The sequence below is a fragment of the Pelobates fuscus genome, chromosome 3 (genome assembly GCF_036172605.1).
Source record: "Pelobates fuscus isolate aPelFus1 chromosome 3, aPelFus1.pri, whole genome shotgun sequence".
NCBI lineage: Eukaryota > Metazoa > Chordata > Amphibia > Anura > Pelobatidae > Pelobates > Pelobates fuscus.
Genome location: NC_086319.1, coordinates 172,276,255 through 172,420,433, shown reverse-complemented (window position 1 = coordinate 172,420,433; position 144,179 = coordinate 172,276,255). Strand labels below are relative to the sequence as shown.

Sequence of the window (144,179 nt, the reverse complement as noted above, 5' to 3'; positions counted from 1 at the left end):
TCCTGCAACATTGATTTAGCTGCCCCAGTGTCCAGCAGAAAAGGGACTATTCGGTCCCCGAGCAGTGTAACATTGATAATGGGTGAGGGACCAGCTGAGTCAGTGATATTAAAAGCATGTATGGACACTGGGTTACCTATTTCCTATTGGAGAGGGGAAGGTAGTGGAGGTGGTTGGCTGTCATGGGAGTTATCATTTGAATCCTGGGGGGTTTCTATTTTAGGAGGCCACCTGCAGTTGCATTTAATGTTTTTCTTGCCAGAATTCCAGCAGTCTACCTGCCTTCTGTCTCCACCAGCTCTAGGGACAGATAGTGCCATTAGAGGTGTGCTTCTCTTTCTAGTATTTAGATGGGTTTCCACTCCCATAGCCACCTTTACCAGATCACCATAAGTTGAACTTGTCCACTCAGGTCTAGCATTTTGGAGACCAGCCCTTATGAGTATGTGGAGACCATCCATGCAGCAGTTAATAAGCAGTCTGGTGGAAGTGGTTACAATATCTGTGTATCCCAATGCCTCCCAAGCCATCTGTAGTCTGGTGGAGAATGTTTCCACAGATTCATCTTTCCCTCGTACTATTGATACCGGAGAAACTGACGGAAGCCAAGCACAGAGAGATGGACACAGGTTTCTTCAGGAAGGAAGAGATTCTTTATTCGGATCACCGATCGGGACTCAGAGGGACTAATGTCACAAAAATACAGCAAGTTCTGAGCCCCGGACAATAGTGCAGGCTCCTTATATAGGCATATAACTCCTCCCATATTAAGCTCCACCCGCACTCTTAACCAATCAAAAAAGCAAGTTCTGAGCCCCGGACAATAGTGCAGGCTCCTTATATAGGCATATAACTCCTCCCATATTAAGCTCCACCAATCTCTTAACCAATCAAAACAAATAAGAATTAACTTCCTGCTTGACCGCATGGCCTGTCTAGCACAATGGAGGAGGGGAATACTACATCCTGTATTCTCGCACATGCTCCGTACACTACTGATCGTATCTTGCCAGGTGCAACCAACTGATCGATACGTCAGCATATGCACGTACACATGCCACGTGGTAATCTCGGCCTACTAAATTTATTTTTACCGAGATTCCACCACATTCCCCCCTTTGATGCCTCTTGATATTTCACAATTACTTGAGGCATCACTTAACCTTGGTTTGCATACACCTCAGGTTACCATGAACCAGACCAGACTTTTCCTATGATGTGAATCCCTTAACACTCCTCTTCCTGCATTGGTTCTCCCTGATCTAGAGCCTTATATTTATATATGGCCATTATCTGTGCTGCAGCCTTCCTTTCTGCTATATTTTCTATCAGGCTTTGCACAGACCTAACTACTAAGGGGATAAGACATGGCAGGAGCAGACACAACATTAAAATCATTAGGACTCCGCCTACCAATGCCTTAAGCCCTCCAAACTGCTCATACCAGCTACCAAACCAACTACTTGGATTATACCCTTTCCATACCTGAGTAGGCACATGCGCTAGTTTAACCATATGGCTAGTAAGCTCAGCTATTGCTTGCCCTTCGTCATCTATTTGAAGACAGCAATTGCTCAGGTTAAACTTCCCACATACACCTCCCTCTACTGCCAATAGGTAATCCAAGGCTAATCTATTTTGGTATACTGCTGTCCTCATCCTGGTATTATGCTTCGCTAGAAGATTGAGCGCTTGTGAGGTCTCATTAGTAATAATCTCAACCACCGCCTGTAATCTTATAATGCGGTTGAGCATATAAATTGGGGTTCTATAACCAAAAGTACCATCCTCTGCCCAAGTGGCTGGCCCATAATAATCTATAATACGCTGGGGAGGCCATTCATTATCTTCCCAGGCGCCTATCTCTATGGGTCCCCTTTTCTTCCTATGATTCACATCATACACTTTAACACCCAAAGTCTCACCTGTTTCAATAGGCAACAAGAAGAAGGATGGTTTGAGCATACCCAACACACATGCCCCTTCCCAGTCCTGTGGCAACTCCGAATAGGCTTTCTTACCACAGATCCAGTACAAATTTGCTGGGGCTCTCCAACTAGATGTGATGGATAAATCAAACACACGTCCTTTAAATAGGCATATCTTGCAAACGGGTTAGATGGTTCTGAGACATTTGAAGCCGACCACCAAGTTGTATTCTTTGTATCATCATCATAAGTTTTTTGCCCTAGACAAGTTAATTCTCCTACAGAAGTATTATACATCATTCCTTTCCTTGCTATGCAAACATAACCTATGATGGAGGTCTTTAATCTCCACTCAGATTTACCTCTAACACTCATCTGATAATCGGCTTGTGAGGATATTAATTGGTCAACTGCCTCAGAACCGGACATTACCTCCTTGGCTTCCCAAGGCCATTGGTCTCCCATGTTAGTACCTCCACACACATAGCAGTTGGTAACATTAAGACTACCGGCAATACTTCCAGCTAAATCAATGAACAGGTTTTTAGCGTTATGGGGGATCTTATTATCTATACTCATTTCTTCATAAAAGGAATGGTATACCTGATGAGTTTGGGAGGTTACCGTATCGGTCTCTATCCCTATAAACAATACTGTCCCAGGGTCTAAACCCGTCCCGTATATTTGAAACCCAAATAAATTACCATATCTATCTAAGAATTGGTCAGGATTATTTATAAGAATATGGACTGGATTGCATTCCATAGACTTACAGTATGGATTGGTAGGCAACTTAGTCACAATCATATCCTTGTCTGCTGTCTGTCCCCAAGTTGCCCACCCCACACAAGACCAATATGGGCAAAAATTATATTCTCTATTTGGGCATCTAGGACTCACATACTTATTTTTACTACTGGGACAAATATATTTATCATTAGACCCATACGGGTAGCTGGATTTAAGGTATTTACAGTCTCTAAATGCACTCTTGGGTTTTCACACAACATTGCTTGATACTTAGTCATACGGCTATTACTAAACCAATGATTTCCTTTGTAATCCAACAACGTCTGTACTGCATGTGGGACTCGTACATAAAGTTCTTGACCCAGAGTGAGTTTATCGGCTTCAGCTACCAGCAGGGAGGCTGCAGCTACGGCTCTTAGACAAGGTGGAAGTCCGCTGGCCACTGCATCCAATTGCTTAGACATATAGGCAACAGGTCTTTGCCATGATCCCAAGTACTGTGTCAATACTCCCACAGCCATTCTTCTTTGCTCGTGTACATACAGGTAGAATGGTCGTGTGTGATCAGGTAGACCTAATGCTGGAGCACTCATCAAAGCCTTCTTCACATCTTCAAATGCCGTTTGCTGTTCTTGAGTCCATAGGAAGGGGTCGTGTTCTGTACCCTTGATAGCTGCATACAGAGGTTTTGCCAATATCGCGTAACTGGGAATCCATATCCTACAGAAGCCTGCTGCCCCCAAGAACTCTCGCACTTGTCTCCTATTCTTGGGTGTTGGTATTTGGCACACAGCTTCTTTTCTCTCTGGCCCCATTATCCTTTGACCTTCAGAGATATGGAATCCCAGATATTTGACAGTTGGCAGACACAACTGAGCCTTCTTCCTAGACACCTTGTATCCTGCCTTCCAAAGAATGTGTAGTAGATCGTGCGTTGCTTGCTGACATATTTCCCTTGTGACTGCGGCTATCAACAAGTCATCTACATATTGTAACAGTACACACTCTCCTGGGATGGACTCGAAATCCAGTAGATCTTGACTTAGAGCTGAACCGAACAGGGTAGGTGAATTTTTAAACCCTTGGGGCAGTCTTGTCCAGGTCATTTGGCGTTTTGAGCCCGTTACAGCATTTTCCCATTGGAAAGCAAAGATACATTGGCTTTCTGCGGCAATTCGGAGGCAAAAGAAGGCATCTTTGAGGTCTAAGACTGTAAAATAGGTAGCCCCGCCCGGAATTAAAGCAAGCAGGTTATATGGATTGGGCACAACTGGATGTATACTAACAACCGCATCATTGACTGCTCTCAAGTCCTGCACAGGGCGATACTCATCTGTACCGGGCTTTTGAACAGGCAGCAATGGGGTGTTCCAGGGGGAAGTACAGAATTTTAGGATACCATACCGTATGAACTTATCCAGATAAGATTGAATGTTCTTCTTAGCCTTCTGCGGGATGTGATATTGCCGTAGGCTCAATGGATAAACCCCAAGTTTTAGTTCGATTTTAATAGGTGGAATATTGCGGGCCAGTCCTGGTGGGTTGTTCTCTGCCCAAACTCCTGGTATGTTGAATAAGGATTCATCACTCCTAGGGTTTTGGCTAGTCAACGCTGTATAAAGTCGCCACTCTTCTTCCTTTGGTACGGATAATGTCATAATACCTGAAGGTCCATTAAACTTTAAGGATGTTGTTCCGTTTGGTAGGAACGTGTCAGGATCGGGACAGGGATCCAACACGCAGAGTACAAACAGGTGGTAGGTACGTATACCGGACCTTAGAATGGCCGGACTTAACGTAAGGAGTAAGTAGAGAATAGTCAGAGACAAGCCGAGGTCAAGGGAACGAGAGGACAGGGAAGCGAGGGACAAGCCGAGTCAAAGGGTAACAGAGATAAACAGGGTAGTATAAACAAGCCGGGTCAGAACCAAAGAGACAACTAGAATACAAGAGCGCTGAGTGACTAGACAGGCTAGAACCACGACAGGGCAATGAGCAGATGCCGAAAGCCTTACTTTATACCTTGATTCTAGAGGGTAATCACGCCCCCGACGAGTCCTGATTAGTGCTCGGGACTTGACTGACAGGTCGACCCGGGTTGGCGTCATGACGTCGACTACTGAGCGTCGCATCATATAAGGAAGTGGATCCCTCGCGGTCGGCTTGTAAATGGCCGAGAGGACCGCGAGGAACGGAGGAAACAACCCCTCTGGGAGGATAAACGTCTAAGTCTCTCACCTCCTCTGAGGCAGAGACTGTCAGGGTACCTGGACGGTCTGATGGCTTCCTTCCTCGCGGTCTATCCGGTCGTGCAAAGCCGGCCGCGAGGGAGTGACTGCCTTTTACAGCATCACGTCCGGAAGTACGTCAGGACACTACCGGAACGACCTGTCAGTCAAGTGCTGCAGGACCAATCAGGACGCCTCAGAGGTGTGGTTACTTTTCGGAACAGGGTATTTAACGGAGCTTCTCTCATCAGCTCATTGCCCTGTCGTGGTTCTAGCTTGTTCTAGTCACTCAGTGCTTGTGTTCTGCTTATCCCCTTTGGTTTTGACCCGGCTTGTTTATTCTACTCTGCTTACCTCTGTATCCTTTTTTTTTTTTTGTAAATATAATTTTTATTATTTTTGGAATAAGTAATGTCAAACGTAAAAATTCAACATGGAGACTCGCAGGTCTCTAGTTCACACATGTACACATGGGCACGCAGGCCCGTTTATCGTCTGTTCTTAATTTTGGCTCGCAGGCCTCAAGTGATCTCCATAAGTAAAGTGTTAAAAGAGAGACAGACCGATCTCATTTAGATATTATTATGTTCAACATATCTAGACATTTCAAATCTCTGGAACGGTAGCACATAGGAAAACCTTTACCACCCCTGGCTTGGTAAACACTCTGTTCCAGGATGCTTGTGGAACAGCTATTTTCGCGTGGCTTGGCCGTGCCTGTCCCTGTCCCCTCTGTGCTCTCTCAGAGTGTCTGGTTAGGGGTGTCAGTTAGCGCCAGCTTGCCTATGGCAACCGTTACCTGTGTTAGCTTCTAGTTCGGTCTGCTACTCCCGTCAGGCCTGCCTGTTATTTCTAGATCGTAGACTTGGTCCTTCTTGGTCGGGGTGTGTGGGAGAGGTCGAGGATAGAAGGTTGGGGTCATGGAATTAGGGGGGGTATCGGGTGCGTCTGTAGTCCCTTATGGTTCGTTGCTGTCTATCAGTCTCAACCGGTCCATAAAGTCTGGTTTTGAGGTCTGTAATATCCAGTGTGTCCACGTGTTAAAATATGTCTGTTGTGTGTTTGCTGCTGTGTGTTGGAATTCCTCTAGGATTCGGAGGTCTTCCATATGGGCGAACCAAGTGGTCAGTGGTGGGGTTGTGGTTTGTTTCCAATATTTTGGGATGATGGATTTGGCCGTGTTCAGTATTCGTATGGACAGCGATTTTTTGTATGCGGATCTTGGTATCTTAGTATGGTGCAGGAGCATTTCTGCAGGTTTAAAGGGGGGTGGGTCATCTGAGAACAGTTGCAGCATCTTGTGGATTCCCTGCCAGAACGGGATGATTCCCTTGCATTCCCACCAAATGTGCATGTGTGTGCCCCTCACCGCTTCACATCTCCAGCATTGTGGAGAGTGTGTCGGGGAGATCGCGTGTAGAGTCGTTGGCGTGCGGTACCAGTGTGTCATGATTTTGTATGCCGTGTCCTGAGTCTTGCTATAGCTAGCGCAGTGGTGTGTGAGGTAGCATATTTTTCCCCATGCCGCTTCGTCAAGTGTGTGCCCTAGTGCCTCTTCCCATTTTCCCATGAAGCCTGGTGTGGTCGTTGGTGTGTGAGTCAGTAGTAGGTTGTATAGAAAAGAGACTCCATGTGCTAATGGTTGGGGTTCCAGGCATTCCCTTTCGAATGCTGTGGGGGTTCTCGTGAGCGATGTGCCTTGAGGGAGTGTGGCAATGTAATGGCGTAGCTGTCGGTATTTGAATTGCGTCAGGAATGTGATTGGTGCCTCTCCTCTAAGCTCCCTTAGGGTTTTAATGCCGTCGTGTCTAGAGATATGTCTGAGCCTGGGTAAGGGGTTTGGAATTATGGCCCTGAAAGCTTTCGGGTCTTGACCTGGGGGGAACTCAGGGTTGTATGTCAGAGGCAGCATGGGTGAGGGGTGCGTTGACAGGTTGTGTTTTCCCTTCGCCCTCTGCCATTCCTGGATGGTGGCCCTCATATATTGTGATTGTGTGAGCGTCTTACTCCCTGATCCTGGTGGTATCCATGGTATTATCGCTGTCGGTATCCCTGCCTCCCCCTCCTCTGCTTGCTTCCAGAGCTTGTGTACCCCCTCCTTGGACCATTCCAGTATCCGCAGGAGGTGGCAGGCTCTATAATATAAGTGGAAATCCGGGAGGGCTAGACCGCCTCTGTTTTTGGGAAGTGTAAGTGTGTTGTGGCTTATCCTGGGTCTTTTCCCGTCCCACACGTATCTGCCCAGAGCGGAGCGTAATGTGGTGAAGAATGTGCGAGGAATTGTTATGGGGATGGTCTGGAACAGATACAGCAGGCGTGGCAAGAAGTTCATCTTGACCACCTGTATTCTGCCCAGCCAGGAGATGTGTGGGTATGCCCATTCCCTCATGTCTGCGTGTAGCTGTGCGTGCATCGGTGTGAAGTTCTCCCCGTACATGTCCCCTGCCTTTCTGGTTAGCCAGATGCCCAGATAGCGGATCTTGTGTGCTGCCCACCTAAAGGTGTAGCTTTGTCGCATGTGTGTTGTCCTGTGTTCCGGTATGCTGATGTTAAGTATGGATGATTTTGTGTTGTTGATTTTTAAATTAGATATGGCCCCGAAGTCATGTAGTGCCTTCAAGATGTTGGGGAGAGAGACCTCCGGGTTCGTTATGTAAAACAGCATGTCGTCTGCATATGCCGCGATTTTGTGGTGGGTCTTTCCCACCGTCACCCCTGTGATGTCTGAGTTTGTCCTGATGGCCTGTAAGAGTGGTTCCAGTGCGAGGACGAAAAGCAATGGGGATAGGGGGCAGCCTTGGCGGGTGCCATTTCGAATATCGAATGCCGTTGTCAGTGCCCCGTTCACCACTACCTGTGCGGATGGTTGCGTGTATAAGGCCTCTATCCAGCCTCTAATTCTGGGGCCCATGCCGGTTCGTGCTAGTGTTCTAAACATGTATGACCATCCGACTCTGTCGAAGGCCTTCTCCGCGTCCGTGGACAGCAGGAGGAGGCCCCCGTGAGCGTGTTTCTGGCTGTGTATCAGAGTGAGGGTGCGCATAGTGTTGTCCCGTGCCTCTCTCCCCGACACGAATCCCACCTGGTCCGGGTGTACCAGGTGGGGCACGTGTGGTTGCAGTCTGTTGGCCAGTATTTTGGCCAGAAATTTAAGGTCGCAGTTGATGAGAGAGATGGGTCGGTAGTTTCCGCTGTGGTCCCCATCTCTACCTTCTTTCGGGAGGATGGTGATGTGAGCTGCGAGTGATTGTTTGGGGAAGTGGTGACCCGCCCTGATAGCGTTGTATGTGTCTACTAGTGGGGTGTAGAGTATGTCCGCAAATGTTTTGTAGTAGCTCCGGGGTAAGCCGTCGGGGCCTGGGCTTTTGCCCGGTTTCGTCTGTTTTATTGCGAGGGCCAATTCCTCCAGTGTGATCTCCTCCTCTAGGAGGTCTGCGGTGTTTTTGTCTAGTGAGGGTAGGTCTTGTGTAGTGAGATAGTCATTTATTTTGTTCGTCAGGCGTTCGTCGGCAGCCTGTGTCGGTGGGCGGGGCAGATCGTATAGGTTGGCATAGTATGTTCTAATTATGTCTTGGATCTTCGTGGGTAGTCGGTGTAGTGTGCCTTTATCGTCTTTAATGCGCTCTATGTATGTCTGCTGTCTGCGTTTTGCTAGCATCCTAGCGAGTAGTTTGCCACTTTTGTCACCATGTAGTGCAAAGAACGCTTTGTGTCGCAATGCGTCCCTGAGATGTCTCTTCAGTAGGAGTTGGGTCAGTGCCCTGCGGAGTGTAAGAAGTTTGTCTTGTAGTGCGTGTGTTTGGGTGCCCTTGTTTTGTGTGTCTATCTCCTGGATTTCGGTGAGTATTGCGGATATCTCCGCTTCCCTTCGCTTTTTCAGCAAGGCTCCTTTTTGGAGGAAGTGACCTCTCGCTACGCTCTTGTGGGCCTCCCATAGTATAGTCGGTGTCGTTTGTTCGGGTGTGTTTAAGGTGAAGTATTCTCTCAGTACGGTGCCAATGTCCGCTTTAATGTCCGGTTGCGTTAGCAAGTGTTCATTTAGGCGCCATTTGGTCACCCTTGGCCTGTGCATCGGGGACGTTATCGTGATGGAGATTGGTGCATGGTCCGACCACGTCACTGTGCCTAGCTCCGCTTGCTCAACTAATGGGAGGTGGAAGTGAGTCATAAAGAAGTAGTCAATCCTGGTGTAGGTGTTGTGGGGGTGGGAGAAGAAAGTATAATCTCTTTCATCAGGGTGGTGAGCCCTCCAGCAGTCAATCAGCTTTTGTTTAGATAGGAGAGTTTTAAGTGCTGTTAAGTGTTGGGTCGGGATATGAGATGTCCCCGATGAGGAGTCCCATCTTGGGTCCATAGCTACGTTGAAATCGCCCCCCAGGATGAGTACCCCTTCCGCAAATTTCTGGAGTTTGCGCAGCGTGTGGGATAGGAACCTATAGTGTCTCTGGTTGGGGGCGTAGATGTTGGCAAAAGTGTAAGTTTGGCCTACTATCTTCCCTCTCACGAATAAGTACCTGCCTTCCCTGTCCGTCAGTATCTCTTCTTCTATGAAGGGGACTCTCTTGTGCATTAGGATCGCGACCCCCCGTGCCTTTCCCCCCTGGAAATCGCTATAAAACCCCTTCGGGAACCTGTGGTCGTGGAAGCGGGGTCGTGCCCCTTCTCTAAAGTGGGTCTCCTGTATGTAGGCTATGGACGCTTTTAGAGTGTGGAGTTCGCGTAGTGTAGTCGACCTCTTTTCAGGTTTATTAAGCCCTTTGGCATTGATGGACACTAATGTGAGGTTTGCTGGTGTGAGTGACATGTTTGGTGTGTGGTCGTGTGTGTGTCTATGTCTTCAGTCGTTTGGTCTCGGGGCGTAGGATGGGAGGGGGGTGGGTAAGGTGGGGAGGGTGTTGGGAAGTGAGGGGATAAGTAGGTATAGGAAATAACCGTCACCTGGGTGACGTTAGGGTTATGGCGTCGAGGTGTATGCGTGGGCCTGGGCCGTTTTGCGCGCCCAGTGCCCCTCTCACCTGAATGTGGCGCCTATCCCGTCGGGGTGTGGGAGGAACACCGAGAAGTGTCGTGACCACGTGGGAAACTCCTCCCCCAGGTGGTCCGGTTCTCGATCTCTTCCTAGTCTGGGTGGTCTGGAGACGTCTGCCTCCCATGCTTCCCTGTTCAGTGGCTCAAGTCGTGATCGTAGGTGGCTGTCTCCGCCTATGGACGTCTCTGCAGTCGAGTCGTCACCCTGGGCATATCTTCAAGTAACATAAGAACAAGAAACAATAAATCATACATTAAACGATTCTATTTACCCTCAAACTTGCAATGGCTGTTCAATAAGTAAAACCAATGCCGAGCTATAAAATTATGCCTATACAAAGCTTTAGAGTTTGGTCAGAGAGGCGGCAAGTTCTGAAATGATTGGAGAAGACAAATAACACAAGTAAACCTTCATAAACATTTAAATTATTTCTGCGCGGCTTTATGGGCCGGCCGACCCCCCCGCTCACCCTCCCCTTCCACAGTAAGATGATGGTGCCGTATTACAATAGTGTTGCTAATGCTAACCCCTACAAAGTTGGCTATAGCTCACCCCCTGCCTCCAGTTATTCCCAGTAACCCTAGCTCGTGGTGATAGGTGTCCCTGTGCCCTGCCAGCTCTTCCGTGTTCTGGATGGGTATCTTGAGTGGTCTGGGCATGTGTTGGAGCCTGTGTGTGAGGTGGTCCGCATGGGGTGGCATACGGTCCCCTTTCCTGTGCATCTGCTCTCTAGGTTTTACGGAATGTCCCCCCCTCCTCCCTCCTCTATCCTCCTCCTCTACGGGTCGATAGCGGCCCTGTCAGTTCCCGAGTGAACCGGGCCCACGCCTCTCCTCTCCCGCCCGCTCCTGCTGGGGTCATCACGGGTCCGGTGTAGGAGAAGCGTTTGCCCAGCCCAGTCGGCCTCATCTTGTGCCCGTCTCCCTCCCGGCCCTTGCGTTATCTGTTACCTTTTGGCTGTACCCTCCTACCCTTCAACCCTCACCCCCTCCCCAGGTGGTTGAGCCAGTCCTGTGCTAAGAGTCCAGCATATACTTGCGAGTCTTTCGGTATGGGCGCCGTCTCGGTTGTGGCCGGGGGCGGCAGTTCCGTGATATATCGAATGATTTGCAAAGTCCGGGCCGCACCCGGGGTTTCGTAGTTCCGAAGGCGGGTGTCTCCGGAGGAGGGGTGTCAAAGTTCTAGATAGAACATCAGGTATAATCCATAAGGTGGGCATTCCCCGTGTCCAGGTATGGGGAGCCCGTGTGAGTTGTGATAGTCCGTGTCTGGTTAGGATTCTGCTATAGTGTCAGGGGAGTCTCTACTGGTGGTGGTCGGCCGGTGTCGTCCGCCATCTTGGCGTGTGTCGTCTGTCCCTTCAAAGTTGGGCCCCCAAGGGCCTCAGCGCCTGTTGCCGCGTAGTTCTCCGGGTCTGCGTACTCTGTGGTTGGGGTGGAGCCCCTCGAGCAGGCGTGTATGGTGCTAAGGGGTCCGGCCACTGTAAGGGTGCCGGCGTGATATGGAGTTCAGCTGCTAGGGCATTTAGGTCTTGTCTGTCCTTCATCAGGAAGGGGCCGTTTGGTGTCTGTACTTGTAGCCCCGTGGGGAAGCACCAGCGGTAGCGCAGCTTGTTTGCTTGTAATTGTTTGGTGAAGGGGCGTAATGCTCGCCTGTAAGCCAGCGTGGCTGGTGCCAAGTCGAGAAAGAGTTGTACCTCGGTATCACCAAGGTGTACCGTTCCTACGTCCCTGGCCTTTCTGAGTATGTCCTCCTTGAGTTGATAGCTCATCAAACAGCATATGATGTCGCGCGGTGGGGTCCCTTCCGGACCTTTGGGCCGTAGGGCCCTGTGTGCCCTTATAAAGTCAATGGGATCATGGTGTGTGCGGCCCAGTATGGAATTGAAAAGGCCGGTCAGCGTGGTCTGTACTGGGGCGGAGTTGTCTGCTTCCTCCGGGATCCCCCGGACTCTGATATTCTGCCTCCTGCCGCGATTGTCCAGGTCTTCCATGTGGCCCGCCATTTGCTGTAGTTGGAGGGTGTGGAGTCGTAGCGTGTCCGTGTTCGCAGACTGCGCTGCTGACATGTGGTCGCAGTCCGCCTCCACTTGGGCGACCCGCTGGTGTAGGCCTCGGATTTCCTCCTTGAGCGTTTGAAGCTCCGTTGAGATGGAGGTGCGGAGTTCCGAGTTGGCCGCTTTTAAGTCGGCTTTTGTGGGTAAGTTGCGTAGCATTTCTATCCAGTCTGGGTGGTGGGCGGCTGGATCGGTAGGCAGGTTGTCCGCCATGATCCCGTCTCCGCTTGGTGTAAGTGGGAGCGGGTCCTCTGGGGCCGTTTGGCTCGTGTAGGCCTGAGGGTCTGCGTCCGCTTGTGCGGTCAAGAATTGCCTCATGGAGGGGTTTTGAGACCTCCTGGGGGTGTCCGCTTGTTTAGGGGGTTGAGAGGGTCGATTTGTTTTGCCCATTTTCGGGGTGAAAGTGTGCTTTAGGCGGTGATTTAGCGGAGCCTTACAGGGAGCTCTAGGTCTATGCTGCCATCTTCTTCAGCGTCCAGGCCACGCCCCCCTACCTCTGTATCCTTGATTCGGCTTGTCTCTCGCTCTCCTGCCTTCTGTTACCCTCGACCTCGGCTTGTCTTTGACTATTCTCTCAGTACTACTTACGTTAGTCCGGCCATTCTAAGGTCCGGTATACGTATCTGGCTACTGTTTGTACGCTGCGTGTTGGATCCCTGTCCCGATCCTGACAGAGACTACAGGTACCCTGACAGTACCCTCCCTCTCAGAAACGCCCACCGGGCGGAAGGAACCGGGACGAGATGGAAAACGGGAGTGAAAAGCCCTGCGGAGGCGAGGAGCATGTACATCCTCCTGAGGTACCCAAGTCCTCTCCTCAGGACCATATCCCTTCCAGTCAATAAGATATTGTAACTTCCCCCGGGAGATTCGAGAATCGATGATGGAGTTGATTTCATACTCCTCCTGACCCTCAACCTGAACAGAGCGAGGAGAGGATATAGTGGAGGAAAATCTGTTACAGACTAACGGTTTCAGTAAGGAAACATGAAAGGAGTTAGGAATGCGTAAGGCAGCTGGAAGAGCTAGGCGATACGCAACTGGGTTAATTCGAGCCAGAACCCTGTAAGGGCCAATGTAACGAGGAGCGAATTTCATAGAAGGAACCTTTAAACGAATGTTTCTTGTACTCAACCAAACCCTATCACCTGGAACAAAAACCGGAGCCGCCCTTCTGTGCTTATCAGCGTGTTTCTTGAACAACATGGAATTATGTAGGAGAATTTGTCGAGTCTGATCCCACAACTTCCTCAAATTGGCAACATGAACATCAACCGACGGTACCCCTTGGGAAGGAGAAACCGAGGGAAGAATGGAAGGATGAAAGCCATAATTCATGAAGAAGGGGCTGGAACGAGTAGAATCACAAACAAGATTATTGTGTGCAAACTCCGCCCAAGGAATCAAACCGACCCAATCGTCCTGGTGTTCAGAAACAAAACAACGCAAATATTGTTCAATCTTTTGATTGGTACGTTCAGCAGCTCCGTTAGACTGAGGGGGATAGGCAGAAGAAAAATTCAATTTGATGCCAAGTTGAGAACAGAAGGAACTCCAAAAACGTGAAACAAATTGGGAGCCTCTATCGGAAACAATTTCGGAAGGTAACCCATGTAAGCGAAAAATCTCTCTCGCGAATATCTCCGCCAATTCAGGAGAAGTCGGGAGTTTAGTTAAGGGCACGAAATGAGCCATCTTAGTAAACCTATCAACCACCGTGAGGATCACAGTCTGTTTTTTAGAAACAGGCAAATCTACAATGAAGTCCATAGCCAAACAGGACCATGGTCTCTCTGGAATGTTCAAGGGATGTAACAAACCACATGGAAGCGTATGAGGTTGCTTAGTCTTCATACAGACCTCACATGCTCCGATGAAATCCCTAATATCCTTTCGTAAAGAAGGCCACCAGAAATCTTTAGAGATCAAGGAACATGTCTTGCGAATACCCGGATGCCCAGCCGCCTTACTGTTGTGAAAACACTGTAAGAGTTCCAGTTGGAGTTCAGGAGGAACGAAATGCCTTGCCCCAGGGGTCTGTCTAGGAGCCAGATGTTGCAACTTCATGATCTGACCAAGCAACGGAGAGTGAATCTTAAGACTCGTGTTGGCGATAATATTGCCCCTGGGTACTATAGAAGACAAAACCGGCTCAGATATGGCAGAAGGTTCATATTGGCGAGACAAAGCATCGGCTTTAGAATTCTTAGAACCAGGTCTATAAGTGAGCACGTAATTGAAATGCGTGAGGAATAAAGACCAACGAGCTTGCCTGGAGGACAAGCGCTTGGCCTCCCCAATATAGGACAAGTTCTTGTGGTCTGTCAAAATAGTAACAGGATGTAAGGTGCCCTCCAATAAATGTCTCCACTCCTTTAAAGCCATGATAACTGCTAGTAGTTCCCTGTCACCAATGTCATATCTGCTCTCAGGACCTGATAGTTTCTTGGAAAAAAAAACACATGGATGTAAGGGCTTATCCACACCTAACCTTTGGGACAGGATGGCACATATACCTGTCTCTGAGGCGTCTACCTCGAGTAGGAAAGGCAGAGTCGTATCAGGGTGAACCAAAATTGGTGCAGATGCAAACAGTTCCTTGAGTGTTTTGAAAGCAAAAAGGGCTTCAGTAGACCAGTTCTTAGTGTCAGCCCCCTGTCTGGTCATATTGGTAATAGGAGCTATAATTGAAGAGTAACCTTTAATGAAGCGCCTATAATAGTTGGAGAATCCAATAAACCTCTGAATGGCCTTGAGATCCCTGGGTAAAGGCCAATCCAAAATGGACTGGAGCTTATCCGGGTCCATCTTAAACCCTTCCCCAGAAATCACATAACCAAGAAAATTTATCTGGGATTGGTCAAAGCTGCATTTCTCCAATTTGCAATACAGGCTATGTTGAAGAAGCTTGCGCAATACCCTTCTGACTTGTCTGTGGTGAGTCTCAATCTCTCTAGAGTGTATAAGTATATCATCCAGATATACAATAACGCAGTCATGTTGAAATTCCCTAAGAACTTCATTGATTAGGTCCTGAAATACTGCCGGTTCATTACAGAGACCAAAAGGCATTACTGTGTATTCATAGTGCCCATAACGGGTATTGAACGCCGTCATCCACTCGTGTCCCTGCTGAATTCTCACCAAGTTATACGCCCCTCTGAGATCTAACTTGGTGAAAATCTTGGAGCCTTTTAGACGATCAAAGAGCTCGGTAATCAAAGGAATAGGGTAGGCATTTCTAATGGTTATTTTGTTCAAACCTCGATAATCAATGCACGGTCTTAGTGTACCATCCTTCTTCTTAAAAAAAAAAACCCAGCCCCGGCAGGGGAGGAGGATCTCCTAATGAATCCTTTTTCAAGGTTCTCACGAATGTACTCCTCTAAGACTAAGTTCTCTTTAGTGGACAAAGGATATACATTACCCCTGGGAGGCATAGTACCAGGTAGTAGATTAATCTTACAATCAAAAGACCTGTGAGGAGGTAAAGTATCAGCATTCTTTTTGTCAAATACTGCCTTTAAATCCAGGTACAGAGGCGGTATTTGTACCTCTGTAGAGTAGGTAGAATTAATCGGTGTGTTAACTGCGCAAAGTGGTGACACTGTCCGTAAGCACCTGTCCTGACAACCCTGACACCATGAGACTATCTCCCCTAATTCCCAATATGTTTTTTTAACCAAGGGTACCCCAGGACTATGGGAACAGATGGAGACGAAATAAGCAATAAAGATATGTCTTCCTCGTGTAAGATACCAACAGTTAATTTAACGGGTATGGTTTCCCGAAAAATCACAGGCTCAACTAAAGGTCTACCATCTATGGCCTCAACGGCCAAGGGTGTCTCCCTTAACTGGGATGGGATAGTGTGTTTAGTAACAAAAACTTGGTCGATAAAGTTCTCAGCAGCTCCGGAATCTATCAATGCCATAGTTTCTAATACTCCCTTCTCCCAAGTTAAAGAAACGGGTAGCAGAAGCCTGTGATCTTTATAATTATGATTAGAGGACAAAATAGAAACACCCAAGGCGTGTCCTCTAGAGAAACTTAGGTGCGAGCGTTTCCCGAGCGACTAGGACAATTTAGGCGTAAATGGCCTCTGACTCCACAGTACATACACAACCCCTCCCTTCTCCTGTACTGTCTCTCCTCTTCTGAGAGACGAGTATTGCCTATCTGCATAGGTTCTGGAAGAAGTGAGGTTGTGGATTCAGAACTTTGAAATGAAGGAGCTGTCAGGATCCCGCGGGCGGCTGCGAGGGGAGGCTGCAATCCGCTCGCGGCACTCACCCTCCAGCTGTCCACGGTCCCCTTCCTGCCAGGTGTTCGGCGGGCGGCATCCTCCCAGCCACGGGTGCCGCCCGCGTCTTCTTCCGGGTCCCCCAGTGGCAGCATGCATGACGCTGCACGCTGGGAGACCGGCCAATTTGTTACATGCCGGGGTCAGTCACCTGACCCGGCGTTAAAGGCACAGTGCCTCAATCACAGTGGGAGGTTTAGATATCTCCCACGTGTGATTGTTAATTCTGATTGGAAATTAGCCAATCAGAATTAACCTTCTGGTTTATATACTTACCTTTCCTGTTCCTCCCTGCCCTGTTGTGGTCTTTGCTTTATAGTATTGATACTGAACGTGTGCTTTCTGGTTACGTACTCTCTGGCTTGTTATACTGACTTTGTGACTTTCTCCTACCCTTTGACCTCGGCTTGTTTCTCGTTATTCTGTTTTCTGGTTCCCCTTACTTGGCTTGTCTCCTGACTATTCTGTGTGTGCTTAGCCCGGCCACTCTAAGGACCGGTACGGCACACTTTCTGTGTGTGTGTCTGTGTGTGTGTTGGCGTGTTGGGTTCCCCGAATCGTGACATTACAACAGGGCCATAATGGAACCTGCTGACATACCACAGCTCCTAGTTAATCAGGAGGCTAGAATGGATGGCTTGGACCACCGTATGGATCAGTTTGCTCAAGCTTTGCAAACCATACTGGCTCGCACTGCACACTTGCAGCCTGCCGTTCAGGAGGTTGCTGCTGCTGTGCCCGAGCCCATTCCCACTCCGGCACCCGTTCCTGCCCATGTAGTGCATATGACGCCGCCACAGCGCTACAGCGGTGACCCGGCATTGTGTCGTGGTTTCCTCAACCAAATTGACATCCATTTGGTGATGAATCCACGTTCCTATCCCACTGACAGATCTAAAATAGCCTTTTTGATAAACCACTTGTCAGGGAGAGCTTTAGCATGGGCTAATCCCATGTGGGAGAATGCTTCCCCAATGTCCTTTGCAGACTTTTTGACCGCTTTCAAACGCACATTTGATCAACCCGGTAGGGTTGCTTCTGCTGGCAAAGCTCTGCTTAGGGTACGACAGGGTAATAGATCTGTAGCGGATTACACTATCGAATTCCGCACTCTAGCAGCTGAAGTGGTTTGGAACAATGACGCCCTCGTAACAGCCTTTCAGGAGGGTTTGGCCGCTTACATACTGGATGAAATAGCATCCAGGGAATTGCCTGTTCTCTTGGATGATGTTATAGACTATGTGATCCTTATTGATAACCGCATTAGAGAGAGGCGTAGTCAAAGACGCCTGGATACACGGGTGTTACCTGCCCTACCCAGCACTGCATTACTAGCACTACCCGCTCCTAGGCCACCATCCCCTGAACCCATGCAATTAGGCGCTACGGGGTTAACTGAGGCTGAAAGAGCGTACCGTAGAAGGGAGGGGTTATGCCTTTATTGTGGTAAGAGGGGGCACCGTTGTAATGCATGCCCTAAGGTACAGGGAAACTACAGCACCTAAGGCCTAGAGAGGGGTCGGCCTCGGGTGTTATGACCTTGTCCCCTCATGTGTCCATCTCCAGACCATTTATTACGGTTTCTCTTTTGGTCAATAAAACCACCATAACAACTAAAGCCTTGATCGATTCAGGTGCGGCAGACAACCTTATGGATGAGAACTTTGCCAAAACCGCAGCCTTGACTTTGATCCAAAAGGCCACACCCTTGGCCGTTGAGGCCATAGATGGTAGACCGCTTGAGAAACCTCTGGTAACCCATGAAACCCAAGAAATCATTATGTCTGTGGGTGCTTTGCACAAGGAAAGGTTAACCTTTCAAATAATTGACTCCCCTACTGCTTCAATCGTTCTGGGTTTTCCCTGGTTAGTTAAGCACAACCCGGTACTTGACTGGGGTTGTTTAGATATACTCTCCTGGGGGGAATCTTGTCAACAAGACTGTATGGCTCATGTACGTCCTGTTTGTTCACTCAATGTGCCCACGGCTAAACCACTTTCTGTTTCTGTCCCTTCTGTGTATGCAGACCTTGCATTGGTTTTTGAAAAAAGGGAAGCAGATAAACTACCCCCACATCGGGAGTATGACTGTGCCATAAACCTGTTACCGGGTACTATGCCTCCTAGGGGTAAGGTCTACCCTCTTTCTGAGAAAGAAAACCAGATCATGGAGGAGTACATACGGGAATCCTTAAGTAAAGGTTTTATTAGAAGGTCCTCTTCTCCTGCTGGTGCTGGTTTCTTTTTTGTGGCAAAGAAGGAGGGCGACTTGAGGCCATGTATAGACTACAGGGGTCTGAACAACATAACGATTAAAAACGCCTACCCTATCCCCCTCATCACTGAGTTGTTTGATCGTGTGAAAGGTTCTAAGTACTTCACCAAATTAGACCTCAGGGGGGCTTATAATCTCGTCCGTATAAAGGAGAATGACGAGTGGAAAACAGCGTTTAATACGCGCAGCGGGCATTACGAATATCTGGTCATGCCTTTTGGACTGTGTAATGCTCCTGCTGTGTTCCAGGACCTCATAAACGATGTCCTTAGGGATCTTTTGCATGTCTGTGCCGTGGTGTACCTGGACGACATACTTGTGTATTCCCCTGATTTGAAGTCACACCATAATCATGTTAGGATGGTGCTCAAGAAATTATTACAGAACGGACTCTACTGTAAGTTAGAAAAATGTTTGTTCGATCAAACCTCGGTGCAATTCCTTGGTTATATAATTACTGAACAGGGTTTCAGTATGGACCCTGCTAAATTGGAAGCCATACTGTCCTGGCCACTTCCCCAAGGACTTAAGGCTATCCAGCGTTTTATAGGATTTGCCAACTATTATAGGAAATTTATAAATAACTTTTCACCCCTTATCTCTCCTATAACGAAGCTGACTAAAAAAGGTCTACACCCTAGGGTTTGGACTCCCGAAGCCCTTAAGGCCTTCGAAACTCTCAAGAAGGCATTTGCCTCTGCTCCAGTACTGCACCACCCTAATCCTTCTCTTCCCTTTGTTATGGAAGTAGACGCTTCTGAGTCAGGTGTGGGAGCAGTACTGTCACAGAGGTTATCGCATGATGAACCCCTCCATCCCTGTTGTTTCTTTTCAAAAAGGTTGTCCGATTCGGAAAAGAATTACGATGTTGGGAACAGGGAACTATTAGCTATTGTGTTAGCTTTTAAGGAATGGAGGTACTTATTAGAGGGTTCTAGACACAAAATCATGGTTATTACTGATCATAAAAACCTCTCCTATATAGCTGACGCTAGAAGGTTATCTGCCCGGCAGGCTAGATGGTCCCTATTTCTTTCACGTTTTCAATACGTTATTACCTATAGACCTGGTTGCCGTAATGCCAAAGCTGACGCTATCTCCCGACAGCATGAACCTTTAGAATTTGTTAACCTGACTCCTGTACCTATTGTTCCTGCGTCTCAGATAATAGCTGCTACCCGTTTGGTTGTTTCATCTCCTTTTCTTGATAGTATTAAGACATACCAAACCCAAGCACCCCCTGAGACGCCGGCTGGTAAACTATATGTTAAAACAAAGGACAGAAAAAAGCTGTTAACTTTATTTCACACCGCCAAAACTGCTGGTCATCCGGGAGTAACCAAAACCTATAAGGGCCTCCTTCAACAGTTCTGGTGGCCTTCGCTTAAGCAGGACGTAGTAGATTTTGTACAGGCTTGTCGGGTCTGTACTCAGTGTAAGTCCCCTAATGTGAGACCCCAGGGTCTACTCTTGCCTCTGTCTATACCAAAGAAACCATGGACCCACTTATCCATGGATTTCATTGTAGACCTTCCTCTTTCTGATGGTCAGACGGTGATTTTGACTGTGACGGATAGGTTCTCTAAAATGGCGCACTTCATTCCGCTTAAAAAGCTTCCTTCTGCTAGTCAGTTGGCTCAGGTGTTTGCCAAAGAAGTGTTCCGCTTGCATGGGGTTCCTCAGGATATCGTGTCTGACAGGGGTCCTCAATTTGTCTCTCGGTTTTGGAGGGGCTTTTGTGCTGAGATGGGGGTCTCCTTGTCGTTCACTTCCTCCTATCACCCGCAATCTAATGGTGCAGCCGAACGTGCTAACCAGTCTGTGGAATTGTATTTGCGCTGCTTCACTAATGCGCACCAGGACGACTGGTCTCACCTCCTTCCGTGGGCTGAGTTTGCCAGGAATACGGTGTCTCACTCGTCTACTGGCTTAAGTCCTTTTGAGGTTGCTTATGGGTTTCGGCCTTCTGTCCTTCCCGGTGCGTTCTCCGACAAGGGAATGCCCGCCTTGGACCAGCACCTCGCCTCTTTGCGGAAGATGTGGGATCAGGTCCATGTTGCGCTATCTCGTTCAGCTGCTGCTCAGAAGAGGTTTGCTGATCGCCGTAGGGTTGCTGCCCCTTCTTATATTCCGGGTGATAGGGTATGGTTGTCCTCCAGGAACCTCCGTCTCAAGGTTCCCTCGATGAAATTTGCTCCCAGATTTCTGGGTCCCTACAAGGTGTTGCGTAGGGTTAACCCCGTTTCCTACTCCCTTGACCTGCCTCCTTCCATGCGTATTCCGAACACGTTTCACGTCTCGCTTTTGAAGCCCTTGCTGTGTAACCGGTTCTCTCGTCCCCTCGGGCGGCCCGTTTCCCCTCGCGCGGTCTCCAGTGGCGTGTACGAGGTGGCTGCCCTTCTCGACTCTCGTGTTTCTAGGGGTCGGTTGCAGTATCTGGTGGATTGGAAGGGGTACGGCCCTGAGGAGCGGTCTTGGGTTTTGAGCTCTGATTTGCACGCTCCCTCTTTGGTCCGCTCCTTTCATGCCCGGTTTCCTTTGAAGCCTTCTGCTTCCCGCCCTCCGGGCGGTCTTCGAGGGGGGGGTAATGTCAGGATCCCGCGGGCGGCTGCGAGGGGAGGCTGCAATCCGCTCGCGGCACTCACCCTCCAGCCGTCCACGGTCCCCTTCCTGCCAGGTGTTCGGCGGGCGGCATCCTCCCAGCCACGGGTGCCGCCCGCGTCTTCTTCCGGGTCCCCCAGTGGCAGCATGCATGACGCTGCACGCTGGGAGACCGGCCAATTTGTTACACGCCGGGGTCAGTCACCTGACCCGGCGTTAAAGGCACAGTGCCTCAATCACAGTGGGAGGTTTAGATATCTCCCACGTGTGATTGTTAATTCTGATTGGAAATTAGCCAATCAGAATTAACCTTCTGGTTTATATACTTACCTTTCCTGTTCCTCCCTGCCCTGTTGTGGTCTTTGCTTTATAGTATTGATACTGAACGTGTGCTTTCTGGTTACGTACTCTCTGGCTTGTTATACTGACTTTGTGACTTTCTCCTACCCTTTGACCTCGGCTTGTTTCTCGTTATTCTGTTTTCTGGTTCCCCTTACTTGGCTTGTCTCCTGACTATTCTGTGTGTGCTTAGCCCGGCCACTCTAAGGACCGGTACGGCACACTTTCTGTGTGTGTGTCTGTGTGTGTGTTGGCGTGTTGGGTTCCCCGAATCGTGACAGGAGCTAGTTTAAAGAAAGGTCTACGGTTTCTCTCTCGAGTGTTCTGCCTCTCTCTTAAACGTTCATCAATGCGAGAAATAAAAAAAATTAAATCCTCCAAATTTTCAGGAAGCTCTCTAGTAGCAACCTCGTCAAGGATTATGTCTGATAATCCGTTTAAAAATACATCTATATAAGCCTGTTCATTCCACTTAACTTCTGCCGCCAAGGACCTGAACTCTAGTGCATAATCCACAAGTGTTCGGTCTTCTTGTCTAAGGCGCAACAGTAATCTAGCTGCATTGACCTTTCTACCTGGAGGGTCAAAAGTTCTTCTGAAAGCAGCTACAAAGGCATTATAATTGTATACTAACGGATTATCATTTTCCCACAATGGATTGGCCCATCTCAAAGCTTTCCCGACAAGTAATGTGATAATAAATCCAACCTTCGCCCTATCTGTAGGATAGGAGCGGGGTTGTAATTAGAAATGGATACCTATTTGGTTTAAGAAACCACGACACTTCTCTGGAGAACCACCATAACGTACAGGTGGAGTGATACGGGAAGAAGCACCTACAGTGGCTACCTCTAGACCTGAACTCACAGGAGAGATAGAAGTATTACGCATCTCCTCTGGTTGATTACTAGAGCGAGATAGTAACGCCTGTAGTGCTAGAGCCATCTGGTCCATTCTGTGATCCATGGCGTCGAACCTAGAGTCAGAAGGACCAACCTGAGTGCTTGTACCTGCAGGATCCATTGGCCCTGTCGTAATGTCAGGATCGGGACAGGGATCCAACACGCAGAGTACAAACAGGTGGTAGGTACGTATACCGGACCTTAGAATGGCCGGACTTAACGTAAGGAGTAAGTAGAGAATAGTCAGAGACAAGCCGAGGTCAAGGGAACGAGAGGACAGGGAAGCGAGGGACAAGCCGAGTCAAAGGGTAACAGAGATAAACAGGGTAGTATAAACAAGCCGGGTCAGAACCAAAGAGACAACTAGAATACAAGAGCGCTGAGTGACTAGACAGGCTAGAACCACGACAGGGCAATGAGCAGATGCCGAAAGCCTTACTTTATACCTTGATTCTAGAGGGTAATCACGCCCCCGACGAGTCCTGATTAGTGCTCGGGACTTGACTGACAGGTCGACCCGGGTTGGCGTCATGACGTCGACTACTGAGCGTCGCGTCATATAAGGAAGTGGATCCCTCGCGGTCGGCTTGTAAATGGCCGAGAGGACCGCGAGGAACGGAGGAAACAACCCCTCTGGGAGGATAAACGTCTAAGTCTCTCACCTCCTCTGAGGCAGAGACTACAGGTACCCTGACAGAACGTAATCTGCGCTTGTAATTTGGATAGCATATCACGTCCCAGCAATTGGACTGGACATTCAGGCATGTAAAGGAATTGATGTTTTACTACGTGGCCTCCCAATGTACAGAGTCGACTTTTAAGAACCGGTTTTTCAGCACTTCTTCCAGTTGCTCCTATCACGGTAATAGTTCTTCCAGATGGAGGAGCAACTAGGTTAGTCACCACCGAATGTTCAGCACCAGTGTCGATCATGAATGCACTCCTTTTTCCCCCTATTGATACATCGACCATAGGCTCCGCTCGACCAAGGGGGATGGAGCCCGGTCGGTATCAATAGTCCTCCATGACCGTGTCAGCCAATCCTACAAAGTCCCTACCTTCTCTATCGCGGGACCTTTGCGCTGCGGGATAATATCTATCCTCTCTTACACTTCCTCTATTACCATTACTCCCTCCGGGACCTCCTCTACCTCTCGCTCTGCCTCTAAAGTTTCCATAACCTGCCCTGGGTGGGTCTCTCTCATACTGCTCTCTTTTCGGACACTCGCTTCTCCAATGCCCTTCTTCTCTGCAATACGCGCACTGATTCCTACTCATGGGCTCCCTATTCCACCTACTATCGCCTCTATCTGGGCCCCGTCTATCTACGCCTGCGATCGCTACCGCTAGCATATCCGCCTTTTTACGCATCTTGAGCTCTTCCTCTTTCTTACTTTCTGATTCCCTATTCATGTATATCTTATTTGCTACCTCCATTAGTTGGGTGATAGACATTCCTGCAAACCCTTCTAACTTCTGTAGCTTGCGCTTAATATCTCCGTAAGCTTGGCTGACAAAGGCAGAGTTTACCATTCGGGAGTTATCAGCGTCTTCCGGATTAAAGGGGGTATACAGGCGGTATGCCTCCAATAATCGGTCATAAAAGACACTGGGCGCTTCATCACTTTTCTGAATCACCTCAACTGTCTTTGACATATTAATGGCTTTCTTCCCTCCGGCTCTCATGCCAGCAATTATAGCATCTCTATAGGCTTTTAGGTGATGCATATCTGCGCCATTAACGTTCCATTCGGGATCGGTATTTGGATAATGAGTTGCGGCCCATGCTGCTGGATTGGCTTGATTTAAAGTACGGGCTTCTTCCTCCAGTGCTTTAATAGCCGCTTGATTTATCCTAGTCCTCTCCTCATTGTTAAATAATGTCATCAATAATTGCTGGCAATCAGCCCAGGTTGGATTATGCGTCTGGACTATCGAGGTGAACAGGTCGGTCATGGCTTGTGGTTTCTCAGTATACGAGGAATTGTGGGTCTTCCAATTCAAGAGATCGGTAGTCGTGAACGGGACATATACGATGACTGGGTCAGCATACACCATTTGACCTGTGGCATCAAGATAGGCTGACCCAGGATTCAAACGAAGAGGCATCTGATAATGTTTGGGTTGTTGGGTACCGGTCAGTTGTCGGGTTAGTATAGGACTACGTGGAGGGGCGTCGGTTAGAGGTTCCGGTCGGGGGGTAGTAAGACATGAGGATGTAGAAGCTTGATTTTGGGGAAGGTCGGTGAATAGAATATTCTGAGCCGGGCTAGAAGAAGCCTGACCGGAAGCTAGAAATGGCGCCAAATCAGAATAGATGGACTTAACGGGGGCTGGTGTCGGAAGGGGAGGTTTAGTACGGCGGGGGGTGGATTCTGAACTAGAGGAGGAAGCAGAGGGGGACAACAGGTGAGTGGGTGTGGAACTTCCTGTACTTGTATCACTTCCCTCTACAGGGAAGTAAGGGGGCGGCATAGGGATCTCGGACTCAGGGGGCGTGTCCAAAATGGGCTTAACCGTAGTCCTAGTGGACAAACAAGTCCTGGCCACCATGAGGCGACATTGCTCCTCGTGGCATATCCGGATCCATCTTGGCGAGTCGTTTACGGCCTGCCTCCAACAATCAATGTATGGAAACTGTCCGTAAAGTTCAGGCCTACCTGATACAGCCACGTGTACACGCTGTACCAGATTTGGATCTAAACTGCCACGTGGCGGCCATGCCGCGACCAAAGTAGGCCATTCCCTAGTCCACAAAGTGACCAAACGTACAGAAGACATTTTAACCCCAAAATCACATTTTGTAAATCCCTTTTTAAAATTCTTCACCATACAACCTAAGGGATCCAAAATCGTCGACTCCGACGCGCCCATACTTATCAATGGAGCGTCGTTGACAACGAATACTATACACACGCTCTATTCAACAGTCACACCCGTTCCTTCGGCAACAGCACCACGTGGTACAGTTACCAAGTGAAACGTACACAATAACACGATAATCACTCAGGGAATTCCCGTACACACACAGCTGTTACACCAGTCACTAAGTAATCAATATTATGCCCTTTGGCGAAACTATACAGTCACCCACGCTATAATTCTCTATATATGAATTACCCGTCTATAACACACCCCAGTAACATCGTCTTTTACAAATAGTAGTTACAGTACGGTTAGCATAGGTCAAAGTACAATTTAAGGTCACAATACAATTATTAGTGGTTATGGTGTTAGACATGCAATAAACGACAATGATTAGTACTTATATACAATGTCAGTAAATATACAGGGTTATGGTACCGTGCACTATAGTACAGCAACCAGGGGCAGACTGAGAACCCTCAGGGCCCCCGGGCAAAATAAATCAAGGGCCCCCTTACATGCCCCACCCACGTTGCCGCAAGCCCCACCCTTGCCCCGCCTCCAGCCACACAATCTTTAGACACAAGGAACAAAAGTGCAATATGTTCTAAACAAGTGTCATTTAATTAACGAATGCAAAAACCAAACTGTGCAAAATAAATAACAAATGCACAAACAAAGACAATTGCATAGTTCTACAACATCTGGGTATCTACCTTTTGGGCACCCCTGCTATAAACTATACAAAATCCAGTACACTCACCCAGAAGCTTAAAAGTTTTTAAAAATATAATTGTTTTTTAAAAAAACACAGGAATGAAGCAAAAATAGAGGTACTCTAGCTACAGTATACGATCATCTGCCTCAGCTTGTCACAAAGTCAATGTGTCCCATAATGTAAGCTCATTTAAGAGACTGCAGATTCCAGGATTCATATATATGTGCTCCGTGAATGTTATAGGTGATTTTATATTTTTTTATTTTATATTTTTCTAACAAAAGTTACTGTAATGCATGGCTTTATAAATTTGTTTGGAATCTAGGAGTCAACTAAAAAGTTAGGAGCCAGTCTTTTTTAAACGAAGAAAGCTTCATTTTGAACATGAAAAACACAATTCTTAAGGGGACGCTATAGTCATCAGAACCACTGCAACTTAATGTAGTTGTTCTGGTATCTGTAGCATGTCCTTGCAGGATTTTTAATGTAAAGACTACCTTTTCAGAGAAAAGACCGTGTTTACATTGCTGTCTTGGGACGCCTCTTGTGGCAGTCACTCAAGCTTAGTTTCAGCCTCTGCATGGAGGCGCTGAATGTTCCCAATAGAGATGCATTGATGCTGATTGGCGCAGAACAGCCTTTTCTGCACATGCGCAATATCCTCCTAAAGCCTATGGGAAAGCATTGACTTAAAGATTGATGATATCCGCCATGGAGGAAGGACCAGCCATAGGGTCGGGACCAGCTGCGGCAAAACAGGCAAAGCGTAAGAAAAAAGGTGAGTAAAAACACATGGCGACCTGGGATTTGTCGAGCCCTGCTCTAATAGAAAAATACATTAAGTGTATAAATGCACTGAAGCACAGAGAAGCTCCCCACGGAGATTCTTATCCCTGAAATTCCTTGATCCCACAACAATGGACAAACAGCAGGAAGTGAAGTAGACTGATCTACAGGGACCTGGAGAGGGGTATATCTAACAGAGACCCTCTCAGTGTCCTTTAGAGAGTGTGTTAGAAAGAATCTCCTCCAGGCCCCATTAGAGACTACAATGGAGTCTAATAGGCTTGGAAGGGGGTCTTTCTGGCAGATGCTATCTCAGTGTCCTTCAGAGAGTGTGTTCGAAAGAATCCCCTCCAGGCCCCATTAGAGACTACAATGGAGTCTAATGGAGCCTTGGGGGGGTGTCTCTCCAACACTCTGGTTCCTATTCACAATATAGCAACACAACATAGCTCGCTGATACCTAGGCCAAGTTGGCTCCTCTTACCTCAATTACGGTTGCTGGTTGGCAGGGTGTGGGCTTGCTGGCTCCGGCTGGCAGGCTGTGGGCTTGCTGGCTCCGGCTGGCAGGCTTGCTGGCTCCGGCTGGCAGGCTGTGGGCTTGCTGGCTCCGGCTGGCAGGCTGTGGGCTTGCTGGCTCCGGCTGGCAGGCTGTGGGCTTGCTGGCTCCGGCTGGCAGGCTGTGGGCTTGCTGGCAGGCTGTGGGCCTGCTGGCAGGCTGTGGGCTTGCTGGCTCCGGCTGTGGGCTTGCTGGCAGGCTGTGGGCTTGCTGGCTCCGGCTGTGGGCTTGCTGGCTCCGGCTGGCAGGCTGTGGCTTGCTGGCTCCGGCTGGCAGGCTGCACCTGGCAGGCTGTGTGCCTACTGGCTTTGGCTGGCAGGCTGTGTTGTTGCTGGCTGTAGGCCTGTGGCTTGCTGGCAGGCTGTGGGCTTGCTATAGGCAGGCTGGCTGGCAGCCTGTAGTAGCCGGCTGCTGGGCTGTGGGTGCCTGTGGCCGGCTGCTGGGCTGTGGCCGGCTGCTGGCCTGTGGGCGGCTGGGCTGCTGACCTATGGGCGGCTGGGCTGCTGACCTATGGGCGGCTGGGCTGCTGACCTATGGGCGGCTGGGCTGCTGACCTATGGGCGGCTGGGCTGCTGGCCTGTGGGCCGGCTGCAGGGCTGTGGGTGCGTGTGACCGGCTGCTGGGTTGTGGCTGGCTGCTGTGGCCGACCTGTCGCCGGCTGCTGGCCTGTCGGTGGCTGGGTAGTTGGCCTGGGGCCTGTGGCTGGCTGGCTAGTTGGCCTGGGGCCTGTGGCTGGCTGGCTAGTTGGCCTGGGGCCTGTGGCTGGCTGGCTAGGTGGCCTGGGGCCTGTGGCTGGCTGGCTAGGTGGCCTGGGGCCTGTGGCTGGCTGGCTAGGTGGCCTGGGGCCTGTGGCTGGCTGGCTAGGTGGCCTGGGGCCGGCTGGCCTGGGGCCTGTGGCTGGCCGGCTAGTTGGCCTGGGGTCTGGGGCTGGCTGGCCTGGGGCCTGTGGCTTGCTGGCTGGGGCCTGGGGCTTGCTGGCTGGGGCCTGGGGCTTGCTGGCTGGCCTGGGGCCTGTGGCTTGCTGGCTGGCCTGGGGCCTGTGGCTTGCTGGCTGGCCTGGGGCCTATGGCTGGCCTGGGGCCTGTGGCTTGCTGGCTGGCCTGGGGCCTGTGGCTGGCCTGGGGCTTGCTGGCTGGCCTGGGGCCTGTTGGCTGGCCTGGGGCCTGTGGCCTGTTGGCTGGCCTGGGGCCTGTGGCTGGGGCCCTGTGGCTGGGGCCCTGTGGCTGGGGCCCTGTGGCTGGGGCCTGGGGCCCTGTGGCTGGGGCCTGGGGCCCTGTGGCTGGGGCTGGCCTGGGGCCCTGTTGCTGGGGCCCTGTGGCTGGGGCTGGCCTGGGGCCCTGTGGCTGGGGCCTGGGACCCTGTGGCTGGGGCTGGCCTGGGGCCCTGTGGCTGGGGCTGGCCTGGGGCCCTGTGGCTGGGGCTGGCCTGGGGCCCTGTAGCTGGGGCTGGCCTGGGGCCCTGTGGCTGGTACCTGGGGCCCTGTGGCTGGGGCTGGCCTGGGGCCCTGTGGCTGGGGCCTGGGGCCCTGTGGCTGGGGCCTTGTGCCTGGGGCTGGGGCCCTGTGGCTGGGGCCCTGTGGCTGGGGCCTGGGGCCTTGTGGCTGGGGCCTGGGGGCCTGGGGTCCTGGGGCCCTGTGGCTGGGGGTCTGTGGCTGGGGACGGGGGGTCTGTGGCTGACCTGGCTGGTTGCTGGGCCTGGGATGTGAAGAAGATGGCCGACCCTTCTTTTTTGTAGTGTGGATTCCGGTCCCGTGCAGGTGGCGCCCGTCGACGTCATCGCGTCACGTAGTGACGTCGACGCGCCTCCGCGCACAGGACCGGGCCCCTCCTCCTCCTCCTCCTCCTCCTCCTGATACAGCGCCGGGCCCGGGCCCCGATCTCCCCGATCTCCACACACTGAATAACTTTGCAGCCGTGCACATTATGTGCACGGCTGCGGCGGGCCCCCCTACCGCCGGGCCCTCGGACCACGTCCGAAGTGCCCGACCGGTCAGTCCGCCCCTGACAGCAACACACTATTAACACTCTCGCTAGACGGCTGAGCTTGCGCTATCTAACAAGATATACACGTTACTAACAATCTTTAACACATATACAATCCCAACTAAACTATTGGCCAGTACCTTGATGGACTACCTAAAACTATCTACATCCGTTTTGGTTAGCCACACTGCCCAAGCACCACATATAGCGAACTAGAGGGCGGAATTTACAACAGAACCCTTTTAGTCTTTCTACTCTATCAATAGTCTAGTGGGTTCCAAATTTACACGCCTTCCCACTTAGCCAAGATAGGTTGAGATCTAGCGGACCGAATTTACACAGACGCCGCTTAGTCTCCCGGTCCCTCCGACCTAGCGAACAAATTGTACACCCTAGAACTCTAGTCTAGACAAGACACCGGTGTCCGGCTAGGGCTATTTACACAGAACCCCGCCTGACTCCAAACCAAATCAAACGGTCTTACTAAAGAGCGTTCGATTGAGCGGTGCGCCTTCGCTCCTTCCCTCCGACAGAGGGGGCAGATTCCATACACAGATTTAACCCCTTATGGGCCTACCGCACAATCGGTATACCCCTAGTGGGTCCGCCGTCTAAAACAGCGGTCGTCTTACCTCCTCGTTCCTGAACCTGAGTTCACACTCATCGACGCGGACACCCCAGCACTTACTACGTAGAGGCCGATGATCTCCTGGACAACAGACCAGTGGCGCCGAGACGAAGGGAGGTCCACGCAGAAGTTCAGGGGTGCAGCCGTAGAGAACGTGGGCAAAGATAGACCGTCTCACGCCTCTGCTTCTCAGCTACCGTTGAACGATGAGCTTCCCGGCCAATGCACCAAATGATACCAGAGAAACTGACGGAAGCCAAGCACAGAGAGATGGACACAGGTTTCTTCAGGAAGGAAGAGATTCTTTATTCGGATCACCGATCGGGACTCAGAGGGACTAATGTCACCAAAATACAGCAAGTTCTGAGCCCCGGACAATAGTGCAGACTCCTTATATAGGCATATAACTCCTCCCATATTAAGCTCCACCCGTACATTCTCTTAACCAATCAAAACAAATAAGAATTAACTTCCTGCTTGACCGCATGGCCTGTCCAGCACAATGGAGGAGGGGAATACTACATCCTGTATTCTCGCACATGCTCCGTACACTACTGATCGTATCTTGCCACGTGCAACCAACTGATCGATACGTCAGCATATGCACGTACACATGCCACGTGGTAATCTCGGCCTACTAAATTTATTTTTACCGAGATTCCACCACACTATATCTCCTAATTTATGGGCTAGTTCCTCTGTCTTTACTTTAGCCCATTCTCTCATTGCAGTGACATAACATGCCCCAGATGCAGACTTGGTTCTACACCATCCATCTGTTTGCATGTTGCTTCTTCTGAGGCTATCTTCATGTGCATCAGTATATTTAGCAATTATTTTAGCCCAAATGGGGCCAGCTTTTAGGATGACAATCTGTTTTAAATCCATCCAAGTACACCGGTAAGTAGCTTGAATGGTGGATAGAAACAAATGGATTGAATTATCAATAAATCATAAATATCACTATACATAAAAACCCAACACACTACAGTGGGGTTTTATATAAACACACAAAATAGAGTAGGGGATTATCTGCTAAACACAGATAAAATGGAAAAACATAGCGTTTAACTGTGTGGGAGTAAATAAGGATGTATAATAAGCAATTGGCCACTCACAAATTTTCAGATGTAAAAAAGCCTTGAGTGTAATCTTTTTCCTCCAGATTTTCTATGTTCATCCTCACACTCCCATCAGTAGTTTAGAGATATTTGCTCCAAAAGAGAAAATATATATAGAAAAATAAGGTGCAATTCCAGAGTGTAGTAAAAAAGATTTAATAACTTACATGTATGTTTAAAACAATCAGCATATCACCACTGGGCGTCCTACGCGTTTCGTCCTAAAATAGGACTTCCTCAGGGACTTGGTGCATCAATGACAGCAAAAAGACAAATATAAAACATCCCCCCCCCCCCCCCGAGTTCTTATATATCCCCTCCGGTCATTCATCATTCCATTATTCTCGGCCGGTGTTCTTTCGCTATTCAGGCGGCACTTCCGGTTTTGACGGGATGTTGTCATCACGCACGTCTTCTGCGTTCCAGGCGTGCGTTCCACATACCCGGAAGTGGGTGGCGATCGGCAATTATGCAATATTTTCTCGGAGGCATGGAAGCAAATAAGAGCACATGAGGGGGAAAAGGCATTAAAAAAACTCTGGATCGCTCTACAATGTATTACTCTTATTTCTCTTACTCTAAACCACTCAAAAGTGAATGTATCGATTATAATTGAGTATATATATATACTATATGAACCATGAACCATACATAAATCATATACATAAATCATATACGTGCATGTATGATCCCAAAATAAAATTATATAAAATACAACAGGTATGTACAATAAAACAGATACATTCCAGATGGGGAAGGAGATCTATATTAAAGAACATGATACTTCATGTAAATCACTTGTTTCGTTTCCCATCCTAAGAATGTGTACAGAACATATAAATCCGACTGACAACTTTTGTTGCCTTACTTTCCTTACAATATATAAGTGATTTAGGTGAGGTGGAAACCCTTGTGTACCAAGTACTTCTCCCCTTTCATCTCACCCTCCACAATATTTCAGTTTCTTCCATCAATTGAATTCTCTTTTCAGAAGTTCCCTTTGATTTATTTTTAGACTTTTTTGTACGTATATAAGCCCCCAATTTTTGATGGTAATATCAGTATTTATTTCTGTTTTGGTGGAAGGGGTTATATTATATAGGAGTTTTCTGATGGCCTTTCCCAATTGGTACCCCCATACAAAATATGAATAAAATGCATACAAAATATATATACATGAAAAAAATAATAAAGTGGAAGGATGAAATAGAAAAGGAGAAGTGCAACTTTTATGAAAATATTGCATATGTAATCTCAGTTAATCCTCAAAAAAACTCCACAAATCAATATCTAGATTGAGACCCCAAGGTTGGAGTGTTTTTAGTTTATTTATCCAGAATGTTTCTCTTTGCGAGAGTTTTTTGGTCAGGTCTCCTCCCCTCCTGACCAAAAAACTCTCACAAAGAGAAACATTCTGGATAAATAAACTAAAAACACTCCAACCTTGGGGTCTCAATCTAGATATTGATTTGTGGAGTTTTTTTGAGGATTAACTGAGATTACATATGCAATATTTTCATAAAAGTTGCACTTCTCCTTTTCTATTTCATCCTTCCACTTTATTATTTTTTTCATGTATATATATTTTGTATGCATTTTATTCATATTTTGTATGGGGGTACCAATTGGGAAAGGCCATCAGAAAACTCCTATATAATATAACCCCTTCCACCAAAACAGAAATAAATACTGATATTACCATCAAAAATTGGGGGCTTATATACGTACAAAAAAGTCTAAAAATAAATCAAAGGGAACTTCTGAAAAGAGAATTCAATTGATGGAAGAAACTGAAATATTGTGGAGGGTGAGATGAAAGGGGAGAAGTACTTGGTACACAAGGGTTTCCACCTCACCTAAATCACTTATATATTGTAAGGAAAGTAAGGCAATAAAAGTTGTCAGTCGGATTTATATGTTCTGTACACATTCTTAGGATGGGAAACGAAACAAGTGATTTACATGAAGTATCATGTTCTTTAATATAGATCTCCTTCCCCATCTGGAATGTATCTGTTTTATTGTACATACCTGTTGTATTGTATATAATTTTATTTTGGGACCATACATGCACGTATATGATTTATGTATATGATTTATGTATGGTTCATGGTTCATATAGTATATATATATATACTCAATTATAATCTATACATTCACTTTTGAGTGGTTTAGAGTAAGAGAAATAAGAGTAATACATTGTAGAGCGATCCAGAGTTTTTTTAATGCCATTTCCCCCTCATGTGCTCTTATTTGCTTCCATGCCTCCGAGAAAATATTGCATAATTGCCGATCGCCACCCACTTTCGGGTATGTGGAACGCACGCCTGGAACGCAGAAGACGTGCGTGATGACAACATCCCGTCAAAACCGGAAGTGCCGCCTGAATAGCGAAAGAACACCGGCCGAGAATAATGGAATGATGAATGTCCGGAGGGGATATATAAGAACTCGGGGGGGGGGGGGAATGTTTTATATTTGTCTTTTTGCTGTCATTGATGCACCAAGTCCCTGAGGAAGTCCTATTTTAGGACGAAACGCGTAGGACGCCCAGTGGTGATATGCTGATTGTTTTAAACATACATGTAAGTTATTAAATCTTTTTTACTACACTCTGGAATTGCACCTTATTTTTCTATATATATTTTCTCTTTTGGAGCAAATATCTCTAAACTACTGATGGGAGTGTGAGGATGAACATAGAAAATCTGGAGGAAAAAGATTACACTCAAGGCTTTTTTACATCTGAAAATTTGTGAGTGGCCAATTGCTTATTATACATCCTTATTTACTCCCACACAGTTAAACGCTATGTTTTTCCATTTTATCTGTGTTTAGCAGATAATCCCCTACTCTATTTTGTATGTATGCTGAAGACAAGAGGAAGTCTTTGGGGATCTTTTCCAGGAAACTTCGCCTTATACAGGGAAGCTCCATTTTTTGTATATTATCACTGTTTTTCACTGGGGTTGTGTTCACATATTTTGTTTGTATATATTTCGGGTTTTATATAAATATTGGTGGGATTTCTAGCACAAAGCATGACACTTTTGGTTGTTTTTGAATTTTTATCTGAAGGGTCATTTTAATAAATAAATGTCACTTCTGCAGTGTCTTTTTAAACGATACAGTGCCCAAGTCTTCTACCTGTACCTAGATTGTGTTGTAATAATCAATGCAATTTGCAACCAGTGGAGGGCTGGTGACTTTTGGCCTAAAGGGCAAGTACAAACAAATAGCATTTATTTTGTGCCCCAAAACCCACAGATATGAGCGTAAATGGTCCTACTCACATGGAACATGCAATATATACAAATTTGCCAGATGGGGGGTGTTATTATTATTATTATTATTGCAATTTATATAGCGCCAACAGATTCCGTAGCGCTTTACAATATTAAGAAGGGGATTTAACTATAAATAGGACAATTACAAATAAACTTACAGGAACAATAGGTTGAAGAGGACCCTGCTCGATCGAGCTTACATTCTATAGGAGGTGGGGTGTAAAACACATTAGGACAGTAATTTGCAATCAAATAAGGTGGACTGCCCTTTAGGAGAGGGCATGAGACAGGTATGTGAGGTATTGGTTAGTCTTGGAGGCCATAAGCTTTCCTAAAGAGATGGGTTTTAAGGCACTTCTTAAAAGATGCAAGACTAGGGGAGAGTCTGATGGCGGTAGGCAGGCTATTCCATAGGAAGGGAGCCGCCCGCGAGAAGTCCTGCAAGCGCGAGTTGGCCGTACGAGTGCGGACAACGGACAGGAGGTGGTCACGGGCAGAGCGGAGAGACCGAGAAGGGACATACCTATGGATCTGTGAGGAGATATACGAGGGGCTAGAGTTGTTCAGTGCTTTATAGGTGTGAGTAAGTACCTTGAATTGACTCCTATAGCATACAGGAAGCCAATGTAAGGACTGGCAGAGGGGTGAGGTGTGAGAGAAACGACTACAGAGGAAAATCAGTCTAGCAGCAGCGTTCATTACGGACTGTAGGGGTGCAGTACGGCTTTTGGGAAGACCAATCAGGAGAGGGTTACAGTAATCCATGCGGGAAATTACTAGAGCATGGACAAGCTCCTTGGTAGTATCTGGTGCAAGAAAGGGGTGGATGCGGGCTATGTTTTTAAGATGAAATCTACAGGATTTGGCAACATGCTGGATGTGAGGCTCAAAGGTGAGACCAGAGTCAAGTATGACGCCAAGACAGCGCGCTTGCAAGGATGGACTGATGTTGGTACCACAAACTTGAAGGGAGAGCGAAAGAGGAGGATCAGTATTAGGAGGAGGAAAGACAATGAGCTCAGTTTTAGAGAGGTTAAGTTTGAGAAAGCGTGACGACATCCAGTCAGAGATGGAAGAAAGGCAAGCAGTGACACGTTGCAGGACGGCAGGGGAGAGGTCCGGGGAAGAGAGATATAGCTGGGTGTCATCAGCGTACAGGTGGTACTGGAATCCAAAAGAGGTAATAAGTTTGCCAAGAGAGGCAGTATAAAGAGAAAATAGAAGGGGACCAAGGACGGAGCCTTGGGGGACACCAACCGAGACAGGGCGAGGGGAGGAGGTATCATTAGAGAAGGAGACACTGAATGAGCGTTGGGAGAGATAAGAGGAAAACCACGAGAGGACAGAGTCACAGAGACCAAGCGATTGAAGAGTTTGAAGAAGGAGAGCATGATCAACGGTGTCAAAGGCTGCTGAGAGGTCAAGAAGAATTAGTATGGAGTAGTGGCCTTTGGATTTAGCTGTGATTAGGTCGTTAGTGACTTTGATAAGGGCAGTCTCTGTAGAGTGGAGAGGGCGGAAGCCAGATTGAAGGGGGTCAAGGAGAGAGTTGGAATTGAGGAAGTGAGACACACGGGTAAAGACAAGTCTTTCCAGAAGCTTTGAGGAAAAAGGGAGCAGGGATATGGGACGGTAGTTAGAGAGGGTGGATGGGTCGAGGGATGGTTTTTTTAGTATAGGCACTACAGTGGCATGTTTAAGGTCAGCAGGGACGATGCCAGAAGAGAGCGAGCAGTTGAAGATGTGTGTTAGAGAAGGCACGAGACAAGTGGAGAGAGATCTGATAAGGTGAGATGGGACAGGATCGAGCGGGCAAGTGGTGGGGCGAGAGGAGCAAAGAAGAGCAGCCACCTCTTGGTCAGTAGCTGGGGAGAATGTCTGAAGGGTAGGAAAGGCATGATCTATGTGTGATTGAGAAACAGAAAGGCAAGGAGGGGAGAATTCTTTCCTTAGCTGTTCAATCTTGTCAGTGAAGTAACATGCAAAGTTATCAGAAGTAAGGTTAGTTTTGGGGGTGGCCACAGCAGGGGGTGTTGCAGTTGCCATAATGCCTTTCTCTAACCTCCATCAGTATGACCTGCACAATAAAATGAACATTCACATTCATTCTGTGCATGCCTAAAATACACATACTTACTTTGTTTTCCTTAAAGGAACACTATAGTCACCTAAATTACTTTAGCTAAATAAAGCAGTTTTAGTGTATAGATCATTCCCCTGCAATTTCACTGCTCAATTCACTGTCATTTAGGAGTTAAATCACTTTGTTTCTGTTTATGCAGCCCTAGCCACACCTCCCCTGGCTATGATTGACAGAGCCTGCATGAAAAAAAAAACTGGTTTCACTTTCAAACAGATGTAATTTACCTTTAATAATTGTATCTCAATCTCTAAATTGAACTTGAATCACATACAGGAGGATCTAGCAGGGTCTAGCAAGCTATTAACATAGCAGGGGATAAGAAAATCTTAATTAAACAGAACTTGCAATAGAGAAAGCCTAAATAGGGCTCTCTTTACAGGAAGTGTTTATGAAGGCTGTGCAAGTCACATGCAGGAAGGTGTGACTAGGGTTCATAAACAAAGGGATTTAACTCCTAAATGGCAGAGGATTGAGCAGTGAGGCTACAGGGGCATGTTCTATACACCAAAACTGCTTCATTAAGCTAAAGTTGTTCAGGTGACTATAGTGTCCCTTTAAACTCCACTTCTACCAACACCTTAAAGGGACACTAAGTGATGGAGGATTCCAAACAACAGTGAAACATGAGGGTTCAGGGCATTTCTGAAGAGATCACAGACACTGAGGTTCCTCACTATCAGCAGGATGCAAAGCTCCATATTCTCATCCTCTAAAGCTAAAGTCATACAACTAGACTATCATTTTCAGGTCCCTAAGTCACCTAGAGCCCTGGCTGCTGTCCTACTGGACTTGTTAATATGTTTCCAGTTACTTTGGTGCAAAAACTTGTACAGGCTACTATCCATTATTCACCTACCTAACATTTTGAAGGCTCCGAACTTTCCTTTTTCAGTGAACTCTCTAGGTCTACCTTGCTTTGGCAACACTCCTTACGACCTGTGACGAAAACATTGAGGGACAAGGGAGTCAAGTATCAATGGAGACCAGGCCGCATATTATCGTGCTTCACGAGGAGAAGTGTATCCAACCCATCTTTCGGATGAAGACTGGTTCCTCAAAGCACTGGAATTGCGTTTGCCGGAAGACGTCCTGAGGCCTGTGTCTAATGCATCACCCGAGACGTGGGCTCCTATGTGGGATGTACACAACATCTAGCCATTCTAGAAGAGTGGTGGTGTGGTGGAATCTCGGTAAAAATAAATTTAGTAGGCCGAGATTGCCACGTGGTTTGTGCACGTGCATATGCTGATGTATCGTTCGGTTGGTTGCAAGTGGCAATGATACAATCAGTAGTGTAAGGAGCATGTGCAGGAATACAGGATATACGAGTATTCCCCTCCTCCATTGTGCTGGGCAAGCCAAGTGGTCAAACAGGAAAGTTAGTCTTTACTCTGTTGATTGGGTTAGAGTACATGTAGGTGGAACTGATTATAGGAGGAGCTATATGCCTATATAAGGGACCTACACTGTACGATCAGGACTCAGATTTTAGCTGTTTTTGGTGACATTAGTCCCTCTGAGTCCCGGTCGGTGAATCGAATAAAGATCTCTTCCTTCCTGAAGAAACCTGTGTCCATCTCTCTGTGCTTGGCTTCCGTCAGTTTCTCCGGTATCAGTGGAGGCGCTTCCTTTCACAGGCACTCGCTTCCTGTTGGATGCAGTGGCGAGCGGTCACCTATTACTATTCTAGATGCCTAGTTTTATGTATTTTGCCATGGCTCTTCTCTCTCAGCTTGCTCATTGTTTTTTCTGCCGATTTTAGCTTATACATCCTTCTTAAATATTAGCTGAAATTTGCGCTGTTTATTCTCTCATGAAGCTTGTGCTCTCCCAAGTACAGCAGATTTGGTCAGTGTACGTACTTTTGTTTTTATCCTAAAATTGTGCATTATACCATCTATGTATGTGTCACTGTCTATATATCTATATGCCTGAGTGGTGCATGTCAAAAAGTGTGTATAGCTTGCAGACCCTGTTTACAGACCAAGGGGGCAGAGCTGTGTAAGGGTCCCCAAAATGGCTGATGGCCGCCCTGTACATACTTATTGTACCCTGGTAGCCAAGTCAGCCTCATATACCACAATACACTTGGAAATATTTCAGGGGCCAGTCCAAGCCTGAAGAGCACTGGACACAAACCCATGCAAAATCCCACTTGGAAAGCAAAGGCTCTACATAATTCCTGCCTACTGTCTGACTCAAGCAGAAATGTACAGACACCACAGCACACTTCCACCATTTTCATAACAATAGTTGGGGCTGCAGCCTACAACCCCCTTTTCAGCAATCCATAACAATGGATCCCAGCCCTACAATGCTTGCCAGTCTGAATCTGTATTATAATAATAATAATGACACTATTTTACAACTTGGCATTATAAAGAAATTAGCCTAGTGAAAATAATTTAAAAAAAAAACAATGTAGCATATCAACAAAATGTCAAGTTCAAGTTTAACCCCTCTGACCTATTTTAGCTTTAGAAAAACCTTGTCATTTGGAATGTGTAAGGCGTTAAACACCTATGCTACCAAGAAAATTGGTCAAACAAGCTAGGCGCCATGTTTACTGACTGAAACTTCCACCATGACAACTAGTGACGTCTTTACACTCCATCCTTGGCCAATGATTGGCTGCTATCTGGTCCTTCCTCCAGCCACACAGATCTCGTGTCAATTGGTTAACGTTCGTAGGTGTGGCTATCTGTTTTCTGGCTATTCGGTTGGTTAGCTGCGGAGGGGCAGGTCCTTAGTGCTGGCGGCGCGGGAGAAGCAGATTGTGTTGACATTTTGGAATACTGCGGGGTGACAGTATTTATACTGTGGAGGTAAATAGAACGGTGTGGGGTTTGGAGGATATGCAGTAACTATAGTACAAAGATTAGTGTTTATCACTCTAGCTGGTTTGGACACATCCTGAGCATCCTGGGATCGTAGTAAAGAAGCTAGACTGATAAAGTTGTCAATAACCGATAACTATATGATTGAAGCACAGTGTTATATATTTAAAGATACAGACATTGGTTTAGTAACACATATTTCTACCACGGCAGAATCTATAGATATTTGTAACTCTGTTATATGTAGAGGATCAATGCATTTTTTGCTTCCTTGCCTGGCTCTGGTATGGCAGTGATTAACTTGATGCCATATCCCAAGACCTTCTTTCTCTAAACAACAACCGGCATTTATTACCAGAATTAATCCGAGCTTCTCCCATTTCCCGGCTTTGTAGCTCCAAGTATATGACTATTTCTGCTATTACAGACCTGCATAATTTAGCAGTAGGTAGGGGCTAAAAGTAAAACAGGCTAAACTTCAGGCAGCATAGAGGGTTTTAGCACCTCACTTTCTAAGTATAGGTATAGCATTACGTAGAAAAATACAGATACACGTTGACAGACATACAGATACACACACACACACACACACACACTGACAGACTTATAGCTATGCAATCACACTGACAGACTTATAGCTATGCAATCACACTGACAGACATACAGATACACACACACACTGACAGACATAAGGATAAACACACACACACACACACACTGACAGACATAAGGATAAACACACACACACACACTGACAGACATAAGGATAAACACACCCACTGACACACAGATATACACACACACTGACCGACATCTAGCTATGCAATCTTACTGACAGACATATAGATACACACATAATTGATAGACATACAAACACACATGCTGACAGCCATCTTTTTTTAGTCACCCTCCAGTTTCCTACATGTTGTGTGGATTCCCATATGTCCAGGATGACATTGTAATGAGTTAGGGGCTTGCTCTTGCAGTTTGCGACCCCTCTTCGTCTGCCTTCTCCTCTGCTCTGTGCTACTGTCTCTCCCCCGATCTGCACAACCCTCCTCTCTGGCAGACTCCAGTCTCTCTGGGGAGGAAGTGATCGGGCATCACTTCTTTCCATGCTGCCGATAAGCAAGAGACTCGATCCGCTGTTAAAGGGTCTCAACGCCTGACCGGGCCTCTGCTGACACATGCCCCCCGGTTCATGGAAGATGCGATGGGCCCACTTAGTGTGCGGCCCATACTTTGCTTGCCTTCCTAAATACCTTGGTGGGCCACATGAATGCAGGTCTGTGCCATTAGGTACCTAGATGAGGAAACCTGAGACATTGCCTAATGTTGAACTGACAGAATGCAGATCCACCTTACAACGTTGTTGAAAACCAAATTTCAGTTCACATTTTCCTTCCTGTTCCTCCCATTTTCATTTGAGCTCTCTCATTTCCTTTTACACATTTTCTATTTGTTTTGCTATAGATGTTGCCCATTCACCTCTTTCTGCAGTTTGCTGCCTCCATATCCACTTTCAGAGCTTCCACAAATAAACGTTGTTACTCCTATATTCCTCCTCTTACGTGTATTCATTTCAGTGCACCTCTCCAGCACCCTTCTCGTCTTCTCCACTCAATAACCGCACTCCCACTCCCATTCAAATTGCATTTTTTTATTTTCCAGTTTAACACTTCGCAACATGGTTTACCCTAATGTCCGCAGTAGGCCAATTGACCCAATACACAAATGTATTTATTTAACAATTCTTAAATAGCATCCTAATTCAGAACACTTTATATTGATTAAACAATTTAACAATAAGTGAAAATAACCTTGATTTATAATATACTTGGGTATAATACTTAAAGGAAAAATCAAGTTACATTAAAAAACTATTTCAGTAAAGTATTGAACATACAAGGACAACAGGGTTTCATAGAATAAATTATAGAATAATAAAAGTTCCACTGAGCTGTAGTATATATTTTCTTAGCAAAACTGATTTGGTTATGGCTAAGGGAGGATCAGGATGAAAGATGCATAGGATGGGAGAAAGGGATACTTGGAAGGAATCAGATAAGGTGAACTGGCAGGAGCAAACCAGAGGAATTAGTTATTTAGTAGTAGATAATGTTTGGGGAAAGCTGGGGTCTTCAGAAGTTCTCGAAAGAATGAGAGGGAGGTGGCAGACTGGATGTCAGGTGAGTGCTTGTTCCAGTAGCAGAGTCTAGGAGTGAGAATGAGCAAGGTGAAGAAGGATCACATGGGAATTGGGGGATTAGTGTATGGGATGTTGGAGTGGAGTTGTGCAGGGATTTATATAGAAAAGTGAGGCATTGATTAACGTTCGTAGGTTAGCACTCACTGGCAGGCTTGTCACCATAGAGCCATAGAGGACGACATGGGCACTACGAAAGTGGCACAAACAGCCACAAATGCTGCCCTCAGCACACTACAAAAAAGCAATGCTGACATGCTCACTCGTATGGCTAACCTGGAAGACAAGATTAAGGCAAGAAATGTGAGAATCAGGGGTCCCTGAGACCATAACCACTGAAGAACTGCCTCATTTTATTCAACAACTCCTCTCCACATTGATGCCCCCAAAACATGCAAAACAGGTCATAATGGACCATTGTTTATGATTGCCTGTTCAAAAAAGAGATGATGATGATGGAGACATCCCAAAAATGAGAATACCTGGAATTAGGGGATTGTTAAAGCAGAATACCTCCGAGAAGGCAACAGACCAAGTGTTCTCTTCCAACTGGTGTTGCAGAAAAGGGAACATGGGCTGCAGAAATGCTAGATCTAAAGAGATTAATTGTCCAATAAGGCTTTTCTTGAAGGAAGGAAATTCTAAGACAACTGTCACAGGGGCAGAGAAAGGAATCAGTCTGCTTGTTTAAATACAAGCCACAACAGTCTCCAAGCACTGATGTAGCATTGTTTAGTGCCTGGGCCGAAATAGTGGGATTTTGCCATATCTGATAAGCCTAACACATCCCAGGAATCCCGTAAATTGACCTGCAAAATTGGAAGTTGTCCAGGGACCCAAAGGAGAGCGAGAAAGGGTGGAAGAAAAATCGGATCAGCTGAAGGCAAATCCAGAAGTGTGGCAAGCCAAGGTTGCAACCTCCAAAAGCGAGCAACTACAAGATGGGTTCTTTCAGTGAGACTCCATATCTTGGGGCTTCCATGGGACAAAGGATAAAACAAAATCCTTAGCAAGCTACAAAATTTAAAACAACACTATAGGCACCAAAACAAATTTAGATTAATGAAACCGTTTTAGTATATAGATTATGCCCCTGCAGTCTCACTGCTGAATTCTGTGCCATTTAGGACTTAAATCACTATGTTTATAAAGCCCTAGTCATGCGTCCCTGCATGTAACTTACACAGCCTTCCTAAACACTTTGTGTAAAAATCATGGAGGTATGGAAGAAATAATTTTTTTTTATTTGTATTCATTGTAGTGGTGCAATTGATATAGAGAAGCATATTTACGTTTAAAAAACAGATTGTTTCATAAAAGACTATAAAGAAGACAGGAGCAATCCTGTTTTGAGATATTATGAACTAAAAAAACTGCTTTGTTTTTAAGGAATGGATATGAAGCAGCCAGATTCCGATGCCATAACGTTCCCTTTCCCCTACCAGCCGTATCCCATCCAAGAGCAGTTCATGACAGAGCTATATCGTGTTTTAGAGGCTGGTAAAGTTGGCATTTTCGAGAGCCCAACAGGAACGGTGAGGATTAAAAAAAAAAATAAAAAAATTATGCTTTGGGTTATAAAGATTGGAATCTTGCCACATGTGCCCGTAGGCAAGGCTGTCTGTTTTAAATCTAATAACACGTCCTCTACACTAAAGCAATGCTAGAATCTCTGAGTAGGAAAGGGTGGCTTTAGTTCTGCCTATTCCTTGCCTGACAGAGAAAGCATAATATCAGTTACTTCCCATGTTTGCTGCATTCCCTCTCTTTTTTGTCCAAACCCAACACTGGAATACATCATATAGGAGGTGCAGGTTTGGGAAGTATATAATAGCAAGACCCAGGGAAACTTCTGGTTTGTAATGCTATTTTTTGGAAACATTAAAAAGCACTGATAAAATTAAGTACAAATATTACTTTTACAATATAAAATATGCAGTTCACCAGTCCTTTAGCTGCAACACTCGCAAGGTGCTTGATATGCCAGCTCTCTGTTTTACATGGAGTGTCGTCCTCAGGAGTCGGTAGTAAATAACCAGGAACAATACACAATATATCTACTTTGTATTAGTATTTGGAGCTCTGCGAGGTATAAAACCTCTGCATTTCAGGGAGGTATTAGTTAATGATAATGGGGGGCATTATATGTATATTAGGTGCCGTCCACGGTGGAATGTCCAGCTATTTTTGATGAGCATTAACTAATAAAATTACGTTATATATTATTTGATCTATCACAAGACTGCCAAATTCCAGGACAGATTACGCAGAATGTTAAATAAAACGCAGGGATAGCTTGCAACTTCCTTGTAGTCAGCATATGGTCTGAACTGGAAGCACTTTATTTTTTTAAATGTATTTAAACTGCATATATTACCTGTTTGGCTTGCACAGTTTGTTGAGAAAAGGATTTGCAGTGTGAATCGACTAAACTTTTGCATGTCTTTTGAAACAGGGCTTGAAAACCCATGGTTCTATGTTGCTATGGTGACTAGAAACCGCTCTTGGTATACCGGTAATATTGTGTATGCAAGAAAAGAACCCCAGGCATTCTGCTTTTTCTTACAGCACATAGATGTGGATAGTGGAAGTTCCAATGTGTTTCAAAGTTGTCCTTAATCAGCAGAGGTGGCTTTTAGGATCTCCGTGTATGACAGAGGTTACTTATTGAGTGGCTCAGTGTATCTGAACACTTGCTCGCTTGAGATCTGCTCTGTGGAACTAATGAAAATACTGAAAAAATTTAATATTGTTTGCTGTAAGGCACCATATGAATTAAAGAGTACCTAAGCACTATAGCAAATTTGTATCTCAGCCTCTGCCTATTCTGCCCCTTTACTAACAAAGCTTTACTGTTTCATGCCTATGAATTCAAAAGCATCATGTTTAGATTGTTTATTTTAATCTTTACTCTTTAATCTTTTCTGGTCTGATATTTTATAAAACCGTCTATAGCCAACATCCCTTTTGTGAAGAAAGACAATTTCATTGGCACACCACTGGCAGTAAACTTCTTCTTCTTCTTTTTTATTTTTTTTTATTTCCTACAATACTTTTGAGAGTAACTTGGAAGGTTTATTACTACATGTCATTTAGCTTGGCGTCTTTCTCGTAGAACAGTACCTACCCTATGATGTTATTCAAATCTAGAGGCAAAGGCCACTTGAACTTTGAACTAAAGAACTAAAAGGGCCATCGCATGCAGTGACAGCAATCTGAGATGAATATGGATACATTACTATAGAAGCTGCTACCGTTCTACCATACGTTTGCGGTAATGACTTGAAAACCTGTGTATTGTAGTCCAAATGCAGGCTTGACATTAGGTAGAGGAGCACTGAGGCTCAAAGCAATGTCTGGAGCTTGAAGTGCAATTTATGGTTCAGAGACTGTGTGGTGGATGGCTGCAAAAGTATGTGCAACAACAAAAAACACAAGCAGGCAATTGGTTCCTATGTGCAGTGCGTCTCTGAAAATTGTGCCTATTTTACAACTGTGTTATTTTTTAAGGGCAAGTCTCTGAGCCTGATCTGTGGCTCCCTGGCTTGGCTCAGAGACTTTGATGAAAAGAAACGACAACAGGAGGCCGAAGTACTGTGTGCTGCTAATGCTGAGCAGAATGGGGAGCTGGGAACAAACACACAATCCTCTTCTACAGAGCCTGATTGGATTAGCCAGTTTGTACAAAAGAAAGAGGAGATGGACGTGAAAAACAGGATAAAGGTTGGTATGCTTAATGTAAAGGTTTGTTTTATTGAGATATTAGAGACATCTAAAGTGTTTTACATTACTTAATAATCTTTGCGATACTACAATAAATATTTGCATACCATAAATAGTCCTCCTTTTTTTTTTTTTTTTTTTTTTGGAGCCCGAGTGCCCAAACCGCAATGCAACCCAACTTTTTTTTCCTCAAAGTGCCAACATGGCAATTAAACCTGAATACTGAGGTTTAAGTTTAGAAACAACTCATATAGTTGTCCAAACTAATTACCATCTTTTGTTTTGAAAGAAGAACACAACAACAGAGTTCAAGGATACAAACTGTTTGTTTTTTTAATTGAAAAAACATTAATTATTGTAAATGAAAACACACTGGTGTTCTATGGTGCTTCACCTAACTAAGGATCTATTCCCACCTATCCACCTGCAGCTTGCACGCGTCTTACATCTGGTTTTGGTGCACCGTCAAGCTGCACCAAAACTGCATGTAAACTGTACCAAGGATGCGTACAAGGGGATGCCCAACTTGTAATATGATTACATGCCAGACTGAAATTGTATGAGGAAAGCCTTACTTTGGGTCATTTCTCTGCTTCTACAGGTACAATAAATGTCAACCTGAATTAGGATGAGCAAGATAAACAAGGAAATTAAACTTGCTTAACACACTTTAAACAACTCCTAAATTAGTGTCTTGGACACAAACACTGCATTAGTAAAAGTTTGCAGTTCGCATGTATTTGCACAATTAATGTTGTTTTTATTTTTTATTTTTTTTGCTGCTGTATGCATGCTGAACATTTGTCAAACCTTGGTTCATACTCTGTTAATTTGAGAGCAACACATGCAGCTCTCAATTCATATGTTAGTCTGTTTCTGGTATCAGATTTGATCTAATTAAAAGCTGAAAACATCTGCTCACAAGCATAAGATGACCCAAACAATGAAAGAACCACACTTTAGGTGCTTTCATTTACTTAAAATTATTCGGCAGAGAATTCCACACTTTTTAAGGATTCCATTTTCAGAACTACCAACTGTGCTGTCCTTTGTCATCCCTTCACATTCTATCTTCTCAAGTGTGGCACACAGGGCATAACATTTACTTTTCCAGATAGAGCTTTCTTGAAATTCTAATAGCTCCATTTTCAGATTTCCTAAATCTAACCAGTGTAAGCAGGAAATATGTCTCCATTGTCCGGAATTGCAAGAATCTGTTACTACAATTCTCCTTAGCAGCTGCTACAATGCTAGAAAGTTCCTTGTGGATTTCCTGATGGCTTGGAGGATTGTCCGTAAATATTGTAGAATTTTCCAAATTTATTTTTAGATTTGGAAAGTATTTGAGCTGCTCACTTTCAAAGTCTCGTTTAAAAACCTGCAGCTTTCTCTCAAATGTTCTTATATCACAAAACATAATTTCTGTTGTTTTCCCTACACCTTGCAGTTTGTTCTGTACAAAAACAAAAACAAACAAACCACGAGGTTAACTCCTTAAAGGACCACTCTAGGCACCCAGACCACTTCAGCTTAATGAGGTGGTCTGGGTGCCAGGTCCTTCTAGGGTTAACCCATTTTTTCATAAACATAGCAGTTTCAGAGAAACTGCTATGTTTATGAATGGGTTAAACCTTCCCCCTATTTCCTCTAGTGGCTGTCTCATTGACAGCCGCTAGAGGCGCTTGCGTGATTCTCACTGTGAAAATCACAGTGAGAGCACGCAAGCGTCCATAGGAAAGCATTATGAATGCTTTCCTATGTGACCGGCTGAATGCGCGCGCAGCTCTTGCCGCGCGTGCGCATTCACCCGACGGGGAGGAGAAGTGGAGGATCGGAGGAGGAGAGCAGGAGGAGATCTCTCCGCCCAGCGCGGGAAAAAGGTAAGATTTAACCCCTTTTCCCTTTCCAGAGCCGGGCGGGAGGGGGTCCCTGAGGGTGGGGGCACCCTCAGGACACTCTAGTGCCAGGAAAACGAGTATGTTTTCCTGGCACTAGAGTGGTCCTTTATGGACACAGCTTCAGAAGCTTGTCCTACGCTTAATGACACAAGCAATTTTTGCATTTTCTTGCTGTATGCGTTCACCTGCAATTTGCATCTCTCTCGTTTATTGCACCGACACATATTGTATACTGTTTTTTAAAGGACATAAAGGGCTTTAATTTGATGTGATGTTATATATATATATATGTTTCCTATATATATATATATATATATATGTATATATATAAATGCTTATTTATTATAAAAAAAAAAGAGAAATGTTGTGTTTTTTGTAGTTTTTGCAATAATAATGTGTGCCTAATTAGTGCAGGTTAAAGAAAGTAATTAAAAATAAATTTATTTAGTTGTCCTGATTTACAGAATATATAATGTGTCTGGGATTTTAAGTTTTTTTGGGTAGTTACAGGTCACAAAGCACAAGGAGTAAAATAAACTTTTAATGTGGAGCGATTTTAGAATTTGGTATGTTTGTCTTGTAAGCTTAATAGCCATAAAAGAAAACAAAATTGCCACACAAAAGTATATATTTATATAAAGTAGACATCACAGGCTATTGTCCTAAGGTTGTTTTGACACTTTCTAAGTAGCCATTTCACCGCCAACCTCTGCTAAATATTGGAGTAAAATTTAGTTTTTGGGAATTTTTCTGCACACAAACTTATAACAAAGAACTTCTCATGTGTATTTTGTAAAGTTGGTGTGTACTATTCCTGTACAAAGTTTTATTTTGTGTTCAGTTACTTCTGCTGAGTACAACGATACCCCCATTGTATGTCTTTGGCACTATTTCGTGAAGCTACAGTGCCATATAGGACAGTGCTCCCCAACCTTTTTATCGCCGGGACCGGTAATCGTTTGATAATTTTTCCGTGGCCCGCTTGTTTTGATTTAATAAGACAAAAAAAAAAAAACAGTCACATATATTAAAAAAACACACACACACATACATAGTCAGAAAATAACAAACACAGTCACATAAAGACATAGACTCAAAATTGTTGGTTCAGGGTCCCACACATATGCAGACTGAATGTATATAGCATGTTCATGTGAGAGTTAATAAAAATGGGGGCAGTGTTTCTGGGGCAGTGTGTGTAGTGTGTGTATGGGGCGGTGTGTGTATGGGGGCAGTGTTTGTGGGGCGGTGTGTGCAGTGTTTGTGGGGCAGTGTGTGTATGGGGGCAGTGTTTGTGGGGCAGTGTGTGCAGTGTGTGTATGGGGGCAGTGTTTGTGGGGCAATGTGTGTAGTGTGTGCATTGGGGCAGTGTTTGTGGGGCAGTGCGTGTAGTGTGTGCATGGAGGCAGTGTTTGTGGGGCGGTGTGTGCAGTGTGTGTTTGTGGGGCAGTGTGTGTATGGGGGCAGTGTTTGCGGGGCTGTGTGTAGTATGTGCATGGGGGCAGTGTTTGTGGGGCAGTGTGTGTAGTGTGTGTATGGGGCAGTGTTTGTGGGGCAGTATGTGTAGTTTGTGTATGGGGCAGTGTGTGTAGTGTGTGTATGGGGGCAGTTTGTGGGGCAGTGTGTGTAGTGTGTGTATGGGGGCAGTGTTTGCGGGGCTGTGTGTAGTGTGTGCATGGGGGCAGTGTTTGTGGGGCAGTGTGTGTAGTGTGTGTATGGGGGCAGTGTTTGCGGGGCTGTGTGTAGTGTGTGTATGGGGGCAGTGTTTGCGGGGCTGTGTGTAGTGTGTGCATGGGGGCAGTGTTTGTGGGGCAGTGTGTGTAGTGTGTGTATGGGGCAGTATGTGTAGTTTGTGTATGGGGCAGTGTGTGTAGTGTGTGTATGGGGGCAGTTTGTGGGGCAGTGTGTAGTGTGTGTATGGGGGCAGTGTTTGTGGGACAATGTGTGTAGTGTGTGTATGGGGGCAGTGTTTGCGGGGCTGTGTGTAGTGTGTGTATGGGGGCAGTGTTTGTGGGACAATGTGTGTAGTGTGTGCATGGGGGCAGTGTTTGTGGGGCAGTGTGTGTAGTGTGTATGGGGCAGTGTGTGTAGTGTGTGTATGGGGCAGTGTTTGTGGGGCAGTATGTGTAGTTTGTGTATGGGGCAGTGTGTGTATGGGGGCAGTGTTTGTGGGGCAGTGTGTGTAGTGTGTGTATGGGGGCAGTGTGTGTAGTGTGTGTATGGGGGCAGTGATTGTGGGGCAGTGTGTGTAGTGTGTGTATGGGGGCAGTGATTGTGGGGCAGTGTGTGTAGTGTGTGTATGGGGGCAGTGATTGTGGGGCAATGTGTGTAGTGTGTGCATGGGGGCAGTGTGTGTATGGGGGCAGTGTGTGTAGTGTGTGTATGGGGGCAGTGATTGTGGGGCAATGTGTGTAGTGTGTGCATGGGGGCAGTGTTTGTGGGGCAGTGTGTGTATGGGGGCAGTGTGTGTAGTGTGTGTATGGGGGCAGTGATTGTGGGGCAATGTGTGTAGTGTGTGCATGGGGGCAGTGTTTGTGGGGCAGTGTGTGTAGTGTGTGTATGGGGGCAGTGATTGTGGGGCAATGTGTGTAGTGTGTGCATGGGGGCAGTGTTTGTGGGGCAGTGTGTGTAGTGTGTGTATGGGGGCAGTGATTGTGGGGCAATGTGTGTAGTGTATGGGGGGTAAGGAGGGTAGGGTGGCTTTTTCTTTTTTTTTATTTTCTTAAAATTAATATATCCATGTCCCCCCTCCCTTCTTACCTTTACTGGGAGGAGGGGGGACATTTCTTAGTCCCTGGTGGTCCGGTGGGTAATCCCTGGTGGTCCCAGCGGTGGTGTGATGAACTTTAGCCCAGTTCCAGGGCTAGAGTTCACTCTCGCGAGATTTGGAGCGTTGCCGTGGTTACCGCGGCAACGCTCTAAATCTCGCGAGAGCAGGACCCGGAGGAGCTGCAGGTAAGAGCTCCCGGGTCCTCTCTCACTCCCTCCCCTGCCGGCTGTCAGCACAGTGCCTGCGGACCGGGGAGGGAGATCTCTGATCTCCCCTCCGGTCCGCAGGCACATTGCAGGGCTGGCACTTGGGCAATGCCAGCCCTGCATTAGCCGGCAGGGGAGAATCTCGGGGGGGGGGGGGGGGATCCGGGCGGCCCGGTACCGTTTGATCCACGGACCGGTACCGGTCTGCGGCCCGGGGGTTGGGGAACACTGATATAGGAGACCTGTCCGTTTCAACATTTACAGTAGAATTTTGAGAGGCGGATTTAATGGGGTTATGCTTCAATTTGGGGTATTATAGCAGTTTGACTGTTCAAAAAAAACCCACAAAGGCCTACCATTTATAAAAGTAGACACTCCAGTGTATCTCATATGGTGCATATTGTGCCTTAACATGCCCCCGTTTTTTCACCAATATATGCCAAAGTATGTGGTAAAAAATTATTTTGGGCATTTTTGCTAGGCATTTTGTACATTTCATATGTGCCACTAAGTTCAAACCCCCCAAATTATGCTCAGCTAAGTCTTATGAGTAAAACAATATGCCCAATGTATGACCTAGACACTATTTTGTGAAGTTACACTGCTGTAAAAGAGACGTAACAAGTTAAGGTTTTTAAGTGTGAATTTTCATGAAGGGTTTTGATGCGTCCGTGTCCCACTTTGGAGCACTTGAGCAGGCTACATATTACAACTACACCATAAAGGCATACAATTTCTTAAAGAACACATCCCAGGGTATTTCAAAAGGCATATTTTGAACCTTGGCATGGGATAATTTTTCTGCTAGCTTGTACCAAGTGTAATGGTAATAAGCGTTTTTTTGCCTTTTTGACACACAAAGTAAATTTGCACAGTATATTTTGCAAATCGTATGTGTGCTACGACTGTATAATACTTCATATGTTGCTCAGCTATGTCGGCTGAGTACAGCAATACCCCTGTATGTACCTTTGCCAGGTATATGTGGACATTGAAGGGGCACATTTGAGACACAGCCATTCCAGTTTTTTTCCAAACTTTGAATTTTTACACTGTGTCCATGTCCCATTTTAGAGTATTTTACAAGGCTATATAATCCAATTACACCATAAAGGCATACCATTTCTTAAAGTAGACATCCCAGGGTAATTCAAAAGGCATATTTTGAACCTTAGCGTGGGATCATTTTTCCGCTAGCTTGTACCAAGTGTAGTGGTAATGAGCCTTTTTTTTTTTTTTTTTTTTAAATTCTTTATTTTTGTAGTGCAAAAAGATATGACAACGCTTATGTGGTACCCCAACGGCATTCCACATGCGTTTCAACGACAGTTATAACAGTGGGGTACACGGAATACTTGCACCTTTTTATATTATTATGCGAGGTCAGTTCTATTGTGAGTAGTTTATATGGAGATTGAGTACGTGAGATAAGCACTAGTTAATTAAGGTCATGCATATAGATTAAACAATCAGTAGTTCCCTCAGACATGTATAAGATTGTAACTGAGCAGGTTTACAAGTAATATGGGAATAAACAGGGTTAACTTTTCGTGTATTTGGTATAAACAAAGCATTATGTTGCATGTCTAGTTTTCTGTGACAGTAGAATGATCGTGGGTCTTACTTGTGTAGGACCTGCTGGGCTAGTGATAGATATGGTATGCTGTACCTACATAGGCTGCAGGGCTCTGAAGAACAAGAAACAGTGCTATGTCATGCTGGTAAATAAAGTAGCATCGCTTTGTACTCTAACAGTGCATATGAGCTTAACCCCTTAAGGACACATGACATGTCTGACACGTCATGATTCCATTTTATTCCAGAAGTTTGGTCCTTAAGGGGTTAAATGGTAATCTATTAGGTTGTGTTTTCGTTTTAGGTAAATTTACGTCAGATTATACTAGTCGATTAGGAGCTGGAGTCCACCACATTGAATATGGTCTGCAATGTCCTCTGTGCCAGCAGCATCGCCGCGGTATGCCATCAGGCATTGCAGGTCTTCGCCTTTCGTCACCCAATACCCAGTCTGTGGCGAGGTCGCTGGCCATGCAGCCGCTCGGTCTCTCGCTTTGTGGCTTTGGTCGCAGGGAGCTGGGTCATGCTGTGTCGAGCGCAGGGAAGCTTGCTTGGTGAGGCCTTTGTTGGTGCCGCATGTAGGGAGGGCTCACTTTTGTGTGGTCGCCGGCTGGTACCTGTGTCTCGGAAACATCGTGTTGTTTCCCGCTTTATGGACTGCCGGTATCTGCGCTGCCGGACTGCCGCTTTTGAATCTCTTGGTGTGTGCTCGTAGTGACTGCGTCTTTTCGCCGGTCGGATCCACGAGGCCACCAGGATTTCTGCACAGCAGTAAGTAGCTCCTTTGTCGTGCAGTATTCCCCAGAAACTTTTACAGAGCCAGTCGAAAGTCTCCCGCGTTGGTGGGGACGGCTTGTTCTGGGCGCTCTGCTCTCGATTTCCGTTGTGGGCGGCCATCTTGGTAGTGCTGCTTAGGCCCGTTGCCCCTGGCTGTCGTGTGGCCAGTGTGTCCGCCGTCCGCCCCGGCCGGTGCGTCCAGCGGGGACCGGGATATCCCCCACCGGTCCAGGGAGGGGGGGTAGGCTGAAGTTGGGTCTCTGGAGGGCCTCGGTGCCAAGGAGAGCGGCCGCCTCTCCCCTGCCCCTGTAGGCCGCGTCTGGATTTTCGTGCTCTCAGCTCCAACGGGTCTCAGGGTAGTGTCTGTCGAGTCAGCGGGGCACCCCCGACGTGGGTGATGCACCCGTGTGGAACTTTGGGCCATATTGCCCCCGCTTTTTGCCCCGTTTTTGCCTGCTTGGCCGGAGCTCGTGGCAGACACGTCTGCTCTGTTCGACGTCCAGGCTCCACCCCGGTAATGAGCATTTTTAAATGTATTTTTTTACTTTGTAAAACCCGTTTTTAAACTTTTTTTTTACTTATTAAATGTTTTACACTATCTTAACTTTTGTGCACTTTTTAAAAAAAAATTTCTATATGTTTTCTTTTACCGTTAACACCTAACTAGCAGTAAGCAGCACTAACCGTAAATTCCCCATTTTCCCATAACTCCCACCCACCCCAGCTAGAAAAATTCTATAATTATAAAATATTGAAATTAATTAATTAAATAAATTGAACCCCTGAGGGTTAAAAAAAATAAAATAAAAGTTAATCCTCGGGGGTAAAAAAAAATTCGATCACAGTATAATACTGTGATCTGTATTTTGATCACTGTAGGCAGTGATCAACTGGTAGGGAAGGGGTTAATTTTTATTTAGACTGGGTAAAGGGGGGTGGTATTTTTTTTTATATACTTAAATGTTACAAAAACATTTTTAAAATTTTTTTTTTACCTTTTTAAAGCTTATTTTAAAACGTTTTTAACGTTAACCCCTAGTTACCCTAACACCAAATTCCCCACTATCGTCCACCCATCCCAGCTTGCTAAATATATAATTTTTAAATATTTAAATGAATTAATAAAATAAATTTAACCCCCGAGGGTTAAAAAAAAAATAAAATAATTAGCCCTCAGGGGTTAAAAAAAATAATCAGATGACATTAACCCCTTAAGGATCAAACATCTGGAATAAAAGGGAATCATGACATGTCACACATGTCATGTGTCCTTAAGGGGTTAAAATGTATACCCTGCCAATTGATCACTGTAGTCAGTGATCAATTGGCAGGGAAGGGGTTAATTTTATTAAAGCAGGGGAAAGGGGGGGGTGGGATTTAACTTAAATTTTTTTTTTTTTTTTACACAGGGAGAAGATCAGCAGCACTGATCCGTCTCCCTGCACTTCACACAGAACCCGGAATTGCAGGGAGGCGGAAGGCAAGTACATTGAGCACATGTGCTCGCTTTGACATGCTGTCAGAGCGAGCACCGGTGCTGGGGCAGCCCGATTGGGTGCTCCCGGTCTGCCTCTAATACAGAGGCAGACTGGAGCACCGTTAACCCCGCGATCGCGGCGATCTGGGGTTAACTTTCGTAAATTACGGAAATTTTCCGTCAACGGTCCTTAACTGAAGGACAAGGTTGACGGAAAATTTCCGTCCGCGGGCGGGAAGGGGTTAAGCCAGGCTGTATCGGTGAGCTGGGGATATTCTTGCCCCTTTTCATTCATAAACAGCCTAATTTCATCCAAGCAAGTCACAAATCTCTCCAGTACACGTCCTCTGCTCAGCCACTGGACATTGTTGTACATAAGTAAAGTATTATACTGTGCCTGTACCTCATCAAGAAGTGCTTGAAACTGTTGAAAATGAAGAGCATGAGCTATGATGTAATTCACCATTTTTGTGACATCTTTGAGGATATCTTGCAAGTTTTTTCTGCTGTCCTTGGCACAAATAGCTTCTTGGTGTATAATACAATGAAGCTGAATGACTGACTGGATGTTTTGCTTCTTTAACAAAGAACTGTATGAAACCAGATGTTGCCCCCACCATGCAAGGTGCTCCGTCACTAGTAATTGAAACCGCTTTTTCTGGTCTTATTTCTTGTGCCAAAAAAGCCTCCATCACAGCATTGTGGTTATCTATTCCTTGTGTTCTTCTAGACAAGGACAACAGTTTCAACAGCTCTTCTCTCATGATGTCACCAACAGCATAACGCAAAATTACTGCTAGCCTTGCATGATTATTTATATCTGTGATTTTATCCAAGCACATGGAGTAACAGGCTGCCTTTTGTAAGTCAGTGGAGAGCTGCTGACTAACATCGCTTCCCATGTGCAGAACTTAATCTTTAACAGTATTTCTGTTAACGGGCATCTCAGAGATGCGTTGCATAATTTTATCCTTGTTTGGGAAATCATGAAAAAGGGAACCACTCCCAGAGCCAACATGACCATTTTGTTAAAATCTCCACCATGTTTTATTATGCAAAGTGAAATTTGAAAGCTGGCAACTGTCAGATGATTTGATTTAGAAACATAGTTGGAAAAACTTCGATACTGGGAGTGATATTTCCTCAATTTCTCCTTAAAGGACCACTCTAGGCACCCAGACCACTTCAGCTTAACCCCTTAAGGACCAAGCTTCTGGAATAAAAGGGAATCATGACGTGTCACACACGTCATGTGTCCTTAAGGGGTTAATGAAGTGGTCTGGGTGCCAGGTCCTTCTAGGGTTAACCCATTTTTTCATAAACATAGCAGTTTCAGAGAAACTGCTATGTTTATAAATGGGTTAAGCCTTCCCCCTATGTCCTCTAGTGGCTGTCTCATTGACAGCCGCTAGAGGCGCTTGCGTGCTTCTCACTGTGATTTTCACAGTGAGAGCACGCCAGCGTCCATAGGAAAGCATTATGAATGCTTTCCTATGTGACCGGCTGAATGCGCGCGCAGCTCTTGCCGCGCGTGCGCATTCAGCCGACGGGGAGGAGAAGAGGCGGATCGGAGGAGGAGAGCAGGAGGAGATCTCTCCGCCCAGCGCTGGAAAAAGGTAAGATTTAACCCCTTTCCCCTTTCCAGAGCCGGGCGGGAGGGGGTCCCTGAGGGTGGGGGCACCCTCAGGGCACTCTAGTGCCAGGAAAACGAGTATGCTTTCCTGGCACTAGAGTGGTCCTTTAAGAAACTCTTTACTTTCAGATTCTCCAAGTTTGGCAACACTTTTGTGGTTGGTGTCACAGGGACGTCTAACACTTGATGTGCGGGACACAACACTTTCAGCACACAGAATACATAACGCTTTTCCATTGTGTTCAATCGCTCCAAATGATTCTGTCCAAGCCTCTTGGAATGATCTTCCACTACCGGTTTTAAGTTTTTGCTTTTTTTGCTGTACTTATTTTTTTGTGTTTGTGACGTGAGGTCTATAAAAACACAATATTTATTTAAAAAAAAGACTGTAAGGGTACATATTGCTCACCAGCACAAAGAAACCATACACATCACTTATTAAAACACTATGAATGTAAAGGGTGGAAAGGGTACTTGTCATTTATTACCACACTGCAAGGTTTGACAATCGTAGTGTGCTGGTGAGTGACATGTACCCTCACAATGTGGTAATAAGTGATACGTCTCTTTGTGTATGACGGAGTTAGATGCAGAGAGAGGGCACCGGAAGCTTCATTTTGGCGGCTGGTACAGGTTAGGACTTTTTTTTTTTTTTTTTCTGGTCTGTTTCTTATGTGATCTTGTCACTAAGGCTGCAAAAATTGACATGTGACAGTGGCTGTTTAATTACAGCAGACAAAGGTAGCTTGTATTAAGGCCTTTTAAATCATTCTTTTTTTTTTAAATAAAAATGTTTAATCTGGGTTGGGTACATACCAGATTCAACCTCTGCAAAAAAAGTGTCCCAAGTCTTTTAAGGCATGGGAGCAATTTAGATTAAATGCTGCAAAAAAATAAATCAAATAATCAAAACAATCAGCTAATTGATTATGAAAATAATCATTAGTTGCAGCACTGTATCTCTGTCCCACTTTCACTGGCACATGCTACTAACGTAGGCAGTCCAAAATCTACAGAAAATAGTCCAAAATTGGTTGCACAGTGGTCAGCCCCCATAAGAATAAAAACATTAGTAATACAGTTGTCAGCTTTCAACCGAATAACATTGGTGGCACGGCAGTCAGCCCCCATCAAAATAACATTGGTGGCACAGTAGTCAGCCCCCATGAGAATCACTGAATAAAAATGATAAATGGTTTAATGGGGGGTTGATCTACTAAGCGTAGCTCAAAACAGGTATGGAAGTTACCATACAAAAAACTTCCTAAGCAGAAAAACCATAAAAGAACACAATAAATGCTAAAAACAATTGAGAGTGAAATACCTGGAGCTAGAATTGAAATACAATAACAAGGGGGGTGACTGAAGAGAGTAAAATAATCTAGGAGAGAGAATCATATAGTAAAACAGCTAAATATATTAGATGTAATTTCCTGTCTCTTGGCGGCATCAGCGGAGGGCTGAGAGGAAACAGTGCTGGAACAGCACGTAAGTCAGTGCTCCCTCGCAGCCCATCCCACCCACCAACAATATGAAACCAGACTAAGTGCCTGATGTTTTGGTCAGGCAGGTGCCTACTTTGCATTGCCGCCGGGGGGCCTAAGGCTGTAGACTGGCGCCAGCCGCGCCTCCCCAGTGACCTATGGCTGTGTGCCCACAGAGAAGGCTCTGCGTGCCAGCTGTGGCACGCGTACCATAGGTTCGCCAATGCTGGTCTAGGGCAAGCATGTCAAACTCAAAGGCAAACACGGGCCAAATAAACAAGGTTTACGTTTACGTGGGCCACAAAAAAACTAAAAATTCAGTTTTTATAAACAGAGGATTATTTTGAAAAGTACAATATAAAATAAGTTGCCTAACTGACACTGGACATCCTCATGCTCATAGGGCTTCAAAATAAACAAAAGAGTGGACTAATTTCAAGGAGACACGCATTTGCATATAACCAATGTTTAAGTTCAACTACCTTGACATGTTAAGAAAAGTTTGGTAATGGGACTGAAATTGTGAATGTATGCAGTTGCACAGCTGTAAAAACAAATTACATTATCTTGTTGATTTTTAAGTCCTATGAGTGTGTTCTTCACTTTGGCTGAGATCATTAAACTTGATGATTTTCGCCAATCCAATGCTTTCCCATAGAAAACCATTGGGAGGCTATTGTATATGTGGGGCAAAAAGCTGCGCAGCCAGTCATCATCTTCGTTGGGAGTGTTAAGTGCCTTTCATGCAGACCCAATCTAATACACAGCCCCCATCTCCCCATTCTAATACACTGCCACAAACCAAATACATTTACCCCAAATCCAATACACTGCAGACCCATATCTAATACACTGCTCTCTTCCTCCACTCATATACACTGCCCCTCCACCCAATCCAGTACACTGCCCCTCTATCTAATACACTGCCCTCCCTCCACTCTAATAAAACGACCCTTAATCTAATACACTGTCCCCTCCCACCACTCTAATTTAATACGGTGACCCCTGTCCCTCCCCTAATTTAATACACTGCCCCCCCCCCAATTTAGCACATTGCTTTTTTCCCTCCATTATTATTGTTATGAAGAAGGTACTTGTCCTAATTCCAATGCTGCAAATAGTTTTTTTTTTTATTTTTACCCACTAGGGGTAGCTCTTCTCTCTTTCTTCATTGTGTATTCTAGCTAGCTAAATTCAATTCTGTGGTAATCTATCTTTTACAAACAGCATGTTTCATTAAATACATTTGCTGTGTATTGAGGCATCATTTCCCTAAGAGAATTGTGCTTTTCTTTTTGAGTGGATATGAATTTAAGTAAAGAAATATGAAAGTCTTCCATACCACACAAGGTTCAAAAACTCATAAATTCCAAGCACTGTTTACTGTGAAAATAGCAATGCATTTGTTTCTGATAGGATTATTGCTCCTTAAGCTTTGCTATGGGATCCAATGGGGATATGGAAAACTGGTGAAGGGTCACTTGAATGCAGTGTTTATTTTGGCAACACATTTTAATTTAGTTTTAGTCTTGGCCTTTTGACTAATATCCATTTTAGTTTCAGTCGACTAAATCTCAAAACTTTTAGACGACTAAAATTTGACTAAAATGTTAGTCGACAAAATTAAAACTGCTTGAATAGAAAATTATATGCAATGATACCCTAAGGCAGTTTTTGATCACTATGCGTCCTCCAAAAATGTCTACACAACCTTGTGTCTCGCGCTATGTGACATAAACACTTATGAAATGGGTTTCAAGAGGCATGGTGTGCAGTATGTCCCCCCTCCACACACACATTATTAATGTGTCATATAGATAACTATGTGGCCAAACACTTATGGGGATGTGGGTCTGACACGGAAGAGAGGTATGCTCGCTAAAATCAGGGTCATGCTAAATCTCCCCCAGCTGCTCTCAGTATGCAGGCCCATCTGACAATGCCTCCTCCTTCCAGGCAGGTTTCGAACCCTTTCTATGCCAAGCTTCTCCCAGGCAGATATTGCACCTCTGCCGGTGTCTCCTTCCCCGTGCAGGCATCAAATCCTCTTCCAGTGGCTCCTTCTCCCAGGCAGATATTGTGCCTCCTTCCCCAGGCAGGTATCGACAAGTAATGGAGCATAGAAAAAAGGTCTTAAATGAGGGCAGACCTCTCTCAGACCAGCTATAGGCTACTTGAATCAGTATGGCCTAATATAAATCCTTGTTCATGGTTTTATGGGATTTTATTTTAGCTGGAGTTTGGGGACTCAGCTATTTATGATTGTTACATTAAACAAACTCTTTACTCTAATGCTTTGTATTACCCTTTCTTGCTTTTGTCAGTTTGGTTCATGTTACCCTTACACTGACCCATTCTGAGAGCACTAGGCCGTAACACTCCTACAGCACTGGCAATACACCCATACTACTTAAACCTGTCCTTTAAATTATCACTCAATTAATGCAAAATGTCACAGCATTCAAACAATAAAAAAGGCCATATGTAATTTATCAAAACGTTTCCATGGGGGGCACACACACACAGGTTACAAATTTCAAAGAAAGACTAAACCTGTAGTTTGAAAGTACTCTCATGGCTTATTCCTTCTCAATCATGCATATACTCATAATCTCTTTTGTTCTGTTTTGTACTTATCCTCTTTTCCTTTGTATTCTTTCATCATTTACTAGTACAATAGTGAAATTGCCTCCTATTTGAGTTCTTATTTCATCTTACCTACAATCATGAAGCATTTGTACATTTTTTTCCAAAATCATTTAAAATGTTGAAGTGATTTATTTCCAACTATTACAGTTTAATTTTAAGTTCTATCTCATTTTTATTCATGTTGCTCTAGCTGTTTGACTTGTATAATTAATATTTTTCATTTTCTGTTGTTAATTTTTTTTTTTTTTAAAAAGCAGCCAAAAAGTAAACCGCTGTATGTGGACATAATTTTGTGTTGCAGTAAAGGTAGCTTGGTTGGTTAATATGCCATGCGTAATACATGTTAAAACAAGGTAATGTCCTATAACGTTCAACTCATCATTTCATCCCTCCAGGGTCAGTCCATTTGAAACATTTCAAGAAGTGCGAGAGCTAAGAGAGCTTTCATAATTAGATAGAAGTATATGGAAAGTAGAGTTTTGTAATGTATACTTTTCATTTACATTCTTTTCTATGGATAGGACGAGCTAGTAAAAAGAAAGAAAAGAGAAGAGCGTTTGGAACAGATTCGACATAATGCACACCTGAAATTTGCATCCAAGAGGAAGGTGAGAAATGGTCACTCTCACAGGCATTGCAAGAAAACATTTTTGAAACCAGCACCACTTAAACCATAATGTTTATAGGTACTACTTTTTTTTATGTAGCCATTCAAGTTTCATTGAGAAGATAGTAACATAATCTTGGCTGATGTGAGTGAAACTCAAACATATAGACAGCTAGAATTCAATAAAAAATACTAAACTTGAGTGGCCAAGAAGAAGCAGTGTGCTACCTGAGGAATATATACTTAATGTGATCAGAAGGAAATACTAAGTAAAAAGATAAAATAGAGAAAAACAGGGGGTATGGGAAGGGGAAAGCAAGGGTGAAGATGGAGGAGCAATCCAATCGCCACCGAAGGGACGAGGATAGTTTTTATTTATTTTCAAGAATTGTATTAAGCGGTTGACAATTTCAGGTTATAAGACAACAATGTCCTGTCAGAGCATAATGCGATGATAGAATCAGCAAATTATTCTGTTTTCATTAAAATAAACTGTTCATATAATATGCCTTCTGAAAAGGAAAAAAAGGAATTTGATGCTAATGTGCTATTTTTCCCCATAATTCATTGCAGCTAACATCACAATCTATTTTACCCACTTCCTCATGCACAGTCTTCTGTATTGCATACAACTATTTAGTCTACCTCGATACAAAAAGAAAGCTGCCCGAACCTCCTTCTCCTACAGAGCGCTGCAATTGTGGAACAACCTCCCGCACACTTTAAAATCTTCCCCGAGCCTAAATTCCTTTAAGAGATCCCTCTCTACATACCTCAAAACAGAATGCACCTGTCATGGTTGATGATATATTTCCTACCTGTTCTTTGTTAAATGTTGTATATATTGTGGATTAATATTGTTTTTGTATTTTATTGCACCATAATGTATCATTGCAATGTTTTGTGGACTCAGGAAATACTTGAAAACAAGAGAAATCTCAATGTATCTTTCCTGGTAAAGTATTTTATAAATAAATAAATGCATACAACTGAATATGGTGTCATGTTGCATTCCCACAATCTGGAATAAAGCATGTAATAGGTAGCAGAAAATATTTTTTTTTTCTGAGGTAAAAATCTGCTGCCTCTTGACCACTAAGTATAAAGGAGGGGTTGGTTGGTGCAAAACACCAGTGATCTGTACCACTGCCTAATTGTATCTCTTGCTTGTTCTTGTGCCAGATTTTATAGGAGGCATTTTGCATTTCTTCCATCATTTAAAATGTCTAGTGTGAGGGCAAATTCTTTCTATTTCGCGGTTGATTGTAACCTTTAATGGTCCACATAAGTTATAATTGCTGTGCTCTGTCTGTCTGCAGAGGGAAGAGGAGGATGAAGCTATGCGCATTCTGCAGATCAGTAAGCAGATGCTGAGCCCCGAAGGAATGGGAACAGAACCGGCTTTGGAACATGGAGAGGAAGAGGTTCTACTTGCTGACTATGAAAGTGATGAAGACACAAAGAAAAAAGCAGAGTATGACACACTAAGCTGTGACATTGTATTGTTTTTCATAAAGTATGAAGTAGAGATAAAAAATGAATGGCTTAACTTGTTGCTAAACATGTATTTTAAACTAGACACGTCCATTAAATTTCAGACAAATGGCAAAATTAACGAACATTTTGTTTTTCGTTCATTTTGTTAGAAAACTTGTAACCAATTGTCACATGTCTGAACAAACAGGTCACTGATCAATTTTCGTTTAACGTCATTCGTTCATAAAACTCTTGCTACAAGATTGAGAACGTTATGGCATAAGTGTGTATCACTCCACCGCCTTTCTGTTGGCTCACAACTAAAGGTTTAAAGGGTCACCATAGTGTCAGAAACACAAATGTCTGGCCTCACCCCAATCCACCTCCTTGGCTGATCTTATCAGAATTAATGATCTCAACCAATCACAGTGCTTTCCCAAAGGAAAGCATTGGATTGTCTGAGATCGTAAATTCTGCTGATCCCCACCATGGAGGCAGGGCAGGAAGCGGAGCCAATGCATCCCTATGGGGAAAGTTCAGCATCTTCATGCAGAGCAGTTGAGACGCTGATTGTCAGTGCTGCACACTGCCCCAGGAAGCACCTCAAGTGGCCACTAGAGGTGTTCTTAGGCTGTAGAAGAAACATTACCTTTTCTCTGAAAAGGCAGTGTTTACATTAAAAAGCTGCAGGGATGGATTATACTCACCAGAACAACTACATTAAGCTGTAGTTGTTCTGGTGACTATAGTGTCCCTTTAAGGTGAGGGAGTTATACCGTGGTAAATCTGTGGGAAAGTTGGGGCTGAGAGGGGCTCAGTAAGCATAGTGCTAATTAAGCCTACACGAGCCTGCGGGTGGGGGGAGAGAACGTGCCTAGCAGTAGCTAGCATCTGTGCTAATTAATAAAAAAAAATTATTCCTAGCCATACAGGTGCACCATAGACAAACCCAAAACAACAGTGAAAAGAGAATATGAAGCAAATTAAATGTGACAGCCAGACACCGCTAATGGAGTTACAGTACCCATGTCTAAATATTTTAGCAAAGTGAGGGGTAAGTTCCAATCTTCTGAGTAAGTCCTTTAAAAAAAAAATAATAAAAAAAAAAAAATATTTGTAAACAGGTACATGATAGACTGGGGAGTGCTGCCAACTACATTCTCTCTCTGGAACTCCCTTACCGCTGGGGATAGATACCAACTGTGCCTTTTCACTGGACATCACTGTCTGCTGGGGAGAGATGCAGACCACACTGGCTCCCAGATGCACACGCTGTTAAGCCACAGAGGTACCAGCCACACTGCTTTCCTGAGTTTTTGGACTGTTAACAATGCTTATCTAGATGGAGTTGACAATCCCACTTCATCTCCTCCTGCTGCCAGTTGGTGACTTTAGCTATCATCTGTGTAAATAATCTCCTTGCTAGAATATGGCCAAAATGCTGCAAGGCATTTTTCTTATCCTCTTAGTGAAGTCACTTGACATTTTGGGTTAGTGTAACTCCAATCACTTGTTCTTCACACAGCTCCTGCTTCCTCTCTGCTTGAGTATATCAGCAGGTCTCTTTTCAAGAGAAGGGGTATCCCAGCGCTAGCCGCCATTTGTAACGGGAAGAAGATAGACTGGTCTTAGAACTTGAGGATCAGAGATCAAGCTGCTACAGTATTTGTTCCTTCTTTCTGTCTGCAAGGGTTCTGTGAGGCAGCCATCAGAAATTATTCTGCCTGTTCCTTTTTATGGCCACAACTGTTAGCCAGTCACTTGAGGAAATATTGAAGAAGTCTTTTGCTCTCTCAGACCTACGAATAACAATGTGTGTTTTATTAAATTGGACATCTGTTTATATAAGAAAACACAAGGGGAGGACAAAACATAATAACCAATAATAGCAACAGAACCTGGGAAAACAACCAATATAATGTTTAATTATATTACACCCACTCCAGGTGCCAGAGTGTCTGGGCAGCACTAACACATTTAAAGAGGCAGACTGTTCTGATTTAATTACCGTTAAAAACAAACCGCTCCACAGACCTAAACAAAAAAAACCTGATTTTAATACATAACTTTCCCACAGTATTAATTCCTTATATGTGCATGGGATCTGTTAGTGCCACACAAGGCCTGTTGTCTCTAGGAAGGAGGCTGGCCACTAACCTCCTCCAAAAAACATACTGTTTCTTTGGCATTTGATAACATGGGATTGCAATTGCATTAGGCAGCCATTTAAAGGTGGGGAAACCTGTTAAAATCTTGAAATTATTTATCTTCAGAAACCTCTATAGACTTTAATGGATATTTTTGTAATTAATAAAAAATAAAAAATAAACATTTAAAAAAAAAAAAAAAAAAAAAGATTTTTGTAAAAGGCCTGTCATGTCAAGACTGACAATATCATTGATATTCACATGTCCTAATAAAATGAAAAATGTGTTTATAATGTGCTTGCTGTAATGGAAAAGAAATTGGAAAAGGCAGTAGCAACTCATACAACAAATTCTAACACCTTGTGAGTAAAAACAAACAAAAAGTATATATGCCATGCCTAATTAATAAAACGCCTCTATACGTACAACTTACACAAATACATAGATTCCGAGAGTTTTTAACCCCTTAAGGACACATGACATGTGTGACATGTCATGATTCCCTTTTATTCCAGAAGTTTGGTCCTTAACCCCTTAAGGACCAAACTTCTGGAATAAAAGGGAATCATGACATGTCACACATGTCATGTGTCCTTAAGGGGTTAAGGGGTTAAATGGATAAATAAGTAGCTTAAAATGTGCACGCACGCAAAAAAAATATATATAAATTCATACTGCCCTTTGATTAGTAAAGTGACGTGCAACATGCCAAGTACTCACTCCATCTAAAAAAAGAGTTAATCCAAGCTCAGGGGGATGACTGCACACTTAAAAACCCTTTGAATCTATCTATGTATGTATTAATGCATGTTGTACACATAGATAAAATAATTGTATCTGGTACACCTAATGTGTTAACCAGGGGTGAGGGAGTAGGACTGGCAATGGGCCGCTCAAAAACTGGAAAAATATGAATCCACTAAAACCTATAAAAAATACTATGGATAAACACCGATAGTGTGTGCAGATACCAGGAGCTGACCTAGAATATGGCTGAGATAGGGTGAATATCTGGATATGAAAGTGAGTAGGTGTGCAATGGTACTGTGCCTTTAAGAGGGAACTGATGTTGATAAAAGGTAAAAGCAAGATAAATAGATATACTTAAAAAGCATAAATGGGATATATCTGGATAAGAAATCGGTATCTTATAGACATATAATACATAAGATGAATGAATAAATGTATAAGTGAATGGATGAAAAAAAAAAAAAGAAAAGGATAAGTTTGTTTCCGAAGCAAAACTGTGCAGTGCAAGTGCCTCTATTACTGCTATGAAACAGAATGGCTGGCACTTGTACTAAATAGTCTCCCTTACACTTGTACTAAATAGTATACTATTTAGTATACTATTTAGAACAAGTGCCAGCCATTCTGTTTCATAGCAGTAATAGAGGCACCTGCACTGCACAGTTTTGCTTCGGACACAAACTTAATCTTTTTTTTTTTTCTTCATCCATTCACTTATTCATTTATTCATTCATTTTATGTATTATATGTCTATAAGATACCGATTTCTTATCCAGATATATCCCATTTATGCTTTAACCCCTTAAGGACCGCTGACGGTTCAGGACCGTCAGCGGTAAAACGTGCGTTTGGACCGCTGACGGTCCTGAACCGTCATAACGGTTTTGGGCTACTTACCTGATCGCCGTCGGTCCCACGGCGGCGATCAGCTCTCCTCCCGGTCCAGGGGGACTGCCTGTCTGCCCGGGCAGTCCCCCCTCGGCAGATCAGGACCCCACGGCCATGTGATCACTCGATCACATGACCGCAATAGGGGTCTGTGTATCTGCCTGCAGGGGGACTGTCTGTGCTGACAGGCAGTCTCCCTGCATCTGTAAAATCAAAAATAAAGTGTAAAAAAAAATCTGTGTAAAAAAAAAATATGTGTATATATATATGCTATATATACATGTATTATATCTATATATACCTATATATAATATAGGTATATATATCATATATATAATGTCACACTAAGTGTATTTTTATATTTATATATACGTATATTAATATAAAAATACACTTATATTTAAATTACACACGAATATATACAATATATATAATAACTATATATATGGTGTATATATATATTATTATAAAATACAAATAATATGTTAATAAAAATAAATAACAAAAAATAAAAATAATTTTTAATAATTAAAAAAAATTATATATATATATATTCAGTTTTATTCTAACAGTATTTTGATATTGATATATATATATATTTATATCAAAATACACTTAGAATGTAATGATATATATATCTATGTATAAATAAATAAATAAAAATAATACGAAATATACATATGTCCACATACATAATTACATAAATAATTTCATAAATATACACGTAGACGTCAAATATATAAATATGTATATATATTAAAATTCTACGTGCATATTTATGTAATATTTTTACCTAATTAAGTAATTTTAATGATTGCAATTTGAGGGACCTGCCTGCCAACCCAGGCCAAAAGTCCAGATAATTTAATTTACTAGCACTGTGTTTAACCCTGTAACTTTCTATGACACCCTAAATCCTGTACATGGGGGTACTGTTTTACTCGGGAGACTTCGCTGAACACAAATATTAGTGTTTCAAAACAGTAAAACATATCACAGCGATGATATTGTCAGTGAAAGTGAAGTTTTTTGCATTTTTCACACACAAACAGCTCTTTCACTGAGGATATTATTGCTGTGATATATTTTACTGTTCTGATACACTAATATTTGTGTTCAGCGAAGTCTCCTGAGTATAACAGTACCCCACATGTAGAGGTTTTATAGTGTTTGTGAAAGTTACAGGGTCAAATATAAGGCTTGATTTTACTTTTTTTTTTTTTTATTGAAATTTGTCAGATTGGTTAGGTTGCCTTTGAGAGCATATGGTAGCCAAGGAATGAGAATTGGCCCCATGATGGCATACCATTTGCAAAAGAAGACAACCCAAGGTATTGCAAATGGGGTATGTTCAGCTTTTTTTAGTAGCCACTTAGTCACAAACACCGGCCAAAGTTAGCGTTTTTTGCATTTTTAACACACAAACAAATATAAATGCTAACTTTGGCCAGTGTTTGTGACTAGGTGGCTACTAAAAATGACTGGACATACCCCATTTTGAATACCCTGGGTTGTCTACTTTAAAAAATATGTACATGTTAGGTGTGTTTCGGGGATTTATGACAGATAACGGTGTAACAATGTCACTATTGATACATTTAAAATATATATATATTGAAACAGCAATTTCCTACTTGTATTTATAGGCCTATAACTTGCAAAAAAAAGCAATAAAGCATGTAAACACTGGGTGTTTTTAAACTCGGGACAAAATTTTGAATCTATTTAGCAGTTTTTTTCATTAGCTTTTGTAGATAAGTAAAAGATTTTTCAAGTAAAAGTCCAAAAACATGTTTTTTTTTTTTATTTTTCACCATATTTTATTATTTTTTTTAAATACAATATATGACATAATATATATACTGGTATGTAAAGAAAGCCCTTCTTGTCGTGAAAAAAACAGTATATAACTTGTATGGGAACCGTAAATGAGAGAGCGGAAAATTACAGCTAAACACAAACACCACAAAAGTGTTAAAACTGCTCTGGTCCTTAACGTACAAACATCGCAAAAACAGGCCGGTCCTGAAGGGGTTAAGTATATCTATTTATTTATCTTGCTTTTTCCTTTTATAAACATCAGTTCCCTCTTAAAGGCACAGTACCATTGCACACCTACTCACTTTCATATCCAGATATTCACCCTATCTCAGCCATATTCTAGGCCAGCTCCTGGTATTTGTACACATAGATGTATTTAAGTAATTAGGAACTGCATATCTTCTTTTTGTTGGGTTTTCATTCTATATTAACCTTTCCTGTGGATGTACTAGGGGCGCTGTTGTAAAAAGTCACAGTGTGTGTCGTACAGGAAATCTAAATTTTCTATTGAGGGAAAAACTAAGTTTTAATTTTAAAAATAACGACAAAAAAGAGAAAAAAATACTATATTAACATGCAATTAGTGGTTCCAATTATTATTCCATGTAATTACTCTAAAATGAATGTTACTAAATATAATTTGCTAACAAGCAATAAAATGTAATAAAACCAGTTATTTTTAAAGCCTGTAACGGGATATGTGAAAGTTGCCCTAAGCAGGGCAAATCAACGAAGATTGCGGGAGGAGCGCAGATGGACCGATAGTGGGTGTTACAGAAGTGTGTCATCCTACTCTGTAATTAGATTCTGGTGGGGGACTGGAGGGTCAGCTAATGCATGACCGTTTCCATTTAATCCATCAATGCTGGAGACCAAGACTGAACAGAAATGTTTTTACATTAGTGATTTAATTTCAATTTTATTTCTGACTCTGCTCTCAGGTTGGAGGACGATGATGATGACCTTGAAGAAGAGCATGTAACCAAGGTTGGTAACTTTTAAAATGTAAGGGGGGAGTGTTGTGTTCCTGGTTTAGGATGGGAAGCAAAATGGCACATTTATATATATATATATATATATATATATATATATTTTTTTTTTTTCATTCTACACATAAAGTAATAAAAACATCATAAACACAATTCTAACAATATTGGATTTGAAATGTGAATACATGTTTATATTATTGCATATAAGTCAAGTTAAAAAGTCTGTTAAGAATGGCTCTATTATTAAACAAATGTGTTTTATTTTATAATTGATAAAGGGAAGTCAATCTAAAATGAAACCTATTTTTTTTAAATTCTAATTATTCTTTTTTCACAGATTTATTACTGCAGTAGAACTCACTCGCAGCTCTCACAATTTGTCCATGAAGTCCAAAAGAGCCCTTTCTGTAAGCAGATTAGGCTAGTATCTCTGGGATCACGGCAGGTACATATATCACATGAATTTACTTTCTTACTGACACTTTTTTATTAACACAGTCTTCTTACTTCTGGCAAAAGGCTGAATTCTGTCCACGTAAGCATCTCTTGCTTTCAATATATATGTCTCTCTATCTTTCTTTCAAAAAAGATACCTTTAATGTGTTGCTTTTACTGTAATTTATCAGTACTTACATCTTCTGCTATGAGCTCTCCCCAGATCAGAAATTTACGGATACCTCTCCGGTCCCTCTCAAAAAGAGTGCTGACCATTTACATAAATGTCCGGCCAACTGGGGTTTGTCCGATATGCATTTTAGTACAAGTCCTATGTTTTATTCATAATAGAGCTAGGTCAGTTAGCTTGTCAGAAGTACAGGGTATTAGTGAGACATAGAATTGCTTGTGGGGGCAGTGGGAAACATAGCTTCTCCCTGTAAGGGAGACATGGAAGCTTTAAGTAACATGAGGGAATTGGTTATTGTGTTTTGATTATCCATTGCTGCTCCATTTATTTAGTTAGCTAAATAAACAAGACAAGCCTGATTATGTTTGACTTTCATCCCTGTATATCTACTTTGTTCATGTCTTTACTCTGTGACATATTCTTACTGCGTCCTTCTATTTAACTTCCATAGAGGGGGTGAATGTGGACATGATTGCAAGGTCTCAAAATTTGAAGTACTACAATTCTAGACAGTCCAAAAAGTTACTCATCACTGCAGGACTGAAAGGTCTATGTCACTGTCACCACCGGTGAATTTCTACTCTCCAGAGCTGAATTTTCTCTCCGTAGTGGGGGAGTGGAAATTTTGAGCTTTGATCATCACTTTGCATTTTTCTGAGGACTTGGTGCTGAACAAAGCAGTCAAAGGGTTTGTAAGGTAAATGTATTCCTTGCCTCCCAGGAAACAGGCTTGAGGGAGCCGAATGTCACCTTGTTGGTAAGGAATAATTGTACCTTAAACACTGTCTGAGTGCCTGGTCCATTTTTGAACAGAACAAGTCGGCCACGTGCAGTAATCCTTTTTGGCAGTTATTTCCCATAAAGAAACTTTTAAAGTGCTGAGAAGTCTCTCCTTGTAAAGAGGGTAAAACAGCAATCCGGTTCACGTACGTATCCAGAAGCCAAGTGCATTTTAATTCAATGATCCCTTTATAGAGATGATTGATAGAAGAATGCAAAGGAACATAATATTCTTTCAAGAGAACACTCATTTGGCATCTCTGCTACTGCTGTAGATCTACTGTAATGGTTATTACACATCTGTACTCTGTACCACTCTGTGTAAATAGCTTTTAACTCTCTCTGTCAGAGACCTTTGCAGTGTTTTACGCAATACTCTGGTACTTGAGCAGATACAGTTTGAGATACAATTGTCCTGTAATCCTGCACTTATAAAGTATCTGTTTCTTGTTTTTTTTTTTTTTTCCATAGCTGTTGATTACTTGGCAAGGATGCAGGTTGCCAATCTTTAAGGTAGTCTGTACTCCATTATACAGCCTCCCAAGAATCTAGACTAATTGATTGTAGAGTGCCAAAAAAGCCCCTTATTGATTAACCTGTATAAGAGAGATAATGGCAAAAGGGGACATGTAACATTTCTTAAAAACATGATTGTTTGTTTTACTGATAGATCATGATTGCAATTTAAAAGGTACACCACCTTCTTTATGTGAATTGCCTGATAGTCTCTATGGTTTTACCATATTTCGTGCTGGAGACAATTTAAAATCAATCACAGAATAATAATAAGTGATCTTCAACAAGGTTTTATGAAAGTCATTGTCCTCTCTTTATGGTATTATTTGAAAACAACATAAGTAATCTTAGGCTTTTGATCATTGTGCTATTGCTTATTTGCAAATCTAATGTATTTTTTTTTATTTATTTTTTAATGAGCCTACCCCAAAGGCTCATTGGGTCAAATTGATTGTAATCCAATGAAGAATGTGTTTGTGTATACATATGTAGTCATAGATATGTGACTAATAAATTATTCTTCTTCATCATGCTCTCAGAACATGTGTGTGAATGAGGATGTTCGCCGTTTAGGGACAGTGCAGCTAATCAATGACCGATGCATGGAGATGCAGAAGAACAAGCACGGTGAGCTCATTCTCATGTTCGATTACAACACCTGAGTGGATGAGTATGGAAGGAGATTTTAAGAGATGCTACGATGTTACTGTTATATGGTTATATGTTATTTTTCTAATTAACTGCAAAGTTGTTGGCTTCCATATAGCAATTACAAAGTAAGTCGCATAAAGATTTATAAAGAAAAACAAAGTCTTTATTTCATAAGTCTTTTATGTTACATGTTAAAAATTGGCAAGGTGTAAACAGGAGAAGGCACGTCAAGCTGAAAACGCTAATGACCTCCCATGAGGCTGAAAACGCATCAGCATTTTAAAGCTTGGTGTGCCTCCCCCTGTTTACAGATTTTTGCAACATTTTTTTAACTGCTATTCTGAACTTTGTTTGTATTTCCTACATGGGAGCTGGCAACTCTGCAGTTAATTGTTTACACAGGACAAAAGCCTGACTCGGAATACTGGAGTGGACCAGATAAGATACAACTGTTTTTTTTTTTGTTTGTTTTTTATGGAGGTGAAGACCTCCAGTTTCATTGGTTTTGTTTAGTTATTTTTTCTAGCCTTGTACAAGCAAAGTCTGTCCCAGTCAACTAACATCATATATCTCTACTCCCCCTTGTTTCCAAGCTACTGTACAACAGCCTATTTCACATTCTCACATCTTCCTCCCAATGCAGTCTGCCTTTCTTCTTCCAACATTAGGGTGAAACCGTGCTTACCAAAATAACAAATGGACTTTTTACAGTCAAATGAAATATCTCTTCTTTCGACTCTTCCTCCTTGATATTTTTTTCTGGCTTGTGCAAATATTTCACTCTTTTTTTTTTTTTTTTTTTAAATGTTTGTTTATTTTTTGGCACCTGTGTCATCCCACTTCCCTGAAATTACATCTTTCCGTGTCTGTCTCATGCACCTGTTCCTCTCCACTAGTGCGCTCACAATTGCTCTATGTTATTTTTTCTCAGCTCCATGTACACATCTCATATTGGTAAAGTAATTGATTCTGATGATTTTTTTTTTTGTAAATATAATTTTTATTATTTTGGAATAAGTAATGTCAAACATAAAGATTCAACATGGAGACTCGCAGGTCTCTAGCTTACTCATGTACATATGGGCGCGCAGGCCTGTTTATTGTCTGTTTTTTTATTTTTGGTCTCAAAAAGTATAGTGTTGAGAGAGGGACAGACCGGTCCCAGCTAAATAGCAATATAATCAGCCTATCTAGTTATTCATGTCTCTGGAATAGTGGCATATAATAAGACCTTCACAGCACCTGGCTTGGTAAACACTCTGCCCCTATATGCTTATGTGGGCAGCCCTATCACCCCTTGGGTAGTAGAAGAAGGCCCTATAAGCTAGCCTTACGGTCTGTGGGTGTTGCGGCATCTCCGCCCTGTGCCTAGGCTTGAGCATGAATGTTGCCTATCGGGACCCTACGTTCGTGTCGGGGCGTTGCGTTTGACTTCTCTGACAGGTGTGATGTCGTCTGAGTGTGTGCGGGGCTTGCACCTGTCAGCCGCCTGTGGCCTAGTGTTTCGTTTCTTAGTCGGGGTATATAGGATTGTGTTCCTTGTCAGGTCTTGTATGGAGCGGCTATGATCGCTTAACTTGGCCGTGTCTGTCCCTGCCTCCTCTGCGCCGTCTCAGAGCGTCTGGTTAGGGGTATCAGTTAGCGCCAGTTTGCCTGTGACAACTGTTGCCTATGCTAACTTCTAGTTCGGTCTGTTACTCCTGTCAAACCTGTCCAGTGTTTCTAGGTCGTAGACTTGGTCCTTCTTGGTCGGGGTGTGTAGGAAAAGTCGAGGATAAAGGGTTGGGGTCATGGAATTAGGAGGGTGCCGGGTGCGTCTGTAGTCCCTTATGGTTCGTTCCCGTTTACCAGTCTCAAGCGGTCCATAAAGTCTGGTTTGGAGGTCTGTAGTATCCAATGTGTCCACGTGTTGAAATATGTCTGTTGTGTGTTTGCTGCTGTGTGTTGGAATTCCTTTAGGGTTCGGAGGTCCTCCATATGGGCGAACCATGTGGTCAGTGGTGGGGTTACGGTTTGCTTCCAATATTTTGGGATGATGGATTTGGCTGTGTTCAGTATTCGTATGGACAGTGATTTTTTGTATGCGGATCTCGGTGTCTTAGTGTGGTGTAGGAGCATTTCTGCGGGCTTAAAGGGAGGTGGGTCATCTGAGAAAAGTTGTAGCATCTCGTGGATTCCCCGCCAGAACGGGATAATGATTCTGATGATTTTAACACACTCCTTTACCTCTCCTCTCCTGATCTGTAATTGTTTCTGCTATCAATTATCAGTTACCATATTATCAGTAAGAGGGTAGTGAGATTCATGAACAAACCCTCTGTCAAATTCTCCTCTATAATCTGTCGCTTTAATCATGCATCCGAATGAACACTCTTCAATTTAGAGAAACTTACTATTTTCCTCCATACTAATCTCACATAAAGATTCTCAACTTAACAAGTCTCTTGTTTGTATTTGCCTGAATAAGAATGCCCAACCATAAACTGTCCCTTAAATCGTACTTTTCTCTTTTCTGCATCCTCTTATCAACTCCGACCTCCTAGATTATTAGTCTGCAAGAACAGGACTCTCAGTCCTTCTGTACCCATCTTGTGCAATGTACATTATGATAAGCTTTTATGTAAAAATTGTTAAACATTGTCTTGCCTGTAAGCACGTTAAATTGTACAGGGATTCCAAATCTGCTAGTGCTCTATAAAACAATAAATAAGACAAATGTGGAAATACAAAACAACAGAGCCCGTTTTCTTTGTTTTCGCATTGTAGATAAAAAAAATGAAGAGACAGACGGAAAGAAGAGGCGTGTTAGCCGACTTGTGTGTCCTTTCTATTCTTACGAACAAATGCAGGTCCTGCGTGATGAAATCCTAGTTGAGGTGAAAGACATTGAGCAGCTGGTATCAATGGCCCGGGAGGCAAAAGCTTGTCCATACTATGCCACTCGCTATGCTATACCTGCTGCCCAGGTAAGAACGGGGGAGTGGTGAAATAATGAGTAGGGCCTGCTATGTTACCTTCTGTATGTTAATTGCTTGTCAAACATCCCTATTTTATAATTGAAAAGAATATATTGGCGCTATATAAATGCTAATAAGAACAATAGAGAGCAGGGTTTGAGTGATAGTGGCAAGATACTGTAAAAAACACACTTAAGTATCCCTCCACTGAAAATTTAGCTCCAGAAAAAAAAAAAAAGGTAATGGGTGTGAAACCTCACTCACAGTACTTATATTAAATTCTGTGAGGTTTGTTTAAAGCATGCGCATGAGGGCAGCATTAAGGTCTACGTATGATCCCGCGTTTTTTGTGGCATCTCCCATAGATATAGCCAATTTCCATGCAGCGGTCACTGGTGATGGCTAGATGATTGACACTTTTTGACAGCAGTAGTTCTGCCCAATGTCAAGAAGTCTCAGGCATAGGAAAAATACTGAGACAAAATAGTTTTCATGTCACTTATTTATAGTATGGAGGGATATTTTTTTGGGAAAAAAATAAATAAAACATTTACCATGTTATTAATCTCAGAGGACTCACAGTTGGTGTGAGATCTGTGCCCTCTTCATACCACCTTTAGCATCATATTCAGGCAGATTTTTGCTATTTTATTGTATCTCTGTTGATGAATGTCATGTCAATATTATCTTGGGAATTCTTTCAGTTGGTGGTATTGCCATACCAGATGCTTCTACATGAGTCAACAAGACGGGCATCAGGAATTAAACTGAAGGACCAAGTCATAATTATTGATGAAGCCCATAACCTAATCGACACTATTACCTGCATGTACAGCTCTCAGGTATCTGGGTCCCAGGTAAGTCGTCCAAGTTGTTTGGGGGAACTGGATTTATATAACGACCTGTTGCAAATTTGCTTAGTTAGAGGTTGTGCGTCAGAAGGTGATCTCTTGTTGCAAAAGTGCTATTCAAACTAAATACTTTACTGAAGTTAATTAAAACCTGGCACAGATAGTGTTATTATTATTATTGCCATTTAAATAGCGCCAACAGATTCCCTAGTGCTTTCTAATATGATAAGAGGTGGGGTTTAACTATAAATAGGACAATGACAAGAAAACTGACAGGAACGATAGGTTGAAGAGGACCCTGTTCAAACGAGCTTACAGTCTATAAGAGGTGGGGTATAAAACACATTAGTACAGGAAATGGCAATGAAATAAGGTGAGAGTGAAGCAGAGCTGGAGGAGAGAGTAGAGTGCTGCCGTTTAGGAGAGAGCAATAGACAGGTATGTGAGGTAGCAGTTACTCTGGGAGGCCATAAGCTTCCCTAATGTTTTGAGGCACTTTTTAAAATTATTGAATACTAGGGGAGAGCTTGATGGTCATAAGCAGGCTATTCCAAAGGAAAGGAGCCACCCGCGAGAAGTCCTGCAAGTGTGAGTTGGTCGTACAGGTGCGGGCAGCGGACAGGAGAAGGGGCAAAGCAGAGAGACCGAGAAGGGGCATACCTATGGATCTATGAAGAGATATGAGGGGCTAGAATTGTTCAGGGGGGGCAGCAGGGCTGTTGTTGTTTCACGCTTGTGAGCCTGTTCCTTACAGGGAGAGCGGCCGTCTCCCCCATACAGCAGGCTTCGCTCCAGGTTAGGCTGCATGGCCGGCTCTTGCCGTTGTGTTGCGTATCGGGTCCGGGCAGGTATCACCCTGTTCCTCAGATCTTCCTGAGTCCCATTCCAAGCACCTAGAGCCATTTGCGTCGCTTGGTATCGGTAAAATTAGTGTGTTTTGCTCTCCGGTGCTGGAGCCCTCAGAAAACACAGCCGGCCATCTTGGCTGTCAGGCCCCGCCCCCGCAGGCTATGTTTTTAAGATAGAATCTACAGGATTTGGTAACATACTGGATGTGAGGCTCAAAGGTGAGGCCAGAATCTAGTATGACACCAGGACTGATGTGGATACCACTAACTTGAAGGGAGAGCAAGAGAGGAGGATCAGTATTAGGAGGAGGAAAGACAAGGAGCTCAGTTTTAGAGAGATTGAGTTTCAGAAAGTGGGAGGGCATCCAGTCAGAGATGGAAGAAAGGCAAGCAGTGACACGTTGCAGGACGGCAGGGGAGAGATCCGGGGAGGAGAGATATATCTGGTTATCAGCAGCGTACAGGTGGTAGTGGAATGCAAAATCTGTTGTGTGGCTTTTCAAAAGGCATCTGGTATGTATATAGTAATGATATTAGATGTAACATTTGGTAAGGTATCCTTACCCAGGAGGAGTTCTTCAGATTTTATATGCCCTAGCTTCCACCTACATAGAAAGGCAGATTTTAAGCACAAATTGTAAATGTGAAAGATACAAGATGCTGCTTTGATAATATATTTTCTCTGTGTAAAAGATGGCATATCATCTTGATAATATATTGGGCTCCTCTAAACACTCATTTAGGTTGTGAATCACTATATTGGGTGTAGATGACAGTGTGAATATGTATGAATAGATCTCGGCTTTTAACCCCCTTAGGGACCAAATTTCTGGAATAAAAGGGAATCATGACATGTCCCACAGCTCATGTGTCCTTAAGGGGTTAAAGGAGCTCTCTAAGCATCATAACTCTCCACTTAAGATTGCCATCCAAAGTTAATATCTGTATTAGCCAATCTGTAGGCAAGGTGCCAGACTGTTGGTGCTTGGAGAGCCTATTTTTTGTCAAACTGCTCAAATATGGTTTAACTCAAACTGACTCTGCACCATAACAAATACAGTGAGCAGTAGATGTTATGGTGCTCTGAGTGCATCGTTAAACTTGACTCTGACACATTAAGTCTATTTTAATTAAAGCGTTTTAACCAACATATCTAACCATGTCATTGTAAATTTAACTGTATAGATTGTATGCAATTTCTTTTATTGGGGACATTTCCCATCTGTAACTGAATTCCAGCTTGTAAACATACAGTGCCTACTGATAATAATACTGTAATATAGAATAGAGTTGGCCCTATATAAATCACAAATTAGCAAAATAGGGGACAGATAAGGGGGTAACCCTCAGGTAATATGCAAATGGAAAAAAGAGAATGATCTGTCCCAATACTATACTGAAAGGGATCAATACAATACTTTATTGGTAAAACTAGAAACACACACAAACAAATACGAAGTCACTAGTCACTACTGTCTCAATAATGGATAACGGAGGCAGAAGGTGTGACTGAATGAAATATACTAAGTGAGGAATATCTACAAATGGGAGGGGAGTGAAATAGACATAAACGAAAACGGGCATAAACCCAGAAGAGGGGGTTAAGTGGATAAGCCCCGAACACAGTGTAACGAAGTCAAATAGGTTGCAGATTGACTAACTGTGTGACAGGAATCGTAATATATCTATACAATGTAACACAATATGTTAGACTGCTGAAGTAGACATAAGATAAGCAGCACAATGAGAATGGCTGCCTGAGAGAATGCAAAACTAATATTGCGTACTCTAATAAGCAAGATGTCAAAAATATATGTAACTAATGTATGAAAGCGGCTAGCAGGTTGATGTACGTGCACGGTAGCACAAAATATTTAACACCGAACCGGACCCAGTGTCAAGAGCCCCGAATCGCGTTTCGCCGAACAAAGGCTCATCCGTCTGCACGTACATCATCTTGCTACATTGCTATACCCAGGACCCCCTTACTGACTACCTTATCAGATTAATTAGAATAGACCACTTTACCAGCCTTATTCTAGTTTAGCTCTGTTATTTGTACCGATAAATGCCCACGAAGGCACAGTTTAGTGGAGCTGTTACCTACATCATTCCATCCTAAGGGCTATCCTTCTATCTAGCCACTCTACAGTACAGTTATTTCATTCAAGACAGGTGCCCTTGAAGGCACAAATTAGGATATTTTCAGTGACAATACTGCATTTAGAATTACTACTTGGTTAACGTTTATATTGCTAATTGGGTATTATTTCTGTTTTTTTGTGGGGCATTAACCTGCTAGCCGCTTTCATACATTATACAGACAAAAATAAATAATTTGCACAAACTGCAAAAAAAACCTTGTGGCTATCAAAAAGGGGAAAAATATACAAATATATAAATACCCCAAATTAGGAAGTGCGAAGACTCCTCGATGTCTTCAATATCATAAATATAGAACAACAAAAAGCACAACCTAAAAATGCAAAGGAAGACCAAATAGTGCAGATAGAAAATATTGTAAAAAACATAAAAAGGAAACCAAAATACACTCACAAACATAGGAATAAAAAGGCAGGGTATAACCAGTCCTCTTCAAGTGCTTCTTTTCTTCTCTTATAGCAAGATGAATGCTTAAAATAAAGCACAAAAGAAGAACATAGTGTATAAACTGTATGGTATTAAAAAATAGCTTTATTGTATGCACTTACAAAATAACAGTGGTAAAAGGGCTCATCAAATCAAACTCTTCCCACCAGGAACAGATATGACCATCAGGGTATGGAGACAAGGTAGATTCAGAAAGTCCACAATTAAAAAATTCAATAATGGAATAAAGCTTGCCACCCTACGCGTTTCGTCTGAATGACTTCGTCAGGGGCTTGTGGCAACAATACAAATATAATACAAACACATACACTTTAAATACCCCGCCAGAAAAAACTTCAATGAACATGTAACCAATCCTAAAAGAATCTTTCAAATTGATCCACCTGAGAGTAATCCCGTCCATCAGACTTCGTTTTCTTTTCGCGCTTCAATTTCGCGCTTGCGTCCCAAGCCTCATTCTCAGGTAACAACCGGAAGTGGCAAAGAGTCTGTACTGGAACGCAAATGCGCTCCACTTCCTCCGAACGCGGCAACGAGTTTGTATTGGAACGCAAATACGTTCCAATTTCTTCTTTCTGCTCGGACATCGAAAAATGTAGCCAAAACTTCTAAAGCTATATTGGAACGTACATAATCTCCAAAGGTGGAGAAAGTCCATTATATAAAAACAGATTGATCATAAAAAAGAAGAAACATTTCAAAAACATAACTATAAAATAATCATATTAAGACAAAAATAGTGATAATATTAAAACTGAAATAATCGTAAAAAGTTAATACACATAAACCAACTAAAGGAAACAAGCCATATCAAAATCTACATTCATACCATCAGGTTGCATTGTTTTTAAAGTATGAATCCAATACCAGTACCAAATCACCACCTCTTTTATGCAAAGACACCTTTTCAATCCCAATACATAAAAAAATGGGGTTGAAATTTTGACACCTATTACAGTGAACAGGAACTGAGTGGGTTAATAATTTGTTTTTGATATTATTACAGTCCTCTAAAAATCTTTTTTTCACTGGTCTAATTGTCCGTCCCACATATTGAGTTCCACATCCACATGTTAGGAGATATACCACATGTGTGGAATTGCATGTGATGTGTTCCTTGATTTTTCGTTTTTGAACTGCAAAAGTGATACATTTTTTGGTTCTTATGATGGCAACTTTTACATGAACCACATGTAAAAAAAAAAACACATTTTTTTGAATTTCATGCTTATCTCTATTTCTAAAAGTGCTAGGTGCCAAGACATTTCTAAAACTTTTCCCCTTCCTAAAAATAATTTGTGGAACAGGAGTAAGTTCTGTCTTTAAAAAGTCATCTTCTAACAGAAGAGGCCAGTGCTTGTTTAATATTTTCTTGATTTTATTGGCATGTGTGCCCATAGTAAGCCCATTGTTTACCTGCTATTTCATTCACTAACAGAATTAATTGAATTCTGCCATACGTAAGACTCACATTGCATTTTTGATTGCCTTTTAGTTTGACATCAGATAAATTGAACCTACCAAAAGCTGGTGAATAAAAAATTATCATTTCATAAAAAAATTTGTGGCAGATAATAAATATGTCTAATTACTTTTTGAAATAACAAATACATACTAAATAACTGAAATGAAAGCAGCTACCATAACATTTATTTCAGTCATTTGTTTTAAGTTAAACTTTTGGAGTAATGACTCTATTAAAGCGGCACTGTCATGCCGAACTTACCTTTCCTCAATCTCTTCCTCTTCTCCCCCTCTCTCAGGATCTGTTATTCTTTTCTTCCTGTCTTCTTTAGTTTTCTTTAAAATCATAAGACAAAGTAGGGACTCTGTCTTATGGAGGATTCCTCCGCTTGACCAGCTCTGACCAGCGGAGGAGCAAAGTGTGCTTCATTTCCGCTGGTCAGAGCAATTTTCCCATGATCCCTAGCTTTCCTCCCAGTTCCCACAATGCTTCCTGTCAGTATTGCCGAACGTCCTGTCACTTAGACAGAACGCCGGCAAAACTGCCGAATTGCATCCTAACAGAATGAGCACTGTTTCTCCATTGGTGTTAGGATGCAATTCGGTACTTTGTTCGGATCGGAATTTCATTCTAATGAATGAAACCCCGATCCTATTCATTGCTGTGGCTGCATCTTGCAGCCGCTTAGTAGATAACTCCCTAATTCCCACGGTATCAGGGAGCTATCTACTAAAAGGCTGAAAGACCTAAACTGGTCTTTCAGCCAACTTTACTAATACTAAGTAAAAATGAATAGTTAATAATATGCCCCTACTCGCTATACCGCGAGTAGGGGCATGTCTAGTAAGCAGTGAGCAGCCTGTAGCTGCTCACTGTAAAAAAAAATAAAATAAAAAAAATAATATTGCCCCCCACCCCTAAACGACGGGTGGGGGCTGTAAAGTAAAATAAGGGAGGGAGACCTATTGTCCCCCCCCCCGGCCCCCACCCCTGAGCGGTGGGTGGGGGCCATAAAGATAATGAGGGGGGGGGACCTACTGTCCTCCCCCCCCCCGGCCCCCACCCCTGGGCGGCGGGTGGGGGCCATAATGGTAATAAGAGGGGGGGACCTACTGTCCTCCCCCCCCGGCCCCCACCCCTGGGCGGTGGGTGGGGGCCATAATAGTAGTAGGGGGGGGGACCTACTGTCCTCCCCCCCGGCCCCCACCCCTGGCCGGCGGGTGGGGGCCATAATGGTAATAAAAGGGGGGGGGGACCTACTGTCCTCCCCCCCCGGCCCCCACCCCTGGGGGTCGGGTGGAGGCCATAACAGTAGTAGGGGGGGGGGGGACCTACTGTCCTACCCCCCCCGGCCCCCACCCCTGGGCGGCGGGTGGGGGCCATAATAGTAGTAGGGGGGGGGGGACCTACTGTCCTCCCCCCCGGCCCCCACCCCTGGCCGGCGGGTGGGGGCCATAATGGTAATAAGAGGGGGGGGACCTACTGTCCTCCCCCCCCCCGGCCCCCACCCCTGGGCGGCGGGTGGGGGCCATAATAGTAATAAGGGGGGGGGACCTACTGTCCTCCAGCCCCCGGCCCCCACCCCTGGGCGGCGGGTGGGGGCCCTAATGGTAAAAGGGGGGGGGGACCTACTGTCCTCCCCCCCGGCCCCCACCCCTGGGCGGCGGGTGGGGGCCATCATAGTAATAAGGGGGGGCTACTGCCCCCCCGCCCCCACCCCTGGGCGGCGGGTGGGGGCACTAAGTAAATTCCCCCCCCCCCATCAAGGTGACTAGGGGTGCCCAAGCCCCTAGTCACCCACCCCCCACCCAAATAAAAAATGCCCCTACCTACCCCCCTCACCCTAAAAAATAGTGAGGGGGGAATAAAATTGCTAACCTGTAAAGTAAAATTAAACTTACAATTCGACGTCTTCTTTTTTCTAAAATCTTCATTTTTCAGCCCCAAAAAAGGCCAAATAAAAAACCATCAAAAGCCGTCGAACTAAAAATAAAATAAAAAACCCGAGCGCAAAAAAAACAAAAAACCCGACGAAAAAGAAAAAACCCGAGCGCACATAAAAATAATCCATCTTCACCCATGGAGGGCTCCGCGCAGACTGAGCTCCGCAGGGCGGGGCAAGGCTTATAAAGCCTTGCCCCGCCCTGCAATTAGCCTAAGAACACTCTGATTGGTGGGTTTAAGCCAATCAGAGTGCTCTTTGTAATTTTACAAGCGTGGGAAAGTTCTTTGGAATTTTCCCACGCTTGTAAAATGACACAGAGCACTGTGATTGGATGGATTTCAAGCCATCCAATCACAGTGCTCTGTGTCATTTTACAAGCGTGGGAAAATTCCAAAGAACTTTCCCACGCTTGTAAAATGACACAGAGCACTGTGATTGGATGGATTTCAAGCCATCCAATCACAGTGCTCTGTGTCATTTTACAAGCGTGGGAAAATTCCAAAGAACTTTCCCACGCTTGTAAAATGACACAGAGCACTGTGATTGGATGGATTTCAAGCCATCCAATCACAGTGCTCTGTGTCATTTTACAAGCGTGGGAAAATTCCAAAGAACTTTCCCACGCTTGTAAAATGACACAGAGCACTGTGATTGGATGGATTTCAAGCCATCCAATCACAGTGCTCTGTGTCATTTTACAAGCGTGGGAAAATTCCAAAGAACTTTCCCACGCTTGTAAAATGACACAGAGCACTGTGATTGGATGGCTTGAAATCCATCCAATCACAGTGCTCTGTGTCATTTTACAAGCGTGGGGAAATTCCAAATAACTTTCCCACGCTTGTAAAATTACAAAGAGCACTCTGATTGGCTTAAACCCACCAATCAGAGTGTTCTTAGGCTAATTGCAGGGCGGGGCAAGGCTTTATAAGCCTTGCCCCGCCCTGCGGAGCTCAGTCTGCGCGGAGCCCTCCATGGGTGAAGATGGATTATTTTTATGTGCGCTCGGGTTTTTTCTTTTTCGTCGGGTTTTTTGTTTTTTTTGCGCTCGGGTTTTTTATTTTATTTTTAGTTCGACGGCTTTTGATGGTTTTTTATTTGGCCTTTTTTGGGGCTGAAAAATGAAGATTTTAGAAAAAAGAAGACGTCGAATGGTAAGTTTAATTTTACTTTACAGGTTAGCAATTTTATTCCCCCCTCACTATTTTTTAGGGTGAGGGGGGTAGGTAGGGGCATTTTTTATTTGGGTGGGGGGTGGGTGACTAGGGGCTTGGGCACCCCTAGTCACCTTGATGGGGGGGGGGGGGAATTTACTTAGTGCCCCCACCCGCCGCCCAGGGGTGGGGGCGGGGGGAGGACAGTAGGTCCCCCCCCCATTATCGTTATGGCCCCCACCCGCCACCCAGGGGTGGGGGCCGGGGGGGAGGACAGTAGGGCCCCCCCCGCCGCCCAGGGGTGGGGGCCGGGGGGGAGGACAGTAGGTCCCCCCCCCCTTATTACTATTATGGCCCCCACCCGCCGCCCAGGGGTGGGGGCCTGAGGGGAGGACAGTAGGTCCCCCCTCATTCCCATTATGGCCCCCACCCGCCGTCCAGGGGTGGGGGCCGGCGGGGGAGGACAGTAGGTCCCCCGTCCCCCCCTTATTACCCTTTTTTTTTTTTTTACAGTGAGCAGCCACAGGCTGCTCACTGTTTAGTGGACATGCCCCTACTCGCGGTATAGCGAGTAGGGGCATTGGGGAGATTTTAATCTCCCTTGTGCTATTATGGGGGTCATATTGACCCCCATAGAGTGAGGAGGGGACCTGGGGGGCTTATGAAGTGGTGGGGAGCACTGCTCCCTGCCGCTTCTGTCTTTACATATTGCAAGGAGGGAGCTGCACGCCGGTAGCTCCCTCCTTGTAATAAACCGAAAAAACACACGAACACTGATACACAGTGTTAGTTTGTTCGTCTGATTTTTTCTATTCATTCATTCGTCTGTCTGATGAATGAATGAATAGGTGAAATTCCCGTTCGCATGTCCAGATGTTTCACTGGGCATGTGCGGGAATCTCAGGGCTATCTAGTGTGGGTAGATGACGTGTCCCACAGGGACTTCACCTACCCACACAAAGATGGCGGCGCCCTGAATATAGATCGGGGCAGAAAATAAAGAATAAAAAATAGGTAATGTGGGGGGCATAGGGGCATTTGGGGGTGACTAGGGGGTTGAGGCGGGAGGGGGGTTAAAAAAAAAACGGAATTCGGCCTGACAGTGCCGCTTTAACAATTCTAGGTCATATATTATTTGATAGTGACCCAATCAAAAAAGCCAATAGGATGTTCCTGCTCTTTGTGCTGACGTGGTCTTTATTCATATGTTTTACCCTAGGCAGTTTTTCACTTTTTTTTCCTTTCTCACACAGGAAATATTCTTTATTGTCACTTAACCTAATTTCATTCTTAAATAATACATTGGTTTCGGTACTGAAAGATTCAAACTCTCCAGAAACTATTCTGGAAAGCAATATATTTCTACTGAAGATGTAATATTTTCTAGCTGAATGAACAAATTGTTTCATTCTTCTTGACCAATTGTGTTTTTGTTTTAGCATATCAAAGCAGCAGCTTGGAACTGATCACATTTCTAGGTTAATTTGCAATTTTATACAATTTTCTCCGAAAACTAAAACAAATAAATAAGCTTTCATGTCTGAACGTGTTGCAGATACTATTTAGAGCAGAACTGTTTATTTCTGCATCTACTTCGATCGTGATGAAAAATAATTTTGGATTCAAGAAACTGGTTACAACTTTCAATAAAATAATTTCCAAGCAGGGGATGTTATTTTTGCCATCGATTTTTTTTAATTTATTTTATTCAAAGTTTATTAAGTGAAAAGGTACACGCATCAGAGCATAGACATTGATATTTGAGTAGCATTATGAACTGAAGATCAATGATAAGAATAACATGGTGTAAAATAAAATATTATACATGAGTGACAGTGCTGAGAATGTCGTTTTAGATAGAGGTGTTATGGGGTGGGCTGGAATTCAGCTCAACAAGCAGAATGGCTCAGGAGAGAGACTATTGGGGGGAAGGCGAAATAGTAGAGAGGGAGGGAAACATGTATTTGCCCTTTCTCCTCGTGCACCCCTTCTTTTTACATAAACTTATATTCGTACATGAATTGCAGGTGTGCGTCAGAGTGCATTCCCCCAAGTCAGGGGGGTTGAGCTGGTGACATCAAGGATAGTACTAGCTCATCTACAGTCCGGATATTCTTAGCTTTTTGAATCCAATCTGTTAAGGCCAAGAGGCACCTGGTGTCCAGTGTTCCCATATTAAGCCAGACCCTGGAACGCCATTCGCCCCACAGATACTGACCCTGTGACATCATAATAACATTCCTGTGGCAAAGATGCCTCTGCCACGTGTTCCTGGAGAGGCCTGCTGGCTAGTCGCCTGCCCAAAGACTATGGGCCATGTAAAAAGACATGTTAGAAGTTAATTGTTACTAATGTTGTGTCCCATTAGTAAGGGAAATTGTTCGCCCATTCTATCAGGTCCAATGCCAATCGGGTGTTGTCCCCCACCTGCCACCTGTTCAGTGGAAAATCCGAACCACTGAACCGATCTGAGTGATTTCTGAATATGTTGGTCACTCAGATCGGGGCTATCCGAGGACGTGACTCTTGTGGGGTTTCCATTGATTTTGGGGGTTCTTTTGGGGTATTGTGAAATTGTGTTTTTCTGTACCTGGAGATAATCGAGTTGTACAGTTCCTTACTCCACTATCTCTCAGGCACAGAGGAGGAGTATGTTGAATGTATTGCTTGTATGTGCCTCTCCCCCTCCCCCTTTTTCCTGTCCTTTTTTTTTCCCCGTAGTAGGGCGTTGTCCCAGGGTCACTGTCAGACCAGCTTAAACTAGCTGCTTTGGCCCTCCTCAATCTCCCATCCGCCCTTGCTATTGTCTGACCCCACCCTTCCTTGTAGTATAATGCTCTATGTATCCTATTGTTTGTAAATATGGCGGTTCGGGGTTTAAATGTGTGTAGAAATTTTGAGTGTTTGCCTGGATTAAACAGTCTACTCCCCAGCATTAGGCCTCAGCTCATGTGTGGGGGAACAGCTATACTTGCTATACCTGCTATACCTTCTGGAGGAGAGGTCTACCCACTGGGAGCTGGATCCAAGCTGCGGCGGCTAGGGGCTGGAAGGGCTTATGGTGTCCCGGTGCAGTGATTATGGTACTTGGTGATTACTAAGAAGCATGAATTGGCAGAGGTGTACCCAGTCTGGGGACCAGGAGGTCCGCCACAATTCCAATATCCCTTGCCCCCGCCTCCCTTCCTCCGCCTGCAGGATCAGTGTTTAAACCCAAACTTGCTAAATTATCGTGCACCCACAGATGTTTGCATTAAGTTCTCACCTACCTGTGTGTGCACGGCCTGCAACACAGACTAATTTCTGACATGAAGGCCTCCCATCACGACAATAAATTAAGGAGCTGGAAGGAAGGAATTTTCCTCAGTCTGCTCCTCTTCAGCACATGGAGTCAACGTCACTGCTGTACTCTCGCACATGCACGAGAGTATAGAATTGAGGTCTATGGAGGATCCTGTGAGAATGCAGTATCCTCCATAGAAAGAACATATTCCCTGTAGCTGTCACTAGTGACACTTGTCGGAGCTGTCACTAGTGACGCTTGACTCTGGAGCAGCACCCAGAGACTAAAAAAGTCTGTTCCTACTTTGTCTCTGTATATCTCTTGACTGGTTGGAATCTCAGTGAAATTGCAACACAATCAAAATTAGTATTTCATAATGGGTGACTGTACTGCTATAAAGAAAAATAGCAAATGTTTCACAGTGTTTGGAGTGAAACATTTGATATTATGGAAGCTGCTTCCTCTTTTTGTATAAAGTAACGTAAGATAAGAGGAACCATCAAACTTACCTGCCAATCATCAATTACCTTTCCCTTTTTTCTTAATATAGACACCCTCAACCATCGATATTGAAGGCTGTGAAAAAATGTCTTTATTGTTTAACCTTTTGATAATTTGTTTAAAAACTACACAAATATACTTTCCTCTCTTGGATATCAAACAATAGCAAACACTGTTTAAAAAAAAAAAAAAAAAAAAAAAAATGTACATAGTTCTTTGTTAAATATATACATATCTGGCACAATTATTGGCATGCTTTTAATCAATACTTTGTGCTACCTCTCTTTGCCAAGATAACCACTCTTCTCCTATAATGCCTGATGAGGTTAGAGAATACATGGCAAGGAAGAGACCATTCCTCAATACAGAATATCTCCAGAGGTTGACACTGGTGGACTCTCCTCTTCATTTCACCCCACAGATTTTATAAGGGGTTCAAATAAGTGGACTGGAATGGCCATGGCATAACCTTGATTTTGTGGTCATTAACCCATTTTTTTTTTTTTAAATTTGATGTATGTTTTGGAATATTGTCCTGCTGGAAGATCCCACCACAGCCCATTTTAAGCATTCTGGCAGAAGCAGTCAAGTGTTCATTTAATGTCTGTTGGTATTTTATAGAGTCCATGATGCCATGTATCCTAACAAAATGTCCAGGTCCACTGGCAGAAAAACAGCTTCAAAACATTAAAGAGCCACCACCTTATTCAACCGTAGGGATGTGGTACTTTTTCATATGGCTACCTTGTATTTTTTCATATGGCGCTCTGTGTGCGCCACACCCAAGTCTGGTGTCTATTGCCAAAAAGTTCCATGTTGGTTTAATCTGACCATAAAACCCGATTCCATTTAAAGTTTCAGCAGCATCTGGCAAACTGAAGACGCTTGAGTTTGTTATTTGAGGAGAGGTTTTTACTTGAAACCCTTCCAAACAACTTCTGGTGACATAGGTGATGTCGGATTGTAGTTTTGGAGACTTTCTAACCCCAAGATGAAACTAACTTCTCCAATGGTCCAGCTATGATCCTTGGAGATTTATCATGACCACTCGAATCCTCAATTTCACAGTGTTGAGACAACGTAGACACATCCTCTTCCTGGTTGATTCTTAACATTTTCAGTTGACTGAAACTTCTTAATGATTTCCCTTATTGTGGAAATTGGCATTTTCAATGCTGTTGCTATATTCTTATTTTCCCATTTTGTGAAGCTCAACAACCTTTTGAAGAGCATATAATTTGGCCTATGTTATCTCATATTTATACCCCTGTGAAGCAGGAAGTCATGGTTGAACAATGTCCTGTTCCTAGGCCCCCAGGTGTACTAAAATATGTAAAATATCAATGGGAATATTTATTTTCTCATGTGAATTTGTAGGTGTAACAATAATCATGCGACACACATATTTAACAAATATTTTTTTATATTTGCAATTGTTTGATATGAGCGTAGAGTATTTTTGTGTATTTTTTGAACATAAGATCAAATGGTTAATGAAATTTTTTTCTCAGGTGCCTTTGCTCATATTTAACAAGGGTGCAAATATAGGTGAAGGTTATTGTATCCTTTCTATAGTAGTGTGGTGAACAGAGGAAAATCACCAAAGTTTATTGAGCATAAGGTTAAAGTGTTGCTTTCTATGAACAATACATATGAGTGTTAAAATCACAGGCTTGGCTAAAAACCACATGTGAAGTTTGGGTAGCGAGAACCTTTATGGCAGTTCCTAAGAGATAGAAAAAGATGGGCCTGTTCTCCTCCATCAGCACGTCGATAGGAGCTCTGTGACTTCGGAAGATATATATATATTTTTTTGGTTTTGATATATATATTTCCGGGCTTGAGAAATCCCACAGCGACTAGGAATTTTGTCGTGGCGCCTGCGATATGTCTGCTCGAAGCGACGAGGGAGAATGCAGGGCTGGCTGTGGGAGAGCAGAGGCAGGCCGGCCAGCTGTGGGAGAGCAAAGGAGGCAGCCAGCTGTGTGGAATTGTGGTGGGCTGGTGTGGAAGAGATGAGGCAGTTGGCCGGCTGTGCGGAATGAAGCTGTGCAGTGAGGGAGCTGTTATCTCACTGCTCTACTCTCTGCACACCCTGCAATGATGCCGGGAGCCGGAATATGATATCCTTCTGGCCCTGGCATACTAAACAGTGCGCGACAGGGAGTAGAACAGTGAGATGACAGCAACCCCACTGGACCCCAGGGAAAGCCACTCCAGCTCTCCAAAGGTAGGGAGGCTGGGTGGATTTCAATATAAAAAATATTATTTTTTTAAATTATAACTTCTGAGTGCATGTCTGTCAGTGAGTATGTGTATGTCTGAGTGTGTGTTTGTGTGTCTGTCAGTGAGTATGAGTGCCTGACTGTAAGTTTTTATGCATCTCTAGAAATAGACAATTTCCTGAATGACGTGCATCTTCCATCGCTCACTGCCCAACAAGCTCAATCCTTAGACACCCCATTCAAGGAAGACGAAATTAGATCTGCAATCCGCACACTTCCAAAGCATAAGGCACCGGGGCCAGATGGCCTGTCTAACTATTTTTATATTAAGATCTCATACTAATGCCACATCTCACAAGACTTTGTAATGATATTAGGTTGCGTGGCACTATACCTCCAGACGTGTTAGAGGCACATGTAATAACTTTACCAAAACCAAACAAGCCCCCTACCCTATGCGCAAATCTATGCCCTATGTCGCTGCTCAATGCAGACCTTAAGCTTTACGCCAAACTCCTTGCATCCCGAATCAAACCACTACTTCCGCAGATAGTCTCGGCTGGGTTTGTCCCGAACCGGGAGGTGGGGGACAACACCCGATTGGCACTGGACCTGATAGAATGGGCGAACAGCTCTCAGATGGGCTTTCTTTGGCTTTGGACGCGGAGATGGCCTTTGACCGCTTAAACTGGTCCTATATGGATGCCACGCTCTCCAGGTTGGGCTTCTCCGGGGCCTTTGTCCAGAGCATTAAGGTACTCTATTCCAACCCCACGGCAAAGGTCTTTAATACTGGCTTGCTGTCATCTGCATTCCAAATCTCCAATGGCACGCGGCAAGGTTGCCCTCCCTCACCCCTTATATTTATTCTTTGCATAGAACCTATAATCCATAGCATTAAATCCACTACAGCAATTAAAGGCCTTTTGACCCCGGCTGGGGAAAATTAGCTAGCGTTATTTGCGGATGTCATTTTGATATTTTTGTGCGAACCACTTAACGCCCTACCACCACTAATGCACCAGCTTTCCCTATATGGTCAAATTTCATATTATAAAAATAATACGTCCAAAACACAGGCGCTACCCATTAATTTACCCAAACAACTTAAGCAAATCTTACAAACCAAGTACGATTTTGATTGGCGAGTTAAATCGTTGACATATTTGGGTATAAAACTTACGAATAAGCTCCAACACACAATCAGGGAAATCCACATACCCCTCCTAGCTACACTGTTTAATCAAATAGAGAAATGGGGGCTCTGGAGGTGTCGTGGCTGGGCAGAATAAATGCCATCAAGATGATGGTCGTCCCTCACATCCTATACCTTTTCAGGACAGTCCCACTACCCCTACCTAAGAATATCACAAGATGTATGCAAAAGCTTATAAACTCTCATGTCTGGAAAAAGAAACCCCCATATCTCATGGTTTCTACTTAGTGCAGGAGACCTGGGAATCCCCTGTGTCCACAACTATTACAGAGCTTCGGTATTGTCACAGGGTGTTGACCTTTTAGCAAAACGTACGAACCCAGTGTGGCTTGAACTAGAGAATGCATGCATTTCACCTGCTACTTTAGCGAGTCTGCTATGGACCAACTCTTACTCTACCCCCCACATAGGGCTATCTTGCACAAAGTTCCTACTTACGGCGTGGAAACAATGGAGCAATAAGCTTATTGACTCAGCAATGTAAATGAAGTATGCCCTAATTCAGGCCTTTCAGGCAATATCACCCGACCTCCCAGTGGGATCTTGGAGCACGGGGGACATAGCAAAAGTCTCTGATTTGTACGACTTACGAGGAATTTAACAATTCCCGGACTTGCGAAATGAATTCTCATTAGCTCATCGGGAACTATTTACATACATTCGCTGTAAAAGTATCCTCCTTTCACGACAAATGGAACCCCAGGCACAATTAGCCCCGCATAGGTTGTTTAATCTCCTTGCAAAGGGAGCAACAAATGTAAAATCCCTGTACCTTTGTTACTCGACTCATAGTGAACCGGAGGAAGAACAAAAGCAACCCTATATGCGCAGCTGGAAAAAATAATTTGGTAAGACGTTCCAACTCTCACAATGGCAGGAGGCTATCAGATCAAGGCAGCCTCCAAAAGCATATCCATGTGGGAAGCGCATGCCCAATTACGGATGAGGTGTTATTTGGTGCCCCTCAGACTCTCACAAATCAATAAGGATGCTAATCCTACCTGTTGGCGATGACAAACCACCATAGGCTCTCTTAGCCATGTATTTTGGGAATGCTTAGAGTTAAAGCAGTTCTGGAATTCAATATCAGTGTTGATAGATACTATGTCTGGAATCCGTTTCCCCAGATTGTCCGAATATTACTTGCTCCACATGATCTCTAACCTTATAACTGTGCCAAATAGAACAATTATTTTAAATCTCCTTGTAGTGGCAAAAATTAACGTTGCTCATTACTGGAAAAGCACCATAGCCCCACCAATAATGGAAACGATCCAAAGAGTGGATTCCATATGCTCATATGACAAAATGTCCTTAAACCTGCAGGGTAAACATTCCCATCATCAACGAAGGTGGGGAGCTTGGGATGGGATAAGGGATCAATTCCTTCTAGACAGTCAGGGAGAGCTTGGAGTCCCTGAGTCGGGTGTACCACTTTTAACCCATATATGAGGGGCACTGCGCTAATTTACCAGCTCCCTAGGCACTGTTTACCGACCAAGGTGGCGAATGAAAAACTAGGCGCATTGTACTCGCTATAAAGAACTGGACTGACCAACCCAGGGCTGAGGACATATGGATAATGGGACAGGGGAATCTGACCTGGGGCAGTCATCTTAGTCATGTTAGCTAAAGTTATGCATGATGTAAAACTGGGCTCATGATTTCAAGTGTGTCTATGGAGTGAAACCAACCCCCTCTCCCCCTCTCCTTTTTTTTTTTTCTACCAATCCCTCTCTGTCGAAGCGGTCAAACAACCAAGGGTACTGATGACGTCTCTTTAGGAGAAGGGTGACAAGAAAGCGATAAAAGCTCCTTACGGTATAACCTCTGCGGTTGAAGTATTAATCGATGCTAAACCCATAATGTAGCCCTACCCAATGTACCTTCTACATGTATAATGATCATCCAATATAACGTATTTCTATGCAAATGATTCATGCAACTAGAACTACAAGTTGTACTACGTCATATCATGCACCTGTACCATGTTACCATTTGAGCATGCTGGCACCAGGGTGTATGATGCCTGGCACATGTGATGCTTACTAATAGGCCCTTTGCTTTTTCTGTAACCGCTATGCTTAATTTACCCACCCAGGGCTGGGGATGGACAGAGGGGGCACAGGGGGATTTGGCCCAAGGCAGTCATTTTAGTCCTCTTAATTAGGTTAGTTAAAGATATGTAAGATGCAAAATAAGTTCACAGTTTCAATTGAGTCCCTGGAGTGAAACCAATCCCCCCTTCATATACCCTTTCGTTAAACCTTTCTATCTTAGCGGTTAACCAGAGTTGACGTACAAATTACACCTCCTTAGGAGAAGGACGAAAGCAGGGTTGTGCAGGCCTTTCAGGGCACAAATCCTAAAGTTGTAGTACTAAACGGAGCTACACCTAAAACGCAGCTTTACCTGATATACCTACTACACGCACAATGACCACACACTGTAAAGTAATAACACATAAGCTAACTATGCAACGTGTACCACAAATTGTACCCTGCCATAACCTGCAATCATTGTTGTACCTTTACCATGTTAAATATTGTACATGCTGGTATCAAATGTGTAAGATGCCTAGCATATGTGATACTTACTAACATGTACATTGCTTTTCTGTAACCGCTATGCACATTTCAACAAATAATTCAAATAAAAAATTCTAATAAAAAAATCAGTGCATCTCTATGGGGAATATTTAGCGCCTCTATGCAGAGCGTGAAGACACTGAACATGTTACTAGTGTGTGAGCTACATTTACTGAGTTGCATTCAGGGCTGGCCTTAGGCATTTAGACGCCCTGTGCGAAAAATCTTCACAGCGCCCCCCCCGTCATCCATGTATGCTGTTATGTTTGTGTTGTCTGTGTATGTAATAGTACGTGTGATGACTGTGTGTGATATGTATGCTATGTGTGATATTTGTAATGGGTATATTAACAGTGTGTGATATGCGTGTATTGGTTGTATGTGACACACACACACACACACAGAGTCAGACGGCCATACACACACAGGAAGACATCCACACACGCACAAGCAGACAGTCATACACACACACACAGGCAGACAGTCATACACACACACACACACACGCAGACAGTCACACACACAGACACACAGAGGCAGACAGTCATACACACAGAGGCAGACAGTCATACACACAGAGGTAGACAGTCATACACACAGAGGCAGACAGTCATACACACAGAGGCAGTCATACACACAGAGGCAGTCATACACAGTCACACACACAGAGGCAGACAGTAATACACACAGACAAACACACAGAGGCATACAGTAATACACACAGACACACAGTGGCAGACAGTAATACACACAGACACACAGTGGCAGACAGTCATACACACACACACACGCACACAGACAAACACACAGGCAGATAGTCACACACACAGAGGCAGACAGTAATACACACAGACAAACACACAGAGGCAGACAGTAATACACACAGAGGCAGACAGTTATACACACACACACACGCAGACAGTCATACACACACACACACACACAGGCAGATAGTCATACACACAGAGGCAGACAGTCATACACACAGACACACACACAGAGGCAGACAGTCATACACACAGACACACAGAGGCAGACAGTCATACACACACACACACAGACAGTAACACACACACACACACACACACACACAGAGGCAGACAGTCATACACATAGGCAGAGAGTCACACTCACATGACAATCACACAGTTACCTGTGGAGTTAATTGTGGAGGCAGTGCAGCTCCTGGTGACTGGTGGGGAAGCAGGGACTCCTTCCTGCTTCCCCTGCAGCAGTTTTCCGGCGCTTTTAGCTCCGCCCCCGCCGCACGGTAAGCTCCGCCCCCGCTGCAAATTTAAAAAAAAAATAAAAATTTTTTTTTTTTTTTTTAATCGGCTGTGCGGCCGCACGGCGCCCCCTGCTCCATGGCGCCCTGTGCGGCCGCACAGCTCGCACACCCCTAAGGCCGGCCCTGGTTGCATTTCACTGGTGGCCGGGATGCTGGTATTTCTTTTAATGTGCACAAATCATCCTGGGTGCTTGCAAATACATACTTAATATTATTAGCAGAATAATTTGAGCTCTACAGTTCTAAAGAAAAAATGTAGAGTAATATATAAGAACATACCGTTTTTCTCTATTTGTATGTTTTTGTAATTAAGTTTAATCAAATAACAGAAAGAGTAGACAACTTTAAAGGTAAATCTTTATATTTATTTTTAGTGTTCCTCATCATGCTTAGAATACTGGACCCCTACTTGTTATAACATATAGAGTAAAGAAAACAAAACCCTCTAAACCTATCTGTAATTCCAGCACCCGAATGAACTTTGCTAGGCAGCTCCTACTCTTTCAATGAGATCATCGAGAGTGATAACCTTTTATTTATTTTTTTATTCTTTTTTAATTTTGACAATATAAAATGTACAAACATTAAAAGACGACACATGGGGGGACTTAAGAGATGTCTTTTGGCAAAAAACCCCAAAGTCTCCCCAACACTTCTATTTGTATGTGGAACTCAGGAAAGGAGGAGCATAGAAAATCTGGTCATGTGGTATAGGTATCAAAAACAACCCGTAAAAGTTAACACTTAGTAGGGCCCCTAAAATGAAATTGATAAAGGGACAAGGGAGGAAAAAAAGAAAGTTATCTAATGGTTAGTTTTTTGACCCACTCATCCCATAACATTTATTGGGAACTCACTGAAAAATAAACTTCAAAGTAAGGCGCAATCCATTTTGCACTGCCTGGCAATTCAAGAGTGATCATTTTGGTCTAATCTCTATGAAGTATTGCGCAGCATTGTTGCACTGTGCGTAATGATGTAGATATAGAAAAAGACTTTGAAAAGTCAATGGTCTTAAGGGGGAAGCCTCTCTAATGGCCAGGCAAAAAAAAAAAAATGTAGTGTCCCTGAATATCCCTTAATGTTATTAGTAATACAATTAAAAAGGAGAAGATGATGGAAACAAAGTGTGCATGTTTTCATCCACTCACAGGGTTATACACTAAAGTATGAATTCAAAGTGATTTTCAAATTTAAGGCCAAAGTTGCCGAACCCAAAGCATAGATGACTTAGAGAATTTCTCCAGTTCAGCTATTTTGCCCTTTAATTTGACATTCACTTTGAATTCTCTAAATATTTCGATTTGTTTAGCAAGTCCCGTTAAATCTAGAAATATTTTTCTAATCTTTAGAAAAAATAACTTCTATAAAGATCTTGCACTCAGCTGCACCATTTTTCAAAGGTAGTGTCTTTAAAAGCAAGGGACGTTGCAAGAAGCGCATAATAAAAAAATTGGTAAGAGCAAGTGCTGTCAGTGAGGGAGGGAATCGAGAAAAACTCGATGAATTATATATACAAAATATGCATGTCTGTAGTTTTGTAGCTTTTAAACCGCCATATAAAAATCAGGAAAGTTAGATTTCTGGAATAAATGTGATGCATTTTCATTGTGGGTGTGATGCAATTAGTTCTCTTAGCTGTTTGCGAATGCAAGGAGTAGAACTAGCTTAAAACTGTGTAAGTGGTAGCGGCAGGCAGTCAGAGAAGATGTGCACTACTTGGTCTGTGCTTTTAGATTCTCTCTAGAGACATCAGCCTTTTAGGAGCATAATACCATAATATTTTTTATTTATAATATTTCTTTTTTTTTTCAACCTACTTTTGCACCATTTTTTTTTTTTTTTTTGTTAACCCAAAATGCAGAGTTTTTTTTAATGTTTATTCTATTTTTACATTGGGTTATTTTGAATGATGACAATGTTTTATATGTTTGCATTCATTATTGCTACTCACAAGCAATTGTCATGCTCCCTTCGGGCACACCAGGTGGTGTAGAATCTGGAATGCAACTAGGCAACAAAACACTCAAGCATATGCTGTGTATTTCTGTAAAGAGTAGCAATGCACATGACACTTTTTTGTCGTGGTCTGCTTTTGGCCAGTTCAAAGAGGTGAATGTCCATTAGTTTTCAGTGCTTGTGCATATGTATCCGCATGAGCAAACAGTTCTTCAGGTACCCAATTTGCTTTTTACCTCATATATCAACTAATGGGCTATGGAGGATAGAAATGGGCACATTTAGTTTTAAAGGGCAGCACCTTTGATCAGTGACCTGAACTATTCTCTACCAGCCAATGCCTAGACAAAGTCTGCAAAGTTAACAGGGCCGAAAGATTAGAGGTAGTTCATATATGTATGTGTATAATAATTAAAGGGAGAAACACAATAAATAGGAGAGAGACAGCGCTAATTAACCAACAGGCAGCAACCCTGAGAAAAGGAATCCCTCTAAACCTTTTAAACAAGATAAAAGTAAAATATAAAAAAGGGCTGCGCCACAGTAGATAAACAATGTCCAATTCCAATAGTGGAAATAAATATAAAAGAAAGTCCAACCTAAATGTTCTCACTGTCGTTCTAGAGTGTAGAATACGGGAACAAGGCCTTCGATGTAATTTGGATAAGATAGAAGATAAAAAAAGGAAAACAACCAATAGTGCAATATGTATAGCTCAGATGAAATAAAATTGGAGTAATGGTAGAGAACTCATATATTTATAAGAGCTTCAATCCAGCTCTAGGGTAAAGCGCATACAGCGGTATAATCTTGTGGGATATACGGTGAGTGCCTCTCCGTCAGGGATGTCGAAAACTCAAAGAGAACAGAAACAACCAAATAGTGCTCTCTATTTAACTTGCATCGTGGAAAATAATTAAAAACGTACTTACAAGTACAGAGCAGACCAACTGCTCTTTGATGTCAGCGTTGGTGGAATGATCCCCACCTAGGATTTCTTGGGCTGCCAGGAGCTTCCAGAGGTTTTTTTTTATAAAAACCAAAATAAAATTGATAAAATATAATATAATAAAAAGTCAGGATAACATAAAAATATGTGTATATGAAAAAAGGATAATTGGCACAAACAAATGACCAAAAACAACTTTAATTCAAAAATACACAATATAAAATATCCATAACGTGTTTCGTCTTACAGACTTTATCAAATGGAATACAATACAGTACCTGGCAAATGGTGTTATATATGGACACAGTTAATTCAAAGATTGGCGCCAAAAAATCCGGCCAATCAGAATAAAGTTAGTTTTCACATATTAAATAAGCTTTACTAGCTTTACTGAGGGTAATAAATAGTATGATTAGGCATTTCTAGTGGATTTTTATTAAAAACGAGTGTGGGAAAGGATAATAAAAAGTAAAGAAAGTTTGTCACGTGATTCGCGGCACTTCCGCGTTTCGGAAGCTTAGCCGCAAAGCCGCATGGGTAATGTAGATTAGTGGGGGGGAGATTTCTGAGCCGGTGGGACCTAAAGTGATCATCATGTCAAATAGACCACTCTGTAGTGGAGTGAAATCTCAGCATGCGTGAGAGTATAGCACATTTCGAGTTACACTTTATATTTTCATACCCTGGACTCATGTGTAAACTATTCTAACAATTGCAAATTAAATGTGTTTATTGCAAACAAATACATTGCAGCCCATACAGCAGAACCGGTGCTACCATTATAGTGCTGGTCCTGCTGTGCCCCTCAGCAGCTGCATGGACTAATGGGGGAGTTCAGTAGATGTCACTGCTCCCTGCCCGGCCCTGAACTGTTTTCAGTAAATGTCTGGACCCCTGCTGTGTGCAGCTCTCTTCCGATCCTCCCTCCTGATAGAGACTGGAAGAGAGCATTCAGAAGTGCAGTGGCAGACCACCTGACCACTAGGGAAACCACCAAACTGCCAGGTAATCGATTGATTACCACACTCCAATCCCAATAGATAAGGCGGTGAGGGGCAACACTAAAATAATTGTACTTTGTACTACATTGTGTTGGGAGGCCAGTTACCCCCCCCCCCCCCCCCCCCCCCCGCATACTCATGCCACACTCACTTCCACAGTCACCCATGCAACCCTATTATACTCACCCCCAATACTGTCACAATCAACACTCATGTCACTCTCAGAACCCTACCCCTGTCACAGTGACGACGGTTATCATCATACACGCGCAATCAGTCCCCAGACATCACCTCTCCACACATAAAACACAGCCTTGCCATAAACACAATACCGTAAACACAAAAACCACAAGAACCGCTCCCCCACAATACTCCATACACGGCAAGCAGCTCCCAGACACACATTTACACACAAAGATACTTATTATCAGTGGCACACTTTCTGGCACATACAGCGTTACACAATGCCAATATAATTAATTTGCTAAATATCAAAATACTATTGTCTTAAATATGATCGTGGATCATTAAAGGATAATAACCGAGCCGGCAACTAAAATATGAAAGTTTTTAAAAGCTGATTTCTGTGGCATAGAATATCATTGAAATTCCAAGAATTGCGATCAAAACATGTTCCTGTGTGTATTGTATTTTTGGCCTAGCTCTGCTCCCTGTTTGAGTCATGAGACTAAGTGTTCTTTCTCTATGTCCTTATTACAGCTCTGTCAGGCTCACTCCCAACTGGCACAGTACATGGAGAGATACAGGTACTTGTTGTAATGACACTGTAATTTCTTTTCTGTAACACGCTCATTTCTCGTTCCCTAGTTATTTTCCTCCATTACCAGATTTGACAGCTCTGCTTTCTTACTCCTGCTGTGTCAGATTTTTAATTTTGTTTTTAATGTTGCCAAGCATGTTTGTTTCTTTTCACGTTTTGCAGAATAAAGTGTTGCTTTTTTAATGCACAACCAAACAGCATTATTTTTTTTATACACTTTATATATCAGACAATGTATATTTACACCACACGGTTTTTCTACAAAGTTGTAGCAAAAATCTCTGACATGTCTGAGAAGGGGTTAATTATAAAAATAAATGCTTCAGGGGGGCGAAAAGTGAAGTAATGTTTTTATTTTTGATATATTCATCCAGTTAAACACTATTGATGATGTACATGATTATATGAAAGAGCAAGCAAAATAATATTAAACTTGATCTGAGTAAGGAGTGACTCATTTGTTTTGAATAATTATTATTTATGCCTATATCTACTTATTATTCCATTACCCTTTTACATCTGTTGATTTATTTTATTTTATATAGCTATCCTGGAGTAGTATCTTTTTTGTGGCTACTTTTTGTGTGTATTGGGTAACTTTCCCACTTTTCTTTATTTTTGATGACCTCTTTTTGGACATTGAAGGCTTCTGTAGCTTTAGATGGGTTATTGCCCCACTGTTGAATGCTAGCGGGACGCATATTCACATTCGGATGCCTGCCATTTATTGTATTTTATCTATGTATAAGACGCCATCTTTTTGTTGTCAGATACAGTATGTTACCTAGATTCAGCAATAAAATGTATTTTTAATTGGGTTAAGTTTCTGTTTGCTAATTCGTACATTATTGTATATTGTGATTGTTCTATCCGTAAATCAAGAATGAGCAATTGCTTGCTGGTTGCCTCCCACAGAAACGGTGGGAAGTTTGAATGTGGTAGGACTAATTAATTGGGTATTTAAACCTATAGAGAGAAGGGATGGATAGAATGAACACATGATACTTGGAATCTGGACTGCAACAGTAGAAAGGACAAGGCTGTTCTATGCCAGGGGGCCATAACACCTGCCTTGTGCTTTTGAACCTAAGCACATTTGTACATGTGTTTGATTTATTTTAAGCTGTATTACTCTATAATCTTCTTTTATTTTTTACATAAAAAAAATTGTCATTTAAATATTGGAATTTACTAATTGGATCTGCCTTCACTGGGAAGTTGCCACAGTGCCAATCTTTTGGCTTTATATTGGGTGTGCTTTCCAATGTATATCCACTATTTACTGGGATGTTTCAGTGAATGACTTGAATTTACACACACTTCTTTACAAGTAATAGCTACATTTATTTGCTGTATTAAAAAAACCCTCTTTTCTAAATGCGATAGATGCTCTTTAATAATCTTGGTACAAAGGGATGCTGCGTACCTATGAATGCTCAGGGCAGAATAATGTGATGTTGAGATCGGAAAATAAACAGCAGGAGTCTCTCAAACAAGCTGGCAACCTTTTCTTTTTAGTGGCTTTTGATGTTAATGCTTGAGGAGTACAGCATGAAAAATATGGTAAATCAGCAGCAGAAGCAAAACAATGCATTTAACTATGTGTTAAACAACACATTATCTGATGTTGTGTTAAAGGAGAAGTAAAGCATACCAAATGAACATGTTATTAAGGATCGTGTGGGTTTTGTCTTCCCTTGGTTTGCTAAGCATTGTTCAGCCCTCTGCCTTGTCACAAAACCCTCTTGTGCCAGGAAGCTGCACCCTTCATATGTACGTCACCCTCTCTAGTTAAAGCTGTGGCTCCCCCATTTTTCAGTATAGTGTGAACGGTTTGCCATACTGGTAGCAGTGAATGGTGTATGCAGAATACATGTCAAGTTTGATGACCTGGCCTTGATCTGAGCACCTCTCAACATGTACTCAAGGTCTCTGTGTCAACAGTGGTTGTTAGTGAAATGGCAAACCATCAGGGCCTGGATTCATTCCAGAAAATCTGGTGCAGTTTATATTCATGTAAATCTACTCTGCCTTATGGGTCAGCAATAGGCATATTTAAACGGACACTGTAGGCATCAGAAAAGCTGTAGCTTAATTAAGCAGTTTTGGTGTGTAGATCGTGCCCCTGCAGTCTCACTGCTCAATTCTCTGCCATTTAGGAGTTGAACAAGTTTTGTTTCTGTTTATATAGATAAAATAGAAAGGTGAACAGCGCTAAAGATCAGAAATTGTACATACGTTTAGTAGAAATACTGGCCAGCGGAGTAACTTAAAAAAAAGGAGAAACAAAGATACAAATAATGGTACAGTATGTATGAACGATATAATTCCACAAGAACAAATGGGTTATATTCACACTCACACTTTGAGGAGCTATATCAGCTCGGTGTTAAGAGCTTGGACGGAATAATCCCCGTCTATGGATTTCTTGAGGTTCCAGATCGTTGGTGAGTTTATAGGTGTAAGTATTCGTTATATGAAAAACAAGAGTAAAATACGCCACATGGTCTAGTACGTAAATATAAAATATTGTAGTAAGAGGAGATGATCCTACTTACATATACTAGAGCAACGACCTGCTCTAGTTTGGAGAATTTCAGGTGGAATAATCCCCACCTCGGGATATAGTGGACCCAGGTATAGCAGCAAAGCAGTATTAAATAGGAAGGAGGACAAAAAAAATGACTGGATAGTTTAAAAATTATATATACTTTAATACAATAAGTAAAAAGTGAATAATACACTATAAAACCAGTCCTGTATAAAAGTCCAAAATTCTTCCTCACTTGACGCGTTTCGCCAAAGCTTTCTCAAAAGTGAATTATGGGGATTATTCCACCTGAAATTCTCCAAACTAGAGCAGGTCGTTGCTCTAGTATATGTAAGTAGGATCATCTACTCTTACTACAATATTTTATATTTACGTACTAGACCATGTGGCGTATTTTACTCTTGTTTTTCATATAACGAATACTTACACCTATAAACTCACCAACGATCTGGAACCTCAAGAAATCCATAGACGGGGATTATTCCGTCCAAGCTCTTAACACCGAGCTGATATAGCTCCTCAAAGTGTGAGTGTGAATATAACCCATTTGTTCTTGTGGAATTATATCGTTCATACATACTGTACCATTATTTGTATCTTTGTTTCTCCTTTTTTTTTTAAGTTACTCCGCTGGCCAGTATTTCTACTAAACGTATGTACAATTTCTGATCTTTAGCGCTGTTCACCTTTCTATTTTATCTGTCCATTTATCACAAGGTAGAGGGAACACCTTGTTGGTGAACTGCTGCTCACCCTTGAGAAGAGAGCGCTTATTACCCTTTTGCATTTGTTTCTGTTTATGCAGCCCTAGCCTCACCTTTCCTGGCTGTGACTGACAGAGCCTGCATAAAAAATAGTTTCATTTTCAGTAAGATGTTAACCTGCTTTAGACATTTTTATCCCATGCTGTATACATTTAACTTTAAATAAAGGTGGCACCTGCAGGGTCTAGAAGGCTATTAACAGTGCGGGAAATTCTAAATTAAACAGACTATCAAATAGTGGAAGTTTAAACATTGGATCTCTCTTTACAGGAAGTTTTTAGGAAGGCTGTGTAGGTCTCAATTTACTTTACTGTTTGTAATACAATACCATATGAATTACAACCATGGAATTAAAACAGACTTCTCATTCCCACCCCATGCTCATTATTACATTTATAGATTGTCAGTCACAACTACATTTTAGTTAGGTTAAAAAAAACTGCCTCTTATTAGTACACTCCTGCACTTTTTTAACCCATAAAACACATTTTTCCTACCTTCATCTGCTCTTGATATTCCAATTATCTCCAATTTTCATTTTTCACAGATTAGCAATGATCTGTTTTCTCCTCCTCTTTATTTCCTCAGTCTCCCTCAGTATAAAAATCTCTCCTTACACCCACTTCACTCATACCCCCACCCACATTTACATATGCCCTTCTCTGCTACACTTCCCCCTTCTCTCATCTCATGCCTTACACTCATTTTTCTACTCTCTCACTCCAACCCACAATCGATCTCATCCTAGACCCCATGCATACAAAACCCATTCACACCTCCTGTCACTTTCTCTTCTCCTACTTCTAGCAGCTGGTGATGTCTCTCCCAATCCAGGGCCCTTCACCATCTCTACACACACTAAGACAACCAGAAACCCCGCAAACCTCATCACAAAACCCTGCCCTTTACCCTCACTTACCAAAATTAATTGTGCACTCTGGAATGCCCGCTCCATCTGCAGTAATTTAAAATCAACAACTATACACGACTTTTTCATCTCAAACTCACTCACACTGCTTGCACTTACAGAGACCTGGCTGTCTCCCTCTGATAGTGCTACTCCTGCCTCTTTATGTTTTGGTGGGCTACAATCCTCTCACACTCCCAGACTCAACTGTAAAGGAGGCGGCGTGGGCATCCTTCTCTCCCCTCAATGTACCTTTCAACCAATCATAACTCCCCCTGCCCTATCCTGTTCACACTGTCCGCCTATTTAAACCCACTCCTTTAAGAATTGCTATCATCTACCGCCCCCTGGTTATCCTAGACTATTCATTAAGCACTTTTCTTCCTGGCTTCCCCACTTCTCTCATCTTGCACTCCTTCCCTTATACTTGGGGATTTCAATATCCCAATCAATAACCCCAATTGCACTGATGCCTCTCGTCTGCTCTCTGTAACTTCCTCCTTTGGCCTTACGCAATGGTCCAATTTAGCAACCCATACTGCAGGAAACACTCTTGATCTTGCCTTCACCAACCTCTGTACTGCCTCTAATCTCTCCAATATTCCTTTTCCTCTATCTGACCACCATCTGCTGACTTTTGACATTGACATACCTAAGACCCAATTGACACCAACATCTGAACATCACTCTCACAGAAACCTCCAATGTCTTGACCTAGAGCATTTCTCCACTAATCTCCAAACTCTCCTTTTACCTATCTCAAACCTCACCTGTCCTAGTTCTGCAACCTCCTTCTACAATTCCACCCTCTCCTCTCAACTAGACATCATGGCACCTTGTACATTTAAACGCCGCAGGCCCCCCCAAGAACAACCCTGGCACACCAAGCTCACGTGATACCTCCAAAAATGCTTCAGAACTGCTGAACGCTGTTGGAGAAAGTCTCACTGTGCGTCTGACTTTCTCCACTATAAATTTATGCTGAGCTCATACAGCTTGGCTCTTTACTCTGCAAACGTTAATTACTTCAATACCCTCATAGCCACACTCTCCCACGAACCCAAACGACTATTTCACACATTTAACTCTCTTCCTCCTCCACATACTAACTTGACCGCCTCAGACTTTGCAACTCACTTCACTGACAAGATCTCTACAATCAGAGAAGAGATATCTCATCTTTCTTCTTCTTCTTACAATATTTCCCCTAACTTCACTCCCTCTGTTGTTCTATGTTCATTCGCACCCGCTACATTGGAAGAGGTTTCTGCTCTGCTCCAGTCCTCACGCCCCACCACCTGCTCCCTAGATCCAATTCCCTCGCATCTCATCCGTACTCTGTCTTCTTCTCTTTCTCCTCCTCTCACTAAAATTCTCAATCTCTCTCTCTCTCCTCTGGTATATTTCCATCGCCCTTCAAACATGCAACTGTAACCCCAATTCTAAAGAAGCCCAATATTGACCCTAACTCCCCATCCAACTATCGTCCTATCTCGCTACTGCCTTTTGCATCCAAGATCCTTGAAAGAATTGTGTATGCAAGATTGACAGACTTCTTTGAGTCCAACTCTCTGCTAGACCCGCTTCAGTCTGGTTTCCGCGCTAAGCACTCTGCGGAAACGGCACTGACCAAAGTATCCAATGATCTACTCGCTGCAAAATCTCGTGGTCACTACTCTATCCTAATTCTCCTTGACCTGTCTGCGGCTTTTGACACTGTTGATCATCCGCAATATCGGTCTACAAGATATTGCTCTCTCCTGGTGCTCCTCCTACCTCCCCCAGCGCTCTTTCAGTGTTTCTTTCTCTGGCTCTGCTTCTTCTCCCCAACTCCTCTCTGTTGGTGTCCCCCAAGGTTCAGTCCTTGGTCCCCTACTGTTCTCCATCTATACTGCCTCCCTTGGTAAACTCATTAGCTCCTTTGGCTTCCAATATCATTTCTATGCAGATGACACGCAAATCTACTGATCTCTCCCCGTCCCTCTTGACTAGTGTCTCTGACTGCCTCTCTGCTGTTTCTAACTGGAAGGCTTCCCACTTCCTTAAACTAAACTTGACCAAAACTGAAATTCTGGTCTTTCCTCCCTCAAGTGTTGTTACTCGTGTGTCTGTCTCCCTCCAAGTCAATGGTGCTACCATCAGCTCCACCACGCAGGCTCGCTGCCTAGGTGTTCTCTTTGACTCCGACCTCTCCTTCAAGCCTCATGTTCAATCTATCGCCAAATCCTGTCATTTCCATCTCAAAAACATTGCGCGCATCCCCCCCTACTTAACGCCAGATGCGACTAAGGTGTTTGTCCATTCCACTGTCCTTTCTCGCCTTGACTACTGTAATCCGCTTCTCAGTGGTCTTACGTGCTCCCAACTTGCGCCGTTACAGTCCATAATGAATGCGGCAGCGAGGCTCATCTTCTTGTCCGCCCGCACCTCCCATGCCTCACCCTTCTGTCAGTCCCTACATTGGCTTCCTATAAAATATAGAGCTCAATTTAAAATTCTGGTTCTTGCTTTCAAATCTCTACATAATGCTGCTCCCACCTATCTATCCTCCCTTTTACACAAGTATGTCCCGTCCAGGCCCTTACGATCTGCTGAAGACTTACGTCTATCTTCTGTCCGTACTCCCACCTCTGATGCTCGCCTTCAGGATTTCTCGAGGGCTGCACCGTTCCTGTGGAACTCGCTTCCCTCCTCCGTTAGATGCTCACCCAGTCTCCACTCCTTCAAAAAATCGTTAAAAACCCACTTCTTCATAAAAGCGTATCAATTAAACTGCTTATAGCTCCCAACTGATTCCTCTTCTACAACTGTCACTAGTCTAATAGTCTAAATGTCCTTACCTTTTTGTGTCATTTTACCCCACTCCCTCTAGCATGTAAACTCATTGAGCAGGGCCCTCAACCCCTCTGTTCCTGTGTGTCCAACTTGTCTGGTTACAACTACATGTCTGTTTGACCACCTATTGTAAAGCGCTGCGGAATTTGACGGTGCTCTATAAATATCATAATGATAATAATAATTCTCTGAGTTCTAATAGATGTCAAAATAGAGATGGTTCACAATTTGCTTTCTTATGTCAAAAATTAACATTGGCTTCATCTTAACTTGAAAAGACAAGCAAATGATTGCGTCTGTTTCATTAATCTGGTAAACCCACATCACTGCAAATAATTTGCAGTGTCTGGGGGGAAAAAATAAAACGCTGATTTATTCATTGATGTGGTGAAGTGAAACCAGTCCTGCTGCATCTTACTGGTGGTGGAAGTGGAAGTCTAGCAAACAGCACCAACACAGTCGATCAATTATATGGATACAAATTCAGGGATAAAAGCGTGATTTTCAGCAGTCATCCTAAAAGGAAATATATGTTGTGGTGTTTCGCTGAATACTACAGAGTTGTAAATCCCAAATTTAGAGCTGCAAGTTGGCAGCAACTGGAATTAAAAAAAAAAAAAAAAAAAAAAATTGCTTAATCTAGACTTGCATGCCTAACAACATGCTTAAAGGAACGCTATAATCACCAAAACAACTTTAGCTTAATGAAGAAATTATTGTGTATATATCATTCCTCTGAAGTTAAACCTCTCAATTCTCTGTTATTTAGGCGTTAACAAACTTTTGTTTCTTTTTATGCAGTCCAAGACACACCTCCCCTGGCTGTGACTGACACAGCCTGCATGAAAATTATTTTTTTTTCACTTTCAGCTGTAACTTACTTTAAAAGTATTTACCTCCTGCTCTGTAAATATAACTTGAATGACACACAGGAGGTTCCTGTGGGGTCTAGAAGGCATTTATAAAGCAGGAGATTTAAAAAAACAAAACAAAACAGAATTTGTAATAAAGGAAGTGTAAACATTAGATGATCTTTACAGGAAATGTTTAGGGAGACTGTGTCAGTCGCATGAAGGGAGGTGTGACTAGGGCTGCATAAACAAAGTGATTTAACTCCCTAATGGCACAGAATTTAGCAGTGAGATTGCAGGGGCATGCTCTATACACCAAAACTGCTTCATTAAGCTAAAGTTGTTTTGGTGACTTTAGTATCCCTTTGACTTCTTTTTATTCTTCTCTCCTTATCTGTCTTTTAATTACAGCACTTTCTTCTGTTTAGAAAGCCCAGTAAAAGTATGTGCTTACGTTTTCAAGTACGTTTGCATACAAAATATTACTATACAAATAACAGCGGAGTACAGAATATTTCTCCTGATAATTTTGCTTTGTATTGCTTGCTGTGTTGTGTTGGGCAGCCTTCATAGAACCTCTTAACATCTTTACTTTTAAATGTTTATTTTTTTTTCAATCTTCCTTTCTCAGGAGTCGTTTGAAAGCTAAAAATTTGATGTATACGAAGCAAATTCTCTACCTGCTGGAAAAGTTTGTGAGGGTATTAGGAGGTAAGATTCATATGTATGTATGTATGTATATATATAAATAAAATAGTATTTGTATAATTGTATTAATGCATATTGTCACTTTAAATGATGTTTCTAGATGTATGATTTCCAAATCTCTTTTACTGCCTCTCGGGTTGCAATTCCTATTAAGGAATCAATATGTCAATGTTAAAAGGCATGATGGTCCATACGGTTTTTACACAACAATGGTCTTTTTACCATATGGCAATAGTGAGCTAATTAGAAAATTATGTAATTCTGGTCATGATAAAAATCTAAAAACATTTGTTCACAGCTAATCGTTTGACTGGCACTTGCGTTGCCAGTAAATGTCTGGCAAGAACAACTCTGAGCCCCCGTCGGCAGCAGGGAGAGCAGTAGCATAGACTCTGAAATCCTCTGATTATTTCAGCTGGGGTGGAGGAGGATTTTGCCAACACACATTCAGCTCATCCGTGACAGATGGTGCATTTTCAAAAGTTTCTGCCTATAAATCTAAGTAGATGGTTTTTGTTTCTGAAGGGAAAACACATAGAAACAACGGCAAGAGAGCCTGTGCTCCAGAGTTTATGCTTTGATTGATAGAAATTGTGAAATGTATTGCTTCGTAAAATTGTATTACACACAGTAAAGTAAATTGTTCTTTCTGCATTCTGAACACAGGAAACCATTGTGAACAGCATTATCTACATTATTTATAGGCAGCTTAAAAGAAAATGCATTTTCTTTTCTTCCTACATGTGATGCTATCTGTACATCTGTCTATCTGTCTGTGTCTCTATCCATCAATCTCCATGAAAAGGACAAGCACATGGAAGGCATAGAGGCACAAGAATACAGAGGGTTCTTTGGAGCTGGTTCTGGGAAATAATAGAGTCTTCGTGTACACAGGAAACCCAGTTGTTTTACCCAGTTGTTATTGCCAGATGAAGAGTGAACCCATATTATTTTGATGTGATAACAGAGTTAGTGTAGCATGTGTCACTTCAATGCAATCCGCATATTAATCTGCATACATACATACATATACACACACACACACACACACACACAAAATAGTCTAAAATGGTGTAGATAAAGGAAATGAATCAGGGGTGGAAGCCCCACACAGTTGCAACCCTGCGGTTGCTTGTCCGAACCTTGTGAGTCCCACGCTACTTATACTAGAAAAAAAGGTAGGGTCGCACTCAGTCACAACAATTAAACACAGGGTGCTACTGAGCATAGGTCAGCAAAGAACCCCAAGGGATATGTACAAATAGAAAAAATCCCAGGCATTCACTGCGATTGTCTCCAGGCAGATTTATTGCAACGTTTCGACCTGTTAAGGTCTTTATCAAGCTCGATAAAGACCTTAACAGGTCGAAACGTTGTAATAAATCTGCCTGGAGACAATCGCAGTGAGTGCCTGGGATTTTTTCTATTTCCACGCTACTTATACAACCTGCTGGAATCGTCTGAAACTGGCACCGTTCTGATGCCTGAGAGTACACATGTTCACATGTTCAAGTCGAATGCCGTTATTACCACTTATCTCAATCTCAGGAAGCAATTCATCATTATGCCTCATGTTTATGATAGTATGATAATGGTACTTCCCTCTTGTACCTGAAACTCACCTCTTTGGTTAGATCAGTATGCTAAGCTTGAATATATTAACAACGTTTTGAAGTGCCTTACTATCATTATCATTATGCTCTGTTTTTGAATACACTTGCTCTTGCTGTTGGGGCATTGCAAGCATGTCTGTCTTTATCTGCACAATAAAAATAAAGAATTAAAAAAAAAAAAAAGCAAAAGCTATTTTGGAATACAAACTTTCCTGTCAATGGAGTAAATATCACTTCACCTCTCTCTATAGTGAATTAAACTCTGAGTCTTGAAACAAATACAAGCATGGATGTTCCGTTTGCAATAATCCTTAATATTTTAAGATACTTTTTAAAGACACGTCACAAGACCAAATTGAAGTAATATTGTATTGGTTTCCACAGGTAATGTTAAGCAGAATCCCAACTTTCAGACTGTTTCCCAGGAAGGTAAGTAAACCTTTACAATCCCTTTCACATCCTGTTTCACAGTGGGGCCAGCACTAGAACTGTGAAGCTGTAGGGTCTAATTAGATTTCAGCTTGTAATGAATGCAGGGACAGCCTTCATATCTGTAGCTTGGGCTAGGGTGTTGGAGTGCTGTGACAGTCTCTCGGAGTGATCAAACAAGAGGCAGGCTCTGTTAAGCTGTTTAGATGTCTCACACTTGAGATCTGCTACATGCTGTGGTTAGCATGTATTGGATGTCCCTTAATCCACCAATTGCTCCCTTTGTCAGAGAACATCCTAATGCTTTTGCATGCTTCTAAAATGATCAGTTGCCCTTGGCAGCTACCAGATAGACTTGTGCTAGACTGTCTTTCTTGTGAGGAGTCCAACACACTACCAGTGAAACCTACAAATATAGGGATCTTTGAATGGCAGGCATCTCCGATAACATCCTCTATTACCAAGTCCATTAGTGCCCCAGATGTACAGCTAATGTAATGTCTACTGTCACTAAAGCGTTAATATTGACCTATAATACTTGAGACATGTGGGTTTCAAAGTCTTCCTTAGGTAAGTATATATGGAACCCGTACTTTCAGACGGGAAATCACCGGCAATTGTGTAGATTGAGAAGAAAGTGACGTTTACCAAATCGAAATGGTGACTAAATAGGATGGCTGCATTTGCAGCGTTGCGTTCCTCAATACCTTGCCTGCAGAAGAGCAGTGACGTGCCACATGTGAAGATAGTTTTGCATTTTTTGTTTATTATTTTTTTCCCCCCTGAAAGCTAATATGACTTTTGCTAAGAGAATAAAGTCCATACTGTTTCTCGCATATTACGCACTGTATAATTGAAACTTTTTTTTAAATTTAAAATACCAACTTTTTTTTTTCCACAAAAGATGTACTTGAAGTGAAAGATCAAGGATTCAATCTCTTACATAGTTTTAATAATTGCAATTTTTATTTCATTCTGTTCATCACAAAAAGAGCAACAAAATATTCCAGACCTCAAAAACAAAAAAAACATGTTTCCTATGGAACTATGCAATAGGTCTGTGGTTATTGTGGGATGGCAAATGCATCTGTTGCAACTATTTAATCTGGCTGTATCATCAAAGTTTTTCCTTTCGTATCATCTTAAAGCGCTTCAAAAATCTTCCTCTACCTTGGTTGATGATTTTTACATTTCTACAGATGTCTTTTTCCTAATAAATAACACGTGTCCAACTAACTATGTTAGGGTTGAAAAAATTGCGATGAAATCTAAAGATGTCTTCCATTCTGAAAACGATTGACGTTTAAATGATATTAACTGATATATTTACTCTAATTTAACATATTTTACTGGGAATATTGTAAAGAAACGGTCAGTTGATTTAAGACCATTTTTTCCCTATTTTTTCCTCCTTTTTCTCTTTACATTTTTTTTTTTTATGAAACATGCTGATGTGTGCATGTTCTAATCAGGTCTCATAATATTTATTATAGGTGTCAAAAATTTAAAATGTTGTGCACTGTTTGGGTGTCTTTTTTTTTTTTCCAGGTACCACTTTGAAATCTATCAATGACTTTCTGTTTCATGGCCAAATAGACAACATTAATCTATTTAAGGTGAGTTTCCCCCATGACTTCCACTTAACAAATCAAGGCAAGGTACTTGAAAAAAAATGATGTTTCACTTTAATTAAACCTGTGTCTACTCTTGTCTCAAGAATCCTTCACTGCTGTTGTTACACTTCTTACCTCCGCTGTCCTCGTTAATTTGCTCTCTCAAGAAATCCATATCCTGGGTACTTTTTTTTCGTAATTAAAATATTTATAGAGGTTTTTTTATTTTGCTTAACATGTGAAAAATACAGCGTTTTAAAGAAAACATCTCCCAGCAGAGAGGATTGTCAACAAATAATACAAAAACAATACTCCTGCACAAGAACTTGTAACTATAGTGCTTTGGTATTTCTAAGAAGGATAGAAAGAGCAAGATAAGAAGATGTGTAGGGGAGCGGGGGGAATAGGGGTAATGCGTCTCCCTATGAGGTGACATATCCTGTACTTTTAAGGGATTTGAAAAATTGTGTAAGTAGAGGAGCCAGTAAACATTTGCATGTATTAAATACTTTTGAATGTACTGTTAAAGGGACACTATAGTGTCAGGAAAACCGCTTGGTTTTCCTGACACTATAGTACCCTGAGGGTTCCCCCACCCTCAGGGTCCCCCTTCAGCTACTCACACTTTTCCACCGCTGGGCTCCCTTACCTCTCCTTCCCCGCCGACGTCCGGATCCATGTCTGACGTCACTGGCGCCGAATGCGCATGCGCGGCACTGCATCATTGCCGATGCGCCTCTTGTGGCTGTCCAGAAGACAGCTACTAGAGGCTGGCTTACCCCTAGATGTAAACATATCAGTTTCTCAGAACCCTAGAGGGAGCGGACTCCCAGACCACTTCATTGAGCTGAAGTGGTCTGGGTGACTATAGTGTCCCTTTAACTATTACAGGTAGATAGAAATGATACAGCATTTATCAGTAAAGTATAAATCATACGAGTTATGAAATTTCCCACAGGTGAAAATTGCAAAGGGTCCCCCACTAAAGGGTGACGCTAAAAAGGAGACATTTCATCATGCAAACCCTGGGGGAGTTACATTTAGTAAGGAAGAAAAAAAGGCCAAATTCACCAACATCCAAACTTTCCAGAATTGTCCTTTATGTATTGTTCCAAATGATTACAAACATCATTCCCTGCAGCTATTTGCTCCTTATATTAATCTTTGTTATTAGCTGAGGCTAGCTCTGAAGAATGTAATATTCTTTGAGCTCTGATCATATCCTGGGTGTCAGTGAGTGTACTGTTAACTATATTAGGAGTGTAATATTGATTTATATTTTATTAAAATCCAAAGTGGAAAGTTAGTGCATCTTAAGACAATGCAATTTTTTGATCCAGGTATACGGAGCATCACTTCCATACACTGTGCTAGAAGAAATGCAGGAGAATGACATTCTCAAACCAAATAGTATTTTCTTCTAATTTGATGGTTTCCCAACACGCTGCAGTATAAGGAGAGGAGCATACCTATTTTGTGTCACTCTTTGATGCCCAGATTCCTGTCCCTGATCTAGGACTTAAATATATTTATGTATAAATGTATAACAAAGGTCTGATAAAATTATTATAAATGGTTATGTATATCAGTGCATCACTGAGATTTGTGGCTATAAGATTTACCCATAGACCAACTAGCCCTGAACTTATAGTGGCTGGTTCATGTGTTCTTTCTTTCTAGAGTAGCAATGGAATGTTGTATTTACAGTGGAAAGTTAACAAGTAAAATCAAAATGCAGTATAGCCTAATGTTCCCTTTTCTATTTTTCTGTGCAGGTCCAGAGATACTTTATGAAGAGCATGATCAGTAGGAAGGTGAGATCTGAGAGTATTAAAAACTCATATAGCTCTGTTATTTCATCAACAATAGAACCCGTTTGAACTTTAGCAATGCAAGATCTGTTCTAGGTAACTTGTCATCCTGGGGCTAAAAGGAAATGTGTACCAGTGAGCTTGGTAGGAATGAAATCTATACTTGGGCCACACTTGAAAAAATAAGTAATGCATACTTCCTAGTAAACTCCTTTAGTAGTTTTTGTTGTTTTGCTGCTAAATATTTAATAAAAACTAATTTGCTACGCATTTGTTTGCCTATCTACCCTACAAGGTTCTTGTTAAAACTGTTAACTTTCCATACCATTGTACCTTGGTTGGTGAAAACAAATGAATACAAATAAAACACTATTTCCATTTACACCTTTATAGAAATGACTATAGCTAGCAATAACATAAAAATAAGTGTTTAAATAATTAATAAACTCTTGAAGGAACATTTTAAACACTACTCACTGTGAAATGGACTGTGATCCCCAGGTTCTGTTGTCCTCACTCGTGCTGAAGGATAAGAGTCCCATTTCTGAAAAAAAAAAAAAAATGACAGTATTGTAACTTTTAATGTTGCTTTCTTTTTATGTGTTTATCTTTATTCTACATTTGTGTTATTCAGAGTTATCAGAATGGAGTAAAGGAAGTTGTTACAAGACCATGCTATATAATTAAATGTGTTCCATGTGTCTTATTTTCAAAGCTGTTTGGCTTTATGGAAAAATTTAGAGGGGCAGAGAGTCTCCCCAGCCAAGAGAGCCAAAAACCAAGAGGACTTCAACAATACCTGCAAGATCTACACCAAAAGACACATAAAGGAGGTGTGTGAATGATGACATATGTTGGCCACTCTATGATGTTGTAGATAGTGAATAAAAATAGTGCATCTGAAATAGTTCTACCCGCATTTAGCAACAATAGCTCTTTTAAAAACACTGTTATGACATTTTTAGGTTACTGCCAAAGTACTAACAGAACAAGACAATTCAAATCTGTGCTGGTCAATGGTTACTTAGGTTAGCCCAATCTGGAATTTCTCCCCATATGTAAAAAATATATAATTTGAAAACGTAACAAATGTTTAGTCTTTTTTCACTCTATCAGCCACAAGTGTCCCAGAGCTCCATCAGGAAGGTGAGAATGGACAAATTCGTACTGCATCTCCACTCATGCAGATTGAAGGCTTCCTGTCTGCACTAACAAATGCCAACCAAGATGGTAGAGTCATCATTCAGCAACAAGGTGTGTTTTTAAAGCAGACCTGTAAACGGAAAATTATTAAACATTAATCAGCAGAATATAAACAGCCGTGTGCATATTGTGATCTATTGTTGATCTATTAAAACTAAGAAAGTAAATTTCCATAACATGTCTTAGAACTTATGTAGAGATCAGAAAACAGGATATGTCTTGGTTAAGTACCCCAAATGCTTCTGGCATAATGAGCACAGCAGCATATCTTAAATTGTTGTAAATATCCAAAACGGAGCCAAATAAAAACACACTTCATTATATAGCATTCTCAACTATTGTAAAAATGGAATCAGAAACAAATTTTTATTTTGTTTAAGTTCTGTTGATTAAAATAAAGGGGGTTTTAGGTGTTCCATACATCTTATTTTTGATTACTACCTGGCGAGCCTGGTAGTATTTGTACAGGTAATACAGTATGAAGATACATTTATATTAACTAGAAAGGATATCTCTGACGGCCACCCAATTACCATTATCTCCTTGTACCCAGCATTTTTATATTTGTGTGATATCTGTATCAGTTACTGGATACTGGACTCCTCATTCTCCAGATGGTTATTAAAGTTATATTCAAATTTCCAAAGTATGGCTTAGAATGATTGCAGTCTAACATTAATTGTATAACCTAAGTCTCACCGAAATCTCTGATTCTAGTTCTCATAGGCCTAGCATTATTTAGGCTCTAACTCGCATAACCTTGAATAGCCCTAACATCCCAACAGAGCTTCACTATCTTGACTGCTGCCTTTTAAGCCTCACTAAAAGTGTTGGGTGTGAGCAAGTTATCTGGTGTTACCTGGATAACAACATTATTGTACATGCTGTGGATGACTACAACTACAGTCATACTCAGCCATGCTCTGCATTATAATAAACATAATTGAAGGAGTCATTTTGCCGCTCATTATTGGGATTTCAACATTTAAGATTACTTGAATTCATGTTGTGTGCCACTTTTGGCCCATAATATATCTGGGGACATTGGTGGGTCAATTTTGCAATAGCCTTTCTTCTGATTAAAGGGATATCTTCGCAGAGAAGAAAATAGCTGATTGTGCTTACAAGCATTGTACTCAAAATAATGGACTGAGTTGTAATGTGTTTGGGAAGGACCAAATACTGCTCACTGAAACCAGTGAAGAATATTTTGATGCAGAGTGCTGGAAATGAGGTTGCAGACCTATAGCTGTCAGGATTGTCTCATGACTACTGCAAGACCATGTGGCCTGCTCACCATAGCTGAAATACTAAAACCTGGTTAGCAATGATTTTATTTTTCTAAGTTATACTGCTTGGAACAGATTTAAGCTTCTGTTTGTACTGGGCATGTTTCCCAGTGTTGCTGACCATGCTAAATTCATTTGGATAAAATTTGACTATTTATCTGTTTTGTTTCTATCTGTGATTTGTTTAGATGCAGATTTGTATATTGTAGTGGGTATTTTGTGAACCGTTCTGAAATGCTGCTTCTCTGTCTTTGCAGGTACGGTGGCCCAGAGCACTCTTAAATTTCTTATGCTTAATCCAGCGGTGCACTTTGCAGAGGTTGTGAAGGAGTGTCGGTCTGTTATCATTGCTGGAGGGACAATGCAGCCAGTAAGTAGCCACTATCATGTGGAGATGGTTTGGGACTTTTTCTTACAGCCGTAACTTTGCTATGAAACAACCAATCTTGCTGAAATTTGACAGATTTCCTTGGACGGATAGTTGCTACAAAATTGAAAAATTTAAGTGAATTGATAAGGTATTTTTATTTCATTTTATAAGAATGAAAAAACAGGGTTTTGCCTGTGCCTTCTTATACGCCTAGTGTGCCTTTTTATACCAGTCTGCGTTCTCCCTTATACCTGTTTGCTCTGTTATACTCCCTGATGTGCCCTCTTATGAATTTCCATTGTGTCCTGTTATAATCCCCCAGTGTGCCCTTTTATACCACCGAGTGTACTCTTATACCATTCCCAGTGTTTCCTTTTATACCACCTAGTGTGTCCATTTAAACCCTCTCCACTGTGCCATACTATAGTCTCCTTAATGCCCCAGTTCATACCCCCGGGTTCCTGTCTTATACCCTTCCAAGTGTGACATCTTATTCTCTCCCTAGTGTGCTTGCTTCTTTAGTAGGCCCCCTTAACCCCTCCATTTCCTTTTCCATTGGGCCAATTGTTGTCTCCAATACACTCCCCACTGTGTCCACTTAGACCACCTTGTGTGCTCTCTTTTACCATATAGTGTGTCCTTGTGTACCCTCTCTACTGTGCTGTCATGGTCTCCCTAAGTGTGGCTTCTTATATTCTCCACAGCGCAAATCTAGTTCCTCATTGTGCAACTTGTGTGCCACATATGTGTCACTGGTGGCTCACAGTAAGCCACATTAAGCACACATGATCATACTATTGGTGGCATGCTGTCCTGCACGAGAGCCGTGAAGCAGGTATACTCCACACAGTGTATCCTAACTTTGCACTGCCCCATACTTTAGTGCAGCTGAGCAGCACCAAGACAGAGAAGGTATTCAATCTCCCAGAGAGTCAGATTTGTGCATTCAGCCTGCACTGTGAGGATAGGAAGTAGGAACTTGACATCATCTCCACTGAACACCTCAAACTGCAAACCATGCAGAGGAAATTAAATCCGCTCTCTCGGTACTGCCTGGTTTACTTACAGAGTGGGTAGGTAAGAGAGGATAGGATGTGTATAGAAGGACACACAATGGAGGGAACAAATAGAATGAGGAGTGAGCAGAGCATGTGTTCGGACATACAAAATCACAAATAATAAACTTTGAATACAATAAATTATGGTTAGGGAAGGAACCACAAGGGCTATATGGGCAGAGGACACAAGTAAAATAAGGGGGAGATATGTGAAGGGGACGCTAGGTGGGATATGAGCAGGGGACAAAAGTAGGGTAAGGGGGGTTTGCTGATGGGTTCATTATGAGGATATGTACAGGAGATACAAGTAAGGTCCCTCACTGCACCTACTTGCTTCACTAACTCAGAACAGGCCGTAACACTGTGGTAACTATATATAAGTAGCTGCTACTTCTTCCAATGTAAAATGGTGATGTTAACCATAAACCATATCTGAATCTGATATTCCAAGTATAATGCTTGAAAACAGTAATTGGAGGAAGCCTGTGGTGCTCCCTTCGACACAGACTAAAATTAATTGACTAATTCATTTTTATATTTTTTTATATATATATTCTTTATTTTATATTGGCAAGACAACACATGACAAATGGCACATTGCGCCGCCGTGTACAAATGATTTGTCAAGTCTATACAGGAAAGATTAGGTGTCACAGCACCCATACAATAACGAGTAGGGTATTGCATAGCATCATTGTATAAAATCAGTCGGAAAAAAACTTTCATGTTGTAGGTAGTTCATACCGTTATACTGCAACTAATTTGCCAGTAGAATGTAACCAATTTACCGATTGAGTCATGCGTCAATAAATTTTGTTTAAATTGAACATAGTCATACATCTAAAGCAAAGATAAAGACAAGGTGCAACCGCCTTTGTAGTTGTGGCCGATGTATGAAACAAGGATCTAGCTAGTGAGTTTCCTACTGGATGTGTGTCGCGTTGTATCATGCTTTAATAAAAAACTGTGACTTGCATGACTTTGTGGAGACAGTAGATATCAGTGTTTACAGGAAGAGAGAATTAGTACAGAACGAGTATAGAAAGATAGGTGAGAAGAGAGGTGGAGTAAAAAGAGAGGCGGAGGGCCCCTGACCCCAGCGGGAGCCCAGGCTGCGCAACCCTTTACCTGCTCTCTGTCCCAGTGGTCCGTTCTAACAAGGGGGGGAGCAGCTGGTTCCGCCAGTGTGGGTGCGGGGGACTTCAGGGCGGAGGTGTGGCTCCACATGCCCACCAAATCATCCACTCAGTCGCTTATGTCACTTTGCAACCAGGGCTCCCAGATTTTTTTGAACTTTTTTAATGAACCTTGGGTAATAGCAGTCAATTTGTCCATAAGGCAGGTATCTTTTATCTTTTTGGATAACTAGGGACGTAGGGGGGATGTCCTGTGTGAGCCAATTTTGCACTAAGGCTTGTCTGGCAGCCAGAGTCCATTTATGTAGCAGTTTATGTAGCCAGTCGTTGCCCTCTAGAGTCTCCCTCAAGTCGTTTTCCCATTGCTCTACATATGTCAGTTTGCGTGTGTGTGTGTGTGTATGTGTGTGGATATGTATGTATATGTATATATATATATATATATATATATTAGGGATCGACCGATATTGATTTTTTAGAGCCGATACCGATACCGATATTCTGTGAACTTTCAGGCCGATAGCCGATATAATTTGCCGATATTCTGTACATTTACCATTTTGGAAAAAAAAAACTATTTCTAAAGGTAAATGCACAAAATATACATGCCACGTGTAGTGGATGCAGTGTGTGTGTGTAGTGGATGCAGTGTGTGTGTGTGTAGTGGATGCAGTGTGTGTTTGTGTAGTGTGAGTGGTGTGGATGCAGTGTGTGTTTGTGTAGTGGATGCAGTGTGTATTTGTCTAGTGTGTATATAATGAAAGCAGCGTGTTTGTGTAGTGTGCGTAAAGTGAATGCAGTGTGTGTAGAGTGAATGCTGTATATACTAAAAGCAAAGTGTGTGTGTTTGTGTAGTATGTGCATATAAGGAATGCAGAGTGTGTGTATTTGTGTTGTGTGTGTGTATAGTGAATGTAGTGTTTATATAATGCAGAGTGTGTGTGTTTGTATAGTGTGTGTATATAATGCAGAGTGTGTGTGTAGTGTGCATTATATAAACACACTACACAAACACACTGTATAAACTGAATTATATAAACACACTACACAAACACACTGTGTATATAATGCAGTGTTTGTGTAATGTTTATATAATGCAGTGTGTTTGTGTAATGTGTATATAATGCCGTGTGTTTGTATAGTGTGTGTGTATATAATGCAGTGTGTTTGTATAGGGTGTGTGTATATAATGCAGTGTGTGTTTGTATAGTGTGTGTGTGTGTGTGTGTGTATATATAATGCAGTATGCGTGTGTATATAATACAGTGTGTTTGTGAAGTGTGCATTATATACACACACTATACAAACACACTGCATTATATATACACACTGCATTATATACACACACACACTATACAAACACACTGCATTATATATACACACACTACACAAACACACTGCATTATATATACACACTACACAAACACACTGCATTATATATACACACTATACAAACACACTGCATTATATATACACACACTACACAAACACACTGCATTATATATACACACACTACACAAACACACTGCATTATATATACACACACACTATACAAACACACTGAATTATATACACAGTGTGTTTGTGTAGTGTATGTGTATAATAATAGTGTATGTGTGAGGGGGCATTTTTTATTAAAAAACATTTTTTTATTTTTATATTACATTTTTTTTTTTTATATATATTTAATTATTATTTATTTTTTGTTGTCCCCCCTCCCTGCTTGTTGCCTTGCCAGGGAGGGGGGATATGTTAATCCCTGGTGGTCCAGTGGCATTGGCTTCGCTGGGGGAGGGGAGGGGAGGGGGGAGGTGGGGTGGGCAGCAAGCGTTTACTCACCTCCCAGCAGCTCCTCCAGCTCCCCAGTGTAAATCTCGCGAGACCCGCGGCCGTCAGAGCTGGCCGCGGGTCTCGCGAGATTTACACTGGGGAGCTGGAGGAGCTGCTGGGAGGTGAGTAAACGCTTGCTGCCCGCCCCCCCCAGGACCGCCGGGCTTGTAATGAGCCTGGCGGTCCTGGGAGGTATTATCGGCGATACCGATATTGCCGAAAATACCGAATATCGGCCGATTATATCGGTAAAACCGATAATCGGTCGATCCCTAATATATATATATATATATGAGATCAAACCCCCGTGCATCGACTCCTGGAGGCACATGCGTTCAAGCCCAGTCATGCGTACTTTGGAGATTTCTTTTTTTTTTTTTTTGTCAATCTTTGTTTTATTAAGGCATGTGCAATGGGGTACAGAATGAAGAGAGGGAAATGCAAAAGTGGCATACAAGTTAGGGTTTATACATCGTAGTTACATTTCCTGGATAACAATGCCTAATTTTTGTTTTTGATGTCCGTTAACGAAAACATCTTGTTCAGTCACAGTGTCGAGTAGTAACAGTAGCTTAAAGTTGATAATGATGTCGGGTGACGTCGCTTCAGTATCTATATAGTGATAGGGATACGCTTAACTATGCTTGAGTGGAGGGCTAACATTATATGCGGTTACAGCTGGTCAAAGCAGTCATGATATACAGTATATGAGACAGTAAGCTTGCATTTCAGGCTATGATATGTCATGGTGTTCTGACTAGTGGGTCCCTGCTGATGTATCCTCGTTGGTATGTCTAGGCTTATAAACTGGGTGTTAGTTGCTGGTTATTAAGTTATAATAAGAGGGCAAGAGTTAAGTCAGACAGGCAGAGAGTACATTTAAACATGGTAATTACCCAGCCCTTTCATTTCCCGCCGGTTACCACCCGCTTTCCAGAGAAGTAAGCCCGTTGTGCCCCAGTGTGTGCTGGCCCTGCCCGTTAAGCCCCGAAGTGTGTGCGGCCTGTGGACCAGAAAGGGTAAAGCATCTTACAGATATGTTTTGGCTGGTAGTTTCAGGGTTTTCGGCCCAAGTCCTGTGATAAGGTTATTAAGTCCGTGTGGTCGTGGCTAGTGTGTCCATGGTTTCTCTCATACTCCACCGGGTGTTTAGGTGCGTCTCGAGGTGAGAGGGTGTCCTGGCGTAGTGGTGGTTCTGTGCCCGTGGGCCACCAGTCTTCGGCCCGAGGCCTTAGCAGGCGTCCGTGCCCTTTAGCCATCAACAGGATCGTGGGTCCTGGGTTCCGCCGGGTCTCGGTGTTCTCCCAGGAAGTATGGCAGGCTACAGAGGGGGTCCTCTTGGTGGGCGCCGAGCCCAGAAGAAGTGCGGGCGGTCTCACGGACAGCTCCATCCACGTGAGTATGGGGGCTTTAATGCCTTGCGTCCAGTATGTCTCCGGACTTTGGGGCCGCTTGATGGTGTGGATCGTTGCTTGTTTGCAGCCTTGTGTACCTTGCTAGGTGGTATCTGTTGTCCGCTTCAGATTCCGAGGTTCGGTCCTTGCACACGTGGCCTCCGCCATCTTGGTCGTGGGCCTGCATGATGGTCTCAGATCGCCTCCGTGCATAGTTTAGGGCATGGACCGGGATCACCCCCCCGGTCCAGTGGGGGGGGGGAAACAGGACCGGGTCCGCCGATGTGCCATGTGCGCTTCGGGCTCCGGTGGGCAGGATAGTGGAGCGGCGGCCGTACACTCCACTCACCGCCAGGTAGGTACCCGCTGGATAATAAATAAAAAGAATAAGACAGCGCTAGATAACTTATGGCAGCAACCTTAAAAAAGGGAATCCCTCAAACCCTTTGAAATAAGATAAATAAATACAATAAAAAAGGCTGCGCACAAATATAAAATCCAATGGTTAAACAAAAAAGGAGAGAAATAGTCCAGCTATTGTGTCCTTATAAGTGTCCTTGGATGTTGAGGTCTTCTACTTGTGTAGTGGTATCACTTGATATGAAAGATAAAAAGGAACAAGGAACAACCAATGGTGTAGTACGTAAAATTCAGGTATAGGTGTGAAAAGAAATAGTATAAAACTCACATTTACCAGAGCTAATATCCAGCTCTGGAGTGAAGTGCGTACAGCGGTTTAATCCCCGCTTATGGGATATAAGGCAGGTTCCTCTCCGTGAGTGGTTTTCGATCCTCGGAATAAAAAGAAGAAGAAACAGCCAATAGTGCTCACTGTGTGGCAATATGAATAAGGATAAAAAAAATTTTGTACTTACAAAATAAGAGCAGGCACACTGCTCTTTGATGACAGCTTGGGTGGATTGATCCCCACCTAAGGATTTCTTTGAGTACAGGAAACTTCCAGGGGTATTCAAGGTTTTTTATAAAACCAGTAAAAAAAGATAAAAATAACAATAAAAAGCCAGGGTAAAATAGAAGTTATGTGTCTATAAAAAAGATAATTGGCACAAACAAATGACCAAATAATACTTTAATATATAAAACACAATATTTAAATATCCATAACGCGTTTCGTCACTCAAGGACTTTTTCAAATGGACTATTGGCTGTTTCTTCTTCTTTTTATTCCGAGGATCGAAAACCACTCACGGAGAGGAACCTGCCTTATATCCCATAAGCGGGGATTAAACCGCTGTACGCACTTCACTCCAGAGCTGGATATTAGCTCTGGTAAATGTGAGTTTTATACTATTTCTTTTCACACCTATACCTGAATTTTACGTACTACACCATTGGTTGTTCCTTGTTCCTTTTTATCTTTCATATCAAGTGATACCACTACACAAGTAGAAGACCTCAACATCCAAGGACACTTATAAGGACACAATAGCTGGACTATTTCTCTCCTTTTTTGTTTAACCATTGGATTTTATATTTGTGCGCAGCCTTTTTTATTGTATTTAGGTACCCGCTGGATACTGCGGGGGATCCCTCCTCCGGGGGACTGGAACTCCGGGAGCGAGCCTCTCCCCGGCCCCGGTTGCCTGTGTACTGTGCGGGTCGAGGTTGTTGGTCGCTGATTGCAGCTAATTTCGCAATTTGTGGTATAAGTTAGGCCTATTGTGCAGGAGCTGTGCTTCCCTGCGACCGCTCGGCTCGGCGGCCCGGCCCCGCCCCCCTGGAGATTTCTTTTATGTGAGTTTGGTTGACAAAATCTTTGATCTGGAGATATTGAAAGATATCTCCTGGTCTAAGGGTTGTCTTCTCTAAAGGTTCGTCAAACGTAACTATTTTGTCCCGGCGGTCATGTGGCACAGTCTCTGAAGGGCTGCGTGTTCCATATTTTTGAAGTCCCGGGCTCTCAAGTCCCTGTTCCTGAATAAGGGAAGAATTAGGGAGGGTGTGTTTGTTAAGCCATGTTTCGTGCGTATTTGTCTCATATTCCGATGGAATTCAGAATTGCCGGGCATTCCATGCGCAGCAGAGCCCTGTGTTCCTTGGGCAGCCATATATAGTATTGGGATAGGTCTGACCCCATGAACAGTCCACCCATTTCCTCTCGTCTGGGGGTGAGTGCCACATCGCTACCTGTGAATGTTGCCTGGCTAGGTAGTAATAACAGCGGTTTGGTAGTCCCAAACCCCCAGCAGTGGCTTTGCTACAATATAGTATGTTGTACGTGATACTCTGTGCCGTTTTTATGCCATGACGTTCCGAATTGCCTTTTGCAGTGGCGCAAGGTCCGATTCCTTCATGGGAACTGGGAGGTCCTGAAACAAGAAGAGGATGTGTGGGAGAATATTCATTTTCACTGAGTTTATTCTACCGATCCACGAAATCGGCTTATCCACCCCTTTATCTAAGGACTAATTCATTTCAAAGGAACACTCCAGTGGGAAAATATACATTTTTGTGTATATACACCCAAAGAAAACATGCTTGTAATTATTTTTGCATGTTTTCTTTGTGGGTTTATGCAGTGTACTGCAAGCCCTCGCCTCCTTCCGTGACACAAGCTCACTGGTCTATGCTGGGGAATGCTCAGACAGATCCTTCACATGGAAAAGCCTTGCAGATCAGCCATGTATGAGTGCGGCTGTCCAAACACTGACTTTTCAGTGAGCTGTATTACAGCCTTTTTAAGTCTTTCAAATGTAGGCAAATGCCTGTCCGTAGAGCTTGGCTCCACGAACCCAAACTAGCAGAATGAAAAAACTTCCAGCCTATTTGATTGACAGTCGCGGAGGTGTATTGGGATGCAATTATAAAAGTGCCAATTTCTAATGAAATCAGCGCTTTTATAGACTGGGGACACATTCTTCACACATAAAGCACACTTCTGCTTTGTGTTTCTAGTATTCCTTTATAAAATATAATATATAGGACCTGCCAAAGATGGGGTACATTGACATTGTGGCAGGCTTATGCAATGTATGATCATATAATTTAACTAAATCCCCATTATTTTTTTTGCCTAGATTAGGTGTTTTAAAAAAACTAATAAAATCTGTCAACATTGAAGTTGCTGTTTAGTAGATAGGAGAGTGCGCTGGATCTTGTGTATTGTTTATTGTATAATATGGCCACCAGCAGCACCCCATTTAAGCATGTTCAGGTGAGTGCAACCATCCCCCCATATTTTATATATATATATATATATATATATATATATATCTTCTGCTTAGGGATATAGAATATATGTCGCTCCAAGTTTATAAATATTTACTGCTAACTCGGTGTCCCCCTTGGTATAGGATAGTGGTCTGGGAGTCCAGTCCATCGTGGTCTACTGGAGTTAGCAAAACATCACTGGCTCTTGTGGTAATTTAGAACTTACATTGTGACTAACATGGATTATTTACTAAATTGAGAATTCAAAGTGCGTTTCAAATTTAAGGCAAGAACAGCTGAACTGAAAGCAAAGCTGAGTTAGAGAATTTTTCCACTTTGAATTCTCTGTTTAATGAATAACCCTTTAACCTCCCTGGCGGTATTCCCGAGCGTGACTCGGGGTTAATTTTCGCTGCCAGAAGCGGTAACCCCGAGTCACGCTCTGGGTAGATAACAGAGCCCCCGGAGGTAAGATGTACTTACCTCCGCCGCGATCCGCTTCGGGAGGACTGCCTCACAGCCCAGGCAGCCCTCCCACGGCAAATCAGGCCCCCGGGGGCCATGTGATCGCTCTCAAAGAGCGATCACATGGCCCTCTATAGCTGGCTGTGGATCTGCCAGCAGGGGGACTGTCTAAAATATCAGACAGTCCCCCTGCTGGTGGGAAGTATAAAAAAATAAAAGACAAGTGTAAAAATAAATTAAATATATTTTTATATATATATATATATATATATAATATGTATATATATTATATATATAATATATATACATATTATATATATGTAACGTCATACAAAGTGTATTTTAATATTAATATAAGTATATATATTAATATTAAAATACACTTAGAATGACGTGACATATATATAATATGTATATATATTATATATATAATAGATGTACATATATATATTATATATAAATACGTATAATTAAAATAATAAATAAATAAAATAATAAAATAAATAAATAAATTTGATTGACATGCCTGACAACACAGGGAGAAAGTGCAGAGAATTTAATTTGCAAGCACTATATTTGACCCTGTAACTCTCCAAGACACCATAAAACCTGTACATAGGGGGTACTGTTTTACTCGGGAGACTTCGCTGAACTCAAATATTCGTGTTTCAAACTGGTAAATTGTATTACAACGATGATATTTTAAGTAAAAGTTAAGTTTTTTGCATTTTTTACAAGCGAACTGCACTTTTATGGTCTATATTATTGTTGTAATATGTTTTACTGTTTTAAAACACTAATATTTGTGTTTAGTGAAGTCTCCCGAGAATAACATATAAGAATAAAAAGGTATAAACAATATACCAGCAAGTGGAGCGCTATAATGAATATTAATATAAATAATGAGGGGGTATACTCACCCCTCCAACATAGTGATAAAATGTGTCCAAATGTACATACAAAGTAAAACAACAAAAAGAGAGAATATAGTGCAGATGGTTTACAAAAATCAAAAATGAATAATAGTAGCAATTGGTTGAAACCACTCACATGGGTTGGAGCCTATAAGCTATTGGCTCCGTAAGTGACTCCTTTTTGCTCTTGAGGCAGCAACACACCCCTTTATCCCAAACGATGTTCTCCCGAAGATATGGAACAAGCAGAGAGAGAGAACCTCATAGGTGGTATTGTACAGATAGTGTATACAAAATAGTGAGATAGTAATTGTTATGCTCACCTTAGACAGAGCCTTGAATTCCTGGCTCTGAGGTTTGTTGGCAATATGCTAATTTATTGGGATAGCATTCCCCACATAGTGTTCCTGGAGGCTAGAAAGGACTATATGGACTGATATAAAAAAATATCGATTTATTGTAGAGATAAAAAATAATAAAAACAATATTAAGACTTCTCAAAAGCATATAAGCTAAAAGGTAGAAAGTCCAAGTATAAAAGTCCAAAACTCCAGCTAAACGCGTTTCACTCTTGTATGAGCTTCCTCAGTAGCTGTGAAGTAGCATCAGGAATCTTCCACTTTATAAGTGTTCTAAAGTTAATTCAGATCCTCCCTTTGGGGTCACAGGAAGTGTGATTATCCAATCATAAGGTCAGAGTCTCTTTCAAATTTCTTATACTGATCACCTGTAGTAAAAAAGCTTACATTGGCTGAATTGCCTGTCAATCAATTAAAAAAACTTGATTAGAACGAATTCTATTGGTGGTTGGATGGGGCTTTCTTTTTCAAATTTCTTATATTGATCACCTGTGGTAAAAAGCTTGCATTGGCTGAATTGCCTGTCAATCAATTAAAAAACTTGATTAGAACAAATTCTATTGGTGGTTGGATGGGGCTGTCATGCATAGCACCCATTATGGGCAGTGGTTGGCGGAAGTGACATCACTTCCGCCCTCCAACATCTTCCCAAATGTCATTGTTAGTAAAAAAAAAAAAAAAAAAAAACACATCATGGGCAGTGGTTACAACCCAAAGGTCTAAATATAGATTTTGAACTCTGTCATTTCCTTTAATTATCTTTAACATACATTTAACACTATCATATTATATCTGCACCAACTGAAAATTTATACCATTTGGTTTTATGTCCTTTTAAAAAATGAAGTCTTGAATTCCAATGGGAGGAGTTTGTTTTGATTGCACTCTCTCATTCAGTAAGTTTTTAATCGACCCCCATTTTGGTAATCCCTTTTATTTTATGTTATATTTGAGGGATACCTCTCTGTTATTGTACCCATCTATTTATTTTACTTTGTTAATATTCATTCTGTTTTTTTTTTGTTTTTTTTTATTAACAATGACATTTGGGAAGATGTTGGAGGGCGGAAGTGATGTCACTTCCGCCAACCACTGCCCATGATGTTTTTTTTTATTTTTATTTTTTTTATTTTTTACTAACAATGACATTTGGGAAGATGTTGGAGGGCGGAAGTGATGTCACTTCCGCCAACCACTGCCCATAATGGGTGCTATGCATGACAGCCCCATCCAACCACCAATAGAATTTGTTCTAATCAAGTTTTTTAATTGATTGACAGGCAATTCAGCCAATGCAAGCTTTTTTACCACAGGTGATCAATATAAGAAATTTGAAAAAGAAAGCCCCATCCAACCACCAATAGAATTCGTTCTAATCAAGTTTTTTAATTTATTGACAGGCAATTCAGCCAATGTAAGCTTTTTTACTACAGGTGATCAGTATAAGAAATTTGAAAGAGACTCTGACCTTATGATTGGATAATCACACTTCCTGTGACCCCAAAGGGAGGATCTGAATTAACTTTAGAACACTTATAAAGTGGAAGATTCCTGAGGCTACTTCACAGCTACTGAGGAAGCTCATACAAGAGTGAAACGCGTTTAGCTGGAGTTTTGGACTTTTATACTTGGACTTTCTACCTTTTAGCTTATATGCTTTTGAGAAGTCTTAATATTGTTTTTATTATTTCTTATCTCTACAATAAATCGATATTTTTTTATATCAGTCCATATAGTCCTTTCTAGCCTCCAGGAACACTATGTGGGGAATGCTATCCCAATAAATTAGCATATTGCCAACAAACCTCAGAGCCAGGAATTCAAGGCTCTGTCTAAGGTGAGCATAACAATTACTATCTCACTATTTTGTATACACTATCTGTACAATACCACCTATGAGGTTCTCTCTCTCTGCTTGTTCCATATCTTCGGGAGAACATCGTTTGGGATAAAGGGGTGTGTTGCTGCCTCAAGAGCAAAAAGGAGTCACTTACGGAGCCAATAGCTTATAGGCTCCAACCCATGTGAGTGGTTTCAACCAATTGCTACTATAATTCATTTTTGATTTTTGTAAACCATCTGCACTATATTCTCTCTTTTTGTTGTTTTACTTTGTATGTACATTTGGACACATTTTATCACTATGTTGGAGGGGTGAGTATACCCCCTCATTATTTATATTAATATTAATTATAGCGCTCCACTTGCTGGTATATTGTTTATACCTTTTTATTCTTATATTTTGCACTTTATTGTGGATTAAGGTATTCCACTTTTTGTGTTGAGCTGCTTTTATTCAGGCACTTTAGTATATCACTCACTATCTCAGTAAGGGATAGTTATTGTTTTCCCGAGAATAACAGTACCCCCCATGTACAGGTTTTATGGTGTTTTGGAAAGTTAGAGAGTCACATATAAGGCTTGCATTTCATTTTTTTCACATTGAAATTTGCCAGATTGGTTATGTTGCCTTTGAGAGCGTATGGTAGCCCAGGAATGAGAATTACCCCCATGATGGCATACCATTTGCAAAAGTAGACAACCCGAGGTATTGCAAGTGGGGTATGTCCAGTCTTTCTTAGTAGCCACTTAGTCACAAACACTGGCCAAATATTTGTTTTTTGCTTTTTTCACACAAAAACAAATATGAACGCTAACTTTGGCCAGTGTTTGTGACTAAGTGGTTACTAAAAAAGACTAAACATACCCCACTTTCAATACCTTGGCTTGTCTACTTTTTCAAATGGTATGCTATTATGGGGGTAATTCTCATTCCTGGGCTACCACACCGTCTCAAAGGTAACATTACCAATCTGGCAAATTTCAATTTGAAAATGGAATGTTCTATATTTGACCCTGTAACTTTCCAAAACAACATAAAACCTGTTAATGGGGGGTACTGTTGTACTCGTGAGACATCGCTGATTACAAATATGTGCATTTTTTTGCAGTAAAACCTAACAGTATTATGACATTCACAGTTAAAGTGTCAGACGGAAATGCAAATTTAAAAAAAAAAATCTTATTTTCTCACATTGTTTTTACTTTTATTCATAATAAATGATGTTCCATATATGAATAGTTAATGATAGATTAAAGCCCTGTTTCTCCTGAACAAAATTATATATAATAAGTGTGGGTGCATATAATTTGAAAGAGGGGAACTACGGGTGAACAGACATATAGCGCAAATTCCAGTTTTTGTTTACGTTTTGTTTTGATCAGAACGTGCACTATTGACTCCATCCTGAAGGGGTTAACTTCTCCTTGCGATCCAGCGATGCCCCCGCGCTGTGATTGCCGGTGAGAGCCCCGGCGGATGCCTCCATCTGACTTCCTGGTTCCGTCTCTGTGAGCCACAGAGGCTCATGGGGGCGGAACTGGGCGGGTAATTCAAATGCAAAAAAATGGTACCGCTTTTGGTACAAAATTCCTGACATAATCATACCGCCAGGGAGGTTAAGACTCATGACATATCACTGCATAACTTGTAAGTAGGGTTACGGAACACCATAATCATATATTTTCAATTAATCATAATTATTAAATTATAGTCCATTAGGTACAGCATAGGAAGGTCACAAAATGGAAGCAAAACACATTTGGTAACAGTTTGCATAAAAATGAATGTTATGGTCTATAAAGTGGCATTATGCCATGTTTCTTTGACAGCTGACCTTAAAGTGACATAAACACCTTTTACAGCCATATACAATCGGTGCCATATTCTTAGACCAGAGTACGTACCTGGTATGAAGAAACTAAGAATCTCTTTTTCAGATTGAAGTCATTCTGTGCAGCTGCTGCAAGAGTAGATATACATTATTTAAAGCATATGTAAATTTGGGCTATAAAGAATGAGTGTGCCATGGCCCTTCTGAAGTGCATGTGACCTATGTATGCATGGCAGTTAATGAGGCACTATGATGGGCATTGTTTGGATGCAGGGATTAAAGATGACTGTGTGCTATGGCAATCAAATTAGGTCAATACCTAGGGTCCAGAATGCAATTCCATGGTAACCTGGAACAAGCCTTGTGCTGGATCGTTGGGTATAGATAGGTTAGTGGAGTTCAAGGGCCCACATTACTTGTTTTATTGTTGTGCAGAATAAATGTATTTGTATTGCTTATATAAATCATGGAGGTATTGACAAAGTCCTTTAATAAAGCTGTGTTTTCATCTTTCTATATCCACCTAATCAGTAATTTTGTTTTCTCTATAGCAAACTTTGTTATAGAATGCATGTGATTATAAATGTCATGCTGTTTATAGGGGATTATGAAGAAACCATTAACCCCCAGGGAATAGCTTCCCAAGCATAGCCGTTTGCTATATTTATGTTAATAAAACATTAATCATTGCTAACTAGTACTATTTTAATTGACAATTAACGCCTCATCTTATTTTCAACAGATCTTTATTAATTTTTATTTTCTTCTGCCGTTTTCACAAGCCTGTATAATGGATTAGCATCATTAATCACATCTTGCACAAAGTACCCTTCATTTATGCTGCTGGTATAATTGTATCTAAAATGTTCAACATAGGAAGCTTGTTCACAGTTTGGGCTGTGTAACCTTTAGAGGGCCGTCCTAATGACCAATTCCTTTCTCAGCCTCTTGTACCAAGAGGTTAAACTGCTAACAAGTTTCTCTGTCCTCACTCACAGTACAGCGCCAGCTAATTTAGACAATAGCTATGTTAAAAAAATGTTGTGTTAAGTTGTTAGCTCGAAAAAGGTTACAGAAGGCGTAGCCTCACCATAGTGAAAACACATCAAGACAGTACAAAATGGGGAAAAAAAACAATTACGCCACCCACACTTTTTTTATATCACAAATGTCAGGATTATACATCGGTTTTGATTTGTAAAAAAAAATTGTAAGAGAAAAGAAAGTAAAATCCTGAGAGTGGGAGGAATAGAGAAGAGATAATATAAATAAGAGATTACAAATGGGAAGGTAAACTAGAGGGGTTAAGAATAGGAAGGAAGGAGTGAAGGAAGACTTGTGGAACTGTGCACATGAGTGAGGGATGGGAAGGAAGAGAGCCAATTGAAAATTGAGCAGATAAATTTTTCTGTGTCCAAAGGACCTAGACTTCAGTAAATAGGCCCCATGTATCATAAAGCTGGCCAGTAAGGGTTTATATGTTACATAAACACCAAAATGTATAGTCTGACTGAAAGTAAACAATGCTGTGATGTAACATCAACGGTATTTTAAACAACTACACATGTGGATTCCCAGCTTGGCACTCTCCTATTTTACAACCGTTTCTGGGTATCTCTGTATTCGATAAATCAAGTTTTCACAACTGTCACAGAGTTCCCAGCTTGACATTTAAATGAGCACATTGTCAACTAGATGAAGTGGTTATGTTGCCTCAAGTGACCTTTTAATGTCCATTTTATATATATGAACTAGGTGCACCCTTTGCTTGATTTATAGATGTCTTATCCACATGGCTTTATTTGCAGATATCAGATTTCAAACAACAGCTTCTCATATCAGCTGGTCTCAACCAGGACCGGATTGTTGAGTTCTCTTGTGGTGAGTTGCTCCATATCTATTCTCCAACATATGCTAGTACCTGCTTTTATACCTTACTGTCGTCAAACAAACCTGCATGTGCCTCAGCCAGTAACAACCAAGCTTGAGGAGTTGTTCCTCATTAGGTGATACATTACTGATCACACTGATCATTGTTCTCCAACTTTAATACTTGTATTATATCTTATAAACTATCTCATAAAAAAAATAACTAATGAGTTTCTTCTGTTTTCAACATTAGGTCATGTAATTCCTCCTGAAAACATACTACCCATAGTGCTGTGCACAGGACCAACCAATCAGCAGCTGGAATTCACTTATCAGAAGAGAGATTTGCCAGAGATGGTAGGTGTTATTGCTTCTATACTTTGTATTCTGCTTAGACAACTATTCTTGGGGTTTTTGCTAGCATGAAACATGTTCAGCCAAGAACATGTCTGAAATAACCAGTAGCTTCTTTTTTTTTTATTCTTTATTTTATTGTGCTGGTGATAACATACACGATTGGTGCGCCACGACAGCTGTACCAAACACAATATGAACATTCAATAAGAAGCAAACATGGCACATATAGAAAACAGCACTGTTTTAGGTTTTAATTGCAATCGTTAAGGTCTGATGTCGTGCAGGGCTAGCTATGTGTAGTGATGTGAACTCGCCTGGGTATGAGACTCTGGGTCCTGTTGAATACTGGCAGTGTAGTGTGCTTTAGACCCAACTGTCGTGGGTAAGCTGTCGCGGTTTAAATATAGGTCGCGACTGCTGTATGTTCCGTGGTGGCGTGGTTCCCATCTTAAGGGCGCCCTCAGTGCTAGTCAGGAATGAATGTTCGTGGGTAATGGCTCCTAAGGGCGTGTGTGTGGGGGGGATCTGATCCGCTCTATGCGGGCTGTCGGTCTGAATGTGAGTCGGTCAAGGTTGTTAGTGAGCCTCGTGTGTCGTGAGTTGAGCATGTCTGGGTAAGCGGGGGAAACATAAACTTTGTTGACTTTACCACCCAAGGTGGTGGAATAAGAGTAAAGTGTTGAATGTCCATCTTGGCACTCTCCTCATGTGGTAGCCGTTGTGTATCCTCCTTTAGCCTTCCGTCTCGGGGAGAAGGGGATCACAGTCTCTGGGTTCCACTGGTGCGAAGTAGAGGCTGCCCCGTTCCCGGTTGGTGTCAGGGCGTCTGGAGGCATGTTGAGAGCGGGTAGGAGGGCCGCTGCTTCCGCAAGGTTGTGGATCAGGTGTTTAGTTGCTCCCTCCTGGATCTGTAGGGTGCGGGTTGGCCGCCATTGGTATGGTATTTGTCGCTGCCTCAAGAGAGTGGTGAACGGTCGGAGTGTTCCTCGCCAGGCTAGCGTGCTTCCCGACAGGTCTGGGAAAAAAGCGAGGGCCGTATCTTCAAATGCGTATGGTGTGTGGTCTCTCACTGCCGCCAGCACTGCTGCCCTGTCTTTGCCGCTCTGCAACCGGAGGATCAGGTCTCTAGGTACGTTGTCTGGTGCTCTGGGGGACTTTGGCACTCGGAAGAACCCATCGATTCCCACCGTTTTACTGTGTCTTGGGGTGAGTATGTTGCCTAGCAGGCGCCTCAGAAAATGCGGGATCTCCGCGGTTGGGACCTCTTCAGGGATGCCTCGAATTTTGAGGTTGTTTTTCCGCCTCCAGTCTTCAATGGTGGTGAAGTGGCGGTCAGTCTGCTCTCTATGCAGTTGGAGCCCTTGGACTGCCTTTTGCAACGTCGCTATCTGCTGTGCTTGGTCGCTGGATGCAGTCTCTAGCCCCACTATTCTGCCAGTCAGGCCTTGTAGGTCAGTACGGATTAGTGCAACGTCTGTTAGGATACTCTTCTGTAGATCTGCCAGAAGTGTCTTCAGCACTGCGGTAGTCACCGGGGAGTTGTCTCGTTCACTGTGCCGCGGTGCAGGCTTTAAGGCTACAGGGTAAGTCCCTACCTCCTCGTCCGGGGACATGTCGTCCGAAATTTCTGAGTATGTCTGTGTAGTCGGCTATCTTTGGTCTCACCGCTCCGTGTGCCTGCCTCAGCAGATCACCAATATCCAAGCCCTGCCGCTGTTTTTCAGGCTTAAGCTTTTTAGTTTTTCTTCCCATGATGTTGCTGCTCGTTCTTGAGGGGTACCCCGATATTATTTGTCACGATTTTAGGGTCTTTCAAGTGTTTTTTTTTCGCTTGTATGTTCAGAGCTCTGATTGTGTGCGGCCCTTCAGCTCGGCTGCTTCAGTAGCTTCTTTTTAACTTGTAACATTAAACCAAGATTTTCCATGATCTGATAATAATTCAAAATGTTCATCTAGAACAGTACAAAAAGTAGGTAAAACTTTACCTAGTTGATAACATATTTGTTCATTTTAATGCTTAACATTTCTGCTGCTGCTCATTATTTAGCTTTATTTGCAGATCTTTGTTAAAAGGGTTACTCTAACCATCATAACCACTACAACCGCAGCAGTAATTATGATGCTAGGAGTACCATCTCCCAGTTTGCCCCCTTACCTGGGTTCCTGCTAGACTCTGATGCTGCCTGGAGGTCTAATGATGCACTTCCGGTTTCTGCAAAGCCCTAGAAGCTGCAACTGTCGCTAATGAATGCAATTCTGTGCACTGAAAGTTATGGGCTGGGTGGTGACAACCAAGTGATGCTGGCATAGTTACACCTTCAGTAGTATTTAAACTCCCTATGTGCAGAGTTTCATCGTGAAACTCTACACATACATACTCAAGGCACCATGACCTTGAACTTCATATCACCAAAATGAGTCTTTAACTGCTTTATTACTGGGCTCATACATTACAGTACCCTCATTCTATGCATACTAGTATGTACAACTGATATTGTTCTATTACTATCTGCTCTACAAGTTATAGTGTAATTTCCTTTCTGCAGATGGATGAGGTTGGTCGAGTCCTGACAAACCTGTGTAATGTGGTCCCAGGAGGGCTTGTCTGCTTTTTCCCTTCCTATGAGTACCAGAAGCGTGTTCAGGATCACTGGGAGAAGACTGGGATCATAAAACGTCTGGGACTAAAGAAAAAGGTAGTTGTTTCATGAATGTGTGTGTACTACCAATTTCTCCAGTTTCAGGTTTCTGCAGGTTTATGTTTAGCCCTTTACTACAAAAGGATGGATATATAAATATTTGATGTGAAATGGGGTCGAAAATTGGGCTGGAAAAGGGCTTTTTCCGCTGCAGCTTAACCTGTAGTTTATATCCATAACAGATATTTCAGGAACCAAAGAAGGCAAATCAAGTGGACCAGGTTCTAGCTGAGTATTCCAAATGCATCAAGGTAAGAAATAAGACAAAGACGGGGGTAAGCTCCTGGAGTTTTAAAAAGGCAGAGAGAGAGTGAAAGTAATAGGTCATCTCGGTGATCATTAGAGATGGGAGATGGGCGGGGGGGCTTGTTTTCTGCTTGTTTTACCAGTAAGGTAGATTTATTATTATAGTAAAACTTTATTTTGAAAAGTTACTTTTACTTTTGTGCTGCACTTTTCAGCAAATGTTTCTGACAGAATGGCTGGGTCTGTCTCTAAATCACCTCCCAGTCCCTTCACAGATTACAGCTAAGGACAGAGAGATGTGTGCGCTTATTGCAACGTGTTCCCACCACAGGACATTTACATACTAATAATATTGGCTGAAAAAAAAGAATCAAGTCAATCTAGTTCAGCCTCTAACTCATCTCTGTTTCTGCTTTTGATGCAAAAGAAGAAGAAAACTTTGGAAGCAGTTTTTCTATTTTGCTACAAAGTGGGGGGAAATTCCAGCCACATCAACAAACTGTTACCCCACGTACAGGAAACATTAAACCACTTCCAGTAGATGTAAATTTCTTTGGAGGCAAACATGTGCTAGTGCCTCGCTATATAGCATGAGAATTGTTAACAAATGTCTGCAATGCTAAAGCGTGCCATCATTCTGTATTATTTTAGGATATTAACATGTGCAGTAGTGTGGAATAGTGTCTATCTGTATACAGTGTATTGCGAATACTGAGTGGCCATTTGTTTGTCCCGATAGCACAGTTGCCAGTCCGGGGGTCTTCTGACTGGTGCACTGCTATTATCTGTAGTTGGAGGAAAGATGAGCGAAGGGATTAACTTTTCGGATTACTTGGGCAGGTATGTCATATGAATCTGCTGCAGGCCCATCACTGGTTCTATTTCTAATAAGTGTTTACCAGAAGAGATCAGTGCACTCATTAACCTCTCACTGCTTGGACTAGTGTTTCTGCTCTCCTAATTACTGTGTCTCCCTGCTACAGGTGTGTTGTAATGGTAGGCATGCCATATCCCAATATACGATCCCCAGAACTTCAGGAAAAGATGTCGTATCTGGATCACACTCTGGTAATAGGAAGTGGAGTCTCTTGTTGGGTGCAATGGGTTTAACTTTCCTTTCTGCTCACTATCCAATTCATATACAAATGTACATAATATGGGTTTCCCGCATCCCAGTTTGTATTAACCTCTGTCTCAGGATTACCGGTAACTTGCAGAACTCTTGCTCTAATTGGGTTTAGAATGCATGATGGGACCTTATTTTCCATCATAATACTTTGTTAAGATATGTTATCTTTACATGTTCACTTTCACAGCCTAAGACAAATGGTGTGTCCCCAGGAAAAATCCTGATTGAAAACCTATGCATGAAAGCTGTGAATCAGTCCATTGGTAAGTTCACATTCTGCACAGACTTGAATTTAAGGGACACTCGAAGCACCAAAACCTCTACCTCTTAATGTAATGGTTTTAGTGCATATATGCTGTCCCTTTTCTGTTACACTGTAAAATGTTGTGAAAACAGGGGGCTGCACACACCTGGACGTGCATAAATTGAGTGCTGCTAGGGCTAATTCATGCAATACATAAGATCCAACGCACTCACTCGTCCACTAAACAGCAACTTCAAAGCTCACTTTTTTTATTTTTTATTTTTTTACATTTTTAAAATGCCCAACCTAGGTAAAAAATAATGGGGGTTTAGTTACATCATATGATCATACATTACATAAGCCACAACGCCAAAAAAATATTTGGCAGGTCCTACTCTAGCAGCCTAATGTCTGCTCTTGTGAAATTAACCCACTTACTTGGGGAAAATATTTTCATCTGGGGCTCTCTGCAGTACCAGCTTAAATAGGGCACTGGAATGAGGCACCTTTTTGCCTAGATTAGGTTGTTGTTGTTTTTTTTTTAACTAATAAAGTCTGTGAACTTTAAAATTGCTGTTTAGTGGATGAGTGAGTGCTCTGGATTTTGTACACTGTAAAATGTTGTCATTTCTGAGAAAGTGCTACAAAAAGGTTCAGTATCCTTAAAAGCCTAATCCCACCAAATTCAGCTAATGAGTAATATTGTTTTGCATCACCTGCATTTATCAAATTGTACTTTGAGAAGTTCTTCTTGAGTGTAGAAACTCCATAATTCATGCTTCCACAACGATCACAGCATTCCTAGCTTGACATGCAAATGAGCACAGGCAGACATTGTGTTTCAGAAAAAGAAAAAACATTCTGACGTTAAATATATTTATTTTTAACGTTGAAAGTGTTCCTTTAAACGATAAACTAAGTAAAAACATTTTTCCAAAAGGAAATTCACATTTCAAAGGTTTATTCAACTTCTACTTTTTATTTAAAGTTACTTTGGAACCTTAACTATGGATTTTTAGAAAAATTAAACACTATGCACATTTAGTGTTTACACACAGTGCAATGTTTAAGCAAGATAGGGCTCTTAGCAAGAGAACCTGAGCAGCAGAAAGCGAATGAAGAATGCGTGTGCACATTTCAATAAATTGCTAAACCCATGATCTGCATGCATAGATAGAGAAACAAAGGCAACATATCTGTTTCCTCTCCAACATATGGACTTTTTTACTTTTTAAAAGGCAAGTGATTTCCAATGATACATTTGTCTGAATATGGTAACTGACCTGAAATGCACCTGCTAACTTAGCTGTAATTGGCTAGAGAAACCTAAGCACCAGGCAGAGACGAAACTAAAAACCACGGGGCCACAATGCGAAAATTGCCCTGGGGCACCCCCATTCATCTACCTCCTACCCCCCACACATGCAGACAAACAGATACACAATCATGCAGACACACACACTCAGACACACACACACACAGAGACCCATACATACAGACACATGTAGAGACACACACACTCAGACATATACACGTACACAAATTATTAATATTTAATGTTCACCCAGCCTCCCTACCTGGAGAGCTGGCGTAGATCTGTCCCTATGGGGTTCCGTGAGGTTTCAGTGCAGCGGGCTGCAGAATTCCTGTCAGCCGCGGCGTGGGAGCTGTGTTCTCTCTGCTCCATCATGGGCTGTCTACTGATGCCGGGAACAGGAATGTGACATCATATTCTGGCTCCCGGCATCAGCAAACGGCGCGTGAGGGAGCAGAGAGAGCACCGCTCCCTCGCCGCATCTGACAGGATCTGTGCTGCCCGCCGGAGGGTCCATTAGGTGGCAAGCGGGCCACCTCTTGGGCCCCCCTATGACAGGGCGAACACTGAGGGGGCGGCATCTAGGCGCCCCACGGTCACAGGGGTTGTGGCTGCAGCCAGGCCCTCTGGAATGAGGGGCCTGGTCCCAGCCGCGACCGTGGGAGGTACGCCACTGGCACCAGGCTATGTGGCTACATACAAGCCAATTGAAAATATTTTATATATATTATACTGGAAATGTGCTCATGCTTTTTGTCAATTATAAAATACAGAAGAAATCAAGGATTTGTTTTCTGTAACAGTGGGTGTACAAATCCTTTATTCTTACCTGATTTTTAAATATAAACTTTCTGTATTTCACATTGAAACCCCCTATAGATGAGGGAAGGGAACAAAGAGGCAAGGAGGTGACCTCACTGGCTTGCAGATTATTGCAAGTATATGTAATCAATTTCTGCTTGTGCTTTTTTATATGTGCCTATTAAGGTTTACGGTAATCTTTCTTTAGGGAGGGCAATCCGACACAGTGGAGATTATGCCAGTATTGTGTTATTAGACCACAGATACTCCCGTCCTGCAATCCTCGGCAAATTGCCCCAGTGGATCCGCAGCAGCACAGAAGTGAAGACTTCATTTGGAGCAGCTTTCGCAACAATACGGAAGGTTTGCTTTTTATTTTAAAGTACATGTCTGTATGTGCAGTTTAACGACTTGTATTGGTGGGGACTTAGACCTTATGTGCCAGTAAATGAACTCTTAAGTAAGGATGCTGAAAGTTAGACTGGGCGGTTTTATCATTAATTTCACTGTATTATAGACGGTAAAAATATAACTCTGTATCTGTCTCTTTTGCACCAAATTTCCAGGCATTGATGTCCTCTTAAACCAGTAAATAGCTGAGATCACTGAGCCAACACAGATTTTTTGTTTCAGGAAAATGCATATAGGTGTTAATTGACAAATATAATTACCAATATGGATACCGCACTCTCCTGGATCCCAGGGTGCAACCGGCCCTGAGGTTGGCCAATCCTCACTCACAGTGTGATTTGCAAAAAAAGTAAGGTCCAGGCACTCAAGTTTAATCCAGTGGGCAGACAAAGGCCCTGTTGTAGGCAGAAACGTTGTTTCTACTTTGCTCTAATAAATCTAGAAAGATAAGTCCTGCGCTCACTCCCATCACTCCTGGGCGGCAGCAACGACTACAGTACACATCAGCCCCAACATATATAGTAAAAACCAAAGAAAGACAAATTACCTGCGCTCTCTCCTTAATCCCTATGTATATTTAAACAAATACATCTGCCCACTGGATTGAATTTGAGTGCCTGGACCATCAGTTACAAATATAGTCACTTGTTCTTTAAATACATACAAAGAATGCTTGTGCAAGTAAATAGGGGCATAATACCTTTATCTTGTGCATTCTTGCTCAAGATAGGATGCTTTAAAGGATGCCTGGCGGGTCCTTTAAATTCCTCCCATATCCAAACTATTCTGTAATGTATCGGCTCCCAATGTTTTTGCTTGACCTGCCTGATTCTGTATGGTCACTGAATCCCTTTCCTTTATGCCTGCAGTTTTTTCAGCAGAAGAAATTGATTTCTGAGTCCATTTCCTGAGCAGTTTTGAATAACTGGAGAAGCTTTGGTCGCCGTCAGAAAGCAAAACCTCGTGTACATAGTTCTAGACATGTTTGTTTAAAGTTATATTTAAAGTTCCAATTTGTATTAAAACTATTTCTTACAAACTTGAAGCCAGCATCCGGTTTGCATTACTTCTAATTTCTGCAACATACTTCATATACATGAAATGGCATGGATCTAAATCGATAAACTTTGGTCACATTACCTTCTTAATAGGAGATCCAATATATAATGCTATGGAACAGGACTATTTTTGCTGTTATTGGTCCAGTAAGTATGTAATTTATACCAGTTGCTGGGGTTGCCATGAATGTTTTCTCATTTGACATTTATGGTCGGAGATCAAGGTTTAGCTGTAGGATTTTTTTAATTTTTTTTTCACCTATGAAATGGGGCAGCTGTTCACGAAACAGAATTTTCACAAATTAATTACAAATGTAAAAACTAAGATAAAATTAGCTGATCTGGATTTTTTTTCCAAAAACTACTATAGTCACAACTTGGCTATTTTTGTCTCCGCTTTGCCATTTAAAATTACCTCGCAAAAAAAATGGGAGTTTAGTAAATAACAATGTCACTATGTTTTTTTCACAGTCTGGTAACACGTCTAAACTTTGTCTGCAGATCCCTTAAAATACCCCTTCGTATAGGGATATTACCCTTTTAAGCAGATTTCACATTCAGAGTTGGCAATGCACATTTTATCTGTATTGATATACCTAGTCTAGAAACCGTTTACTGGCATAAATGGACAGATGCCATCTAGAAACCAGTTACCAGTTTACTGGCACAAATGGACAGACGCCATCTAGAAACCAGTTACCAGTTTACTGGCACAAATGGACAGACGCCGTCTGGAAACCAGTTACCAGTTTACTGGCACAAATGGACAGACGCCGTCTGGAATCCAGTTACCAGTTTACTGGCACAAATGGACAGACGCCGTCTGGAATCCAGTTACCAGTTTACTGGCACAAATGGACAGACGCTGTCTGGAAACCAGTTACCAGTTTACTGGCACAAATGGACAGACGCCGTCTGGAAACCAGTTACCAGTTTACTGGCACAAATGGACAGACGCCATCTGGAAACCAGTTACCAGTTTACTGGCACAAATGGACAGACGCCATCTGGAAACCAGTTACGAGTTTACTGGCACAAATGGACAGACGCCGTCTGGAATCCAGTTACCAGTTTACTGGCACAAATGGACAGACGCCGTCTGGAAACCAGTTACCAGTTTACTGGCACAAATGGACAGACGCCGTCTGGAAACCAGTTACCAGTTTACTGGCACAAAAGGACAGACGCCGTCTGGAAACCAGTTACCAGTTTACTGGCACAAATGGACAGACGCCGTCTGGAATTCAGTTACCAGTTTACTGGCACAAATGTACAGACGCTGTCGAAATGCTCCCAGTCAATCCCTGTCGTGGCTTCAAATGAGTTAACTGCAACATTCAAAGACTTCCTGCTTCCATTTAAATTGTAATCAGAATGTTAGATATTGTTTGGTTTGTCATTTTAAAGAGCAATTATAGTTAGATCAGGAGAATGAAGCACCACTTCTTGTCAGTTTTCACAGTGAGGGTACTTAAGGCTTCCATCATGCTCCCATACAGTCTTTATAAGAAGTTTTTTATTTTATTATAGCATTTCTGTGTAAAAATTTTGTAGAAAAGGGACTTAAAAACATTATGGGAATGCAGAGCATAAAGTAATCCGTATATTAAGTGAGAATAATCGTAAGCAAAGGATTAGTGATAAAGAAAAAGGTGTTTTAGAGTTGAGCGCTTCCCCATGACATTGTATAGCCCTATAAGCAAATTAGTTAATACAGTGGCGCATAATCACACTTGGTAACTTACATATTCCATTTCTCCAGAGAACTCACCTATTTTCCTTTTATGTCAGCACACGTTAAGGTACTCCTTGCCCTTCCTCTAGATTCTATATTCACTAGTGCAGCAACTTTTGCACCTCTTGTTTCTGTCCACCTTAAATGTTTTGTTTTATAGAGTTTACCTTATTACAGAATGATCATTGGAAGGGGACAATCCCATCGACAGAATTAGGGCTGGCTGATGGAAAGAGGAAGGGGCTTCTAATTTCTGAGTGTGTAATAGGCAGAGCAACACTGTTCCCAGATATCAGAATTATTACATGGACTAAAACAAAGGGGGAGTTAGAACTCCCTCACTTCTTCATTAACACATTTCCAGGCAATTCTGTTAGCACAATACATAGATTCTGATGAAAGTAAATGTAGCTTAGACCAAAACAAATTTTGCCCATTCATTTCGGACAAAATTCATCCAATATTTTCTGTTCAGAATTTCCATCCACTGGTCCAGTTAGAAATATAGTTAATAAATTATCGACACATAGTGCACACCGTCTGTATCATATATATATATATTTGTGTACGGGATTATGAAAAGGGGCGTACATTCCAAGTAGGTTTAGTTTTAACAAATAATAGTCGGTTGAGGTGTGCCGAAACCGACGAGAGGCTAGGCCTGTAAAAAAGAGGGCCCGCCTGGTTATAATGATATGTGAAGAGGGTGTGGTGGGAGGGGAACTTCCGGAATCGACGAAGACAGGTGAGTAGGGGTTTGCTGGGTTTATATATGCCTAAATCCCTCCCACAACTTCAGGCATACGCCTTCTATTTGTGTACGGGATTATGAAAAGGGGCGTACATTCCAAGTAGGTTTAGTTTTAACAAATAATAGTCGGTTGAGGTGTGCCGAAACCGACGAGAGGCTAGGCCTGTAAAAAAGAGGCCAAAAAGTAAGTAACGTTTATATATTTATTAACATCACAATAATAAACATTATTTAGACATACTGTGAAAAGCGAGTCTGATCTCTCTCTGGGTTTGGAATGTACCGGTTATATACTGCAGATTTCCAGCGTCCCATTTTCTTTATTATGTGCGATGGGACATGATTACTTGAAGCCGTGGTGGCTGCTCCGATTCGAAACGAGTGTCCTGAGAAGGAGTTTGGATTGAGGCCAAGTCTAAGTAATAATGAACGTATGTATAGCATGAAGTGTTTTGTCGTGAGTGGTTTTCCTTGTAGGGACAAAAGCGGCAGTTCTGGATTCCTAATCTGCTGACTTAACAAGTTATCCAGCACCTGGACTGGGCAACACTTAGACCCTGTAGGGAAATACTTAACCTCCACGGGGGGGCCTGTTTGACTTGTTTTTGTACGGGGAATAACTAATATATAATGATCATTTATTTTGGACAAATTTTTCTGTTTAAGGCAAGTGTCTGTGTCTGTTATTTTTTCTACTGAAAACTCTTTGGGCCGTAGGAATCCGAAAAAAGCCAAATAAGCTGCGGATTTAATTATCAGATTAGTAGGGCAATCAAAAGGACCTTTATCTAAGAGCTCAGAGATCTTCTCAAAGATGTTACTATCAATTGGGAGTCTCTCAAGGGTTTTATGGTTATTTAGTCTCTGGATACCTTTAAGAACGTTTTTAATTGGGTATGTGGACAAGAAAGGGGTCTTATCGGGATAGATAGTAAGCATGAAGTGTTGTATACCTGTTAAGTATAGTTTGATGGTGTTGTATGCAAGCTTTAATGAGATGTGGCAAAAAGTTGAAAATGCAACCATAGTTTCTACTGAAAATCGATTTATTATGTTAAAGTTGCGTACAAAATTATTAAACATTTCAAATGCCCTATTGTACGCTTTTTTTGTGTTTGCCGATAACCCGGCCTGTGCTAGAACTCTACCCTGGGCCAATAATTGATCTAAAGCATGATTAGATCTGCGAACTGTGGGGGAGTTTTGGGTTGCTTGTTCGCAGTAGGGTGAAGGCGGAAAAATTCCTGAAAATTGAAACGTGACAATGCGTCAGCAGCGTTATTGAACATTCCTGGAACATGAATACAACAAATGTAAAACTGCCAGTTTGCTGCTAACCAAGTGAGCCTTCTTACTAACTTCATGATAGACAGGGACTGAGACCGGCCTTTGTTAATTATATTGCAGGCTGCGATGTTATCCGAAAGACACTTAACCGCTTTACCCCTCCAATTTTCACCCCAAATGTGTGCTGCTGCTACTATGGGAAAGATTTCGAATAACGCTGAGGTTTTGTCGAAGTTATCTAGTGTGTTAGTCTCAGGCGGCCAACTGTCATATACCCATTCGTCCCCAAATATTGCTGCGTACCCGACTGAAGCTGCAGCGTCTGTCCAGATAACTGGAGAATCGTCGGAGATGGGAGGAATGAACAATGAACTTATTTGCGGCTATGGGAACACCAAGTTCCTCAAATAAGGAGAGTGCCCTATGTAGGCTGAGCGGTGTGCAGTAGTGAGGTTCTATATACAGAAAATCGTCGAGGTAGTGGATTACTACTGGGCATCTGGACTCGTTGAGTAACAGCCAATTCAGGGTCTCTGCAAACAAGTCGAAAAGTTTCGGGCTACTTTTTGAGCCAAAGGTCAGCCTGGTTGCAAAATAATATTCCCCTTGCCACTTGACCCCGTGTAGGTGCCAGAGCGACTGCTTAATAGGTAGCAGCTTAAAAGCATTCGAGATATCCGTTTTGCTCAACCAGGCTGCCTTACCGAGGTTGACAATGGCTTGAATGGC

General features: G+C 42.7%; 1 protein-coding gene across 2 annotated transcripts; it reads left to right on the top strand.

Annotated features, from left to right (window-relative positions):
• The first annotated feature begins 39,236 nt into the window (after nt 1-39,236).
• DDX11 (DEAD/H-box helicase 11) lies at nt 39,237-139,592 on the top strand. 2 transcript variants are annotated; one of them, XM_063447743.1, is made up of 28 exons: nt 39,237-39,322; nt 42,930-43,075; nt 45,051-45,263; nt 60,254-60,340; nt 61,659-61,813; nt 68,363-68,408; nt 68,748-68,855; nt 70,287-70,328; nt 70,871-70,958; nt 73,749-73,948; nt 74,644-74,796; nt 98,543-98,589; nt 107,143-107,222; nt 109,217-109,261; nt 110,810-110,877; nt 112,650-112,688; nt 113,401-113,518; nt 113,802-113,939; nt 115,435-115,547; nt 131,357-131,429; nt 131,671-131,774; nt 134,321-134,470; nt 134,656-134,724; nt 135,459-135,559; nt 135,703-135,787; nt 136,036-136,111; nt 138,417-138,571; nt 139,489-139,592. In XM_063447743.1, the coding sequence occupies exons 2-28, from the start codon at nt 42,932-42,934 to the stop codon at nt 139,528-139,530; spliced, it is 2,739 nt and encodes a 912-aa protein (XP_063303813.1). In that variant the 5' UTR covers nt 39,237-39,322; nt 42,930-42,931; the 3' UTR covers nt 139,531-139,592. The 2 variants fall into 2 exon arrangements, with proteins under 2 accessions (XP_063303813.1, XP_063303814.1); XM_063447744.1 differs by lacking the exon at nt 70,287-70,328.
• The last annotated feature ends 4,587 nt before the right edge of the window (nt 139,593-144,179 follow it).

What these genes read in the sequence shown, in the direction of transcription:
- DDX11 (XM_063447743.1), top strand. Translation starts at nt 42,932, where the DNA reads ATGGATATGAAGCAGCCAGATTCCGATGCCATAACGTTCCCTTTCCCC. An exon ending in TCAGACTGTTTCCCAGGAAG is followed by an intron (nt 109,262 to 110,809) that starts GTAAGTAAACCT and finishes TTTTTTTTCCAG; the next exon opens with GTACCACTTTGAAATCTATC. An exon ending in ACAACATTAATCTATTTAAG is followed by an intron (nt 110,878 to 112,649) that starts GTGAGTTTCCCC and finishes TTTTCTGTGCAG; the next exon opens with GTCCAGAGATACTTTATGAA.